A 144,179-nucleotide genomic window follows, 5' to 3' on the forward strand; every position below is an offset into this window, starting at 1 on the left:
CAACCGACTCAAGCACAGCTTCTTCCCTGCTGACATCAGACTTTTGAATCGTCCTATCACATAAAAATCTGATCTTTCTCTTCACCTTATCGGTAACCGTAACATTACATTCTGCACCCTATCCTTTCCTTCTCCCCTGTGTACTCTCTGAATGCTTTGTCTGTCCAGCGCGCAAGAAACAATACTTTTCACTGTATCCCAATATATGTGACAATAATCAATCAAACTAAAGCGGGACTGGGTGGGGTAGGTCCAAAGAGTGCGGGTTAGGTGGATCGGCCATGCTAAATTTCCCTATAGCGTCAAGGGATTAGCAGGGTAAATATATGGGGTTACGGAAATAAGGCATGGGTGGGATTGTGGTTGGTGCAGACTCAAGGGGCCAAATGGCCTCCTTCTGCATTGTAGGAATTCTATGATTCTAGGTGTTCTTTGCCTCTTTCCCGACCAGCAGTCGAGGGTTAGCAGTGTTAGTTAATAAGAACGTACCTTTCAGCTTGGAGGGCTGTGTGAAAGACAAAGGGGGAAGGGATGTGATTATTAATGGGGCTGGTATATGGGGAAAATGTATGGATAATGTGTGTCTATGGTCTTCCAAATTATTACTCTGATTTTGCCACTAAGGCCTTCATGGACTTTGCTGAACTGGCTTCTACTAACTCCTTAATTGGTGGCAATTTTGATTTCCATTTTAAGACATTAATGGACAAATTCCCAATGAAAAATAATCCCCCCCCCCCCCCCCCACTCAGCAGGCAAGGGCTGTGGCTTTGGTCTGTGAAGAGGTCGGGTACTTGCAGAACTCTACATCCAATGGATAAAGAGTTCACTTTCTTCTCAGCTTCTCATCTGTGTCTCACCGGGATGGATTCTTTTTTATGCCAAAAACAATCATGCATTCGTAGAATTACAACAGTCAGGAAATTTTGCAACTCCCTGTCGGGGAATTGAACCCCAGTCACCTGTGTGACAGACAGGGATGCTAATCACTGTGCTAACAAGGAAGTGGGTTGCTGTGGTGTCAGTTGCCCCTGTACTATAGATAATATTGTGATCTCTGATCACGCTCCTCTCTCCTTAGAATTTTTTCTTAATGGCGCCCACCCTCAGCCTAGATCTTGGAGATTTGATGTGTTTCTACTGAGGGACCATAACTTCACCTCGTACTCCAAGACTGAATTTGATACTTGCTGCTTGGTTCACTCTCTGTCTACAGTAAGTGTCTCAATCCTTTGGGAAACCTGTCAGGCTTTCGCTAGAAGTTTACTCATTTCATACACGGTCAACAAGAGGTGGAAGATCTTAGAGGAATGGCAGCAGTTGGAAGCCCGGCTGGTCGAGCTAGAGAGGGAGAATGGTAAGAACCCTATCCACTCCAAGAAATTCATCTCATCCAACAGTATCAAACTCCTTATTAACTCAGCATGCTGAGAGGAGTTTGTTCGACAAACAGAAATTGTATGAATTTAGGAATAAACCGAGTAAGGGTCACCGGAAGGCTAGGATGAAGGGTATTAATGGGACTTGCATAGAATCCCTACAATGCAGAAGGAGGCCATTCGGCCCATTGTGCCTGTACTGACAATAATCCCACCCTATCCCCACATAGTTACCCTGCTACTCCCCCCAAAACTAGGGTCAATTTAACATGGCCAATCCACCTAACCCGCACATCTTTGGACTGTGTGAGGAAACCAGAGCACCCGGAGGAAACCCACACAGACAGTGACCCAAGCCCAGAATCAAACTGGGGTCCCTGGTGCTGTGAGGCAGCAGTGCTAACCACTGTGTCACCGTGCCGCCCATAGGATTCCAGGGGTTTTTATGCCGATCTATACAAATTGGGTCAAGTTGATGACATCAAGTTCCATAAGTCTGATACTTATGGAATGCTTATTCCCTTAGTTTGAACTACCCACCATCTCTGAGAACCCGAGATCAACATTGAATGCCCCAGTTTCTAAGGAAGAAGTAGCTTCCATCCTAAAGGAGTTTCAATCTGGTACAGTTTCAGGGCCTGATGGCTTTGGGTGTGAATTTTACAAGGGATTTAAAGATTTACAAACAGATCCTTTAATCAGTTTGACCAATCACTCTTTTGAAGATGGAATGTTACCACAGTCGTTTCGTGAAATGAATATCTCCTTAATCCTGAAACCAGGTCGGAATGCGAAGTAGTGTCCTCCTCACAGACCTATTTCCCTTCTCAATGCAGGAGTGCTGAGGGTAAGCAAAGTACTGATTTATTTATCTATTTATTGTATTCCTTGTTTGTTTCACGGGCTTTTTTCAAGGTTTTAAACTAAGGGAAGTGACGTCAGCTGAAGGGGATTCTGGGAGGTTGAGTTCTTAGTATAAAAGTCAGTTACCTGGGGGCTTCGACCTCTTTGTTCAACTGGAACATAAAAAGCAGGCCGCACTATACAGCGGGCAGCGTCGGGAGCGGGCTGTGGACTGAGTGGGAAGCAGAGTGAGAGCTGTAAGGGCTTTGGCTCGCAGGGCTTAGGCGGAAACGGGCGACACGGGACAGGTTTAAATTCATTCTGTTACCCTTCAATTTCGAATCCTTGTTCTTTCCCAGTGCACTCTGAGGAAGGGGAAAAAGGGTTCAGTGTTCCATTGGAGCAATTCTTTTATTTGTAGCTGTAAGTTATATGGAGGGGATGGAAGTGAAGGCAGTGCAATGTACCTCCTGCAGAATGTTTGAGGTGAGGGAACCGTCAGTGTCCCTACTGATTACACCTGTGGGAGGTGCACCCATCTGCAGCTCCTCCAAGACCGCGTTAGGGAGCTGGAGCTGGAGTTGGATGAGCTTAGGGTCACCAGGGAGGCAGAGAGGGCCATAGACACAAGCTTCAGGGATATAGTTGCTCCAGGGAATGAAAATAGATGGGTGACAGTGAGAGGGGTTGGGAGGAAGCAGTTGGTGCGGGAATCTCCTGTGGTCGTTCCCCTTAGCAACAAGTATTCCACTTTGGATACAGGTGAGGGAGGCGACCTACCAGTGGTAAGCCGCAGTGACCAGATCGCCAGTGCTGAGTCCGTCCCTGTGGCTCAGAAGGGAAAGGGGGAGACCGGTAGAGCTATAGTTATTGGGGACTCGTTTGTTAGAGGGATAGATAGGAGGTTCTGCGGCAACAAGAGAGACTCACGGATGGTATGTTGCCTCCCGGATGCCAGGATCCGTGACATCTCCGACCATGTCTTCAGGATTCTAAAGGGGGAGGGGGAATAGTCACAAGTCGTGGTGCACGTCGACACCAAAGGCATAGGTAAGAGAGGGGACGGGGATTTAAAACAGGAATTCAGGGAGCTTGGGTGGAAGCTGAGAGCCAGGACAAAACAGGTTGTCATCTCTGGTATGTTGCCGGTGCCACGGGATAGCGAGTTGAGGAACAGGGAGAGAGTGCAGTTAAACACATGGATTCAGGGATGGTGTAGGAGGGAGGGTTTCAGCTATGTGGATAATTGGAACACTTTCTGGGGAAGGTGGGACCTGTACCAACAGGATGGGGTGCACCTGAACGAGAGGGGCACCAATATCCTGGGAGGGAAATTTGCTACGGCTCTTCGGGGGGGTTTAAACTAATTTGTCAGGGGAATGGGAAAAGGAGTTGTAGTCCGGAGGTCAGTGAGTGTAGTGAGGTACTGGGAAGGGTATCATGGTCAAAGGTGGGTACCAGCAGACAAGAAGGTGGGTTGAAGTGTGTCTACTTCAATGCAAGGAGCATCCGAAATAAGGTAGGTGAACTTGGGGCGTGGATTGGCACTTGGGACTACGATGCTGTGGCCATTACGGAGACATGGGTAGAACAAGGACAGGAATGGTTGTTGGAAGTTCCGGGGTATAGATGTTTCAGTAAGTGTAGGGTAGCTGGTAAAAGAGGTGAAGGAGTGGCACTGTTAATCAAGGAGAGTGTAACGGCTGCAGAAAGGCATTTCGAAGGGGATCTGCCTACAGAGGTAATATGGGCTGAGGTTAGGAATAGGAAAGGAGCGGTCACATTGTTAGGAGTTTACTATAGGCCCCCAAATAGTAATAGAGATGTGGAGCAAGAAATTGCTAAGCAGATTATGGATAGGTGTGGAGGTCACAGGGTAGTTGTCATGGGGGACTTTAACCTTCCAAATATTGATTGGAACCTTTATAGGTCGAATAGTTCGGATGGGGCAGTTTTTGTGCAGTGTGTGCAGGAGGGGTTCCTGACACAACATGTGGATAGGCCGACAAGAGGTGGGGCCACATTGGATTTGGTAATGGGAAATGAACCGGGCCAAGTGTTGGATTTGGTTGTGGGAGAGCACTTTGGAGATAGTGACCACAATTCGGTGTCTTTTGTTATTGCAATGGAGAGGGAGAGGGCCATACGGCAGGGCATAGTTTACAATTGGGGGAGAGGTAATTATGATGCAATCAGGCGGGAATTAGGAAGCATAGGATGGGAACAAAAATTGTCAGGGAAAGGCACTAATGATAAGTGGAACTTTTTCAAGGAAGAAATACTGCGTGTCCTTGATAGGTATGTCCCTGCCAGGCAGAGAGGAAATGGCCGAGTGAGGGAACCATGGTTCACAAAAGAGGTGGAATGTCTTGTCAAGAGGAAGAAGGAAGCGTATGTAAGGTTGAGAAAACAAGGGTCAGTTGGCTCGATGGAGGGTTACAAGTTAGCAAGAAATGAGCTGAAAAAGGGGCTTAGGAGAGCTAGGAGGGGGCATGAGAAGTCCTTGGCGGGTCGGATCAAGGAAAACCCCAAGGCTTTTTACTCTTATGTGAGGAATAAAGGAATGACCAGGGTGAGGTTGGGGCCGGTCAAGGACGGCAGTGGGAATTTGTGCATGGAGTCAGAAGAGATAGGAGAGGTGATGAATGAATACTTTTCTTCGGTGTTCACCAAGTAGAGGGGCCATGTTTTTGAGGAAGAGATGGTGTCACAGGCTGATAGGCTGGAGGAAATAGATGTTCGGAGGGAAGATGTACTAGCAATTTTGAATAAACTGAAAGTTGATAAGTCCACTGGGCCTGATGAAATATATCCTAGGATTCTTTGGGAGACAAGGGATGAGATAGCAGAGCCTTTGGCATTGATCTTTGGGTCCTCACTGTCCACGGGGGTGGTGCCAGAGGGCTGGAGAGTTGCGAATGTGGTTCCTCTGTTTAAGAAAGGGAATAGAAATGACCCTGGTAATTATAGGCCGGTTAGTCTTACTTCGGTGGTCGGCAAGTTGATGGAAAAGGTCCTTAGGGATAGGATTTACGACCATTTAGAAAGATGCAGCTTAATCCGGGATAGTCAGCACGGATTTGTGAAGGGCAAGTCTTGCCTCACAAATTTGATAGAATTTTTTGAGGAGGTAACTAAGTGTGTAGATGAAGGTAGTGCAGTTGATGTCATATACATGGATTTTAGTAAGGCGTTTGATAAAGTCCCCCACGGTTGGCTTATGAAGAAAGTAAGGATGTGTGGGATAGAGGGAAGTTTGGCCGATTGGATAGGTAACTGGCTATCTAACAGAAGACAGAGGGTGGTGGTCGATGGAAAATTTTCAGACTGGAAACCGGTTACCAGCGGAGTGCCACAGGGATCAGTGCTTGGTCCTCTGCTATTTGTAATTTTTATAAATGACTTGGAGGGGGGGGGGCTGAAGGGTGGATCAGTAAATTTGCTGATGACACCAAGATTGGTGGAGTAGTGGATGAGGTGGAGGGCTGTTGTAGGCTGCAAAGAGATATAGATAGGATGCAAAGCTGGGCTGAAAAATGGCAAATGGAGTTTAACCCTGACAAATGCGAGGTGATTCATTTTGGTAGGACAAATTCAAATGTGGATTACAGGGTCAAAGGTACAGTTCTGAAGAATGTGGAGGAACAGAGAGATCTTGGCGTTCATATCCATAGATCTCTGAAGGTTGCCACTCAAGTGGGTAGAGCCGTGAAGAAGGCCTATAGTGTGTTATTCATTAACAGGGGGTTTGAGTTTAAGAGCCGTGGGGTTATGCTGCAACTGTACAGGACCTTGGTGAGACCACATTTGGAATATTGTGTGCAGTTCTGATCATCTCACGATAAGAAGGATGTGGAGACACTGGAAAGAGTGCAAAGGAGATTTACCAGGATGCTGCCTGGTTTGGAGGGTAGGTCTTATGAGGAAAGGTTGAGGGAACTTGGGCTTTTCTCTTTGGAGCGGAGGAGGTTGAGAGGAGACTTGATAGAGGTTTATAAGATGATGAAGGGGATAGATAGAGTGAACCTTCAAAGACTATTTCCTCGGGTGAATGGAGCGGTAACTCGGGGGCATAACTATAGGGTTCATGGTGGGAGATATAGGAAGGATGTCCGAGGTGGGTTTTTTACTCAGAGAGTGGTTGGGGTGTGGAATGGACTGCCTGCAGGGATAGTGGAGTCAGAAACTTTAGGAACATTTAAGAAGCTATTGGATAGGCACATGGAGTACTTCGGGATGATAGGGAGGAAATAGCTTGATCTGGGTTTCAGACAAAGCTCGGCACAACATCGTGGGCCGAAGGGCCTGTTCTGTGCTGTACTGTTCTATGTTCTATGTTTAATGCGGATTCCTAACGTGCTGGCAAGCCCTGGAAGAGAATTGTCCCTGCGATTATTCAGGGTGATCAGTTGGGGTTTATAAAGGGCCAAAACCCATGTAGGAGATTACTAAATATTATCCAGAGCTTCCAAAAGCGCACTATAGATGGGTTAATGATCCCTCTGGACACAGAAATGGATTTTGATAGGGTGGAATTATCTACTCTACAGGCTGCAACATTTTAGGTTGGGCAGGGACTTTGTGAAGTGGATACAGGTACTCCCTGCAGGGGCCCACCGGTGGTGGTCCTTTCAAATGGTTATAGATCTAATCATCAAAGCGTTTAAGAGCAGGGAGGTTATGCTGGAAGTACATAACATGTTGATTAGGCCACAACTAGAGTATTGCATTTCTGAAATCCACATTATAGGAGGATGTGATAGCACTGGAAAGGGTGCAGAGGAGATTTATCAGGATATTGCCTGGGATTGGATAGACTGGAGTTGTTTTCCTTGGAGCTGAGGAGGGTGGGGATATGATTGAGATGTGTAAAATTATGAGGGGCATAGATAGAGTGGACAGGAAGAGGCTTTTCCCTTTGGTGAAGGGATCAATCACCAGGGGCAGAGATTTAAGTCAAGGACAGGAAGTTTAAAGTTTTAAAGTTTGTTTATTAGTGTCACAAATAGGCTTACATTAACACTGCAATGAAGTTATTGTGAAAATCCCCTAGTCGCCACACTCCGGCACCTGTTCGGGTACATTGAGAGAGAATTTAGCATGGCCAATGCATCTAACCAGCACGTCTTTCGGACTGTGGGAGGAAACCGGAGCACCCGGAGGAAACCCACGCAGACATGGGGGGGAACGTACAGACTCCGCAGACAGCAACCCAAACCGGGAATCGAACCCGGGTCCCTGGCGTTGTGAGGCAGCAGTGCTAACCACTGTGTTTAGAGGGGATGCGAGGAAAAACTATTTCACCCAGAGGGTGGTGGGAGTCTGGAACTCACTGCCTGAAAGGGTGGTAGAGGCAGAGACTCTCATAACATTTCAGAAGCATTTAAGTGTGCACTTGCGATGCCAAGGCATACAAGGCTATGAACCAAATGCTGGAAAATGGGATTAGGATAGGTGGTTTGTCTTTGACCAGCGTAGCCCTTATGGGCCAAAGACCTCTATGATTCTATTTTAACCTTCAGAGAGGGATTAGGCAGGGTTGTCCCTCATCTCTGTTATTGTTTGTGATTGCTATTGAACCCCGAGCGGAGGCAATTAGACTTGGCCCTGAGATTTTTGGGTTACTCAGTGGAGGTAAACACAGTAAGAAGTCTCACAACACCAGGTTAAAGTCCAACAGGTTTATTTGGAATCACAAGCTCTCGGAGCGCTGCTCCTTCATCAGGTGAGTGATTAATGGAGGTAGGCAACATAGAATTACACTTTATGCAGATGATGTGTTACTGTTAGTGTCCGGGACGGATGTTCCTGTTCCCGCTATCACTGCTGTGGTGGTCAGATTGTGTCTATTTTGGATAAGATTAAATTTACAAAATTGGTGTCCTTTCTGCTCATTTTCCCTTTAGATGGTCACCTACTTGTTTGGGAATCTATGTCACTCCCTCTTTTAGGCACCGATATAAGGCAAACATCCCTCTCACTGTGGCTTCTATGAAGTGGGACCTATATCATTGGCCCTCCTTGCTAATAGCCTGGCTGGGTAGGATAGTATTGATTAAGGTGAATGTGTTGCCTGGGTTGCTCTATCCTATGCAGATACGACCCATCTTGCTGTCTGCAAAGGTCCCAAAGGAAATTCATGGAATACTCAGCGCTTTTACGTGGAACAAGAAAAAACCTCGCTTAAAGCCAGCGAAGCTGCAGCTTCCTAGTTCAAAGAGAGGGCGAGGGGATGCCAAATATTAAAATGTATCAGCTAGCCTCCCACCTCAGATTCATATGTGGGCAGCACGGTGGCAGTGATTAGCACTGCTGCCTCACAGTGACAGGGACCCGGGTTCAATTCCAGCCTCGGGTCACTGTCTGTGCGGAGCTTGCACTTTCTCCCCGTATCTGCATTGGTTTTCTCCAGTTTCCTCCCACAGTCCAAAGATGTGCAGGTTAGGTTGATTGGCTATGTTAAATCGATCCTAGTGTCAGGGGGATTAGCAGGGTAAGTGTGTGAGATTACGGGAATAGGGCCTGGGTGGGATTGTGATCGGTGCAGACTCGATGGGCTGAATGGCCTCCTTCTGCACTGTAGGGATTCTATGATTCTATGAAAATCTTGGTTTGTAGTAAAACAAAGGAGATTAACTTAAGATATAACACCCTCTTCTTAAGACACAAGTTTGATCCTACTAACCCAAAAACGCAAGGTGGGCATGGGGAGCTACCTGCATTGCAGCAGATCCTATGTCAGAATCCTGCTGGTTTCATATCCTTAAAGATTTCAAAAAGATTTTCAATGTGGCCTGAAGCATTTAATCCTTTGCACTTTAATTCTGGGTAATTCTTAGATAAAAAGATAATGGGATAAGGCTGCATAATATCCTAACATTTGCAGCATGGGAATAATCCTTTGCTCATGGATTAGTAATAAGTCCCTTTCAATTCAGAATTGGCATTAAATTATGGAAGGTATCCAAATGGAATTCCTGACTTGTATACGCCGGGCTAAATCTGACACATTCTAGAAGGTATGGGCCACTTATCTCAATTTTTTAGGCTCCACATTAGCCGATTTAGTCCAAGGTTTTCCACAAAACATGTAGCTCGTCACTGTTAACCTGTAAGAGAGGGTATACATCGCTATGCCTTTTATGGCTTTATCTTGTTATTCCCCCATTCTCTGAAATCTCTTTTCATTGCCCGCATGGGAGGAGGCACCGGGTACATTGCAAAATCCAGGCCAACTGTATTGGTGTTTTCCTGTCTTTTTCCTGCCAGTTTGAGGGTTTGTTTTACTATGATTTTTATTAATTCATGGGACATGGGCATCGCTGGCTGGCCAGCATTTATTGCCAATCCCTAGTTGCCCGAGGGCAGTTGAGAGTTAACCACATTGCCATGGCTCTGAGTCACATGTAGGCCAGACCGGGTAAGGACGACAGATTTCCTTCTATAAAGGGTATTGTAAAAAAGGGCAAAATTGTCAATAAAAATATATTTTAATAACACAATATAAATCTTGGGAGACCTGTATATTGTAATACTGAGAAGATGGAATTATTTTTTTAGTTGTTTATTCATGGGACATGGGCATCACTGGCTGGCCAGCATTTATTGTCCATTCCTAGTTGCCTGAAGGCAGTTGAAAGTCAACCACATTGCTGTGGCTCTGGAGTCACGAGTAGGCCAGACCAGGTAAGGACAGCAGATTTCCTTCCCTAAAATACATTAGTGAACTAGATGGGTTTTTCCAACAATTGGCAATGGTTTCATGGTCATCAGTAGATTCTTAATTCCAGATATTTTTATTGAATTCAAATTCCACCATCTGCCGCGGCAGGCACCTGCTCGAACCCGGGCATTAGCTGAGTTTCTGGATTAATAGTCTAATGATAATGCCACAAGGCCATCACCTCCCCGATGCTAGCTTTGGGGAAAGAGTAGGTTCCAAGAGTATAGTTGTCCAGACCCTCACTTTGTTGTTAAGAATATAAGAAATAGCAGCAGGAGATGATGATATGGCTGAACAAGCCAGGACTCAGTACACATTAAATCTTCGGGGATCAAGAGGCAGGAAAGAGTCCATCTTAAAATGAACCATAACAGCTCTCTGCTGTCAATTTTTCACTCACTCGCAACTTCTTTGTCAAGCACAGCAACTGATCTCTGCACACAGAACAAAGAGTCAGTGATTTGGAACAACTGTACAGGAGTCAAAACAAAACTTATAATGCAGCAGGGGAGATGAGTTTAACTGGGAGACAGATACACTGCCAAATCAGGCTGGTAAGTTGACCAGAAAGGAGTGCACAACACATTCACAAGAACATTTAAACCACTTTAATGATTAATTGTTGAGCTGGATATCAACTTCTGTTTTCATACTTTGAGATTCACATCATTGAATAATCTAGTCATGTCATTACAGCATGTTGTCCCCAGAGGGCACTTTTGAGCCTGTGCTTAGATCCAAAGCTGCTTTTGCACAGCAGCAGCCACAGGTCACAATAATCTTTTCTCATTCCCAGCACCACTGAAGACAAGAATTAAACATGTTTCGCACAGGAAGCATTACATTAGATTCACAGCAGGGTGATAAAGTGCTCAAGGACATTGGGGTGGCTGCGGCTTGGGGTGGATTTTCCTTAGTGCTCTTCAAAATACAGTCACAGGCCACTTAAATGTGCAAGGGTGGCCTCAGCTTTCCATCTCATTAGAAAGACGGCAGTGCCGACAGCTTGGCATGTCCTCAGTACTGCACTGAGGTGTCAGCCTAGACTTCACCTTCAAACTGTTTGAAATGGGGGGCTTGAACCTATAACTTTGTCTCAGAGGCGAAGGGGCTACCATAGTGGGAATCTTAACGACGCAGAGTATTGCAGTATGGAGTAGACCGATGTTCATGTGGGGTGTATCGGAAGCCTGTCACTGCAGGGAATGCTGGATTTATCAGGGAACAGCATAACTTATTCAGACACCACTGATGACCATGAAACCATTGTTGATTGTCATAATAACCAATTTGCTTCACTAATGTCCTTTAGGGAAGGAAATCTGCCACCTTTACCTGGTCTGGCCTACATGCGACTCCAGAGCCACAGCAATGCGGTTGATTCTAAACTGCCCTCCAAGGGCAACTAGGGATGGGCAATAGATGCTGGTCAGCCAGTGATGCCTTTGGCCCATGGATGAATTTTTAAAAATGCAGATTTTGAATCAGGGCATTGAAAATATATCAAATCAGCACCTTTCTCCAAGAAACTATATGAATGGACTCCAAACAGTATAAAGCTCTCGATTGAAAAGATAATTGATATAAAGTCTAGACTGGAACAGTCAAGAGACGAGGGAAGAGTCAGATTTGATCTGGGCTCTTGGTTGAATTGCAGCTGACAGCAGGGCTGCACTACAGAGCTATCAGCCTTTGCACCTATTCCCATTGGTTAAAGAAACAAAGGAATTACATTTGTATAGTACCTGTTGCAACATCCTAGCTGCTCTGCAGCCAATTAAGTATGGAATACAGCATTCCATTTTCACACAGCAAGGCCCCAGGAAACAGAATTGAGATGAATGGCCAGAGAATATTTTTTGGTGCAGAGGCAAGAGTGCTTCTCCTGAGCCCAGGTTGACCGCTTATAGAATCCCTACAGTGCAGGAAGAGGCCATTCGGCCCATCAAGTCTGCCTTGATCCTCTAAAAGAACCTGCGCAAGATCCCAGAGAGCTGCTAATACTCCAGAGGAGGGAATAAAGTGGGGGAAAAAGTGAAAATGTTCTTTCAATGCTCAAAGTTGAAGATTGATCATGCGAAGGGTAGGAACTCACCCCCTTTCCATGTAAGAAAATCAATCAGGCCAGATATATGGAACCTTTTTACTCTGACTCGAGTTTTCTCCCACAGTCCGAAGATGTTCAGGATTGGCCATGCTAAATTGTGCTGTAGTGTCCCAAGATGTGTGAGGGATTAGCGGGGCAAATATGTGGGGCTATGGGGATAGGGCCCGAGTGGGATTCTCTATTGGAAAATCGGTGCAGGCTCGATGGGCTGAATGTCTCCTTCTGCACTGTAGGGATTCTGTAATCACAGCATCCATACTGTAGCAGTTGTAACAGACTTCCCATTTTTACACCAACCATCCTATAGCCCGACTGATGTAGGGACAGTTAGGTGATACAAGCCAATATCCAAAAGGAACAATGGATTTGCAGTTTGATGCTGCGTATCTGCACTTTGATCTGGGAGCGTTTGATGAGGACACTGGTTACTCGAAATGACACATGCTCCATTCAACTGCAGTAACGCCCTTCAACTTTGAGCTGATTTACCACTGGGGTGGTGGGGGAAAATCGAACATTCGTGAACACCCAGGTCTCAGGAGTGTGGAGATGAATTTCCGATCATTACATAATAACACCAGGTATCTGGATATGAACCCATTTAACCACAAGTCAGAATGAATGTCTCTACAGTATGAAATTTATTGCTGACATGCAAGTAGATTTTAAATGAAGTACAAAAATATGTCATCTTTATTTATACAAATTTGTATACAATGATCACGATTCCGTTCTACTGACGTCTCATACAGCGTACTTCAATTGGTACAGCCAAAGGCAGCTCAAACACACAAATCGACATGCATGGGCTGCTGCCGTTATTCCAGTCGGATTAGATAATCACTTTTACCATAAAGACATAATTCGAGGGAAACAAAACAAAAAAATCTTGCTCGATAAAAGAGATTCCCCAGGATGAAATAAAAAGCCACAGCCTCTAATCGTGACAAATGGTAATACTTTGTGACTTTACGTGTCTTCACTGAATTAAAGTTATTAGAAATTATATACAAGTTACTACAAAAAAAAGGTAACTGGAGCAGCCAGACTGGAGTAAGGCTCAGAGAACTCAAGTGAATGAGGAGTTGAAAACAGTCCGTGTTTTAAAATCCAAAAGTTCTTTTTTTTGGCTGGGATTTTTCCCCCAGATGTCTGGTGAATAATAATGCAACAAGTGATGGGGTTACTTCTCTGCTGATCTCGACAACTGGGCTCAGCACACCCCGAAGGAGATATTTTTGGATAAGCACTAGCCAAGGCCCAATAAGCAGCAGTGAGGTCTTTGGTGAAACCCTTCGTTCCTTGCAGCACCGACGTGTCCGCAGTGACAGGCGCACACAGTCTTCTCATCACTGATACTACCTAGTTACAAGAAGTTTGATTGCACAGTGCTGACGGGAGCCCAGAAACTTATCATTTATGGATCCTGAGAACTGTAGATAAAGCCAGTGAGAAATACAGCCTTTACTTCCAAAATGCAAGCTTCCAATTAGCAGATTACATCAAGGTTCAAGGAGTGCAAAGCTCATAGGTCAAGACCTCAACTTGAGCATCACTCTTGCAACATCAAAACACCTTCAAGATCCAATCTAAGCTGGCCAGCCAAGTTGGGCACCATCTCTTCAACAACCCTTCTGTTGCACCATTATAAGCTACTTTGGTCTTTAAAGACCGTTTCTTAAAATGTATTTACTTATATATATATATATTTAAGACCTTCTACGCTTTATTGCATCCATACTGGAGTCTTATCGCAAACTGCTACTTTGTGTTCCACTTAAATTCATTGACATACCATATTCAAAATGAGATTTGTTCACTTATCTAAGTGGCCCCCAATTCATGGTGGAAACAAGACCTCTTCAAACTCGTGTTGAAGAGGCATTGAAAGGACAGATGAGACTTCCATGAAAACTTGCCCGACTAATATAAGTTGACTTTTACAATACAGGGTTCCAGTACTTCGCTCCCGTTTCCATGCATCTCATCTGTTGCCTGATATTGTTAGGACTTTATGGGCTGCACCCTCCGCACCCCCCCCCCACCCACCAACACCCCCTCAGCATCAGTACACTAGCCCCACAACACTAAACTCCGAGAACCCAAAGGTCTTCACAATGTTACAAACAACCATCGCCAAGGCCAATCTTCACCCACTCCCCACCCCAAGCAATCAATTGGTTTATCCAATCACACAGCATAAAAACTTTATGAGGAACACATGGTATTTAATAAATAGAACCTATGACTGCATCACAGCATTTGCGCCCCCCTCCCCACCCCCCAATCCAAAACATCAATCTACAAGGTCACACCGACCAGAGATCACTTGCAATCATCCCTGAATGGTGGAGATTTCTATGTACAACCTCCTGTCACGTGAGGGACCAAACCTCCCCCCCCAACGCAATGTTAATTTGAAACTAAAACGATTTGAATCGGCTGGATTCTTTGTATATTTTCACAGGTTTAATGTACTCAGGCAAGACAGGCATTTATTACCGGTTTTAATACTAACTGAAATTCTCAGCAATATTGAGGAAACCCAATGAAGTTGGAAAGCCACCACAGAAAAATAAATATGTACACCGAGCTCTATGTTACTGCAGACTCCCTATGAATCATTTTACACACCCTTTCATCATTAAAATTAGGGCGAAAAGAATACAACGTCATACTAAAGTCACTGAGGCAACATCTGGCTGGCATAAGTGATTTGTGCTACAGTTGAATGACACTTCCAAGGCCCAGTAATTAAAAGCATCATCAGGGGCTTGGACTGTTAATCAGGAGGGCAGCATCTGAATCTCAGTCTTTGGAGGGTCTCTGCTGTCCTTCAAAAGAGTGGGAAAATGACAGTGCTGAGCAGAATGAGATCTACTGTCCCTGCTGAAAGGGTCGATGTATATTCTTCACTGGTGACTCTTCTGGAACTAATAGTAAGCCAGGACGAGGGTCAGATAATGCTGGCCCAGTATAATGCCAGGTTGTGGAGTCGGCTGATACTTTCACAGCCCTCTAAGGCTGGAAGTATTTTACCTGAGCCAGACTAACTGGATGAGGTGGTAAGCAATGTTATTTCCCAAGACATAAGATAGAGGCTTGACTGACCCTGACCATCATCAGGCAACCCTTAGTGGTCACTTATAAAACTGTAAATCAACGAGTCCATTGCAGCCAGAGAAAAAAAATGCATCCCACCCAAGGGCAGGGGAGAGGCAGACATGATACAAAATGGTACAAGTAGCAGTACATAACTTGTACAATGCTCATAGTCAAACCAAGACTTTGCTCATCATTGAGCAGTCGGTTAATTCTGTGGGTGAACATTTTACATTGGTAAATCCTGAGCACTTAGTGCAGTGAACCCAGAACTGAAGGGGTTACTTGAATCGCTGAATGCTCAGAATCACTGCAATGCTATTGTTGTCGCCAAACCCAATGGCATCAGACCAAACTACATTTCTGTCAGCACATTTGAATGTGTGATGACCAACTCACCTCACACAAGCGCGGCGCCTGCATCCACCAGTGTTCTCAAATTCAAAACCTCCCTCCACTCATGCATGGACAAACGTGTTGAAAGACCAAGTGTGGCTATCTCACACATTTCAATGCTCCAGCAAAATCCTAGCGGCAACACTGAATGTTCTCCCTGAGCTTGTCAAATGAAAATTAAAAAAAGTGACACACCTTAACTGTTCTTTAGTGTTCTAACAGTTTCTGCAGCTCAGTCAACTTCACAAGTTCCAGGGGCCCTGGATCGCAAGCAACTATTATTGAAGTATGTCGTAAGTTTTGTCTTAAAATTTCAGCCTCCAAACGGAGAGCTTTTAAACTCCAAAATAAAAATGACAAAAAAAAAGACGGGGAAAGGTCAGCTAAAGTGATCTTTGCTCTTAAACACAGTAAAAACAATGTATGCGGGATCATATTGGTTGTCTTTCCTTCACATTTTCCTTTTACGGACATTTTGTACCACACTGAAATCTGCAAGAAAAACGTTCACAAAAGGGGAAGAAAAAAAATAATAACCCAAACAACCTACATTTTACACTATTATCTGGCGCTAATGCAGGCAAAAGGGGCTCCACAGCGATGAACATACCCACTTCTTAATGCTCTCAAAATCTCTTGCGGTACAAGTCCTTTTCAGAGTCACAACATAGGATGAAAAACTCAATCCAGTCTCTCAATCTACAGTTCTGAGAATGTCTTGGTTAAATGAAGAAAGAGGTAGATTATATAAAGTAAAAACTAAACATCTACTACTGCCCCGGACGATGTTGCAATACTGTCCTTTCTTTATATTGACATATAAAAAAAGCCGTCTTCGGCTGGCTCCTTGAAACAACAAGTTATGCTTTTGAAGAGACTCAGTCCAATGCTACATATCTGTCACAGAATACTGTATTGCTCAGGATCTCAGTACTACGTGGCATGATGAGTATTACTGTGCTGTGAACTTGGCTTGTGGAGCTTCGGAAGCTGTTTCCAGCCATCATTTTCGCAGGTAGCGCTGAGCGAGGATTGCTGCGTCAAGAGGGTTTATGGGCTGGGCGTCGTGGCCCAGCCGCCGCACCGGTGGGATGTTGCTGAACTGGCGTTTGTGTGCAAAACTCTTCACCTCGTGCATAGTGTTTCCCTCAGCCAGCATCAGCTGCTGCCGCATGTAGTTTTCAAACTCATATTGTGAGGACTCTTCTGTGACTTTTGCCTGAGAAAGAAAGAGAAGTTATAGAAATGTGCCACTCCCCCAACCCCCACAATGACCTTACTCCATTTACAAGTAATTCATTAAGACGACCATCATTATAAAAATGCAGGCCTCCTAAGTCCATCATATTTTTTTGCCCCCGGTGCATTTAGTGCGACTGTGCAAATGCATTAGAGAATAGAAAATGTGACCCACTTACTTAAGCGTTCCACATTGCTGAGAGTACTGGCAAACACGAGGCCACCTGTGCTTCACCAAAGTATTATGTAACTCAAGCTCCAGGTGCAATCTATCTTTGGAACCAAACCCTCTGCCTGTACTGCTGCACAGTTTCACAGTTCAAGGGGACATGGCATTGAAAAGGGCACTTTAAAAGTGACCACCACCACTGCACCACTTCAGAGCTGGAGTCTCGGGACATCCAGTCAGTAACCAACCCAGGTTCCTCAGACAGCAGTGAGCAACTGCTACCTTGCTGGGTTTACCCACACTTTTTGTGGTGAAATCTCTGCTCAAAATCTGTTTAAAGTGCAGTGCTAGGCAATAGTATTCAGTTTCCATTTCCGGCACTCAAATCACACCCTTGTTAGGTACAGCAGTTTGACACAATGCAAATCCTCCCTCTACTCTGCCCCAACAGGCCTCCACTCTAATCAGTTGACAGTGTCCTTCCCTGCCGTCTCTGAACACAATTACCAATTAATGCCAAATGAATTAGTTTAGTGCCGCAGTTGAAGAGACTGCCAATATTCCTTTTACATTAGAACTCTGACAGTCAGGGAGAGGGGTCTTTAACTGCAACCTACTGCTAGATTTAACAGGTGAAAAAGAGTCAATTCTTTTAAATGTTCGATTGTTGGCAATAGCCCATTAATCAGTCCACTGCCTTCAAACATTTCTGTAAAGCCCCATGGAGGAAATGGCCTGGACACACTGCTTAGCTTAACCTCTTGCACGTCTCAACCCAGGTGCGTGCGTGCGTGCGTGCGTGCACGCACGCACACACACACACGCACACACCCGCCCGCCCCCCAGCCTACCCCAGGAATAGTCCAAATATAATCATGTGTACCAGGGTGTCACATCACAAAATCACCTCACACTTCATCGATCATATTGTCCCAGTCAGCAAAAGCTTTGCTGATGCAGTTTGCACTGCCCAAACCTCGCTGCTTGCTCTAAGGATAGCTGCTGAAAAAACAGCAACCAAAATCGAGATGAAAATGACTGGTGCCCAGCTTCTGATTCCATTGAGGTTAACAACTCAAACGGATGGTTGCGCAGCACTTCAATACTGAAGAACCGCCCACTCCAACACCTTGGTTACCCTGATCTTAAGTAGCTACAGCACGTTACTGTCAGCCAGGAGTAAATCTTGAATGAGAATCAAAGTTCAAAAAAATAATCACGGTTCAGCATCCAATTCTAGACTTCAAAGATGATGAATATACCCTCTTCCCTCGGGGGATCTGTACTGAGGTCTCAGTTTTTATTACTCACTTGATTTGACTTGCAAATTTAAGTTTACAGAGGGCACCGAGTTAGGAGAGACAGTAAATGGTGTGAATGTGGGAATGGAAAGGTAAACAAAGACAAAGTGAATGAGTAAAAACCGGTGACAGATAAGATTCATTGTAGGGAAGCGCAAGGTCATCCACTTTGGATCTGAGACACGAATCAGAATATTTTCTTAATGGAAGGAGCCCGGAACTGTGGAGGAGCAAAATGGCATTTAAGTGCATCTAAAAATATTACTCAAAGCTAATGTACAAATAGCCAAGCAAAACAGCTAATGGAATCTCAGTCTTTAACTCGGCACGGGGCAGCAGGGTGGCACAGTGGTTAGCTCTGCTGCCTCACAGCGCTAGGGACCCAGGTTCGATTCCCAGCTTGGGTCACTGTCTGTGCTGAATCTGCACATTCTCCCCATGTCTGCGTGGGTTTCCTTTGGCTGCTCCGGTTCCCTCCCACAGCCCAAAGATGTGCGGGTTAGGTTGATTGGCCATGCTAAATTGACCCTAGTGTCAAGGGATTAGCAGGATAAATATGTGGGGTTACGGGAATAGGGCCTGGGTGGGATTGTGGTCGGTGCAGACACGATGGGCCGAAAGGCCTCATTCTGCACTGTAGGGATTCTGTGAACTCCAGGGGGCTGGAAGTAAAAAGTGAAGAAGCGGTTTGTCCCGGTCCAACTTGGCATTCAGTTTTGGGTTCTGATTCTCAGCAGAAAAAAAAAAATCAGCCATGGAAGGTCTACAGTGCAAACAAACCAGAATGATAGCAGGGCTTAAAGGGTTAAATTGAGGGTGTGATTTGTTTTTCCTAAGATTGACAGGTGATGTAAAATGCCAAATAAAAGGTGCTGAAAATGAGAGAAGTGGGTAGAAGAGGAAATGTCTCCTGTGGTGAGGGGTTTCCAGAGAAAGAGGCGCAAGTGCTGGGCTACTCGGGGGTGAAATCAAGAAGTACGTTTCACACAAAGAGCACTGGAAATCTGGAACACTTGTTCCCAAATGAATATGGATGCTGGAATTAATTCGAAAGTTTCAAGACAGAGACTGACAGACTTTTCGAGGGCAAGGGAAAGGCAGTAAAATGGATTCGAGGTGCAGAACAGCCATGATCTAACTGAACGTGTTTGAAAGGTTAAATGACACTCTTATGTTCCTCCCTCCCAAATATCAAGGAGTTATTTGAATGATACTACAGTAAAATATTTATCATCCGGCACACGCAGAGAATGGGTGGAGCCAGTTAATCAAAAAAGCCGGTTAACCGAGAATTCCATTTACCGATACTTGTAGCATAAGCGAACGGGCAAGGACCCAAGAGGTGAAGAACAGTATTCTTTTTACTTCTAAACTTCATCAGCACATTAAAACAAGTATGAAAAAATACAGGTTCTGGATAACTTTGTGACTGCTTCCAGTTGGTAAACTGACGGTTCGTATTAGGGGCTTGTCAAAAATTCCAGTTAGTAGAGAATTCTGGTTGGTAGAGCGTTGGATAGCAGTTTACACTGTTACACACTCAGCGACATCTCCCAGAGGTCAGGAAGTGGATAGAGGATAGTGGCAAGTTGGGCACTTAGTCAACTGAAAAATGCCTTAGGTTCGACCTCCAGGCTGAACCTCAGGTGCAGCAGCAGTTGGGAGGCTAGCATGGACCTCAGCACTGTGATCCAGGGAGGAGGTAATGTGATTCACTTTGGATTATCTAAATGGAAAAAAATTACAACATGCTACTGTGCAAAGGGACCTGGGGGTCCTTGTGCATGAGATGCAAAAACCCAGTCTGTAGGTGCAACAGGTGATCAAGGCGGCAAATGGGATGTTGGCCTATATCGCAAGGGGGATAGAATATAAAAGCAGAGATGTCTTGCTGCATCTGTACAGGGCATTGGTGAGGCCGCAGCTAGAATACTGTGTGCAGTATTGGTCCCCTTATTTGTGGAAGGATATACTGGCCTTGGAGGGAGTGCAGAGAAGGTTCACCAGGTTGATACCAGAGATATGGGGTGTTGATTATGACGAGAGACTGAGCAGATTGGGTTTGTATTCGTTGGAATTTAGAAGGCTGAGGGGGGATCTTATAGAGACCTATAAGATGATGAAGGGGCTGGATAGGGTAGAGGTGGAGAGATTCTTTCCACTTAGAAAGGAAGCTAGAACTAGAGGGCACAGCCTCAAAATAAAGGGGGGTCAGTTTAGGACAGAGTTGAGGAGGAACTTCTTCTCTCAGAGGGTGGTGAATCTCTGGAATTCTCTGCCCACTGAAGTGGTGGAGGCTACCTCGTTGAATATGTTTAAATCACGGATAGATGGATTCCTGATCAGTAAGGGAATTAGGGGTTATGGGGATTAGGCAGGTAAGTGGAACTGATCCACTTCAGATCAGCCATGATCTTATTGAATGGCGGGGCAGGCTCAAGGGGCTAGATGGCCTACTCCTGCTCCTATTTCTTATGTTCTTATGCTCTTATGATTCCTACATCCAAGCACTGCTCTGCGTCGTCTGGTGGAACGTACTCGTCTGGAGTACGAACGGTCAAATAACCTGCCAACACTCATTGCCCGGGGTTGGCACTTACACCAAGAATTAAAAAGAGCAGCAAAGAATAGTATTTTCAATAAGTTGCCAGGAGAGAGGGACCATCCTTAGGGAACTGGAGTTATGTAATACTTGGGCGAAGTACAGATGGCCTCATGTTTGCCAGTACTCACAGCGATGTGAAAGTGCTAAAGTAAGAGGGGGAAATGAAGTCAGCGACCAGCTGGTTGATTGAAGTGACCTTGGCTCAGTAGCTAAAGCCATGTTTCAGCATGCCACCATGCGACACAGCAATCCTGGTGCACAAACTGGTCAAGAGCCAATGTCTGAAAGTCTCCTTGATTCTTTGTAACTTAGGCCAAGCACACACCATCAAATTAACAGGAGAAACACAAGGCAGCAGGGCCATTGGCTGCGGGTACACCAGACAATGGGTTTTCTTGGTGAGGTGAGCCCTTTACCAACCTGCGTCATGAAGATAAAAGGCAAATTTTACAGATTTGCTGGCAGCAAAAAGATGATTCTGCATGTTAAGAGTTTTACACTACATGGGTTATGAAGCAGTGTAGCCAAAAAAACTGCTGATTTGCAAAGTTGGACTCATTGGATATACAACTGTTCCAGAATAGTCAATTCCAGTCATGGGACAAAACCCCCAACAGACGAAAGCAATCAGATTCACACTGGTTTTAATTCTGCAGAGCTGAAATATCAAGCAATAGCAACACAGCATCATCTGATTTCTAGAAGCTTCTTACCTCTTGTAAGATTTCCGGATTGTTGACTTGGTCATCAATGTCTGGCACCACCTGCAAAGGACCACTAAGTGACGAAAGAGATTGCCTACAAGAGGTCACAGGAGAACTGCGTCAGAAAAATCTGCATTTTATTCAAACCGTTTCTAAACAATGTGTTACCATGCTGATAAAATGGCAAACATCTGGAAACAACTGTTGCACTAATGGAAACTCAACGTAACCAAGGTCTTCAGCCCGGGGAACAGGCTGGATGAGGGTGGGGATCGGGGGGTGGGGTGAAGATAAGTCAGGCAGAATTTCATCCACTTGTGGGAGTCACCGCGAAATTAGGCAGTTTAAATGGAATCACAAGGCAATGAAACGTATTTCAGGAAAGAAAATCATTTAAGCAATATTGAAAAAAGGGGAAGAGTTGGAGTTGAGATTTCAAAAGGCTGTTGAGCTCCAAGAGACTTGCACTTTTCACAATCAGCAGACATCTCAAAGTGCTTTCCAGCCAATGAAGTACTTTTGAAATGTAGTCACTATTGTAATATAGGAATTGCGACAGCCAATTTGCAAACAGCAAACTCCCACAAACAGCAATGAGTTAATGACCAGATAATCTGTTTTTGTGATGATATTGATTGAAGGAAAAATATTGGCCAGGATACCGTAACTATCCTGTTCTTTGAAATAGTGCCATGGGATCTCTTACATCCACCCAACCAGTCAGATGGGGCCTCAGTTTAACATCTGATCCAAAGTGCAACACTTTCTCTGTACTGCACGGAAAAGTAAGCATTAATTTTTGTGCTCTAGTCCTGGAGTGGAATTTGAACCCAGAACCTCGTGACTCAGGCAGGAGTGCAAGATAGGTAAGGTTAAGTTGTGAAGAGGGCATAAAAGAGCCTACAAAAGGATTTAAGTTAACTGAATGGGCAGAAATATGGTGAATGGGAGCACAATGTGGGGAAAATGTGAACTTGTGCAATTTGGCAGCAAGAATAGGAAAACAATATACAATTCGAACGGAGAGAGAAAATGTCAAACTCTACAATACAAGGGGCTCTGGGTGCTCTGGTACATGAATCACAAAATGTTGGTTTGCAGGTGCAGCAAGTGGTTCGAAAGTCAAGTGGAACCTCAGTGTTTACTGCGAGGAGAATCAAAAATAAAAGTAGGGTAGTAAAAGCTGTTTGGCCACATGCGGAGCACTGAGTACAGTTTCGGTCTTCTTACTTAAGGGAGGATATAATTGCATTCAAAGCAATTTAGAGAAGACTCATTCATCTAATTCCTTGGATTTTACGAGAAAAGGTTGTATAGGTTGGGCCAATAACCATCAGAATTTAGAAGAATGAGGGGTGATCTTATTGAAGGATTTAAGATCCTAAGCGGACTTGATGGGGTGGATGCTGAGGGGATGTTTCCCCTTGTGGGGGGATCAAGAACTAGGGGACACAGTTTAAAAATTCAGGGTCTCCTACTTAAGACCGAGATGAGGAGAATTTTTACTGAGGGACATTAAGTCTGTGGAATTCTCTTCCCAAGGGAGCCGTGGAGACTGGCTCATTGCCCATATTTGAGACGGATAGATTTTTTTGATCGGCCAGTGAGTCGAGATGAGACAGACAAGAAAGTGGAGTTGAGGCCACAATCAGATCTGCCATGATCTTATCAAGGGGCTGATTAACCTACTCTTGCTCCTAATTCTTGTGTTCTTGCGTTCGACCAACTGAGCCACGATGACACACTCAGGTGACCTCTCCATGCACTTAAAAATTCTTGTACATTTCAGCTTGCAAGTTACCATTACCAAACATTTGCAGATCATTAGAACAGGATTGTTGTAAAATGTTTCTCATCAGAATGTGGTCGGTTATATGTACTCACATCATTGCTATGCCCTAAGATTTGTGTGAAGTTATATTTAGATACTGAAGTTCAAAAGGGTAATTATTTTAAAAATGTTCAAACAGAATTTGCAGTTCCAAATGTGATAATGTCCCAAGTGCCTCTTCATAGAATCCCTACAATGCAGAAGGAAGCCATTTGGCCCATCGAGTCTGCACTGCCAACAATCCCACCCAGGCTCTTTCCCCATAACTCCACATATTTACCCTGCTAATCCCTCTAACCTACACATCCCGGGACACTAAGGGGCAATTTAGCATGGCCAATCAAACTAACCTGCACATCTTTGGACTGTGGGAGGAAACCAGAGCACCCGGAGCAAACCCATGCAGACACAGGGAGAATGTGCAAACTTCACACAGACAGTGACCCAAGCCAGGAATTGAATCCAGGTCCGTGAAGCAGCAGTGCTAACCACTGTGCCGCCTCTTAATGAGGGAAAAGGAGTCAGGAGCCTTTGAGTAGGGACAGCCTGATGGCAAATCCTTTCCTGATTGCAGGCACAGATGCAGCCATTTACACAGTAATACAGGGAAGCTACGGGTAAAGGCGGCTCTCTGACAATACAGACTTTGGTTTGGGGTGCGATAAGGAGAGAAAGCAATCTGGAGCTTTGTGGTTTAGACTTAGGTCATGAATGGCGTTATGGCACAGCAATCTCACCATGTCGCTATAATGGAGCTCAGAGAATCCAGCACTTCAGTAGCTGTTAGCCTTTGCTGTGGGTCCAGAAGCAACAACTTTCGGATCAAGCAAACGGTATTCTCTGATACACGGCAGTCCCTGTCAGGGAGGAGGGAAAAAAGGTCACCAATACTGGCTGTATAGCATTTTTATGGAAAAAGAAAAAAAATTATTAAACCCACAACAACAATGCCAGCTGCAGAATAAAGCTTGCATCAATTTGACACAAAGCAGTGTAGAACATATAAGCTATGAGTCACACAGCAGCACACCCAATACCTCAGGCACAAGACAAGCAACTAGAAACCAGTGAGTAATGCTCACAAAATCCACCTCCCCAAACAAAACAAACCCTACAGATCTGAGCGGTAATAAACTGCGAGCATAAAGGTTAGAGTTAATGGAAACTAATGCTCCCACGTACAGACGCAAAGTAATATTTCTTCACGGAGAAATCAACATGGAGGATAACAAATCACCCATCAACAATAAACAGCGTTTATTTCCCCAAAAGCTTTGTTAATGCTTTTAATTATAAAACGGACATCTGTAAAATAGAAACTTGTGCTTCTTTCCCCCCCCCCCCCACTGGAGGAGCACTTCAGAAGGCATTTAGTACAGTGCAGGAAAGGAAATAATCAGTTTGGCTTGCAAACATGGTGAATACTGAAGAAACGGCTTCCTTGCAACATACAAAGTTGGTAAAATCACCAGCACTGGGCTTCAAATTTCCACTCGGAATTTACAGTCAACCTAAATTAACTTTAAAATACCTTAAATTTAAGCCATTACAGAAGGCTGCAATTAACATGCTCATCTGTCCCTCCTCCATCTGCTGATTATATTTTAATTTAGCAAAAGCTGGCGCCATCAGCATTCTGCCAGAGGTAATGATCAGGTCTGTGAGGGAGCTGAATCACCCTTTCAGAGTCACAGCCAAGGATGATTCAGCAGTAGCAACACCCATTCGCTTATCTCTCTCTCGCATATTGTCAAACTTCGGATTCTGATGTTCCTCACTCACTCTGACCAAATGTATTCAGTTTGGGAATCAGAGTACTTTCTAACGTCTTCAATCGCACAGGAATTCTCCGAATGTTCAGCTTTTATTCCTCTCACCTCGGTCGATTGTAGGTATGACGTACATTCCAGAAATTGAGCACAAGGACGGCACGGTGACAGTGGTTAGCACTGCTGCCTCACAACTCCAGGGACCCGGGTTCAATTCCAGCCTTGGGTTATTGTCTGTGTGGAGTTTGCACGTTCTCCCCATGTCTGCATGGGTTTCCTCCGGGTGCTCCATATTGCGCCCACAGCCCGAAAGACGAGCTGGTTAGGTTGATTGGCTATGCTAAATTGCCACTTAGAGTTTGGGGGACTAGCTAGGGCAAATGCATGGGATTATAGGGGTAGGGCCTGGGTGGGATTGTCGGTGCAGACTCGATGGGCCGAATGGCCTCTTGCTGCACTGCAGGGATTCTATGATTCTAAATGGGATTCTACGAAAAACGTGGGTTGGGCATAGGGCCTGGGTGGGATTGTCGTTGGTGCAGGCTAGTTGGGCCAAATGGCCTCCTTCTGCACTGTAGGGATTCTATGATTCTAATTCATGCCAACACTTTAGTGCAGTTCTGCCAGAGTGCTGCATGGTTATTGGTGCAGATTTTTAAGTGAGACTTTAAACTGAGGCACATCTACCTGCTCAGATGGATATGCAAGATCCCACAGCAGTTTTCTGAAGAGCAGAGAGTTCCTCCAGTATCAGTCAACATTTTCCCCTCAACTTCAAGCAGCCAGAGCATGGACAGGTTCAGTGGATTAACAGGTCTTTTCCTATCCTTCATTTCCATAAATTTGACACACAAATGATTCAGCGGTCATTCCATTGCTTACATGCATAGACTGGTTACCACATTTTCCTACAAAGTGAGTGACATATTTCAAAAGAAATTTGTCCAACAAGTGACACAGCATTCCAACAGCTTGCCCAATTGACAGCTCTTGACACGTTAGCCAAGAGGTTGTCAAACAGGCTATAAGGCTGAACAGGGCTGGCTTTCAAGACTAATTTGGATGGAAGGCACTGCTGGGATCCTGTTCGCAGATTGCAAGAAAAAAAAGGGGAGGTGCTGGCCTAGTGGTATTATCGTTGGACTATTAATCTAGAAACTCAGCTAATGTTCTGAGGACCCGGGTTCAAACCCCGGCATGGCAGGTGGTGGAATTTGAATTCAAAAAAAATAATCAGGAATTAAGAACCTACTGATGACCATGAAACCATTGTCAACTGTTGGAAAAATCTATCTGGTTCTCTAATGTCCTTTAGGGAAGGAAATCTGCCATCTTTACCCGATCAAGCCTGCATGTGACTCCAGAGCCACAGCAACGTGGTTGACTCTCAAATGCCCTCAGGCAACTTGGAATGGGCAATAAATGCTGGTCAGCCAGCGACACCCATGTCCCATGAATGAATATATTTTTAAAAATTGGTGTGGTAAATAGCAAGGAGGAAAGCCTTAGATTACAGGACGATATAGATGGGCTGGTCAGATGGGCAGAACAGTGGCAAATGAAATTTAAGCCAGAAAAGTGTGAGATGGATTTTGACAAAACTAACAAGACAAGTGGATGATGCACAATGAACAGTAGGATGCTAGGAAGAACAGAGGACCAATGGGATCTTGGGGTGCATGTCCAAAGATCTCTGAAGGCAGCAGGACTGGTAAGTAATGTGATTAAGAAGGCACATGAGATACTTATAGTCTATGCCTTAGCTAATAAAGGCAAGAGCAGGGAGGTTATGATAGCGCTGTATAAAACGCTCATGAGGTCACAGCTGGGGCACTGTGTGCGGTTCTGGTCGCCACACTATAGGAAGGATGTGATTGCACTGGAAAGGGTGCAGAGGAGATTCACCAGGATGTTGTCTGGGCTGGAGCGTTTCAGCTATGACGAGGGGCTGCTTTTGTTGGGGTTGTTTTCCCTCAAAGAGCAGAGTGGGCTGAAGGTGTACAAAATTATGAGGGATATAGAAAGGAAGGAGCTTTTCCCTTTAGTAGAGGGGTCAATAACTAGGGACCATAGATTTATGGTATGGGGCAGAAGATTTAAAGGGAATTTGAGGAAACATTTTGTCACTCAGAGGGTTTTGGGAATCTGGAACTCATTACCTGAACAGATGGTAGAGGTGTGAACCCTCAACATTTAAAAAGCATTTAAATGAGCACTTGAAGTGCCTGAGCATACAAGGCTACAGACCAAGTGCTGGAAAATGGGGTTGGAATAGATAGGCACTTGATGGCCGACACCAACATGACGGGCCAAATAGCCTTTTTCTGTGCTGTAAAACTCTATGACTAACTTGCTGTCTCCCTATTTCATCATTTAACATCCAGCTGAACAAGCTGACAAAAGTGTAATAAACCATTCCCAAAGTCAGTTTACAAGCCAAGAGACAGGCAGATGTATTAATCCAGGCTACAAAGAAAAATTCAAGCATTTTCAGAATCCTTTTAATAATGGAAGTACTTGTTTTAACGAATACTGAACCTGGACATTTGATTTGTGTTTGTTTTTGAGTCGCGTTGGTTTAAACACAGCGATAACTAGAACGCTGACATGGAGGCAATGTGGGGCCCAGCCAGCGAGAGACAACTGACTCATCAGCAGCAACGCTAGTCACCAACCTCACTCTTCGGAAGTGCAGCAACTTTGCTCATTTCAGCTGTGCACGCAGTTCAGGCCTCTCACAGAGTCAGGGTTAGTAACACTTCTATAGCGTTACAAATCAGCAGCTTGTGCAAGCAAAACGAATTACCAAGAACCAGATGAGTGTGCTTGTTGAAAAGAAATTTTGAAAAGGGAAGTGAACAGATGAAAGGCTCTCAGCAGTGCACATGTAACAATTGCACATCAATGCAAAGCACCAAGATTAGAAGGAACAACAGGAGACATGTACATCAGAAAGGGCTGAAATAGCTATTGGTCAACTGAAAGAGATCCAAGAGCCTTCAGAGACGTGCTATCAGCAATGCCCAACCAATGCAGAGCTGCAAACTAAGCCCACAGGATGCCGAACTGCAGAGCCAAAATACAATACAAGCCTAAAGAACTTGCACTCGGACAATGCAGTGTTCTGATCAGACTGCAACTCAAGTAGTGTCAAATTCTGGTGACCAAGGCATCAAGAGCTGGAGGCAGCACAGAGAAGCGCACAAGGCTGGCCCCAGTCCAAGGCCTCTGAGTGAAGAAATGGGGACCCCTCAGCGTTGAAGGGAGATGACAGAGGTGATCCAGGAGTTTCCAAAATTGGGAAAAGGCAAATCCACAAAGTCATTGTAAACACAGCAAAACAATGTGACAACAGATCTCAACCAATACAAGGCAAATATGGAAAAGGTACCAGAAAGGTTTTTACACAAATGGTGATCACATGGAATGGACTCCCAGGCAGACCAGCTGAAGCAAGAACCACTGAATCACTTAAGTTGGATGCTGCAGTCAGGGCTCTCATGTGTGGGCCACATGGCCTCCCTCAGTGAAAATCTTGAGATGAACATGCAAAGTACATTGGGGGGGAAAAAAAGAGTCCACCACTTAAGTTTGGTTAAAAGTCTCCTGAGCTTGTGACCACTAATGACTGATGAAGGTCCCAGTAAAACGAACTATTTCCCACATAGCCACTCTTGAAAGGAGACATGCCAAAGGGGCTTGTGAAATCTTAAAGAAATCCAGAGATTGTTCCTCAAAACATCTCGCATCTAAAAATAAAAATCATTCCATCCAGCTTTCAGTATCCTGTACTGCAGTCAAAACACAGGCAATAGGATAGGATTCAAAAATAATGAAATGATTCCACATATATATTAAGCAATTAAGGCAGTCATGAAGCCAAAGATAAACCTGTAAAAACCCCCACTTACTCTGGGATGGTGTACTCTGCCGCTTTGATTTTCCTGAAAAGCTCTTGAGGTATGCTGTCATAAAATGGGAACTGTCCATAAAGCATGGTGAAGAGCACCACGCCAAGTGCCCACATGTCACTGGGTTTGCCCCTGTATGGTCGGCCTGGAAAACAAGAAACAATACAGAATAACATGCTTTGCCAAAGCTTCAAGGGCTCAATGGTTGATTAATTGTGCAACAAATGCACAAATCCTACATGTTACTCATCAACCAACAGTCCCGGGTCATCAAACAAATTGCTCCCGGGCCCCCTGCCAATCCAATTTTGCAGTGGAACAAAGGAGTTGACAACGTAGTCAAGGTCACTTGTTCTGAAGATTTGGCTCCTCTCAAAAGGAAATTTCATCTCCACATCATCTCCGATACAGTAAACTCTGTGCAGACACAAGCATGTCTCATCAGCCCTCAGCGCAAGGTGGGTACAGAGCCCGACAGGCCCTAACTGCTCACTGTTGCAATGTTACCCGTCCTTAGCTATGGTAGAGCTGTTGCAATGCAGTCCTCCATGAAATGATACACGCTACATTTAAACACTTCATAACATTGTTGAATCAACTCAAAAACATTTCACATAATGAATTATTTTGGATTGTGCCATGCACAGGCAAACATTAAAATATCACTCCCTCCAACATCAGCACAACTTGGCTTCAGTCTGTACCATCTATAAGATGCACTGCAGCAACATGCCAATGATTGTTTGCTAACACTTCCCAAGTCCACAACATTTACCAAGAGTTGGGTCTGCAACCTGCGGCTCCTTAACAACTAATTTCCGGCTCCCAGCCATTTCCTATTCATCACATTACTATCAAAAAAACTAAGCCTAAAAAGATTAAGTCAAGAAAAGGGCTGTGTTTTTATTGTGGAGACTAAAGTCTAATCATTATGGTGTACTTTACAATAACAAATGATTACCTTAATGATCATAATTCTCTAAATAAACCTGTTTGAGTGGTGAGCTACACCATGGTTACAGTTGCCTTTGACATGGAGGCAGCCATTATTGTTTCCAATACATCTGAAACAATAGATTATTCTGAATCTGCTATTTGAAACCTTTAAGAGATTCATGCTCAAAAATTGTTTTCATTCAATGCATCTCAAGTTAAAGTTTGATTTAAAGATTACTTTATTGACAAAATTGTAAAATGTCAAAGTAACCGTTCAGAATTAGATCTATTTCAAATTTTCTCCTATTGATGAATATTATCGACATATGCACTTTATGTTATGTAAGTAAATTATGCATTCTATTACAGACACTTGGCAATTTGTCAAGTATTTGGTTAAAAATTGACAAGTCTTTCGCACGAGGCTTTCAACAGCTTTTATTTTAGGTTTTTTTTTTAAAAAAGCTCTTTGGGGGAGAAGGTTTTCTGACCCCTGACCTATAAGGACAGGGCTGCAAGTGTGTGGGAACACCACCAGCAGCAAGTTCTCCTCAGAACCATCCTGACTTGGAACTAAATTGCTGTTCCTTCACTGTCACCAAGTCAAACTTCTGCACCGCCCGACTGAATAGCACTATGGGAGCACAGTCACCACAGATCAGGGTAGTGTCTCACCACCACCTTCGCAAGGACAATATTTATGTATTTGTGTCACAAGTAGGCTTACATTAACACTGCAATGAAATTGTGAAAATCCCCTAGTCGCCACACTCCAGCACCTGTTCGGGTTCACTGAGGGAGAATTTAGCATGACCAATGCACCTAATCAACATGTCTTTCGGACTGTGGGGGGGGGAAACCAGAGCACCTAGAGGAAACCCACGCAGACATGGGGAGAACGTGCAGACTCTGCACAGACACTGACCCAAGCTGGAAATTAAACCCAGGTCTCTGGCACTGTGAGGCAGCAATGCTAAACACTGTGCCACCAGTAACATTCACTTCATGTGAATGAATGAATAAAAACATGCTAACGTAGCATAACGTACTTTCATTACTTAGAAAGCAGAGAGTATAATCAAAGTTCAAAGTGCATAACACCATGAAGGTTAGAGAAATCAATTAGTGGTCAGGCAACACCAAACTATGGAAGGATAGACAGGAGGAGGAAGAAATTCCACAGGTTTGAGATTCTGGGAATGATGACTCAGTCAATATAATGAGTGTTGGTTAACATACTGGGCAAACAAGAGGGAAAGTGAGCAAGAGGAATGAAAGAGAAAGTTCAGCACAACAGTACTTATTACAAACTCAGACTGCAAAAGTCAGAGCTTGGAGGAGAGAAGATCAAACCACCAACAACTTGCTTTTTTTGCCCAGCACCTGCACGCTAAATAAAATATGTTCCAAAGAATCGCTCCACTGATGCTGTTAGATCTGCTGAGTTTGTGCAGCATTTTCTGTTTGTATTAATGGTAATGATGGTGTTTGGTTGGGGGGGGGTTTATAAGATAGAGAAGCAAACTACTCAATCCCTCTAGCCTGTTCCACGATTCAATAAAATCATGACTGATCTTCAATTTTGACTCCAATTTCCACTCCGTCTCCATGCCCTTGATTGTCTCAGGAGGTCAAAAATACATTCGTCTCAGCTTTGAATATGCTCAACAACTGAGCATTCACAATCCTCTGGAATGGAGAATTCCAAGGATCCGCAAACCTCCAAGTGAAGAAATTTCTCACCTCCGTTCTAAATGGTTAATCTTTATCCCGAGACTGTGACCCATGTTCGACACTCTCCGGCAACCTCTCAGTCAAACCCTCCAAAAATCAAAGCTTATGCTTCCAAACTCCAGACAGTTTGGCCCATTTTACGCAATCACGCCTGAGACAACCCTTGCACCCCGGAATTATTCTTTGAACCTTTGCCACACACCTTCGAGGCAAGTACTCCCTTCCTTAAGTACAGACACCAAAATGGTACACTGTTCTCTAGAGTAGATGCTGTCACATTGAAACCAAATTGCAGCAACAATTTATGGCAATGTGATTGGAATACATGAGCAAGGCCAACATGCTATTTATCTTCCTGCTTGTCATACAAGCATATTAATTTTGTGTTTCATGTACAAGGACACCCAAATCCCTCCGTATACCAAGATTCCACTATTTAAGGTTTTTCTACTCTTCTGACATTCTTTTCTGCATATTATACACTACCTGCCGCTTTCTTACCCATTCACTTACCCTATCTATACCCCTTTGTTGCCTTCCACACCTAACTTTCTATCGTCAACAAATTTAAATACATTACTTGGTACACAGGAAGAGGAAGTGCAGGTTTGCCCTCGAGCAAACATGGCAGCTGAGGGGAAAAAAAGCAGTCAGCCGAATTATTAAGTTAGAAAGATACTGCAAACAGCACAGTGAAGCAGATGGAAAGATCCTCAGCTGGATTAATGGTGGGAAAGGAATTTCAGAACTAGAGAGAACTTAATTGAAGAGGATTGATATCATTAGACACAGAAGATGGAGAAAATGAGAACAAATGCAACAAAATGGATAAGGAGGTGGAGCAGCTCAGGTCTGGGGCAGTGTCAATATCATCATAGAAATCATAGAAACCCTACAGTGCAGAAGGAGGCCATTCGGCCCATCGAGTCTGCACCGACCACAATCCCACCCAGGCCCTACCCCCACATATTTACCCGCTAATCCTCCTAACCTATGCATCTCAGGGGCAATTTTAACCTGGCCAATCAACCTAACCCACACATCTTTGGACTGTGGGAGGAAACCGGAGCACCCGGAGGAAACCCACGCAAACACGAGGAGAATGTGCAAACTCCACACAGATAGTGACCCAAGCCGGGAATCGAACTCGGGACCCTGGAGCTGTGAAGCAGCAGTGCTAACCACTGTGCTACAATAGTGGAACAGCAGCAATCATGGTTGAAAAAACATGAACAGTTTTGGTACAAAGGGAAGTCAGCGTATGCACAAGCTCTTTTCAGATACTTTAGGCAGGAGGATTCAAAAATCTAGGACAAGGATGTGTGTTTGTCACTTAGTACCAGTGGCATATTCAAATTGGGTTACAAATGAATTCACCAAATTCTGGGACAGCTGGGGTTTTTGTGGTGTGTGTAGGATCTATGCGTGTGGCACGTGAATTCATGACTCATTTCTGAAATGACAATGAAAAAACAGAAGCTTTAAAACCAGTATTTTGAGTTTCTAAATGCGTTTGATGAAATTAAAATGGCAGTGAAAGGTAGGGCAATATCCCATGACAAGATTGAAGACCATCATTTCAATTACTACATGCTCAACTTATACTAGTTTCAGTTCAGAACAGCCATCTAGGCCGACTGTGCCCAAGACATCAACCACAGGTTTTGCATTTTCCTGCCACAGTGCAGAGAAAGAACAGCAAGTGTGCCATCACAGTCTGATGAAGCTGTAGAATACTTCTCCCCCTTCCAGAATTTACCCACTCTGCGCGTTCAGAGGTGAATAAATGTTGAAAATGCTCCACATGGCATCTGGATAATTACCTGATTGAGAAAGGAAGTGCACGATGTGCTGATAGGGTTAAATAAAGTAGGGAAGTATTCTTCCGTGGGATGTGGGCATTTATTGCCCATCCCTAATTGTCCATGAGCTGAGTGGCTTGCTAGGCCGTTTCAGAGGGCAGTTTAGGTTCAAACACATTGTTGTGGGTCTGGAGTCACATGTAGGCCAGACTGGGTAAGGATGGCAGAGTGAACCAGATGGACTTATTTTTACAACATATCGATGATAGTTGTCATGGTCGCTATTACAGATTCCAGGTTTATTAATTGAATTCAAATTCCACCAGCTATCATGGTGGGATTTGAACCCACATTCTCAGAACATCAGCCTAGGTGCCTGGATTACTAGTCCAGTGACATATCCACCAAATCATCATCTCTCCCTAAACAAAGACCAGTTGGGCCAAATGGTCTGTCTAGTGCTATAAATTGTATATAATCCAATGTAATTATTGTCCCATCTCTTCCGAACACGCTGATTCCTTGCTCTATTATGTTCCCAACTGCCATCTAGTAACATAAGTGATTATCCTTTGCAAAACAGCCAGGTTAGTAATAGCTGGCTATCTGACCTGAAGAAACAGCAGAACTTGATCCTTTTCTCAAGCAACATCCATACAAGTATGCTTTCCAGCAGCATATAATAATCAGGAGTAGAAATCTTGACGAGTATTCCCCCCCTCCCCCCAAACCCAGAAAATATTTTCCACCAAGTCCCTGCTCAGAACCTAGTTATCTATTTTTCAGCTGAAGCCAAAACAAAGATGTGAAGTGCAAAGCTGTATAGAATGATTAAGCAATGTACAGAGGTAACCAACTATTTCCACGTGTACAAATTGCTCAGAGAGAGGTCTTGTTTATTCAGCACAAAGTCTGTTGTTTTGTACACTGCAATTGCCAAGGTTATGTCTCTAATCTTGTACCAAGTTTAATAATCTAAATATTCATAATCAAAGACCTCTTCCATAATTAACCTACACTAGATTAATAATTGAATGAAAATTAGTGAAATCTCAAATGTTCTACAAGTCGAAAGTATTAAAGTGCAGATTGAAAACTCTTGGCTGGTTTTGTGGTGAGCTCCTGACAGGTGAAGGAGACTGAATCAAAGTCAGAGAACAGGACTGGATCATTGATGAGAAAACAGCCAGTGAGGAACGTACATACGCTGTGCTCAAGTTGCTTGTTTTCCTGCAGAGCCTAAGTTCTTGCTTCAATGAACAGAAACCCAAAAGCACAGAGCAGAACTCAACAGCACGAGTAGCACATTCCCAAGAGTGGCTTTGGTTGCGCGAGGTGGCTTGGTTTTATTTTTCCATTCGCCGTCTCCATGTCAGACAGTTTGACCAGAGATTCAAATTTCAAAAACAAAGCCACAGAGCACACAGCCTTTAAACAGGGGGTTATGGCTGGCCCAGTTAACTTGCTGGCCAATAGTAACCCTTACACAAGGGACTCAATGCTGATGTCACTGAAGGTCGGGCGGGGGGGGGAGAGGAGAGAGAGAGGAGCTGTTGCGCCAGGTAGCAAATAGGTCCAAATGGGTTGTTGCCCATGTCCTGCAGAAGACGTCATGGGTGGCTTTGTCAGCGCATGAAGCAAATCAATGAACAGCCTTACATAAAGGAGGGATACCTTTGGCGGAACAGCCCAAGATAGCCACATTAAGTCTGCTTCCAAGTAACCTCTACAGCAATGACCTTGAGCCCATGCAGAAGATCCTCTTTACTTTTAGCCCCAGATAAAAGTGGAAAGTCTTACAGGACATGTTACAATCAAAAATCATTGTACATTAGAGCTCTTGTCCATATATCCCTGTATTATAAAGCACTAATGCAGGAGGCAATCTTTTCCTACTTGTCAATGCCGCTCTAACCAGTGCACAAGTGAATTCGCTTCAATCCCTGCTCAACTCCCATTATGTGGAGATGCCGGCTTGACTCCCATTACTCCAGTTGATCTACACCTGATCATAAAAACCCTCAATGCTGAATCCAGACAGTGTTGAAGTGAGAAGAGATTTCCTCAGACATGCAAATTGCTCAACTCGGTCTCCATTAGCCTCTTGAAGCCCAATCTTGGCATTATCCATTATTTCATGATTTTGCTCCCTGATTTCAATCTTAACTTTGGTGACCCCATGCACAAAAGGCTTGGTGCCTGACCATGGCTTCAATTTAAATTCCATCTTACCACTTACAATGTCATACCCCCACGAGTATAGCTTGTTATTATTCTGGAATTTCTTACTTTTTACCCCAACTCTCCCCCAAACAATGCAATAAATGCCAACCGAGGTCAACGCTTTAGCTCAAGAACCAGTTCCAACTTTTTAAATATAGTGACTCTTTTAAAAATTTGCAAATACATACCATCACTTAGGAATCACAACGACTGAACAACCCAATAACAACCCGATGTCAATGCTCCCAGCCAACATACTCCGAGACACTGAGACTCTATGCACTAAATATTAAACAGCACTTGCCAGTATAATCTAAAAACTTAACTTTCTTGTTCAGGTTGCTGTGGTTTGGTTTGCCTTGAAAGGTCACAGTGTAATTAAACAGATTGTGAGCTCTTTCTTTTGACTACAGCAGATCTATTTGGAACACCACTTCATTCTCCAACATTTTTATAAGCCTGAATGACTGCAGTAACACATCCACAAAGTGCAAAACTGCTAATTTAACACAAATGACAAGAGAAGCACACCCACCCAAACAGCAACCTTCTCCCATCGTTGGTAAATTAGCTGATGTAGCACTGAGCCATAGAGAACAGGAGGTCCAAGTTTCAATTGTTGGTCTGTAACTCAATTATTTGGTTTCATCTTGTGTGGCAAGACCATTACAAATTGCCTTAGTGTCAGGGATAGAGAGAGGCAACAGAACCCAGGCACACCATGCCTCCTGTTCCTAAAAGCTTTTGATGCCATGTGGATTGGTGTTGGCTGTAATGTTTTCCCCACAGTTAAGCTTCTTGTCAACACTCACTATTAAAAGCCTCAATGAGGAATTGCTCCTTGAGAGACAGATAAGTTTATTTATTAGTGTCACAAGTAGGCTTATATTAACACCGCAATGAAGTTACTATGAAAATCCCCTAGTCGCCACACTCCAGCGCCTGCTCAGGTACACTGAGGGAGAATTTAGCATGGCCAATGCACCCAACCAACACATCTTTCGGACTGTTGGGAGGAAACCGGTGAACCCCGAGGAAACCCATGCAGACATGGGGAGAACGTGCAGACTCCACACAGACAATGACTCAAGCTGGGAACCGTACAGGGTCCCTGGTGCTGTGAGGCTGCAGTGCTAACCACTGTGCCACCATGCTTGACCAGATAGCAATCTTCAGTATATGTATTTAGGAGAAGTGAAAAAAAAATTGAATGGGGGTGGTGGATGAGGGGCAGTTAAGGGAGTGGGAAGGAAGTGAAGAAACAAAAGAGGACAGAAAATTGTTTGAGCAGGCACAATTCAACCACACAAGGTTCCCCCAAAGCCATTTATACAGTGAATGTTCTGCCTCTGCCATTTCATTAGAACACTGAATAGGTGTGTGTGTTTGGGTTTTGGGGGGGGGGGGGGGGGGGGGGGCTGTTTTAAAGGAGGGGATAAAAAAAACATTGATAATTCAATATATTAGGAATGCAGCATAATTCCCTGGACATCATCATTTGAGCAACTAAAACACCTGGTAATTAAACCATTTCATTGCAATGCTTTGGTAGACAATCCATTCAGATTACGTGAAATGGATGTGTCATTGAATTTGCTTTCCCTTCCCAGTAATTCAATGAAGTCCCAATAAGAATGTTAACTCACACCAAGTACGCAATAAAATACACAATCCATCTCTCATGACTGTTACCTCAGTTTGGATGCAAGAAGCGATAAGGGTAAACAGAGAGGCAGGGTGCCATTTGCGTTGTAATGACACTTTCACATCAAAATTTAGAAATATGCATACGGACAAAGGACAGCCCAATATACTGAACCAGCAAGCTAATGTTATGAAGATGAATGAGACAAAAGTATAAAACCTGCACAAACAGAAGGCATGTCTGAGTGGTCAGTGGATTGAAAAGGCTGCTTGACTTTGCAAACTACCACAGCTGGATGCGGGAGGGAGACGGCCTCTAGTCAAAGGGACACATTCTGCGGCCATCCAAAGATGTGTGATCGGGGGGGGGGGGAGAATAATCATTAACGGGCTTTACTGCTAGTTGTGGATTTGAGGAACTCTACAAAAACTGAGGAAAGCATTGAGACAGTCGTCATTTGAGATTACGACTCAATGAAGCAGGGATATGGGAACCCTTTGGAAGCTGGGAGCAACCGTGGACCATGCCGTAAGGTCTCTGATTCCAGGGAGAGTGCGCTGAGAGCAAGGTATAAGAGGGGAAAGTTCCACTCTGTTGTTTAAAGCACAAGCTGCCTACAAAAATAAAACAGCTTTTAGTCATTTGTTACAGAAAGTTTTAAAAGGCAAAATCTTGGTATTTCAATTCTTTCAGCTATTAACTGGAAGCTCAAATCTCTTAGAAATGTACAGCTCTCTACAGGGATCATAACCTGAAAACTCAGCCGTGTTACAGCACAAAATGCAATAAAGATCTATCTTCAACTCAAATAAATAATATTTGTTCTTCATCATATTCCCCAAGGCTGCTGCGCCTCTCAATGCAGCAGCTAAATATGGTTCCTCCACAGAAACGCTTCACTGGGAGCTGAAAGAATTGGACAACAGGAAAAAACAGTGGGTGTAGAGACCAGAGAAGGCTTTCCTATCTCACGTCACTGTACACAGTAAACACTGATGCAGGAACACGGGCAGCCTTAAAAACTGCAACCCGCCCACTCCCTGCCAACAGTCCTTACTCATTAGACAGAACTGGGAACTCACCACTCAGTACATCAGGGCTGATGTAGGCAGGGCTCCCCCGCTGATCTTTCAGTAAATCATCCTCGCTAACTAGATGCTTTCCCAGGCAGAAGTTAGTGATGGTGATTCTGTGGGTCCTGTGGACAAAAGGAAACAACTGAGTGTGCACCAAATTTAGTGTTTTAAAGCAATGAAGGTGAAGAGAAAAGAGGTCAGAACAGCTCACTTTCCAAGTTGCTGCCTTTAAACAGGCTGTCAAATTAACCCATCAGCATCAAACTCAATCTTTATTTCTGCAACTGAGGTTATTTTACACATCCACAACCAGCTTTACAAACAGAATTATATCCTAGAGTAAGCGACGATATGCAATTCCATGTTGCATTATTCCAATGATCTTTGTGCTGGACCACAAGGAAGGGGCTGGAAGTCGGAAAGGTGTTGAAATGGTTTGTCTCCTCCATCAATCATGCATCGTCACAACCATTATCCCATCTTCTCAAATAGAGTGGCAAAAGGCACAGCCACTAATCCTTTGAAGAGACTTTTAATAATGCTCTAAAATTACCAGTATGCTTTATCATTTAGCTAATCCTGTGACAGGCAATCTACAATCCCCAGTACAATTTAATGGTGGAATAAGATATACAAATCCTCCGACTTAACTCTACCTTGAAATTCAGCCAACAGCAAGGCTTGAGTTCACTACTAACAATAAGCGACAAGGAACCTCTAGATCAGTAGGGCCTTGTAGACCACTTATCCCTTGAATTCTCAAGATATTTGACAGGAGACAAAGTTGAAGTTCACACAGGATTATAGGTCCCTTCCCCCAAATCATTTCAACATGTGACACTGGTAAAGCACGTCTATATTAGCTCCCAGTCCAGCTATGCCTCTATTTTATAATTCTCCTCATCTTGAAAACCCTCCATGGTATGGCTCCTATCCGCAACTTTCTCCAGCGCTACAATATTTGGACCTCTGCACTATTCTAATTTTAACCTCTTGCACATCTCTAATGTTCACACTCCACCATTCATGGTCACGCAACAAGCAGCTGCCTCGACCCTAAATGATGAAATACCTTTCCTAAATCTCCAGCTCTCTTTCTTCGAGGTGCTCCATAAAAACACAATTTGATCAAGCTTTTGGTCATCTGTCCTAGCATCTCATGTAGCTCAGTATCAAATTTTGTCTGAATGTTCCTATGAAACCCTTAAGATGTTTTGCTACATAAAAATGCACGATGCAAATGCATGTTTTGAAAGTGAAGTGAGATTAAGAAGGTGGAAGTTGCAGGAAAAGAATTCCAAGGGATTCTTGAAGCTTTTGCAACTGATGGTGCAATGGAAGAACTTGGGGGACAAGATAGTGAAGGTTGCCAACATCAGAAAACTCCACAGAGACAGCTGGAACATAGAATCCCTACAGTGCAGGAGGCGGCCATTCGGCCCATCAAGCCTGCACTGACAACAATCCCACCCAGTAACCCCACATATTTACCCTCCTAACCCCCCTGACACAAGGGTTAATTTAGCACGGCCAATCAACCTAACCTGCAAATCTTTGGAGTGTGGGAGGAAACCGGAGCACCCAGAGACGACCCACGCAGACACGGAGAACGTGCAAACTGCATGCAGTTACCCAAGGCCAGAATTGAACCTGGGTCCTTGGCACTTTGAGGCAGCAGTGCTAACCACTGTGCCGTCCTTGTGGCTTAACATCCAGATGGAGTGTAAAGCAAAGCCAAAATGAATTCCTAAACTAGTAGACGATCCTGACATCAGTCGATACAGAACAGGAAACGAATGAGGAAAAAGGTGGGCAAGTAAAATTTAGTACAGGAGTAATGGTGGGGCATAAGTGAGTTGAGTATTGGATTTGCTAAGAGTCTGTCTGGTTGGTGTCGAGTTTGTAGAAGCTACAAAGCCTGGAAATGGCAACGGCATTGACAAATAAAGGTTACCAACAGCAGTAAGATACACATGGAAACAGCTGAAACTACGGTAGAAACAGATGATCTTAGTGATGGATAGATTATGGAGTTTGAAATTCAGCTCAAAAAGAACAAGAATAAGCACAGCCTGAGGAAACAGCAGGGAAGAAGTCACGGTGCCGATATTCTGTTATCCACACCCAAGTTTCAAACAAGCAGTGGCCGAGGGGCAGCAAATAAATGAGAAGGTTGGAGAAAAGCCACAATAATGACCGAGAAGGCTGGAATTAGTAATCTCTGGATTACTACCTGAGCCACGCACAAATTGGCGCAGGGTTAATAGGATTAAGGAGACGAATGCGTGGCTCAAGGATTGGTGTGGGAGGAATGGGTTCGAATTCATGGGGCATTGGCACCAGTATTTGGGCAGATGGGACCTGTATAGATGGGATGGTCTCCGTTTGAACCGTGCTGGGACCAGAGACCTAGCGAATCGTATCACTAGGGCTGTAGATTGGGCTTTAAACTAATTTATGGGAGCGAGGGTGCAGAGGTAAGAGGAATTATGAAATCAATGGTAGAGGAGAGGGAGCGAGTGCAAGTGAATGAGGGCATTCAAGTAGTTAAAGGAGTAGAGGGTGAGGGAGAGGTTGATAGCGTTTCATCAAATCGGGTCCAGATAAAAGCTGGAATAAAGACACTTTGCCTGAATGCAAGAAGCATTCGGAACAAAGTTAATGAGTTGATGGTGCAAATCAGCACAAATGGGTATGATCTAGTGGCCATTACAGAAACGTGGCTGCAGGGAGACCAGGACTGGGAGATGAATATCCAGGGGTATCAGGCATTTAGGAAGAAGAGACAGGAAGGAAAAGGTGGTGGGGTAGCTCTGTTAATAAAAGATAATAAGAAGTTTAACAACACCAGGTTAAAGTCCAACAGGTTTATTTGGTAGCAAAAGCCACACAAGCTTTCGGAGCTCTTAGCCCCTTCTTCAGGTGAGTGGGAATTCTGTTCACAAACAGAGCTTATAAAGACACAGACTCAAATTACATGAATAATGGTTGGAATGCAAATACTTACAACTAATCAAGTCTTTAAGAAACGAAACAATGTGAGTGGAGAGAGCATCAAGACAGGCTAAAAAGATGTGTATTGTCTCCAGACAAGACAGCCAGTGAAACTCTGCAGATCCACGCAACTGTGGGAGTTACAAATAGTGTGACATGAACCCAATATCCCGGTTGAGGCCGTCCTCGTGTGTGCGGAACTTGGCTATCAGTTTCTGCTCAGCGACTCTGCGCTGTCGTGTGTCGCGAAGGCCGCCTTGGAGAACGCTTACCCGAATATCAGAGGCCGAATGCCCGTGACCGCTGAAGTGCTCCCCAACAGGAAGAGAACAGTCTTGCCTGGTGATTGTCGAGCGGTGTTCATTCATCCGTTGTTGCAGCGTCTGCATAGTTTCCCCAATGTACCAAGCCTCGGGACATCCTTTCCCATTCACCTGAAGAAGGGGCTAAGAGCTCCGAAAGCTTGTGTGGCTTTTGCTACCAAATAAACCTGTTGGACTTTAACCTGGTGTTGTTAAACTTCTTACTGTGTTTACCCCAGTCCAACGCCGGCATCTCCACATCAATAAAAGATAATATCAGGGTAGGAGTGAGGGATGACATAGGCTCTAAGGAACAAAACGTGGAATCGTTATGGGTAGAGATAAGGAATAGTAGGGAGAGAAAGACACTAGTAGGCGTGGTCTATAGGCCCCCAAATAATAATGTTGAGGTGGGGAGGGCTATAAACAAGCAAATAATGGATGCGTGCAAAAAGGGAACGGCAATAATCATGGGGGACTTCAACCTGCATATTGATTGGCTGACTCAAGTTGGAAGGGGTGGGATGGAGGAAGAGTTCTTAGAATGCTGTCGGGATAGTTACCTTGAACAGTATGTTACAGAACCGACGAGGGAACGAATTATCTTAGATCTGGTAATGTGTAACGAGGTAGGTAGAATTAAGGATGTTCTTGTGAAGGACCCTCTTGGGTCAAGTGATCACAATATGGTCGAATTTCTGATACAAATGGAAGGGGAGAAAGTAGGGTCCCATACCACTGTCCTCTGTTTGAACGGAGGGAAGTACGATAGGGTGAGGGCTGAATTGGCTACGGTGGACTGGGAGAGCAGACTGGTAGGTAGGACAGCTGAGGAACAGTGGAGGATTTTTAAGGAGATCCTTTTCAGTACTCAGCAACAATATATTCCGGTGATAAAGGAGGGCTGTAAGAAAAGGGATAACCAGCCGTGGATAACGAAGAAAATTAAGGAGAGTATTAAATTAAAGACCGATGCGTACAGAGTGGCCAAAAATAGTGGAGAATCGGAAGATTGGGAAAACTTTAAGGGACAACAAAGAACGACTAAAAAAGTGATAAAGGAAAGATAGGTTATGAAGCTAGGCTAGCTCTAAATATAAAAAATGATAGTATTTTTACAATGAAAGCTTTTACAAATATACAAAAAGGAATAGAGTGGCAAGAGTGAATGTTGGACCCTTGGAGGATGACACAGATATCAGGCGGACATATTTTACACAGAGGATGGTGGGGGCCTGGAATGCGCTGCCAGGCAAGGTGGTGGAGGCGGACACACTGGGAACGTTTAAGACTTATCTAGACAGCCATATGAACGGAGTGGGAATGGAGGGATACAAAAGAATGGTCTACTTTGGACCAGGGGGCGGCGCGGGCTTGGAGGGCCGAAGGGCCTGTTCCTGTGCTGTATTGTTCTTTGATGAGAGGGGGGATTTAATAGTGGGAAATGAGGAAATGGCTGAAACTTTAAATAAGTTTTTTGTGTCGGTCTTCACGGTGGAAGACACAAATAGTTTACCGAATACTAACGATAGAGGGTTGGTAGGAGGAGGGGTACTCAATACAATTAATGTTACCAGGGAGGCAGTGCTTGGTAGACTAACGGTACTGAAGGTGGACAAGTCCCCAGGCCCGGATGGAATGCATCTCAGGGTACTGAAAGAAATGTCAGAGGTAATAGCGGATGCATTAGTGGTTATTTATCAAAATTCGTTGGATTCTGGGGTAGTGCCGGCGGATTGGAAAACGGCTAATGTTACGCCGCTATTTAAAAAAGGAAATAGACAAAAGGCGGGTAACTACAGGCCGGTTAGCCTAACGTCTGTAGTTGGAAAAATGCTGGAATCCATCATTAAAGAAGAAATAGCAGGCTATCTGGATAAGAATGGTTCGATTAAGCAGACGTAGCATGGATTCATGAGGGGAAAGTCGTGCTTGACGAACTTGTTGGATTTTTATGAAGATGTGACTAGTGCGGTTGACGGAGGGGAACCGGTGGATGCGGTGTTTTTGGATTTCCAAAAGGCGTTTGATAAGGTGCCTCACAAAAGGTTGCTGAAGAAGATTGGGTCACACGGAGTTGGGGGTAGGGTGTTAGCGTGGATTGGGGATTGGCTATCCGACAGGAAGCAAAGAGTTGGAATAAATGGATGCTTTTCTGGTTGGCGGATGGTAACTAGTGGCGTGCCGCAGGGATCGGTACTGGGGCCTCAACTATTTACCATTTATATAGACGATCTGGAGGAAGGGACTGAGTGTAGGGTAACAAAGTTTGCAGACGACACAAAGATAAGTGGAAAAGTGAATCGTGTGGAGGGCGTAGAAGGTCTGCAGAGAGATTTGGACAGGCTGAGTGAGTGGGCGAGGATCTGGTAGATGGAGTATAACGTTAACAAATGCGAGGTTATTCACTTTGGAAGAAATAATAGCAAATTGGATTATCTAAATGGAAAGAAATTACAACATGCTGCTGTGCAGAGGGATCTGGGGGTCCTTGTGCATGAGACGCAAAAGCCCAGTCTGCAGGTGCAACAGGTGATCAAGAAGGCAAATGGGATGTTGGCCTATATCGCAAGGGGGATAGAATATAAAAGCAGAGATGTCTTGCTGCATCTGTACAGGGCATTGGTGACGCCGCAGCTGGAATACTGTGTGCAGTATTGGTCCCCTTATTTGCGGAAGGATATACTGGCCTTGGAGGGAGTGCAGAGAAGGTTCACCAGGTTGATACCAGAGATGAGGGGTGTTGATTATGAGGAGAGACTGAGCAGATTGGGTTTGTACTCATTGGAATTTAGAAGGCTGAGGGGGGATCTTATAGAGACCTATAAGATAATGAAGGGGCTGGATAGGGTAGAGGTGGAGAGATTCTTTCCACTTAGAAAGGAAGCTAGAACTAGAGGGCACAGCCTCAAAATAAAGGGGGGTCAGTTTAGGACAGAGTTGAGGAGGAACTTCTTCTCTCAGAGGGTGGTGAATCTCTGGAATTCTCTGCCCACTGAAGTGGTGGAGGCTACCTCGTTGAATATGTTTAAATCACGGATAGATGGATTCCTGATTGGTAAGGGAATAAGGGGTTATGGGGATCAGGCGGGTAAGTGGAACTGATCCACTTCAGATCAGCCATGACCTTATTGAATGGGGGGGCAGGCTCGAGGGGTTAGATGGCCTACTCCTGCTCCTATTTCTTATGTCCTTATGTTCTTATGGAAATGGGGCCACTACAACCAATAGCCAGGGCAAACAGAGTGAAACCATGTGTAGGTCACATCGCAAAGGAGAAGCGATGACAGAAAGCAAAGCAGCACACTCCAATTAACGCTGGCTGAGGAGCACAAGGAGGATTAATAACCTATTGGTTCCAAGGGTGCTTCCAATGCTGTGAATAGGACCAAAACTAAGCTAAAAAAACTGAAGATAGGACCACAGAATTAGATGGCAATGATACTTCCTCGGATCGTAGCACTAAGGGAGACATTGGGAATTGAATTACAGCAGTCTTGAAGGAGGAGGGAATCCAATGTTGTGGTTATTGAGAAGACTGGCAGTCTTCCATTAAAGTGCAGGCAACACCCAGAAATCTGTACCCTAGAATGAGTCAGTGCCTTCAGGAAATGAGGACTTTTAATTATTTCCATCGTTTGGCTTCTCAAATACAAATACTCAATTCTAAGCACATTGACCAGATTATTAGCTACAGATAGATGTTTGCCTGAACCACCTGATCAAATCAAGATCAACAAAATATGCCCACGGTCTAGAAAAGGACAGCTCACCCTTAGTTGAACCGCCTGCAACAATTTTTGATGCAATTTGATTTTAGCGGAGGGAGCTGCTTTCTTGTAACAATCCTGAAGAAAAAGTTCATTTATCACAATTCTGCAAGAAATACAAGGACATGTGTGCGGTCCTTCTCCTCTTATTCTCAGAATGAGAACACAAGTTAAGAATGGCCATCGCCAGGCCTTCTAATCCTTCTCACTTGCCTTCCCAGCTGAAAGAATGGTTCACCATTTCATGTGTGAACTTTTAGGAGATTCTTGACAAAGGGTCTGCGCATCTGAAATGTTAAGTCAGTTTGCCCTTTCAAAAGTGAAGTTTTTCCAGCACATTGCCAAAAGTGCACACTCCCAAACAACAACACGTACACAGTTTCTACGGTCCCTTGTCATGAGGGTGTTCTCTGCAGAAAGTCAATTACTAAGCCTGAAAAAAAAATCAAGGGACCGAATTAATCTTCAAGAGGGGAATTTCAGATGCTTCTCGGAGACAAGGAATGCTGTGAAATTTTGAAGAATGCAGAGATAATGACCTTCTCTTTGCATTTAAATTAAAATATATATTCCATTTATTTTTACACTGTGGCGTGACTGATCAGATTAAGACAATTCTGAAGCTGGACTTTCCTTTCCAGAATGTGAAAGAAAGAAATCTGCAGTCCTTGAATTCCAATTTAGAAGGAAGGTGAAGAGGAAAATTCACTCTGCTAGGTCGCAAAATGCATTCAGTCGGCCAGGAGTAAAGATGTATCACTGAATAACTCGCGTGTGCTGGTACAAGGTAATTTTGATTTAGTTAAAACACTTCTGCTGTAGCATTGCTTAGAGAGTCTGGAACAGGTACACAGCACTGAGCAACTGAAACCACAGATGGCTGCAATTAAACAAATGTATGACTCACCTGTCAGCAATGCCCTACCACAAAAACAACTAGCACCAAGTATAGACCAACGGCCTGAAGCTAAATTTGTATTTCCAAACATGACTCTGGTATAGATTAGGGAAATGATAAACACATATGCAAGAGATTTCATTAAATACGCATTTGATGACAGAACCTAACCAGTGAAAGGATGGATCACTGCAGAATAGAAGGAAGCTATAGTCAACAATACTCAGGGTGGGGGGAAATCTCCACAACCCCACCTATTTATGTTCTCCTTGCAGCAAAATAATGCATTATTAGAACAACGAAAATTACAGCACAGGAACAGGCCCTCCGGCCCTCCAAGCCTGCACCGACCATGCTCCCCGACTTAACCAAAACCCCCTACCCTTCTGAGGACTATATCCCTCTATTCCCATCCTGTTCATGTATTTGTCAAGACACCCCTTAAAAGTCACACCGTATCCGCTTCCACTACCTCCCCCGGCAACGTGTTCCAGACACCCACCACCCTCTAAAAAATCTGCCTCGTACATCTCCTTCAAACCTTGCCCCTCGTACCTTAAAGCTGTGCCCCCTCTTTTTGACTCTTCCACCCTGGGAAAAAGCTTCTAACTATCCACTCTGTCCATGCCTCTCAATCTTGCAGACTTGTATCAGGTAGCCCCTCAACCTCCGTCGTTCCAGTGAGAACAAACCAAGTTTCTCCAACCTCTCTTCATAGCTAATGCCCTCCATACCAGGCAACATCCTAGTAAATCTTTTCTGTACCCTCTCCAAAGCCTCCACATCCTTCTGGCAGTGTGGTATTGTTCCCTACAGGTTGGCTGAATCATCAGTTGAAGTGGAAGACCCAATGGAAAGTCCAGCAGATATTTACTTTTGCAACTAATTGTGACTAGCCTCAAAGAAACCTGAGTAGGTTTCATTGGCACCGGGTTATCTGCACCATAGGGTCACCTCTGATCATTTATCAAAGTGCAAGGGAGCTGTACAGGATAAAAGAACAGAAAGACAGGTTTCAACCAGAAACTGCTGCATCCTTGTATCACCTACACACTGAAAGCCTTTCTAACCAATGGTTCTCTTTTTGGAGAGAGGCTACATGTAGAAAGGGTGAGTCTACTTGAACAGTTTAAGTCACAATTCATACAACCACAGTAATTTGTGACACATATTTAACATTTGAGGCACATAAGTCAACCAGGACAAATCCAACTCCAAAACACTCGAGCTGTGCTCAGCCAGAGTTACAAGTGCACAGCCTAGAAATTCTAAAATGAACCTTAATGCAATTCATTCAAGGCTTGGTGTGCCTGAATCCAAAAGGTATTATATATAGACACTGTGATATAAGTGACAGACACGAGATTTCTAAAATGAGAAATTCTAACTTTAGATCAACAGATCAATGATTTCAGTTTGGGGGTGGGGAAAGGGGAGAAGTTCAAGCAGGAAGGAATGAAAAAGGAACTGCAATTGGAATGACATCACTCCACATAAGCAATGCCACATTTTCCAGTCACCAGGCTATCCCTGATTTATGTGCAGGTTTTCAAAGAAAACAGAAACATTGCTGTGGTGCACGAGTACGCTTACATTTAACCTGGACTATGCACACAAGGTTTGATCACTGGTCAATGCTGAGGTAGCATGCTTCAACCAGTGGGGTTGGCAGAATTAGTCCATGTGCCAAGCGTAAGGCAAGAATGCAACATGCTTGCTAAACGTGACTTAAATTGTCAAATGGGATTTAAACTCGTGTTCTCTGGATTTTTGGCCCAATAAATAAGTGCGCCTACTTAAAAGTCCGGGTGCTCATGACAGAAGCCAGCTTGGCTACAACAACCCCCAACACTTAACACTCCTGCTAATATCTCACTGTCTGGCTCATGCATAAAGAATGGGCACATAGGTAAGGTACTATAGTCCTGCTGCTACTCAGAACGACAAGGTTGTGGGTTCAAGTCCCACTCCAGGGACTGAGCACAAAAATCAAAGCCAACACAACAGCACAGCAGTGAAGGAATGCTGCACTGGCAGAGGGCTGTCTTTTGGAATGTCATGTCTACCCTCTCGGGTGGATGTAAAGATCACACACTACTTCGAAGAGAAACAGAATTATTCCCTGTGTCTTGGCCAATATTCATCCCTCAATCAATATCAGAGACAGGTTATCTGATAACTATCATATTGCTATTTGTGGGAGCTTGCTATGCACAAATTGGCCATGTTTCTTGTATTAGAACAGCGAATAGACGTCAAAATTATCTGACTGGCTGTAAACCATTTTGGGTTGTGCATTGGTTAAGAAAGGTCTATGTAGAATATTGGCCCATTGAGTCTGCACTGATTCCCCAAAGGAGTATCACACCCAGGCCTTCCCCTCTACCCCATCACCATTACCCCATGCATTTACAATGGCCAATCCACCCAACCTGCACAGCAAGCGTTTTCCTCTTTACTTTTACATCCCCTAACAGGAGTCTTTAGGGCCTAGGGGTTAAAAGCTTCCCCAAGGTCAGATTTGTTCTTTAGTAATAAACTGAAAGATTAGATACTTGGTGCATTCATAGATCAAATGTAGCATATTACACTGCATTTGTTCAGATACGGTAAAAAAACTCCAGCAGCGTGCAAACATTAATAATGATTCCTAATGATGAATGGCCAATAAGATCACAAATTATGTTGTGTCTATTTTCTCTGAAATACCCTCCTTCTACAGGTATATTCAGAGTTACTTTTAGATTGTTTGTTTAAACTTGAAGGTCTGAAAATTTGGAATCTGTGAGATTATGAAATTACGACAAATGTTTTTCTGCAATTCTCACCTCTTCCACTGCCTTAACCACTCCCTCCCTCCGCTGACATCCTAAGAAAGTGAAGAGTCCAATGCATGTATATCTCCAGATACACTGACTGTCTTATTCCCCCTCCAGGCCACATCCTTAAACAACATTGAAGTGGGATCTCTCCTTGCAATGTATCCACTAGTAAAAGCAGTGCTTAAGGAAAATCCAGAAAATCTCAGTAGAATCAAAAGGTGCCAAAAGGCACTATTTTGTTCAAAATGCTTTGAAATATTACAAGACAAGGCTCTGGAAGCTTCCAGCTCATGGGCTCACCCAATGAACTAAAGCACAAACATGCTGTGATGACAATAGAAACACTCAGAATAAAAGCACATCACTGAGGGAGCTAGGCAATTAACCATTGGACATTTGTATTTCTGGAACCTGCTCTTGAATGCATTCCAAAATCTCTTTCAAAGTCCTACTCGAGATGAATTGAGGCACTTTTTTACTCCGTATCTCCTGTCTAAGGGACACGCTAACACACGCTAAGATCCCACCCTGAAAAGCAACGACTAACCTGTTCAAGTACTTGTAATAGGAACCAATTCACCCTCACATACTCCTAACTTTAAAAGGGGGAGACGCTTCTGGCGTTCCTCCACAGGAGAAAGTTAATGTGGTATCACAATGAGCCGGACATATTAGGCAACTTTTGCATAATCTGCTTCAGAGACCCCACTCACTCGAGCACCAGTGTATTACACAGAGTTTCTTCCCCCATCCCCAATTCATTATTGGAATCTAGACTTCAACTGGTCAAGCTAACATGTATTGCCCATCCCTAGTTTCCTCAAGAAAATGCTAACAGTTTTGATACAATTGAGTGGCAAGATAGGCTATTTGTGAGGAAAATTAAGAGTAATTGACGTGGGACTGTGATCACATATTAGCCAGACCAAGCAAGGTAAAAAGGTTTCCTTCCTCCTTCACACATGAGTCAATCAGTTGGGTTTTTAAACATTATTTCGACAACAGCAATTTTTTTAAAAGCCTGAATTAAAATTCTCAATCTGCCCTAGTGGGTCTTGGAATTCACTTTCGCTGGATTATTCGTCCACTGATAACCACTCCCATTAGAAAGACTGAGTGTTAGTAACAAGAGCCAGTTTGGCTATGCTAACCCACACACTTAAGATGCCTGCAAATACTCAACATCTGGCTCTCACATGAAGAAAAGATACAAGACACCATCAGACTGTTGATGCACGTAGAACTAAGTCACCTAACAGCTGACTGTGGCTTGAGGTGAGTTTGCGGGGAGGGGGGAGGGAGGAGAAAAAGAGGCTTCCCAAAGAGGGCATGTTTGTTATTTATTTATATCGTGATTGGAGCTCAACCCCAGGATGCCCAGCATTTTGCAGTCTCTCTCAAAGGACTCCTGGATATCTGGTTAAAGGAAAAGAAAATATCACATTGGCATAGTGGAGACAGTTCTTCTGAAGCAGTGATTATTTTTATTGGTTATGGGCATGAATACATCATGATGGAATTTCCACCTTAAAAATCATAGGAAGCAAATACCTATCTTGCAATACATGATATTGTGGTATGAGAAACTTAAATAGAAACAACTGCTACACTGACTAGCTTCAACAGCATTCAAAACCCCCACGTAGCCAGAACATTTAGAATTGCTTTCACTCCACACATATCTGGAGCAACTTTTCAAAATGAAAGCGACACTTAACACCACAGGAGAAACAAGCTATAGACAAACATCGTGAGAGTGAACCATGATATACAAAAGGTATGCAACACAAAAGCTTTTCAATCATGCACTGTCTTATCACACAAGGTAAGACAGACTGTCAAATTGCTGATGTGATTTTTTAAAAAGTACATATCAATATTTCACTATTGCCTACAATTTGCCAACAGCTTAAACAAAATGCAAACTATTGAAGCAAGCCAGACTCGCATCCTTGTATCACTTTAGAAGCAGGAACATTTGGAGCACAGTACGCTTTTCCCAGCATCTAAAAGTTTACAAGCAAACATGGGAGGTGGCAGTAGGCAACAAATAGAAGGCACACACGCACGCGCACGCACACGCGCACGCACGGTAAGACACTTGCTGCTTTAATTGCTCCCTGTGCTGCATTATCCAGGGTTATAAATATGAGCAAGCCTTCTCTTGCGTCAGCACAATTTGAACTGGATGAGTCACCCAAGCCATGGTTCCTCTGGCAAATGACTATTGTTTGCTTGTAGTGAAGGGCTCCGAGAGCCTCTCCCTTTGCACAGTAGCAAGAACTTTAACCCTTCAACTACTGAGCTTCCTTTCCCTGTCTTTCCCAACCGTATCTTACCACATAGACTCAATGTATGGTGAACTACAATGCTGAACCACGGAGCAAGACATGCACGTCAATGAGGAACAAAAGTCAGATGCAGTGAGTAATTTTTCTTCATTATTATTGCTGTCATATAGTTCTTATAAAGATTACAAAAATTTTAACCACTTGGTTAAATTGAAATGATTGGTATCAAACCACCCCAAGTTTAAAAAAAATCATGTCACAGTGTACGCTGGTTTTAACCATTGTAGATAGACATCATTTCCCTTTTCCCTGTAAGTTAGATTGTGTGTAACAGCACTATGCAGTTCACTGCTAACTAAAACTGAGGAATTTACTAATCCCGTATTGTGAAAAGAAACAGAGTCAGATTCAATATTTATGAAAATGGAACTGATATGGTGCTTAAAATATAAGATAGCACAAAACAAGGTCACTTAATTTCAAAAACAAAGAATTTCACAATAAAAAGTATCAACGTTCCATGTAAACACTCAACTGTTCTGGATCCAAGCATTCCTTCCTGCTGATCACCAGATGCCAAGTGAACAATCAGGGCAACCAATTAAGCAGCATTCCTAAGCCACCAAAAGTACAGTAGAATCATAGAATCCTACAGTGCAGAAAGAGGCTATTCGGCCCATCGAGTCCGCACCAAAAACAATCCCGCCCAGGCCCTATCCCCATAACCCTGTGCATTTACCCTACCCTAGGGCAAGGGGCAATTTCACATGGCCAATCCACCTAACTCGCACATATTTGGACTGTGGAAGGAAACCGGAGCACCCGGAGGAAACCCACGCAGACATGGGGAGAATGTGCAAACTCCACACAGACAGTGACCCAAGCTGGGAATTGAACCTGGGTTCCCCAGCATTGTGAGGCAGCAGTGTTAACCACCGTGCCATCCTTGAACAGTAGTTCAGATGACAGTTTCAGCCATATAAAAAAAATGGTTAAAATTTCTGGCCCATAGTCTCTTTCAGCCAGCTTCAAAAGGTCTGGTCGCCGATGGAACGGCAAAACTTGCAAGTTGAAAACATCTGTCCATCCCATGGTTGAGCAGGCAAGGAGGAAAAAGCATCGCCCAGTCTGACTCGGGAACTTGCATATGTCTTATACAGGACACTTTCAGTCTCAAGCTGAACCTGGTTGATTTCAGCTTGCTGTCTCCAAGCTGGCTGGTGATCTTAAGGCAGGCTTCACGGCTATACCAACACAAAGGAAAATAATAAAACCTGAACATTTTCCAACAGTCATTAACTGCAAGTCTTATCACGTGCAATTAAATACCAAGGTTACTTTTGCTTGTTTCATCTTTTCTTTCCCCCCCCCGTCTGGCATAGAAACAAACAGCAATTCAGCGCGGTGCAGGATAGTTTCTCTGCAATGGAGACTGATGAAGATCAGCAAAAGATCAGATTTAAATCCTGGTCAAAAGGATGGTTTAAGAGACAAACTACAATTATGGAATTGAGCAGCTGGTGCAGTGTTACAATGTGTACATACAAAGCGCAGAAGTTTACAGCCCTTCCACCACTGGGATCTTCCAGTCCCGCCAAAGTCAATGGTGTTTTGAATGGCCGCATTTCCCGGCCCTGCCCCTGCTGTCACAGTAGTCGCCCAGAATTTCTGATACCAGAACCAATTAAGTTATTTTTATTTAAAAACACAAATTGCTTGTGCTTAAAGAGCAAAATGACTTGCCAGCAGTAGATATCCTAGAATCAGGTGTGAGCAATACCGAACTAAATCAAAACGGTGTATTAATCTGGTGGACTACTTCTGAAAACAATGGCAAAGCTCTCTTGCATATCATCATAGAAATCATAGAAACCCTACAGTGCTGAAGGAGGCCATTCGGCCCATCGAGTCTGCACCGACCACAATCCCACCCAGGGCCTACCCCCACATATTTTACCCGCTAATCCCTCTAACCTACACATCCCAGGACTCTTAAGGGGCAATTTTTTTAACCTGGCCAATCAACCTAACCCGCACATCTTTGGACTGTGGGAGGAAACCGGAGCACCCGGAGGAAACCCACGCAGACACGAGGAGAATGTGCAAACTCCACAGACAGTGACCCGAGCCGGGAATCGAACCCGGGACCCTGGAGCTGTGAAGCAGCAGTGCTAACCACTGTGCTACCGTGCTCTTGTTCACTACCTCCATCTGTAAAGGATACACATACGGTAGGTATATCAGGTGTAAAAAAGGATGAAAAAAATGGGAAAATTATTTGAACAGGAAAGACTTTTACAACAATTTTTGGTACTTGGAGCAAATGAAAATCAACACCTCAAGAAATGAGCGGATACTGTTTGGACAAGTACGATATCAACATTGTCCAGAGATGGCTCACAAATCGTAATCGCAGTCCCTCTATAAAGCTATGTCTAAAAGCTTTAGGTGGTGCAATCACACTAAACAATACAAGTCCAACAGTAACACCACATACTATTGTAGTATTAGAGCGACTTCCCAGCAGGCTGAGTTCTGATTTTCTTCTGCACAAGAAATAGCCTATAAAATACTGGCTGCAGGCAAGGATGTGCTGCATTACAACATGCAAATGGCTCATTTAAATTGCAAAGCCTTACAAACAGGAATATTCCTTCTACTTGTTAATCCAAATGATTATGGTGGTGAGGGCGGATTCTACAGAAGACTAGAAGCTATTCTCTTCATGCTTTGATAGAAACTCTCATGACCTACTGACATTCTTCAAAACTGTTGAGTGCATGCTCAGTAAGTGGAGAGTCCCTCAAACATCAGAATAGTACAGCAGAATTAGCCTCCATTATGCAACCTATTGTGGGCAGTAATACTGTGGTTTTTCAAAGGCAGGACATTTATAGATTTAAAAACCCACAAAGAGTTCTTTAATTTTAGCCACGAGGCTGGTTTTCCTTGGAATGAAAGATTTACAGAAGGTGTGTACATATATAAAGAACAGGGAGGGAAACCAAGTGGGAGGCAAACTTGCATACAGGATTGGAGAGCACAGCACAGAGTAACTTGCACAGATAGCAAAAGATGATGGACATGGTTGTTGGAAGTCAATCTTCTCAGTCCCTGGACATTGGTGCAGGAATTTCTTAAGGGCAGGTCCGAGGCACAAGCATCTTCAGCGCTTCATCAATGACCTCCCCTTCACCACAAGGTCAGAAGTGGGGACATTCTCTGATGGTTGCACAATTTCAACACCATTCAGAATTCCTCAAGCACTGAAGTAGCTGTGTCCATATGCAGCAAGACCTGGACAATATTCAGGCTTGGGTTGGTAAGTGGCAAGTAACATCCACACCACACAAGTACCAGGCAATGACCATCTCCAATTGGAGAAAATCTAACCATCATTGCTTGGCATTCAATGGCATTACCATTGCTGAAACCCCCACTATCAACAGCCTGGAGATTATAATTGGCCATCAACTGAACTGGACTAGCCATATAAATAACGTAGTTACAACAGCAGGTCAGAAACTCAGAATTCTGCGGAAAGTAACTCACCTCCTGACTCCCCAAGGTTTGTCCATAACACACAAGTCAGGTGTTTGATGGCATACTGTCCAATTGCCTGGATGAGTGCAGCTCCAACAACATTCAAGAAGGTCAACACCATTCAAGAAAAAGCAGTTCATTTGATTGGCACTCCATCCAACACTTTTGACATTCACTTCCTCCACCACTGACGCGCAGGGTGTAACATTTACAAGATATGGTACAGCAATTCACCATTGTTCCTTTGGCAGCGCCTTCCAAACCCGTGACCCCTACCATCTAGAAGGACAAGGGCAGTAATGTATGGAAACACCATCACCAGAAGGTTCCCCAGCCAGGTCAGACACCATTCCGATTTGGAACTATTTTGCTGTTCCTTCACTGTCATTGGATCCAAATCCTGGAACTCCCTCCCTACCAGCACCGTGAGTGTACCGACACCACATGGACTGCAGTGATTCAAAAAGGCAGCTCACCATCACTTTCTCAAGAATAATTAGTGATGGGCAATAAACATTGGCCTAGCCAGCGACGCCCACATCCCATGAGCAAATTTTTAAAAGTATATCAATCAACATTGGTACACTAGTTAGCACCAACTACAAAACATCTGCTCCTTGATGAATTCTATGAGGTTATCACTCCAAGTTATCAAAACTTCACCAGTACAGCGATTTTAAATGCAACCCAAGTGCAACAACTTGTTTTCAATCTTTTCAAAAGTGTCAGCAAATTAAGATTTGAGATTCTGAATTGTGCAGTGCTGAAGGTACAATGGTCATGAGCTTTTCTGTTAACGTTCAGGTATTTCCAACTTGAATTGATGAGGCTTGAAGACTGCAATTAAACTGCACTTTTCAAGGGTTTAGCAAGCAATGCAATGTTGTTGACTACAGTTTTTTTTTGCATCCACGTTCCAGCCAAACAGATTTTGGATATGGAGATGGTAAGAAAAGGGCATCAAGAGGAAAGGGATTATGGTGCCAGGGCAAATCAAACATCAATCCCGATACAAGAATAAAGTCATTCATATTTGTTGAGCTGAAGAGGCCCTTTTGGTTAAGTTGCTGACACACACAAGCAACTAGCAGAGAATACCATTCATTACAATCTTTCCCCTCTGGTGAGAACATATGCATAGCTTTCTGTGCGGCACGATGGCACAGTGGGTAGGCACTGCTGCCTCACAGCTCCAGGGACCTGGGTTCAATTTCAACCTTGGGTCAGAGCGTGGAATTTGCACATTTTCCCCGTGTTGCGTGGGTTTCCTTCCAGTGCTCCAGTTTCCTCCCACACTCCAAAGATGTGTAGGTTAGGTGGACTGGCCATGCTAAATTGCCCCTTAGCGTCAGGGGGATTAACAGGGTAAATGTGTGGGGTTACAGGGATAGGATCTAGGTGGGATTCTTGTTGATGAAGTCTGGATGGGCTGAATGGCCTCCTCCTGCACTGTAGGGATTTTATGAGGGAATCGAGTAGGAAGTGAGAACACAAGACTAAACATAGAAACAGATGTTTTAAATGAAATAATAAAAATGTTAGTTTCCTTTCAGGCAGCCACTGACCAGTATTTGAAACTATTATTGTAGATTTCCAGGATTTCCTTTGCAACCTATGAATTTCTTCAGTTACATACATCAACACACGGAATGGTCGCATGAATTGGTGTTTCCAAGTTCAATATTTACAGCACAAATATCAAGACTCATTATGTTGCCAAGTGGTGACTTACTAATGCCGCCTGGCTGACTCAAGCCAAACCGGTTGCAACTGGCTGCTTTGCAGAAACAGCTCTAATAAGTAAAAGAGCAACAAGGTTAGGTTAATGAATTGCGTTTGACACTGGGATTTCATTTTTGCATCTGGGTTCACACCCAGCTCAGCCTCACAGGATAAAAGTCTCCTTCTGTCTACTGCTCGTTACCAGCCCTCTGGGAGATGGACTTTTAAGTAGCCTCAGCCCAAATACTAGCGGGGCCACAACACAAAAATATCTTTATCTAGCAACTGGCAATCACTCACAGGTGGCTGATGTGAGAAAAGAAAAAAAAATCAGTGGTGCGAGAGACAGGTACTCTTCAGAGCTTTGAGTCAAGGAATACAAGTGCAGTATGGGGAGTTTAGAACTCACTGAGCTACATCAGGTCTGGGAGTGATTGATACTTACAATGAGCGGCCACACCAAGTGCTCCACTCCCCCTGCACTCACATCCCTCAACTCGATGAACCAAGTATTAACAAAACAGATTCAGTAACTAACAGTTAATCAGTTTCAAGTTACCTTTTATTTAGCACCATGTTCCCCAGCTTCAGGTCCCTGTGCACAATGTTCTTCTGCAGAGGGGGAGGAAAGATAGATTTTTTAATTAAGCAGCCTTTCCAAGGCAGTCAGTGAAGTTGAAATAAAAACTAATTTATGAAAGGTTACGGCGTGCCAGAGGTTTGGTTTATCTCAAACTAGACAGCATCAAAAATAATTTCAAAGACCAGGTTTCGCTAGCTGCATCGCGAATTACAGATAAGGACAAGGCGGGATCATTTTTGATCTTATGTCAGGCTGGTCCAATAGAGTTCACTCTATAGAACATAGATGATTTCTAAACTCGGCATCTGCAACAACATATTTATCATGTTACTACACATAACCAAAGGAATTCCTACCCCCATGACCTTCATAAAGAAGTAACGGGTAGATCAGCAGATAAGTTCACAGTACACAATAGCACTGTTTGAGTTATTTGTGGATAGGTTTACATCAATGCTGCTGATCCTCTTGCATTGGTAAAAGAGGGAAAAACAAATTGACAACTAAGGGAAGTATAGGCAGATTAAACACAATATGCCTTCAGATATGGTCTTAGTTACAAGTGTTTGCTCCCCCTTTGAATACCCACTGCACATATTAAAAAATAATCAATGTCTCTTCAAAAGAAAATAAGACGGTGAATGATCTCCTCAGCCATACATTGAAGGAAGTATATCAAGGAAGTTCAGAATGCAGTTGGAAACTAGGTAGGGTGAACTGGTCTAGTACAGGTATGATCTAATTGAAAACTAGTTATGGGGATTGAGAGATATGGATCAAGGTCAAAGCACTGATCAACAATAATCTAACTGAGCGCTGAGACAGACTCCAGTGCTTCGTGTTTTCAAATCACAGGTATTCTAGGTTCTGTGATTTTAATGGAATTAATCCTTTAAATTCACAGGAGCTTGCAGTGCATCCTCCCAATGGACCTTATTTTCTTAGGTTGGCGCTGACACACACTACAGGGGCAAGGGAGAGGCGGCTTTCATCTACATTTATTCAAGCCTAAATAGAATTTGTTGCATGCCCATCAGCCCAATCTTAAGTAAAAGATAATTAAACACAAAATCCTTTCACCTTATGCAAAGCTTCCACTACCCGTACCACATCATAGAATATTGCAATCGTTTCACGCTCACTGAGCCTCTTCTCTTTGATGACATAATGTTGTAGATTGATGAGATCTGCAGTTTTGTCACTAAAGTCGTGGGCACAGAGGCAGTCCAGAACTAAACAGATCCTTTTCTTCATCCGCCGTACAAGCTTGCTGGATTCAAACTCCTCTACTACAGCCCTATCCTGAAGGAGAGTAGACATTGAGAATCAGAACATCTTTTGAGGCAACATGTACACTGCAGTTTATGAGCACAACCCATGTTTTAGAGCATCTTGATAACATCTGTGAACATAAAATAGCATCATATTTGGCAACTTGTTACAAACACCACAATTTGCTCAAATTCTCCAGAATGCATCGAATTTGCTGAACACATTTATTAATATTGTCTCTTGGCAATAAATGCTACTTTAAAATACCCATTCCCCTCCCACATTGATCTGAAACACACTGGTTTTCACAACTTATAAAGGAGCCATAAATCAATCAGAATTAATTTCAGATCCCCAAGTTGCATAAATTGGACTCTTACTGTATTGTTCACAACTGGATTAGAGTACCTTTGCTATCTGTGGTTAAATGAAGACATTAAAGCAGCACAAAGCTGCAAACATTTGATTTTTGAAGTAGGTTTTTGATGCAGCCTTGTTGCCAGCACTACCTTATACCGGCTCATGTTTATGCGAGTGTTTCCAAGTGCCAAGCAGAAACCAAGGAGGGAGAAGAAAATTCAAATCAACTGCAGCTGCTCTGAGGCTCTCTCCGAACGGCAGGCTGAATACTTGCATGCCCCAAGAATTGTCCAAGTGGGAAGAATCCTTGATTAGGTCCATAAGGATGTGTGCCCTTCATTATTTCAGTGACCAACCCAGATTAAATGTTGTCCTCCTGACAGATTAAATTTACAGGTTTAGCTTTAAATATTTGATACCCATGGTGAGCTTTGTGAAATAAATACAAGTTTAATGAGAGAAATAATTTGCAGGAAATAAGGTAACAGACACTACTATGAAAAGAATGTTTTTGAGTAATGAGGACAGTGAGAATAAACATGCACTGTGCTTTAACATAGTTACCTGAAAGAGACCGTGGTGATGCACCACTCCATCTTGATTGGGAAGCAAGGACAGAAGTGAGTATTCTGTATGCAACAGCATCTTTCCTTGTCTTTCTTCCTGAGTTTCCATTCTCTCACCTCTATCTTCAAGTGTGAGAATCTAAAAGGGTGGCGGGGGCAAGAGTCAGAATTGAAATAATTATTCACAGCAGTACTTCTTTACATTTTAATGTCCGTTTTCCAATCAAATGCAATTAAGACACTGAAGTACTAACATAAAAAGCAAATAAGTTCCTCACTGATTCTTAGCGAAGCAACTTCAACAAATTTTCTCCCAGATATGAATCACAAATTCACCACGCGACATAGCCAATCATTGTGTCTATGCCAGCTCTGCACTGAAGCTACTTGTTCTGATCCCATTGTTCCTCTCTTCCCCCCAGGCCCTCTAAATATTTTCTCGCTCTCAAACAACTAATTACCCCTTTATGTAGAAAAGAAATAGTCTGATCTCAGCTTTCATGCTTCCAATCCCAAATCTGTGCCTGGTTACAGAGTCAGCGTCCAACAGGAATAATCTTAGTCATTCTCTTAAAACATTTGATTTTTTTCTAGTGACTAGTCCTAGCTTTTCCACTGTAAAAGACATTGAGGAGTGCATCTTTTCAATAGTTCTGCATTTCCTGTAGATTTATCACATTTTTATATCTTTTAAATAAAATCCAGAATCTCACATGCAGTTTTTTTGCCCACCTACAATCATGCATTTAAACGTTCTGTACATTTGTCCTTTCAGACCTGTCATCACGTTTGACAATTTTAGTTAGATTCTCTTAAACCTTTTAGTTAAGTAAAACAGGGCAGGCCATCATCCTTTCATGGGATTTAGGCATCCCTGGCGTGGCCAGTGTTTGTTGCCCTTCCCTAATTGCCCTCGAATGTGGGGTTTACTCGGCCATTTCAGTGGGGAGTGAGTATTGCTGTGGGTCTGAGGTCACATGTAGGCCAGACTGGGTAAGGGCGGCAGATTTCCTTCTCTATGGAACATGATTGAACCAGATGGATTTTTACGACCATCGTAAAATAGACTAACTTCTAATTCCAGATTTTTTTATGAATTGGATTTAAATCCCAACAGAATCCATGGTGGGATTTGAAACCGTGTCCTCAAAACAAAAGCCAGGGCTTCTGGATTACTAGTCCAGTGATATTATCACTAGGCCACCGTCTCCTTCTCAGTAATGGAAAGGAGAGAAATTAAAAAGAGCACAGCTCAATTCTTATCACCGTTCAGAGGAGCGGTTGTCGGAACCCAAATCATTCGGTGTTTGAGAACATGTCAATATCACATTTACAGGTTTCCCCAAGGAACTCTGCATTTATTTATTCTGAAGCAAGTGGCACTCTGGTAACCTCCACAGCCGCTCAGGCCATGAGGACCTGGACCGTGGCAGCAAAGAAGCACCAAAGCTGAACTCAATCACCTCTTCCAGTGCATATTTTTCATGATTTGGGGCAAGGACGAAGAAAAGAAACAATAGCCATGCAATAACTGCATATAATAATAATATTCACAAACGAACGGGACAGATTTGCTGGTACATAGGGATAAATAAATAGCATGTGGTTGAAGTATGGTATCCGATCACCACCTCTTCTAGGTAGGGATCCTAAAAGCATGTTAACAAAAGGAGATCAAAATGGCCTCGAACCAAGCTCTCACGAGGCTCATTTCGCACACTGGTACCACTATATTTACCTATTAAAAAAAAACTTAATTTGCACTTGAAATTGCCCCCACAAATACCAGCATCAAAAACAAACCTCTAACGACTAGTATTTCATCCTGAAAATTGTCTCCTTGGATACATTTGCAAGGGTAGCACATTTGATTGAGCTGCTGGGTCTTTTTCAGAGTTCAGGTGGATGCAGGCTGAAAATTTTCATACGCCTACGATTATGCTGCACTGATATCTTAGTAACAATGGTGCTTTGGACTATTTTTATTACATGGTGGCAACGTTTATAATTGGACGCATACAAGCACACTTGTTCTTCCAAATGACAGACATTTTAAAACCTGTTAGGGGGCTTTCTTCACTCACCTTTAATTGATAGAAGTCATCTGTTCCATCTTTTCTCGCCAGACACTGAACAATGCTCTGTACAGGCGAATTTCCCAAACGAGGACCTAACCAAGAGAAATAAAACTGCTTTAAAAAGAAAACGCATACCCCAGAGATTCCTTTCAATATAGTGGAAGGCCTATGACTAACTCACAATTACATAAAAGACTTCCCCAATGCGTAGGACGTCTTAGTCATTTTAAAAATCAAGGTTATTTGGTGTAATAAGTGCCGCTGGGAACAGCTCAGAGAATGACTAATCGTTTTTGAGTCACTAAAAAGCCATAAAAACAACATGCAGCTGACAAGTCCTGCTGGAGGATAAAGCCTACTTTCCAATCCCTTTTAAGACACAGCAAAGCTAGTAGACTTAATTTCAAATATTCCTTGAAATATAAAACAAACTGAGGAGCGCTCAAGTAATTATTGAATCAGAGTAAATTCTCTTTTCTTCTCCATTGTTGAAGGCACATAGAGATTCACATGCGCTGGCCCTGCACCTGAATTTTCTGTAAGCCTCAGTGTTGGCAAGCTGCTCAACAGCGCATGATATCCAACCTTAATCCTGTCGTCAATCAGCACTTTCAGCAGAATTTACTGGATAACCAATGGAAGCAGAAACCCTAGATCATTTTATCTCCCCTCCTTAACCCATGGACTCTGAAACAAGTTCTAACATTTCTACTACAACCCAAAGAGAGATCTGCTAATCCACACAGACACGGGATCAAACTGGCATGGCTCAGCTACTCCCTGCCTTAACAAGTCAAGCTTCGGGAAATCACACTCCCTTTATTTGCAAAATATAATCTGAATTCCTAAAATCCCCATCTAGAACACATCCTCAAAATAATCTGCATTCATTTACCCAAAGTACCAAATCCATCATTTTGGGAAGAAGGACCAGTCAAAGCAATTCTCCATTCCCCACATCAATTAAAAATGGTCTCTGCTGTCCTGCAAGCACCTCATCTGAATGTCCACTTCTCAGGATTCTGGACATCGAGTGTTGGGAAGGTATTAGAACACAGCTGAGTGCATTGTCAGGAGTTTTTAAAACAGGGTTGCTCTAATGTTCAGGAGCAGAAACTCTGGTCAGTTTTTTCCTCAAGTCTGTACGCTGAGATTATAGAGCTAATTAGCTCCATCGATGGTCAGTTGGTAATCGAACTTAGTCTCCCAGCCACAGAAATCAAAGGTCCCAGGCTTGATTCCTTTGCATAATTGATCTTGCACAAATACTTTTAATAGCCTCAGTGTCAATGGAAGGAAGTGAAGGGAGAGGAGTAACCCAGGGGCCTACTCCTGATCGCATTCAAGCCACATGAAGTTGTCCATGCCAAGTGAAGATATGATTGGACTGGGCTGGAATATGCCACATATCTGGATTAATCTGTTAACACTCACCGTTCTGGTTTGTTCATGCAAAGCAGCAAATGGCAAGGCATAAAGATTGCCTCTGAAACTGAACCCAGAGCAGGAGAAGAGAAGTGCCAAGAAGAACATAAATTTATGGCTATAATTTGTAATCTCTCTCAGATCTGCAACTGAACAAACTCACCCAAGATGAATGGCCCAGCCCTTTTGCTGTTGCTTCCGGAGATCCCTGTACAAAGAGCCTTGGATCGTGCTGAGGATTCACCGGCTCCTCTGTCTGTTGCTCTCCTCTTCATCCTGCAGTCTCCACTCTAAAGAAAACAAACAGCTTAAAGCATCTGCTTCGCCTGACCAGTATTATTTTAAAAAGATCCCAACTAATCAGTTCATCAAGCTACGAGTTAAATACCTACTTGATGCACACAAATTAATCCCCACTACAAGGGTCTCAATTAACTTGGCAACTCGGAGAAGCAGAGGGACTGGTGCTGCGGAGAAGCTGTGGTGGTTGGTATGATGCAACCAGCAATTCTCAGTCATGAAAAGGAAGAGTGAGTAATCATCACAGAATCTCCTCAGTATCACAGTGGGCAGGGCTTTATTGTGGAATTTATGAAAAAGCCTGCACCATGAATTACAAAATAAATGGCTAGGAAGCCTGACTTGCAGCAAAATATTCTGCTTTATTCTTCAAAGAAGCCATTACGCAGCTTCCCAGTAAAACTGTTCAGCCCCATGTTTGTCCTTTATCCTCTAGATTCTTGTGGTCTTCGATTCATTTCTGAATTTCACAATTCTTCCCTACACTGTTTCCTTGCAACAAGGAGGTTATGTTGTTGCCTTTTTCTTGGATTTTCTGAGCTGAAGTGAATTTTACTCCACGCAAAATAAAACGTTTGCAACCCTCTTTCCAACCCGATCTGGACTCAAAACATAAGACACATGTTGACAGCAGCAAAACGATTTCTGATCAGATCAAACTGATCAGATGAATTACCTGTGGCTAACTTTCTACTCAGTTATTTGAAAGTTAGCTATCAATTATTTGTTGTTCAAGTTAAATAGAAACTGCCAAATGGGCATCACCCAATCTCAAGGTTAACTATAACAGATTTAGCCGTTCTCAAGTGGCATTTCACTGCAGTCAAGTTTCAGATAGTTAGGTTTTCACTGATTTTAAAAGCTACAATACACCACAATTTGCATGAAAACAGGATATGACTGACTGAGAGAAACTGACTTTCAACAACAGTCTGAACCTTTCACTCAGCTGGCTCAGTCTCTGGATCATGCTGGTAACTCCACTTCTGCAAGATTACTGCTGGAGAGGTAGCAGGGATCTTTCAACAATTAAATGCAACTTCAGTCTGCCCACTTTCTAATTGAAGTAATACTTAAAATTGCAAGAAAATGGTAGTTTAAAAAAATTCTCTCTCTGCAACAAAACAAATATATGCCACACTTTGTTTCGTCCCAATTTTCAGAAATATATTTTCCAGTTCTATGTTAAGTTTGCACTGCCTCCGGGAGAGAGAGAGAATGAGGGGGCGATAGAAAGGAAGGCACTTGTGATGGTGCAATTTTTCAATCAGTTCATAGAATCCCCAGTGCAGGAGGCCATCCAGCTCAATGGATCTGCACCGACTCTCCAACACAGCATCTCACCCAGGCCCTATCCCCGTAACCCATGTATTTACCCCGCTAATTCCCCTAATTTACATATCTTGAGGCACTAAGGGATAATTTGGCATGGCCAATCCATCGAGCCTGCACAGCTTGCGGACTGTGGGAGGAAACCGGAGCATCTGGAGGAAACCCACAAAATTCCACACAGTCACCCAAAGCTGGAATCAAACCCAGTCCCTGCTGCTGAGAGGCAGCAGTGCTAACCAGTGCGCCACCCGCTCCCCCCCTTGCTCACGTAAGATTTGTTTCTGAGGACGAACAGGAATCATGTGCTTCTTAGAATATCAATACACTTTTGCACACGTCAAAGCTTTATATTGAAAATTTCATGAACATCAATAAATTTTATGCTTGCAATCTTTACACCAATGGAAACTGAGTATGAAACAACGGTAGGTGCAAAGCCATCAGAGCCATATCTTTTCAGCAACAGACTACTGGCTGAGCCTATAATCCCGTATCGGCACTGCAACACACAGCTCAATAAAAAGCTATCAATAAATATTGAGTAAGAATAGCTAGATTTTTAATTTTAATTATTGTACGGCAATGCTTTTTCACTGCAAACCAACTGTTGACTCTGGCATTGGTATGGTTGTCTCGTGTGTGTTCAAGGCTTTAATTTAAGTTCACACATACTACAGTACAAATTTCACTTCAACTTCTCCATTCAGGTTCGATGGGTAGCCAGATAAGTTACGGTAGTTTATGCATCAGCTGGCCATGTATTTCTCAAGGGCAACAGTGACTAAACTCATTTAAATTTTCCAAGAAATCGAAGTAAGATTCTCAGAAATTAGTTACTTGAACCCACATAATTACACTATCTCATTTCAAAATAAATGATGTGGGCAATATGCCCAATCAGCCAAATGTTTCACAGGAGGCAAAGGGCTGTCACACTCTGCTGCAGACAGCTGTATAGTTCTGGCGTTAGGCCACAGGCCTGAAATTTTAATTCTGTTTCTCTCTCCACAGATGTTGCTTGACCTGCTGAGTATTTCCAGCATTTTCTCATTTTTATCATGCATGAGGAACAGGGGCGGAGCCATGATGGAAAAACAATGGAGTTAAGTGAACAAAATAGTTAAAGGCTGGGAAACAGGTGGAGAATCAAAGAGAAGGAGCTCAAGGTAATAGGGCAAGGCAGCAGAAGAGAGGTTTGCAGAGTGTCAGAGTGTGAAGACTAGGAAGTGGGTGATGTAACGAAGAGAATGAGGATTCTAAATTCACTGCACTGGCGATAGGAGGATGGGAATGATGGGCAAGCAAGATTATAGCACAGACCAGGAAATATGCATTTGATTATTCATCACTTTGAAGTTCTGGATGAAGAGAGAAATCAGAGGCTGGCAAGAACAATGCTGGGGAAGTGGGGAAGAAAAGTAGAATCCCCAAATGCTCCATATTTCGAAGTACAATTTTAGTTTCAACCCAGTCACGAAGTGCAATTACTTCCACCATACTCTCACAAAATGCAGCTGCATAGGCCAGCAGGGCACCAGCACCCGTTTTGTAAAAACTTCATATGATGAATCTAACCCTTTCAACTCGCTGCATTTTTCGTTAATTGAGATTAAATCATCTTACTGCAGCAATTCTCTTTAAAGGATGAGGCACTATACATTTTCATGCTTCACAGGAGTTTTGAAGGAGATAAATTATCCCTCAGGCAAGTGGATCAATAACCAGAGATCACTGATTCAAGATCTCTGGCAACAGATCGAGACAAGAGATGAGGAAATAAACTTTCAAACAGTGCTGTCAAGATATGGAACACTACCCGAAAAGATGATGGAATCAGATGCCATAAGTAATTTTTAAAAAAGGGAATTGGACGGTTACTTGAGGATGAGAAATTTAGAGAATTGCAAACAAAAAGCAAGGATGCGAGACTAAACACAACATCAAAAATTCAAATGGCTTCCTTCTGTGCTGTAAAGTCGCTGTCCTATAGCATTGCACAGTGAACAATCTTATGCAGTATTCTACTAGAAATAGGAATGGCAAGGAATATTGGTCACTTATGTCATGGAAACCAAGTATTAGCCGACAAGGAGCAGGAATGGAATCTGAACTATCCAGACATCCAGCACATTCGCAACAGTCATTTATAAAACAACACATGCACGGGAACCAAAGCTCTACCCAGCTGTCCAGAAAACAGAACATGAGAAAATTAAAAATAAAATTTTCAAATGAGTCCTGACAGTAAAAAAAAGCTTAAATCAACTGGTTACGATAGCGCTAATGAAAAGAAACAAGGTAAAAAGATTTTTGAAGACTAAAATTCTTGAATGAAGCCACAAAATGCCAGAAAGAAATGGGCAGAGGTTTGCCAACAGAAAGAGGGCAAAATATATTATTTTTTAAAAATCAGAATATAGTACAGGAGGCCATTTAACTCAATGTCTGAATTAGCCCAGCTCTTTCCCCATAGCCCCAAACAATTCTCCTTTAAATAGTAATTCATAAGACCATAAGACATAGGAGCGGAAGTAAGGCCATTCGGCCCATCGAGTCCACTCCACCATTCAATCATGGTTGATTTCAACTCCATTTACCCGCTCTCTCCCCATAGCCCTTAATTCCTCGAGAAATCAAGAATTTATCAATTTCTGTCTTGAAGACGCTCAACGTCTCGGCCTCCACAGCCCTCTGTGGCAATGAATTCCACAGACCCACCACTCTCTGGCTGAAGAAATTTCTCCTCATCTCTGTTCTAAAGTGACTCCCTTTTATTCTAAGGCTGTGCCCCCGCGTCCTAGTCTCCCGTTAATGGAAACAACTTCCCTACGTCCATCCTATCTAAGCCGTTCATTATCTTGTAAGTTTCTATCAGATCTCCCCTCAACCTCCTAAACTCCAATGAATATAATCCCACGATCCTCAGACGTTCATCGTATGTCAGGCCTACCATTCCTGGGATCATCCGTGTGAATCTCCGCTGGACCCGCTCCAGTGCCAGTATGTCCTTCCTGAGGTGTGGGGCCCAAAATTGCTCACAGTACTCCAAATGGGGCCTAACCAGTGCTTTATAAAGCCTCAGAAGTACATCCCTGCTTTTGTATTCCAAGCCTCTTGAGATAAATGACAACATTACATTTGCTTTCCTAATTACGGACTCAACCTGCAAGTTTACCTTTAGAGAATCCTGGACTAGGACTCCCAAGTCCCTTTGCACTTTAGCATTATGAATTTTGTCACCGTTTAGAAAATAGTCCATGCCTCTATTCTTTTTTCCAAAGTGTACGACCTCGCACTTGCCCACGTTGAATTTCATCAGCCACTTCTTGGACCACTCTCCTAAACTGTCTAAATCTTTCTGCAGCCTCCCCACCTCCTCAATACTACCTGCCCCTCCACCTATCTTTGTATCATCGGCAAACTTGGCCAGAATGCTCCCAGTCCCGTCATCTAGATCGTTAATATATAAAGAGAACAGCTGTGGCCCCAACACTGAACCTTTTGAAAGTCACTCCTGAATCTGTATCCGCCATGCTTTTAGATCGTACCTGTCAAATCACAATACACTATGTAAAAAAAAAACTTTCTGCAAATCGTCTCTGCTGCTTTTGCCAATTACCTGAAATCTGTCTCTTCTGTTGCTAACCCACCAACAGTGGAAACGGTTCCTCCCCATCGACTCTATGAACATCCTTCATGATTTTTAACAGTTCTATTAAAACTCCCTTTAATATCTACTTCTTTGAGAACAAAGCCAATTTCTCAAACTTTTCCCTCACAACTTAAGCCTTTCAAACCCTGCTATCACCGTGGTACTGTTGCTGCAGACCCTTCTCAGAACTCAGCTGACAAGATCAATTCTCCAGGCTGATGCCTAAGAATTTGGCACCAGAAAATTCTGTACAACTTTCCAATAGCTCAAAATTAGGGACAGTCCTCAGCCTACAGCACAGAACCCACGGACTGCAAAGACAGAAGCAGCAACTGGATACGTCAAGCTGATGACTTATGATCTCATCAAATTACCATGCTTCCAAGCACACAATCTTCCACAAGTTACAAACGTGACTAAAAAACATGAACCCCCGCTGGAGTTTAACTTGGATTGTACAAGTTACACATGAAGTTGATAGATGTAACGTGGTCTGGAACAGCTCAAAAGGAAGAGAATTCTTCATCGTACAGGCTGAAAGAGTCACTCTGCCAGTACCAAAACAGAAGTGCTAACTGATGCTTGGGGCTAGGGTGGGAAGAGGAAACAGTTTAAGCATTTTGCCCTAAATGTTAATTTATCTTTTCAGATGCTGTTTGATGCAATTCATACTTCCAACATGTTTTGTCTACATTTAGAACATGTGCATGAAGTTTATTATCTTAATCCTACTGCTCTTTAGTTCCTTGGATATACTGCAGTCTGTGATGTTAACAAAGGAGACCCAAAGGCAAAAATCCAATCTAAGTTCAAGTGTTAAACTCACCAAAGTTCCCCGGAATATCCGGCAACTTCTCAGGGAACACAAAAAAATCTGTGCAGAGTGAGTTGATGTTTTCTGCCTTTTAAAAAAATGTTTTATTCAGTTTGAAGATAAAGGCAGAATGAGGCAGGTTCAACGAGTAGAGTAGATCGGTTCTCTCAAATTCACCGTCAAGATTAAGCTGGTACATGTCAAAATTTACTTCCCAAGGGCAAAATTGAGTGCTTCAATCGCCCCTATGCATTTCCTTCAATCACCATAAATGGAACTATTTAATTCTTTTATAGGATTAAAATTCCTGCGGTTAATGCTCCAAACAACAACTTTCGATGAGTAATGCCGTGAAGTCATTCCTAGGCAACGGTGAAGAGCATTTTTTTTTAAAAAGTAGCCAGCATTTATTTCAGAGGCTGGATTACAGTCACATAAACAACTCTAGCTTCCAATAAAGCAAGACTACACTGCCCCACTGCTTTCCACAGAAATCTGTTACATAAAAAACATCAAATAACTTGATCTTTCAAACATGCTGGTGACAAGTAGATGAGAACGCGAGTTTCCAGCACACCCAATCAAGCTTTTCAACACTCAATCTAACAACAGTGCTTTTTGAAAAAAAACATGCTTTTCAGCCATAATCAGTATTTATAACCATGGAAACATGGCACGTTGGGAATGAGGATTGAATATCAAAGCCAGTCTAATTCACAACAGTGTTATGGTCAGCTTTGTGAGTGTCAACTGTCCATGTGAGCATTCATTATGCACAATTCCACCAAGAAGGAATAGCACAAATCTCAATTCTTCCCAATATCCCTCTTGCTCCCAAATTATGAATGCACCATGCACAACTTCAGAATTCCCATTGCTGCCTTGATCAGTGCCAGTCACAGCAAACCAAACAGGGCAAGGGACCTGCAATCTCCAACAGCAACATGGCTCAGTGCAATCAACTGCGAACAGAGGGGGAACACCAAAATGTGTATGCACCTTCTGGGTAACCATGTACTCAAATGTGTGCGCACGCACTCAACTTCAAATTGCACCTCAACCCTTTAAATGACTTTAAAATGGGACATTGAGACAACGGATGTCTTCCCACACAGTTCAGGCATCCCTTGATGCGAGTATCTGCACAATTCATCACTCCTATGAATTAGACTCAATAAGAACTAGTAATTTGAGGTGTCATCGGAAAGGGAAAGAAAAGAAATATCCTGCAAGAAAACTCCCATTCATGCCAGATCTGGCCTGTGACTGCAGTGCCATACTCGGTACTGTTAATACCTAAGTAACAAGCTACTTTGTTGCATAAACAAATAGTTACAGATACCCGAAAATGAGGCCCAGTCCCCTCCTTAGCACAGCAAGTGCAGCCATGTCAAAACTCCCTACACCAAGATTAAACTCAAAAATGAGTCGATGAGTACATTGTCTATTTGTTGTCTGGATCAACCCATTATCCTCACGGGAATGACTGCACAATCTTACTTAACCACAGAATAATCCAAAGATTAGAAGTAATTGGCAGTCTGGCTGTGAGCAGTCACCATTTATTTCCGAAGAGATCATTCACACTTTCATAAGGAGCTGAACGCTTGGGAATTACTCCAGCCAAAATCAAGGCTCACAAAAGCCACATCTCAATCAAAACTGCACCTGAAACTCCAGGGCATGTCGCAACCTTTCAAGTCTATATTTCAATCAGCATGAGCCCAAAATAATCACTTGTTAAAGTTTAAGGGAAACATTCCACCAAACATAAGGTTTCAAATTGAAAAGGCAAGAAATCTTACCAGGCTCATGTTAGAAAGCACTGGGCTGCCACAAATTCACTATATTGTCATTCAATCACAACTCATATTATATAGTATGTTCCAATTTGAGGGATTTAGAGAACTTTTTACAAAGGGCACAAACTTCACTGGTCTCAATTCTTAGCAAGTGGTCAGGACTCGCTCAATTTTTATTTTGTTATAGGTTCAGACTGGAGACTATATACATTAGCATGCTTATCAATGAGAATGTGATTAACAAGTATTTATGTAAATCTAGGTAGCTTCGCAGTACTTCGTGATGTTAATGGAGTCCAAAGATGTGCGGGTTAGGTGCCATGGCCATGCTAAACTGCCCCTTAGTATCCAGTGATGCATCGGTTAGAGCAGTGGTTCCCAAAGGGTGCGGCGCGCCACACTGGTGCAGCGAGAGAGGATGGCAAGTGTGGCGGGAAGATTCAAGGACAATCAAAGAAACATTTAAACAAGCATTCTTTTATACTTTCTGGACGTCCCATGATCATATTATAAAGTAGTTGTGTTCTATGTTATGAATCAAGCACTGCTAAGAGTTGTTTTTTTTGTTTTTGAATGTATTTCTTATCAATAAAAAATTTGGTGTGGTGAGCGCAAATTTATATTCCGAAAGTGCGGCCCAGTGAAAAAGGTTCCGGAACCACTGGGTTGGCGGGATTAGCTGGGTAAATATGTGGGGTTGCGGGGATGGGGCCCCAAGTGGGACTGTCGTCAGTACAGACTCGATGGGCTGAATGTCCTCCTTCTGCACTGTAGGGTTTCTATACAGAAAGACAGTGATGATATCGACACAGCAATTTAAACATAAACATGAAACAGAAATAGGGAAGGATTTAAACTATGTGAATGGAAGCTGTTACCAATAATCCAGATTGGAGTGTCTGCACTAATGATTTTGAAATCAAATAGTGAACCAAAGGAAAACGTGATTAATGTTTGACACATAAAACTTGCACCGAGGAAAATAAAATTTACTTCCACTAATTCATTTATATCCTTGCCTATTGGCTTTGCACTCCCAAAATTGACACTTAGTAATCCTTGTCCCAACCACCAGAGAAAGCATCCCACAGAGATGTCAGACTTTGAGGGGGAGAAAAAAGAGGCCAAGGACATTCAATCCCACTGTTGTATTTTGGAGAGAAGGGAGTTCTCCCTATTGTTGTGTCTGGTATTTATCCCTCACCGAACATCATTAAACCAGGTTATTTGCTCACATTGCTATCCATGGAGCCTTGCTGTGCACAATTTGGCTGTTGCATTGCAACAAGTGACTGCACTCCTAAAGTATTTAGGAGATCATAAAAGGTACATGAAATGCAAGTTGTTCTTTGTTTGTAAAACAACCAACACAATATCAAAAAGCTTCACAAAGAGAAAAAAAATAAGAGTTTCACATTAAAGAGGCATACTATCAAAGCTTTTCATCTTACACTCATCAGAAAAGCTACACAAGATAACCCAACAACAATTTATACTGCACAAAGAGAGTACTGATTGGTTGGCAGATGGGCTCGACTAAACCAGAGTCTGCTAGCCAACCAATCAGCACTCTATTCACATGCAGTATAAATTGCTTTCACTTTACTATTGGTTCATCTTTTAGGTGTTCCGATGAGCGCATGGCAAAAAGTTTTGATAATAAGAGTTCTGTACGACCAAACGGCTATTTCATAAGTTTCATTAATACAATATCCTACATACTGAAACATTGAGAAGCTTTGTACACATGGTATTTTGTATGATTGTCCATTGGTAACATTAGACTCTGTTGATCATACACATTCCTAATGTAGCTAGATTTTCAGTAAAACCTGTAGACAGTGTGAACAGTTCATGTGCCTATGTGCATTAAAACTGTGAACAACACTCAGCAGCACAGTTTCTGTCCTTCCAAACTTAGGTTCTGCCTGGAGAGAGCTGTGTAGCATCAAAGTGAGGTGTTGATAGTTGCGGGTATGTCACTGATGGCAGCAATGTTAGAGGCAATTTGGAGGTGGAAAAGACAAGTATAAGCAAAACAGTTAAATGTGTGATTTACTTCCCCAACTGCATTTTATCTGAACAAACCGAGCCTTGCCTGGAGTGCTTTGTGAGAGGGTGGAGAAAGGAGAGCACTGCTGAAGTAGAGGTTCCAGACACCACCCTAATAGGACTCATAAAAAGCATTTGGAAGCCAATATTTAAAGAGTGACTAATTACCACAAGCTCCCCAAGGAAAACTTCCAAAACCACCAAATAACCCTTCCCATAGCCAGCACCAAGTATTCCAAAAAAAAAAGTGTGAACATGCAGTTCCTCGCAAATCTTTACAACTGAAGTTTGGGAGGCCAGGTTAAAGGCTTTAGCATCCAATTGTAGATGTCATGGCACAATCAATACTCTGAATTTAACAGCACTTTTCATTCAAGCAATAAAAAGTATTACAACAGTAGGTCAACACCTACAAGGCTGACATAAGCCACTGGCATTTTTACACCACAAGTGTAGCCAAGAGGGTTCCTTCTGTTGGCCAGTTTCCACAGTGTAAGCAAGCACAGGTTTCAATGGCAAAGGAAAGCACGAGTGTTTTGCCATTGGGTGCTGGCTGATCGCTTCTGCAATGCAAAAACAGGAAGCCAGTCCCACACATCAACTCCATGCTTCCATTGACAGCAGGTGGCAACTCTCCCTCAACAGGCTATGATTTTACATCTGAAGTGGATCAAAGGATGCTACATGAGGGTTTTTTTACTGCAATTATAGTCGTTTTTCCTGAAGACTGGATGATAATTACAGCTAAGTACAACACCAATATCAATGTCCACAGGTGTAGACAAATGCATAATTACACTTCTGTTTAAAAAAAAGAGCCAAAAGGGAAATATCTATAGCCTGCTTGTCCAAAATAGACAGACCACAACGATCATATTGTACCACAACCTATAATCATGAAGTAACCACAGCTCTGACAGGAGTTTGAGCTGTTCTATCCCAGATGGTCTCATTCATAACCTTCAGCAGTACTAACACCAGGAATTAACAGAAAAAGATAGAAATATCAGGGTCACTTCCACCACATTTTACTCATTTTCTTTTTCCCTCATCACTCAGCCCTCTTCCCCAACCCTGCAAAAGCGCAGACTTCAGCTGCTGAACAGTCCAGTTACCCACAGTCCCCACCCCGCCCCCCGCCATCCCTGACAAAAGCAGCCATTCCTTACATGCAAATCATTTACATCTGCGGAAAGGTGACACAACAAAATCTAATGGTGTCCATATAGTGAAAGAGAACACGCGCCAGAAATCACTGCAGTCATGTGCAAGATGAACGTTCCCAAAACTATGGGGGCTGAGGCCAAGTGTCACTTGCTGCTGCCTGGCTCTGATCAGCTAAGCCAGCACAGGCCAGTAATCAAGCTGAGGACCTTCTCTTTGCCCGAGTATCAGGTCTGTATAGGCTGGAACTATCTGCACGGATTAAATAAGGGCGCATCTGCCTCTCAGCTCACTACCCTGGAACTTACACAGGGCACAGGCATTGCCTGGCCCTACAAAAAAGCTGGCACCAGCTCTGACTGGAGTCACACCTATTTAATTCCTAACAATGCATTCACTTTGCCAATCTGTTGATGGCACCTTCATTACCAGCAGAGAGTTGATGGTGTAAACAAGACAGTGTTGATGTTGCCAGAGTCAATGCACAGCTGCCAAACAGGTGCTCAGAAACCATCAGCTGTGCACGCGACAGAAACGGACTGGCCGCTGAAAATAGTCGTGCTGTTTGGCCGCCAGTGAGACAAATGGCCAAAGTGCTCATGCTTATTCTTTTAGAGATGCCACTGAAATGTACTGACTGCACTGGGCAAGGTCCTGTCAGAAAAACAGCTCCAAACTACACATGCACACAGTGGATTTAAGTTAAAACCGGGTTTTGTAATATTCGCCCTCAGTAGAGTCAGGGAAGAGCTGGTGGGGCGAGGAGCCAGTACTGGAAAACCACTCCAGCAACCAGCTCTACAACATAACTATGCCACAGGATATAGTGAGCTCACTTCATCATAGTGGCTCATGGTTAAACATGAAGAAAGTAAACATTGCCATATGCCTGAACCCTGAAATTCAGTGCTACCAGAAAGACATTTTAAGATCCAAGTACCTACTTGCAAACAACAAAAAATTAATCTGAGGGGTTCAAAATAGGTTCCCACCTATATGAAAGGTACTGTCAGCAGAGTACAAAGCAAGGTTAAACTCTGAGGTGGACCATTCATTTAATAAAAAAGGATTATTTTAAAACCTTACACCAGAGAGAAAAAAAATAACTGTGCAAACCTCCACGGATGGACTTCCAATCCAGGAGAAATTTGGTACTATCCATCAAGTCTGGTCCAGCTTTACTCTCAGCGGCCAGTATTTTGGCAACTGGCACATAGATATGAATTAGGAGCAGGAGTAAGCCATTTGGCCCCTTGAGCCTGCTCTGCCATTCAATAAGATCATGATTGATTTGATTGTGGCCTCAATTCCATAATCCACTCCAAGTCAAGGAATTGAGACTGCAGATTTTTTTGGTCTTTCAGAACTTTGTCATCTTTTAGGACAGGATTTCACAGAATCCGTCAATTCCGATCAGTTGGAAACACCATAGGACAACAGTAATTAACAACATTGGGCTGGCAAGACAGCAATGCTCAGTCGAAGCATAAGCACTAGTCCAGGGTCGTTATTTTGCAAAGGACCTAAAGAACAAACCCCCATGCTAACTCAATAAATTGGCACAGCATAGGAGCAAACATACTCTCCCGATGGATCCTACTGTGTTAAAACTTTATTCAGAGTGGGAAGAATGTGTCAAATACCACACAAGGTGTGGGTGAGGCAAGTAATACATGTATTTGTGAGGAAAAAAAGGTTCTGAAGAGGCTCGACGGGATAAACACAGATTGCTTCTTCTGGCTGAGGAATCTAAAACATGGGGGCACATCCTCAAGATAAGGGTACGCTCATTTAGTGCTAAGACGAGGAGACATTTCTTTCGCTCAAAGAATTGTGACTATTTGGAATTCCCTGCCCAAGAAGGTTGTGGATGCTGCATCACTGAATATATTTAAGGCCAAAAGAGAGAAGGCTTTGGATTTCCCAGGCAATTAAGGGATATGGAGAGCAGATAGGAAAGTGGACCAGATGGTACTGAATGTTGGAGTAGGCTTTGGGTGTCATATGGTTTACTCCAGCCCGTTACTTACCTTCTTACTAGAAGGATGTGTTGATAAGGTGATATAAAGTAAAGAGCAGGAGGCACACATGGAGCATACCAATTAGCACCGGGCTAATCAGCTTTATTCTCTAGTGCAAATTGTATTTCAAAGTTTAATTGCGAAATTAATTTTTCAAAATGCAATCCCAGGCAAAGGCCCAACAGATACCACCAATGTCAAAAAGACTAGAAAAGGTGAACAAGAGCACAAAAATAAAACACACTCGAAGGTCCTTGAGGAAATGAAGATGTTTTAACGCACAGCTGCTTGCAGTTTTCTACAGTACTGTTGTGTACACACTTCAAAAAACACAAAGATGGTCTATTTCCCCCTCCATGACACCACCTGATTTTGGCCATCTCAGCTCATCATCAGCTGCTGGAACCCTCATCCATGCCTTCGTTACCTCTACACTGTACTATTTCAGGGCACTCCTGGCTGGTCTCCCACATTCTACCCTCCATAAACTGAAGGTCATCCAAAACTCAGCTGCCCATGTTTTATCTTGCAGCAAGCTTTGAATTTCGCTCCCTACACACGCTATCCCATTGAATTTTTTGAAGAGGTGACTAAGGTAGTGGACAGGGGAATGTCTATAGATGCTGTTTATAAGGACTTTCAAAAGGTTTTTGATAAAGTCCCGCATTTGAGGCTGTTACCTAAAGTAGAAGCCCGTGGAATTGAAGGCAAATTACTGACATGGTTGGGAAATTGGTGGTAGGTGACAGAAAGGAAAGATAATGGGTAGGCACTCAAATTGTGATGAGTGGTTTCCCTGTGTTGGGGCCTCAATTGTTCACATTGTTTAATAACAACTTGGATAATGGCATAGCAAATCATACCTAAATTTGCTGACGACACAAAGTTAGGCGGCATTGTGGACAGTGTAAACGATTGCATAAAATTACAAAGGGACATTGATAGACGAGGTGAATGGGCAAAAATGTAGCAGGTGGACTTCAATCGAAGCAAGTGTGAAGTTATTCATTTTGGACCGAAAAAGGGGAGTTCAGAGCACTTTTTAGATGTTATGAAGTTAAATTCAGTAGGAGGTCCAGAGAGACTTAGGGAGTCAGGTGCATAGATCTTTAAAATGCCAGAAACAGGTGCAGAAAATCATCAAGAAGGTTAATAGAATGCTGGCCCTTTTATCTTGAAGACTGGAGTATAAGGACACCACAGCCCTCCTCATAGATCAGCCTGCAGATGCGCTTGACACCCCTGCAATGAGCCAGGCAGTGAACGGCTGGCTTGGTGGTGCCCTGAATGCTGTGGCCAAAGCACCGAGTCGCGCTGTTTACCTCTGTCTTTGCCCAGCCCCTTACCACTTTTTCCTCTAGCTGACATGATCTGCACTGAGCAATCGATAAGCACAGGGATATTATAAAAGAAAGTATACCCATCCTCTCAATACCCCTCAGGATCTGAATGGTTTTGATCAAGTCGCCTTCTTGCTCTCCTTAAGCGCCAACAACGGACCCTGTATGGCTTCTGTGGTTGAAGATAATTTTAAGAATGATTGTCAAGTGCCTTCAGACTTTTCATTGTTACAAATTAGGAGTGGGCCACTTGGCCCCTTGAGCCTGCTCCACCATTCAAAAACATGACTGACCTAACTGTAACCTCAACCCCATATTCCTGCCTAATCCCGGTAACCTTTCACCCCCTTGTTCATCAGGAATCTATCTAGTTCTGCCTTAAAATGATTCAAAGACTCCGCTTCCACTGCCTTTTGAGAAAGAGAGTTCCAAAAACTCATGACCCTCCGAGAGAAAAAAAATTCTCATCTCCGTCTTAAATGTGTGACCCATCTTTTTTAAACAGTGAACCCTAGTTCTAGATTGTCTGAAAAGAGGAAACATTCTTTCCATATCCACTCTGTCAATAGCCCTCAGGAACTTAATGGTCTTGATCAAGTCGCCGCTTGCTCTTCTAAACTTCAGTGGACACAGATCTAACCTCTTCAAGCTTTCCTCCCAAGGCAACCCACCAATTCCTGGTATTAGTCCAGTAAACCTTCTCTGAAATGCTTTTAAACACATGTGCATCTTTCCTTAAATCAGGAGACCAATACGGTATACAATACTCCAAATGTGGTCTCACCAATGTTACAGAATTATACAGTGCAGAAGAGGCCCTTTGGCCCATCTGGCCCACACCGAAACGCGAGAAACAGCTGACCTCCCACCTAATTCTATTTACTAGCACTTGGCAGTCATAACGTCAAGTGCTCATCCAGGTACTTCTAAAGGATGTGAGACAACCCGCCTTTACTACCCTCCCAGGCAGTGCAGGTAGAAACATTTTCTCTCGCACCTAAACCTCCTGCTCCTTACCTTGAACATAAGTCCCCTCAGAACTGACCCTTCTACTCTTTAACCACTCTGAATATGCCGCACGATCAGGTTGCCTCTCAGTCTTTTCTGCTCCAATGCAAATAACCCAAGCCTATCCTCTTCATATCTTAAATGTTCCATCCCAGGCAGCATGCGAGTGAATCCCCTCTGCACCCCCTCCACTGCAATCACATCCTTCCCATAATGTGGCAACCAGAACTGCACACAGTACTCCAGCTATGGCCTTATCAAAGTTCTATACAACTCCAACATGGCCTCCCTGCTTTTGTAACTAACGCTCCAAGTGATAAAGGCAAGTGTCTCTGATGTCTTTTTCACCACCCTACTAACATGCCCTTTCGCCTTCAGTGATCTATGGACAAACATGCCAAGGTTCCTTTGTTCCACAGAATTTCCTAGTGTCATGCCAATCATTGAATACTTCCCTTCAAATTACTCCTTCCAAAGTGTATCACCTCTCACTTTTCAGGGTTAAATTCCACCTGCCCACTTATCGGCCCATTTGACCAGCCCATCTATATCCTATTGTAGCCCAAGGCACTCAACCTCATTGTTAACCCCCAAGCCAATCTTTGTGTCATCCGCAAACTTACTAATCCTACCCTCCCACATTGTCATCTACGTCAGTTATATAAATGACCCTGTGGTACGCCACTGGACACTGGCTTCCAGTCATTAAAGCAGCCTTCTGTCATCACACTCTGCTACAACTGAATTTTGAATCCACCTCATCAAATTACCCTGTATCCCGTGTGCATTTGCCTTCTTTAGAAGTCTCCCATGTGCCTTATCAAAGGCTTTGCTGAAATCCACATTAACTACACTAACTGCACTACCCTCACCTATAAACCTGGCAATCTCCTCAAAAAATTCAAATTTCTCAGGCATGATCTCCCTCTGATGAAGCCATGCTGATTATCACTGATCAAGCCTTGCCTCTCCGGGTGGAGATAGATGCTCTCCTTCAGAATTTTCTCCAACAGTTTCCTTACCACTGATGAGAGACTCACTGGTCTGTAGTTCCCTGGCTTATCTCTACAATACTTGTCTTAGTACAACTGAAGTATAACCTAATTCTGTAATCAATTCCCCTCACAATAAACGACAACATTCTATCAGCTTTCCTAATTACTTGCTGTATCTCCATACTAGCCTTTTGTGATTCATGCACGAGGACACCCAGATCCCTCTGCATCCCCTCACCATTTAGATGATAAGCTTTTTTTTCCTTAGTGCCAAACTGGACAATTTCACATTTGTCCACATTTAACTCCATTTGCCAGGTTTCTGCCCACTCACTTACACTATGTCTCTTTGAAGCCTCCTTACATCCTCTTCACAATTTACTTTCCGACCGATCTTTGTGTTGTCAGCAGATTTAGCAATTATACCTTCAGTTCCTTCATCCAAGTCATTTATATAACTTGCAAAAAGTTAGGTCGCAGCACTCATCACAACCTGCCCACCAGAAAAAGACCCATTTATGCCAACTTTTTCCTGTTGGCTGGCCAATCTACTATTCATGCCAATTCATAGAATCCTACAGTGCAGAAGGAGGCCATTCAGCCCATCGAGTCTGCACTGACCACAATCCCATATCCCCATAACCTCATGCATTTACCCTAGCTAGGCCCCCTGACAGTGAGGGGCAATTTATCATGGCCAATCCACCTAACTCGCACATCTTTGGACTGAGAGAGGAAACCCACGCAGATACAGGGAGGATGTGCAAACTCCACACAGACATCAAACACTGGCGCTGTGAGGCAGCAGTGCTAATCACTGTGGCACCATGACACTCTTAAGGCAGCCATTCAGCCCATCAAGTCTGCACCAACAACAATCCCACCTCGGCTCTATCCCCGTAACCTCACATATTTACCCCGCTAACCTACGCATCCCGGGACACTAACAGGTAATTTAGCATGGCCAATGCACCTAACCCGCACAGCTTTGGAATGTGGGAGGAAACTGGAGCACCCGGAGGAAACCCATGCAGACACGCGGAGAACATGCAAACTCCACACAGACAGTGACCCAAGGCCGGGAATCGAACCCAGGTCCCTGGCGCTGTGAGGCAACAGTGCTAACCAGTGTGCCACTGTGCCACCCAAATTTGTTACACCATGGGCTTTTATTTTCCACAATAACCTATGATGTGGCACCTTCCTAATTGCCTTCTGGAAATCCAAGTACAGTGACCATAATATGATAGAATTCTTCATCAAGATGAAGAGAAACGTAGTTGATTCTGAGACTAGGGTCCAGACGTTTAATAAAGGAAACTACGATGGTATGAGGTGCAGTTGGCTATGATGGATTGGGAAGCGTTACTTAAAGGGATGATGGTGGATAGGCAATGGCAAACATTCGAAGAGCACATCTGTGAACCGCAACAATTGCTTATTCCTGCCTAGCACACGGGTAAAACAGGAAATGTGGCCAAACCATGACTTACAAGGGAAATTAGAGATAGTATTAGATTCAAAGAGGTGGCATACTAATTGGCCAGGAAAAAAAAAGACCTCAGGATTGGGAGCAGTTTAGAATCCAGCAAAGGAGAACCAAGGGATTAAGAGGCGGAAAATAGATTCAAGTACAGGAACAGGAATGTCTTGCTGCAGCTGTACAAGGCCTTGGTGAGGCCACACAAAGAATATTGTGTGCAGTTTTGGTCTCCTCATCTGAGGAAAGATGCTCTTGGTATGGAGGAAGTGCAGCAAAGATTCACCAGACTGATTATTGGGATAGCAGGACTGACACATGAAGAGAGACTGACTCAGTTAGGATTATATTTGCTGGAGTTCAGAAAAGGGGGAATCTCATGGAAAACCATAATATTCTAACAGGACTAAACAGGGTAGATGCAGGAAGAATGGTCCCGACGGTGGGTTGTCCAGAACCTGGGGTCACAATCGAAGGATAAAGGGTGAATCTATAAGGACAGAGATGAGGATCTCTACCACGGAAAGCAGTTGAGGTCAAAACATTGTATGTTTTTAAAAAGGAGTTAGATAGGGATCAGAGGATATGGGGGGGGGGGGGGGGGGAATCTGCTCTGCCATTTAAGATGATCATGGCTGGTCTTGGCCTCAACTCCACTTTCCTGCCCGTTCTCCATAACTCTTCAACCCATTAATAATCTGTCTCTCTCCTCAAATTTATTCAATGGCCCAGCATCCACCATACTCTGGGGTAGTGAATTTCCCTTCAGGAAAATGAGTTTCTCATTTCTGTTTTAAACCTGCTACCTATTATCCTAAAACAATGACCTCTTGTTCTAGATTTCCCCACAAGCAGCAGCATCCAATCTACTTTGACATTTTATCTTCTTATATACCTCAATTAGATCTCCTCTCATTCTTCTAAACTCGAGAGTGTATAGGTCTAAACTGCTCAATCTCTCCTCATCTCTGGAATTAATCTAGGGAACCTCCTCTGAACTGCCTCGAGTGCTACTACATCCTTCCTCAAATAAGGGGGCCAAAACTGTACAAAGTACTCCAGGTGTGGTCTCACCAATGCCTTGTATAGTTGCCGCAACACTTCCTTACTTTTACACTCTATTCCTTTAGTGATAAATGTCAAAATTCCATTTGTTTTCTTCATTACCTGCTGTACCGAAATAAACTGGTTAAACATGATTTTCCTTTCACAAAATCATCCTGATCCAGCCTGCTTGATTTTTCCCCCAAGTGCACTGCAATAACATCATTAATAATAGCTTCTAACATTTTCCCTCAGACAGAAGTTAGGCTAACTGGCGTATAGTTTCCTGTTTTCAGTATCCCTCCTTTTTTGAATGAAGTAATTACATCTGCTATCTTCCAATGGAATGGAACCTTCCTTGAATGAAGGGAATTTTGGAAAATTAAAACCAATGTAAATATCTCATTAGCCACTTCTTTCAATACTTTAGCGTGAAGTCCATCTGGACCAGGGGATTTGTCAGCCCCACAGACCCAACAATTTGCTAAATGCCACTTTCCTGGTGATTGCAATTTTCCTGAATTTCTCCCGACCAATTTCTTAAAATATCCACACTTGTTGGTGTCAAGTACTTTGAAGTGCCCTAAAATCAGGGAGCCTGTCAAATAATCCCAAATTTCCTCTTTAAAGAAAAGGCTATCCTGTGGCGAGTCTCAAATAACCCAGAGGAAGAATCCAAGCGCAATGTAAACTGGAAGCTTGACTGTCTCAGACTGGGTGACTCACCTGCAGGAGCTTGGGGCTCCGAAAGCCAGTGCTGCCAGATAAACTTGTTGGACTTTAACTTGATGTTGTGAGACTTCTTACTGTGCTTACCCCAGTCCAACGCCGGCATCTCCACAGCCCCCACCACATCCCACAAACACAATCAGTAGGATTCACTTTATTTCACAAAGAAAGCTATTATAGTGAACTTCAGCACAATAATCGGGAAAAACTTAATAGGAGAACCTACTATTAAGATAAGAACCCGATTTTGGGGGTGGGGTGGGGCGGAGAGAGCCCAAGGGGGAAGTGATCATAAGATGCGGGGAGAGATGGGGAAATTGGGGGGGGGGGGGGGCGTTGGGATACAGGGGAAAGTTGAAGATGGGGATATGGGGATATGGGGACACGGATGCGGGGCAAATACGGGCGGACGATGGGGACGCAGGTAAAACGGGGGGAGACGTCGGGCACAAGTGCGGGGGGACACGTCGGGGGCAAACGGGGGCAGGTGCGGGGGGGACGCGTCGGGGGCAAATGGGGGCAGGTGCGGGGGGACACGTCGGGGGGACGCGTCGGGGGCGGGGGGACGCGTCGGGGGCAGGGGCAGGGGGACGCGTCGGGGCAGATACAGCGGGGGGACGCGCCGGGGCAGATACAGCGGGGGGACGCGCCGGGGCAGATACAGCGGGGAGACGCCGGGGACGCCGGGCAGATACAGCGGGGAGACGCCGGGGCAGATACAGCGGGGAGACGCCGGGGCAGATACAGCGGGGAGACGCCGGGGCAGATACAGCGGGGAGACGCCGGGGCAGATACAGCGGGGAGACGCCGGGGCAGATACAGCGGGGAGACGCCGGGGCAGATACAGCGGGGAGACGCCGGGGCAGATACAGCGGGGAGACGCCGGGGCAGATACAGCGGGGAGACGCCGGGGCAGATACAGCGGGGAGACGCCGGGGCAGATACAGCGGGGAGACGCCGGGGCAGATACAGCGGGGAGACGCCGGGGCAGATACAGCGGGGAGACGCCGGGGCAGATACAGCGGGGAGACGCCGGGGCAGATACAGCGGGGAGACGCCGGGGCAGATACAGCGGGGAGACGCCGGGGCAGATACAGCGGGGAGACGCCGGGGCAGATACAGCGGGGAGACGCCGGGGCAGATACAGCGGGGAGACGCCGGGGCAGATACAGCGGGGAGACGCCGGGGCAGATACAGCGGGGAGACGCCGGGGCAGATACAGCGGGGAGACGCCGGGGCAGATACAGCGGGGAGACGCCGGGGCAGATACAGCGGGGAGACGCCGGGGCAGATACAGCGGGGAGACGCCGGGGCAGATACAGCGGGGAGACGCCGGGGCAGATACAGCGGGGAGACGCCGGGGCAGATACAGCGGGGAGACGCCGGGGCAGATACAGCGGGGAGACGCCGGGGCAGATACAGCGGGGAGACGCCGGGGCAGATACAGCGGGGAGACGCCGGGGCAGATACAGCGGGGAGACGCCGGGGCAGATACAGCGGGGAGACGCCGGGGCAGATACAGCGGGGAGACGCCGGGGCAGATACAGCGGGGAGACGCCGGGGCAGATACAGCGGGGAGACGCCGGGGCAGATACAGCGGGGAGACGCCGGGGCAGATACAGCGGGGAGACGCCGGGGCAGATACAGCGGGGAGACGCCGGGGCAGATACAGCGGGGAGACGCCGGGGCAGATACAGCGGGGAGACGCCGGGGCAGATACAGCGGGGAGACGCCGGGGCAGATACAGCGGGGAGACGCCGGGGCAGATACAGCGGGGAGACGCCGGGGCAGATACAGCGGGGAGACGCCGGGGCAGATACAGCGGGGAGACGCCGGGGCAGATACAGCGGGGAGACGCCGGGGCAGATACAGCGGGGAGACGCCGGGGCAGATACAGCGGGGAGACGCCGGGGCAGATACAGCGGGGAGACGCCGGGGCAGATACAGCGGGGAGACGCCGGGGCAGATACAGCGGGGAGACGCCGGGGCAGATACAGCGGGGAGACGCCGGGGCAGATACAGCGGGGAGACGCCGGGGCAGATACAGCGGGGAGACGCCGGGGCAGATACAGCGGGGAGACGCCGGGGCAGATACAGCGGGGAGACGCCGGGGCAGATACAGCGGGGAGACGCCGGGGCAGATACAGCGGGGAGACGCCGGGGCAGATACAGCGGGGAGACGCCGGGGCAGATACAGCGGGGAGACGCCGGGGCAGATACAGCGGGGAGACGCCGGGGCAGATACAGCGGGGAGACGCCGGGGCAGATACAGCGGGGAGACGCCGGGGCAGATACAGCGGGGAGACGCCGGGGCAGATACAGCGGGGAGACGCCGGGGCAGATACAGCGGGGAGACGCCGGGGCAGATACAGCGGGGAGACGCCGGGGCAGATACAGCGGGGAGACGCCGGGGCAGATACAGCGGGGAGACGCCGGGGCAGATACAGCGGGGAGACGCCGGGGCAGATACAGCGGGGAGACGCCGGGGCAGATACAGCGGGGAGACGCCGGGGCAGATACAGCGGGGAGACGCCGGGGCAGATACAGCGGGGAGACGCCGGGGCAGATACAGCGGGGAGACGCCGGGGCAGATACAGCGGGGAGACGCCGGGGCAGATACAGCGGGGAGACGCCGGGGCAGATACAGCGGGGAGACGCCGGGGCAGATACAGCGGGGAGACGCCGGGGCAGATACAGCGGGGAGACGCCGGGGCAGATACAGCGGGGAGACGCCGGGGCAGATACAGCGGGGAGACGCCGGGGCAGATACAGCGGGGAGACGCCGGGGCAGATACAGCGGGGAGACGCCGGGGCAGATACAGCGGGTAGACGCCGGGGCAGATACAGCGGGGAGACGCCGGGGCAGACACAGCGGGGGGACGCCGGGCAGACACAGCGGGGAGACGCCGGGGACGCCGGGCAGACACAGCGGGGAGACGCCGGGGACGCCGGGCAGACACAGCGGGGAGACGCCGGGGACGCCGGGCAGACACAGCGGGGAGACGCCGGGGACGCCGGGCAGACACAGCGGGGAGACGCCGGGGACGCCGGGCAGACACAGCGGGGAGACGCCGGGGACGCCGGGCAGACACAGCGGGGAGACGCCGGGGACGCCGGGCAGACACAGCGGGGAGACGCCGGGGACGCCGGGCAGACACAGCGGGGAGACGCCGGGGACGCCGGGCAGACACAGCGGGGAGACGCCGGGCAGACACAGCGGGGAGACGCCGGGGACGCCGGGCAGACACAGCGGGGAGACGCCGGGCAGACACAGCGGGGAGACGCCGGGGACGCCGGGCAGACACAGCGGGGAGACGCCGGGGACGCCGGGCAGACACAGCGGGGAGACGCCGGGGACGCCGGGCAGACACAGCGGGGAGACGCCGGGGACGCCGGGCAGACACAGCGGGGAGACGCCGGGGACGCCGGGCAGACACAGCGGGGAGACGCCGGGGACGCCGGGCAGACACAGCGGGGAGACGCCGGGGACGCCGGGCAGACACAGCGGGGAGACGCCGGGGACGCCGGGCAGACACAGCGGGGAGACGCCGGGGACGCCGGGCAGACACAGCGGGGAGACGCCGGGGACGCCGGGCAGACACAGCGGGGAGACGCCGGGGACGCCGGGCAGACACAGCGGGGAGACGCCGGGGACGCCGGGCAGACACAGCGGGGAGACGCCGGGCAGACACAGCGGGGAGACGCCGGGGACGCCGGGCAGACACAGCGGGGAGACGCCGGGGACGCCGGGCAGACACAGCGGGGAGACGCCGGGGACGCCGGGCAGACACAGCGGGGAGACGCCGGGGACGCCGGGCAGACACAGCGGGGAGACGCCGGGGACGCCGGGCAGACACAGCGGGGAGACGCCGGGGACGCCGGGCAGACACAGCGGGGAGACGCGGGGCAGACGCAGCGGGGAGACGCCGGGGACGCCGGGCAGACGCAGCGGGGAGACGCCGGGGACGCCGGGCAGACGCAGCGGGGAGACGCCGGGGACGCCGGGCAGACGCAGCGGGGAGACGCCGGGGACGCCGGGCAGACGCAGCGGGGAGACGCCGGGGACGCCGGGCAGACGCCGGGCAGACGCAGCGGGGTGACGCCGGGGACGCCGGGCAGACGCAGCGGGGAGACGCCGGGGACGCCGGGCAGACGCAGCGGGGAGACGCCGGGGACGCCGGGCAGACGCAGCGGGGAGACGCCGGGCAGACGCAGCGGGGAGACGCCGGGGACGCCGGGCAGACGCAGCGGGGAGACGCCGGGCAGACGCAGCGGGGAGACGCCGGGCAGACGCAGCGGGGAGACGCCGGCCAGACGCAGCGGGGAGACGCCGGGGACGCCGGGCAGACGCAGCGGGGAGACGCCGGGGACGCCGGGCAGACGCAGCGGGGAGACGCCGGGGACACGCCGGGCAGACGCAGCGGGGAGACGCCGGGGACACGCCGGGCAGACGCAGCGGGGAGACGCCGGGGACACGCCGGGCAGACGCAGCGGGGAGACGCAGCGGGGAGACGCCGGGCAGACGCAGCGGGGAGACGCCGGGGACGCCGGGCAGACACAGCGGGGAGACGCCGGGGACGCCGGGCAGACGCAGCGGGGAGACGCCGGGCAGACGCAGCGGGGAGACTCTGGAGACGCCGGGCAGACGCAGCGGGGAGACGCCGGGCAGACGCAGCGGGGAGACGCCGGGCAGACGCAGCGGGGAGACGCCGGGCAGACGCAGCGGGGAGACGCCGGGCAGACGCAGCGGGGAGACGCCGGGCAGACGCAGCGGGGAGACGCCGGGCAGACGCAGCGGGGAGACGCCGGGCAGACGCAGCGGGGAGACGCCGGGCAGACGCAGCGGGGAGACGCCGGGCAGACGCAGCGGGGAGACGCCGGGCAGACGCAGCGGGGAGACGCCGGGCAGACGCAGCGGGGAGACGCCGGGCAGACGCAGCGGGGAGACGCCGGGCAGACGCAGCGGGGAGACGCCGGGCAGACGCAGCGGGGAGACGCCGGGCAGACGCAGCGGGGAGACGCCGGGCAGACGCAGCGGGGAGACGCCGGGCAGACGCAGCGGGGAGACGCCGGGCAGACGCAGCGGGGAGACGCCGGGCAGACGCAGCGGGGAGACGCAGCGGGGAGACGCCGGGGACGCCGGGCAGACGCAGCGGGGAGACGCCGGGGACGCCGGGCAGACGCAGCGGGGAGACGCCGGGGACGCCGGGCAGACGCCGGGGACACCGGGCAGACGCAGCGGGGAGACGCCGGGGACGCCGGGCAGACGCAGCGGGGAGACGCCGGGCAGACGCAGCGGGGAGACGCCGGGGACGCCGGGCAGACACAGCGGGGAGACGCCGGGGACGCCGGGGAGACACAGCGGGGAGACGCCGGGCAGACGCAGCGGGGAGACGCCGGGCAGACGCAGCGGGGAGACGCCGGGGACGCCGGGCAGACGCAGCGGGGAGACGCCGGGCAGACGCAGCGGGGAGACGCCGGGCAGACGCAGCGGGGAGACGCCGGGCAGACGCAGCGGGGAGACGCCGGGCAGACGCAGCGGGGAGACGCCGGGCAGACGCAGCGGGGAGACGCCGGGCAGACGCAGCGGGGAGACGCCGGGGACGCCGGGCAGACACAGCGGGGAGACGCCGGGGACGCGGGGCAGACACAGCGGGGAGACGCCGGGGACGCGGGGCAGACACAGCGGGGAGACGCCGGGGACGCGGGGCAGACACAGCGGGGAGACGCCGGGGACGCGGGGCAGACACAGCGGGGAGACGCCGGGTCGCGGGGCAGACACAGCGGGGAGACGCCGGGGACGCGGGGCAGACACAGCGGGGAGACGCCGGGGACGCGGGGCAGACACAGCGGGGAGACGCCGGGGACGCGGGGCAGACACAGCGGGGAGACGCCGGGGACGCGGGGCAGACACAGCGGGGAGACGCCGGGGACGCGGGGCAGACACAGCGGGGAGACGCCGGGGACGCGGGGCAGACACAGCGGGGAGACGCCGGGGACGCGGGGCAGACACAGCGGGGAGACGCCGGGGACGCGGGGCAGACACAGCGGGGAGACGCCGGGGACGCGGGGCAGACACAGCGGGGAGACGCCGGGGACGCGGGGCAGACACAGCGGGGAGACGCCGGGGACGCGGGGCAGACACAGCGGGGAGACGCCGGGGACGCGGGGCAGACACAGCGGGGAGACGCCGGGGACGCGGGGCAGACACAGCGGGGAGACGCCGGGGACGCGGGGCAGATACAGCGGGGAGACGCCGGGGACGCGGGGCAGATACAGCGGGGGGACGCGGGGCAGATACAGCGGGGGGACGCGGGGCAGATACAGCGGGGGGACGCGGGGCAGATACAGCGGGGGGACGCGGGGCAGATACAGCGGGGGGACGCGGGGCAGATACAGCGGGGGGACGCCGGGGACGCGGGGCAGATACAGCGGGGAGACGCCGGGGACGCGGGGCAGATACAGCGGGGAGACGCCGGGGACGCGGGGCAGATACAGCGGGGAGACGCCGGGGACGCGGGGCAGATACAGCGGGGAGACGCCGGGGACGCGGGGCAGATACAGCGGGGAGACGCCGGGGACGCGGGGCAGATACAGCGGGGAGACGCCGGGGACGCGGGGCAGATACAGCGGGGAGACGCCGGGGACGCGGGGCAGATACAGCGGGGAGACGCCGGGGACGCGGGGCAGATACAGCGGGGAGACGCCGGGGACGCGGGGCAGATACAGCGGGGAGACGCCGGGGACGCGGGGCAGATACAGCGGGGAGACGCCGGGGACGCGGGGCAGATACAGCGGGGAGACGCCGGGGACGCGGGGCAGATACAGCGGGGAGACGCCGGGGACGCGGGGCCGATACAGGGGGGAGGCGTCGAGGACACGGGGCAAATACAGGTGGGGGGGGGGGGGGGGGGGAGAGGAGACGCCGGGAATACAGGGGGGAGACATTGGGGATACAGGGCAGATACAGGGGGAGACATTGGGGATACATGGCAGATACAGGGGGAAACGTTGGGGAAAAAGGCTAAATATGGGGGGGCAAGGTTGGGGATACAGGGTAGATACAGGCAGACGTTGGGGATACAGGGTAGATATTGGGGAGACATTGGGGATACGGGGTGGAATTGGGGTAAATACGGGCTGGAGGGTGTCGGGGTAAACGGGCTTTGAGACCGCCCTACAGCCGGTGCCCTCTGGCCCGCACACAGCCGCTCCGCTCACTCACCCTCAGTGCACGCAGCTCCGGCTCCACTAAAGCCGCTCCCCGCCTCTCATACCCGGGCCCCCCGCTCCAACTCTAACTCGGTGCGCTCGGCCAGGCCTCTTTTTTTTTGTTTGCAAAACGAAAACGAGCAGCGGGCTGGGGGCAACTATTCCTGTCCCCGGAGGGGGAGTTCAGTGGAGAGGGGAGGTCATCCTGGAGCAGGCCCAAGCCGGTGGAATGAGGCGACACTGGGCAGCGGCAGCAGCAACGACAATGGTCCCGTTCTCCATCCCGCCCGGGCGGCCTCGCCTCTCCCAGGCCCAGGGAGGAGGAGGAGAAGGGGGCTGCCACCTGACAGCGGAAATGACGCACGTCCCCGGAGCAAGACCCGCCCCCCACCAAACGCGATGAATGACAAGGCGAGCAACCAATCAGAGCCCGACACACGCCGCCTGCTCGAAGTGGGGGCGGGACCGGCCTCCGCTACCTGCCATTGAGACCCTGTCAATCAGCCAGATTGACAGCCCGCTCCACCAATCAAAGCCGAGCTTTGATGTCTCTGGGCTCGATTAGAGAGCACGTCTCTGCGCTGTGCAGAGCTGCTCAGAGCATTGCATCAAAGCTTAAAAGTTTATTTATCAATGTCACAATATATCACATTAACACGGCAATAAAGTTGCTGTGATAATCCCCTAGTCGCCACACTCCGGCGCCTGTTCGGGTACATTGAGGGAGAATTTAGCACGGCTAAACCAGCACCTCTTTCAGACAGTGGGAGGAAACTGGAGCACCCAGAGGAAACCCACGCAGACACGGGGAGAACGTGCAAACTTTACACAGACAGTGACCCAAGTGCTATGAGCCAGCCATGCTAACCACTGTGCCACCCGCACGCATTTATTACATTAAACTCCTCTGCTATGGGCAACGTGCATGCTTTTTGTACATTAACGTGCAATTTCAATGCATTTGATCTTCATCCACTCACAGGTCTGGACTCTATCTAGTTCTTTTAAAAGGGACCTGATTTCTCCTTTGGTGCCTGCTGACTGTCCCAATACAGCAAGTGGATTTTGCTACCAAATAAACCTGTTGGACTTTAACCTGATGTTGTGAGACTTCTTACTGAACCCCCAGTCCAACGCCGGCATCTCCACATCACCGATACAGCAGCAGCAGCAGGAGTGGGGAGTGATGCTCTTCCACAAGCAGTGGTCTTTGAATAGTGTCTGAATTCTGACCCTCTTATTGAGACATGCACTGCAATGGGCACACACAGTTGAGTTAATGTTGCTGAACTGAAACTGAGTTTAAAGTTTATTTATTAGTCTTACAAGTAGGCTTATATTAACACTGCAATGAAGTTACTACGAAAATCCCTTGTGATTGAGTTGCACTGAAAAAAAACTTTGGAAGTTCTGAAGAATCTGCATCTGTCCTATCAGTCAGTCCGTAATTCTGCATAAAGTCGAAGCCAGGACATTTCGTACAACCAAAGCTCGTCTTTACTTGCCAGATCATCGTCAATTTTTGGTTCAGCTTTAAAAAAGCACTTGTGCCACCCACGTACGTTCATTGTGATCAAATAATGATGTCTAACTTCGATCACAGCCAAGTTTTTATTGCGTTTGTCAAACATTTGCACGGGTGAAGGCGACCTCAAGAACAAAAACATGTCAGGAGAAGAAATATCTTTCAGAGGAATACTTTGCAACCATAATTTCCTAAATCCAAATCCTCTTCTTTATATACCTATAGCACAAAAATCGCCACAAATCTCACGAACTTGTTACTGGAATCTGCTCTTCCAAGCGCTGGGAGAGGAAAGAAATATTGAAAACACATGGTTTTGATGATCGCGGTAGAAAAAAAGTCACTATTTCCAAACTTGCACTTGGTGCAGAATTCAGAGTCGGTTCTGATACTTGCAAATCATTCAAATCCCCCCAGCCCTCCCCGCCCACACACTCACACAGCCCGATCAATGTAAGGTGAAATACTTTGCTCCACTTACCATTGCAGTCTGTCCTCTAGACTCCGATCTTTGGCAGTGTTTCCATCCAGGCTGCTGTCACTGACTCCCGCACTCTGCGGTGGCTTAAAGGTCGCAGATCTTTTTTTTCTTCTCTCTTTCCTCTCTTGGTCGAGTGAGTCCGATCACATTTCCTCTCTTTTGAAAAAAAAACCTCCCCCTTGTCCTCCTGATTACAATTGCTTCCTTCTCCCAAGTAAGTTGCAAAAACACACACACTCATACACACACATACACAGGCAGGCAAGCAATAGACCCAGCCCAGTGAGCCAATGAACACGCTAACCAATCCAGTTACCTCTGATATCACTAACCATCCCCTCCTGCTGAAGCAGGTATATCAAATAGCCAGCCATTTGATAAAACGGGAGTTTAAAAAAGGAAACATATTAGAACGTAAACCAGGCTGAGTGAAGCCGCACAGCCGAGAGGAAAGCTCTGATTGTGTGCCAATGCATTTAATAAAACACGTCAAAGGTACAGATTAGATTTAAATGTGAATGGCAATAAAACTGGAGGGTTGAGTCATCCGTGATTATGTCTATCAATCATTCCCAAGCGATGCTGCCATTAACCACGTTTATGCATGAAGTTATGAGGTATTAAGAAAAAATAACTTGTATTTAGGTGGCACAGTGGCGAGCACTGCTGCCTCAAATTGCCAGGGACCCGGGTTCAATTCCCGGCTTGGGTCACTGTGCAGAATTTGCATGTTCTCCCCGTGTCTGCGTGAGTTTCCTCCGGGTGCTCCGGTTTCCTCCCACAGTCCGAAAGACGTGCTGATTAGACGCATTGGCCATGCTAAATACTCCCTCAGTGTACCCGAACAGGTGCCAGAGTGTGGCGAATAGGGGATTTTCACAGTAACTTCATTGCAGTGTTAATGCAAGCCTATTTGTGACAATAATAAATAAACTTTATGGCATTTTTTAACATGATAAAATGCCCCAAGGTGCATAACAGGAGAATTATCAGGCAAAATTGGTCTTGCAGAGAGCTGGCAACTGACTGATGGATTGAATGGGCTCTTTCTGTGATGTCCCCATTCTATGATTCCATCATCGAGCTACACAAGAACAAGTGACCAAGAGCTTTGTAACATACACCAACAGAGGAAAACTTTACAGGACATCTTAGAAAGAGGTGTAGGGAAGCAATTCCAGAGCATGGACGTAGCCAGCTGAAGGGATGGCCACCGGTTGTTAGCTGATGGGGATCAGGATGTGCAAGAGGCCAGAAATGGAGGAAGGTGATAAGACTGAAAGCAAGGCAGAATGAAAGCAACACAAAAAAGATGATAGTAACAATATGAAGCAAAAGCGATAGAGCATTAGAAACAGGAGAAGCCCATTCAGCCCCTCAAGCCTGTCCCACCATTCCATTAGATTATGGCTGATCTGCATTTAAACTCAATTTACCTGATGTGGTTCCATGAGCCTTAATATCCCAGTAAGAGTTTTAACAACACCAGGTTAAAGTCCAACAGGTTTATTTGGTAGCAAATACCATTAGCTTTCGGAGCGCTGCTCCTTCGTCAGATGGAGTGGAAATGTGCTCTCAAACAGGGCACAGAGACACAAAATCAAGTTACAGAATACTGATTAGAATGCGAATCCCTACAGCCAAACAGGTCTTAAAGATACAGACAATGTGGGTGGAGGGAGCATTAAGCATAGGTTAATGCTCCCTCCACCCACATTGTCTGTATCTTTAAGATCCGGTTGGTTGTAGGGATTCGCATTCTAATCAGTATTCTGTAACTTGATTTTGTGTCTCTGTGCCCTGTTTGAGAGCACATTTCCACTCCATCTGATGAAGGAGCAGCGTTCCGAAAGCTAATGGTATTTGCTACCAAATAAACCTGTTGGACTTTAACCTGGTGTTGTTACAACTCTTACTGTGTTCACCCCAGTCCAACGCCAGCATCTCCACATCCTTAATATCCCCACAGAGCAAAAAATTTATCAATCTTAGTTATGACATTTTCAGTGGCCGTCAAGTCAACAGGTTGCCTAGGGGAATTTCCATTAGTCTCTGAGTGGAGAAATGATTCCTGATATCACTTTTGAACAGTCAAGCTCGAATTTTATGGCTATGGCTCTTTGTTCTTGACTGCCGCGCAAGATTACATAGTTTCTTCCTATTCTTTGAAATCCATTCATCAGTTTTAACACTTTAATTGGACCAGCCCTTAATCTTGTATTCTCAAAGAATCAGAACCCAGCCTATGCTCAAATTAATCCTTTTAGCCCCAAATACCATTCTGGAAAATCTGCACTGTCTCCCCCACCCCTCCGCCCCCCCCCCCCCAACCCCCCTGCAAGGCTAATATTTCATTCCTGAGATTATACTGGAAGTATATGAGAAACTCACAAAGCCATTTCCCATTACATTTTATTAAAAACTGTTCAAGTCTAACATCCTCCAGTTCTGACAAGCAGTTCTCAACCTGAAACATTAACTCTGTTTCTCCCTCCACAGATACTAGCAGACCTACCGAGCATTTGGAGCATTTTCTGCTTTTGTTTCAGATTTCCAGCATTTGCAGTCTGTTACTTATGTTTTACTAATAAAAACCTAGCTGGAATACTGTGTGTGAACTTACAATATGTATGCCAGTCCACCTCTTGTAACATGAGACCATAAGAATTAGAAACAATATTAGGTCATTTGGCCCATCGAGCCTGTTCATAGAATCAATCATAGAATCCCATGAGTACAGAAAGAGGCCATTCAACCCATTGAGTCTGTACCGACCACAATTCCACCTAGGCCCTATTCCCATAACCCCACACATTTACCCTGCTAATCCCCCTGACATGAGAGTCAATTTAGCATGGCCAATCAATCTAACCCCGCACATCTTTGGATAGTGGGAGGAAACCGGAGCTCCCAGAGGAAACCCACGCAGACACGGGGAGAAAGACAGACAGTGACCTGAGGCCAGAATTGAACCTGCATCCCTGGCACTGTGAAGCAGCAGTGCTAACCACTGTGCCACCCGTTATGCCATTCAGTAAAATGGCACAATGGGCGGCCGATCTGATCGTTGCCTCGACTTCACTTTCTTGTCTGGAATTCTAGGAATCAGCCGAACAAATCTCTAAACTGTTTCCAATGCAAGTATACCCCTCCTTACATAAGGAGGCCAAAACAGTGCACAGTACACTACATGTGGTCTCACTGTACATTTTGTAGCAAGACTTCCCTATTTTTATACTCCATCCCCTTTTCAATAAAGGCTAACATTCAATTGCCTCCCTCATTACCTCCTCCCACCTTCGGTGATGGAGGTAATGTTTTTGTGCCTTTTTTTGGTCTGTTAATTTGTTTATCTGTAAACAATATATCTCAAAACTTAACAGATGGATTTCAATGAAACATTGTGTACAGATAACGTATGGGCAAAGGAAGAGCAGATTAATTTTTGACAAAGGTGCAGATCCGAATCAGAGTCATGGAATTTTTTTAAGGATCTGTTAACAATGGGAGTTAGAGAAAATGGACTTTTTAACATTGTACAATGTTGCTGATTGCTTTAAAATGTTATGGATTGCCTCAGCTGTGGTGGAATTTGTCACAGCTGTCAAAATGTGAGCAGAATTTTCAGAGCAGGTTGATGGACATGGAAGGCTCCTCAGTGAGGTGGAAGTTCTGAGTAAAAATATTTCTATTTTCAGCTTTGTGGTTACAGTGCATCAACCAGACAGGGAGAGGTTCAAGAAAGAGCTGTGTAATTGAATTAATGTCGGTGTATCTTCACACCCACACTGCTTCTACCCTTTGGGAAATAGTGGGGAAAGTGGTGGAAGGATTTCCAAGCTGATTATCAGCACGTTGAACGGTGTTGAACGCTCCTTTCATGGTCAACAAGTCCTGGCGTTGGACTCAAACCTGGAACTTCTGGCCGCGTCCTACCACTGCAGCACACGGCCTCCTGTGTGATTGAGTAAACAGAGTGTGGCACAGATATGTGCATTACTGAGTGCCCTCTTCACTTGATACTTGCTGTGTCTGCATGCTAACTTTCTGTGATTCATGTACAAGGACACAAAGATCCTGTGTACAGCAGAATTTTGCAGTTCTCTCCATTTAAATTATATTCTGCTTCCTACAAAAGTGGACAACGTCACATTTTCCCACATCATACTTCATCAGCCAAATTTGTGCCTATTCACTTAATCTATCCATATCCTTTTGCCTGCCCTTTGTATTCTGTTCCTAGCTTACTTTCTTACCGATCTTTGTATCATCAGCACATTTGACTGCAATAGATTCGGTCTCTTCATCCAAGTCAGTAATATGGATAATAAACAGTTGAGGCCTCAGCACTGATCCCTGCACCAGTTACAGTTTTCTCATCTGAAAATGACCCATTTATACTGACTTTCTGTTTCCTGTTTGTTATCCAATTCTCTATCCATATGAATCATCCCCAACAGCATGAACTCTTAACTTGTGTAGTAACCCTTTCCATGGCACTTTATCAAATGTCATTTAGAAATCCAAATGCATTACATCTATTGGTTCCCTTTTATCCATCCTGCTTGTTACATCCTCAAAGAACGCTAATAAATTTGTCAACATGTTTCCCTTTCATAAAAGCATGATTGTATTATGACTTTCTAACTATTTTGCTGTTACTTTGTAAATAATAGATTCCAGCATTTTTCCAATTACAGATTATTAGGTTAATTGGCCTATAAGATCCTGCTTTCCATTTCCTGAATAGAAGAGTTCCATATGCAATTTTCCACTCGATTGGAACCTTTGCAGAACCTAGGGAATTTTGGAAGATTACAGCCAAAGCACCAGTATCACTGCAGCCACTTCTTTTAAGATCCGAGATTGTAGGTCATCAGGTTCAAGGGATTCTTCAACTTTAGTCCCATTAGTTTTCCCTGGTACTTTTGTCCAGTGATCATGATTTTTAAAAAATACTCCCTCCTTTTTGCCTCCTGTTTTCTAACATTCTTGGAATTTCTTTGTGTCTTCTACTGTGAAGACAGATACAAAATACTTGTTCAAAGGTGAGGATTTTCCAACCCAGTCGTGGCGAGACCCAATGCAGGAGATTCGACGACCCAGCCAATTTATCCTGTCACGTTATACATTACCAGGTCTAAAATAGGCTATTCTTGGTTGTTTCCAGAATGTATTGCTCTAAGGAACTATCCCAAATGCACTCTATGAACTCAACTTCCACTGATTTTCCAGCAGGACCAGACAATTCCGGTAGTTGGCAGTGCTGGAAAATCCCACCCAAAGTCTTTGTCATTTCCTTGTCTCCAATAATTAATTCCCCAGTCTCAATCTCTAAGGGATCAACACTCATTTTAGCTACTTTTCATGGATTTATGGCTTTACAGAAGTTTATGCCGTCTTATTTCATATTTCTTGATCATTCACTCCCATACTCTAATTTCTCCCTCTTTATATTTTTTAGTCATTCTTTGCATGTTTCTAAAATGAGTTTTCTAGCCTACTGCTAATCTGTGCGGTGTTGTATATATTAATATTGTAAATCTTTTCTTTCAATTTGATACCATCCTTAACTTCCTAAGTTAGCCAGAGATGGTGCATCCTTCTCTGATATTTTCTTTCTCAATGGAATAGCTCTTTGTTGAGGGTTATGAAATATCTCCTTGAATATCTGCCACTGCTTTTTTACCACCTTGCCTTTTAACCTATCTTGCCAGACCATTTTAGTCAACTCTGTCTTCATACCCTTGTAATTTCATTTATTTAAGTCTAAGATACTCATTTTAGACCCACATTACCCACTGTAAAACTAAATGCGAAATTACATCATTTTATGATCATTCTTACCTCGAGGATTCTTTACTATGAACTAATTAATTTATCCTGTCACGTTATACTACCAGGTCTAAAATAGGCTATTCTTGGTTGGTTCCAGACTGTATTGTTCTCAGGAACTATCCCAAATGCACTCTATGAACTCAACTTCCAGGCTACCATTGCAAATTTCATTCATCCAATCTATATGAAGATTAAAATCGTTCATGATTATTACAATGCCTTTCTTACAGGCCCCCATTATTTCTAGATTTAGACTCTGTTATGTATTATAGTTGGTGTTTGTTATGTTGGGACAGTGTCCCTTTAAGCGATAGTCACATGAGCCAATTTTGCAGGCTTTAGGTTCAGTCTTGTATTGAGCCTTATGGAGTGCACAGCTTTGAATAAACTTCCCTGTTGAGTTACAGCAAACCACGAGTTTGTATGTTCTTTGGTTCCGACTGTGGCCTAGTAAATTGCCCAGTACAGAATACAAAGAACAAAGAAGAAAGAAAATTACAGCACAGGAACAGGCCCTTCGGCCCGCCAAGCCTGCACTGACCATGCTGCCCGACTGAACTAAAACCCCTTTCCCTTCCGGGGACCATATCCCTCTATTCCCATAATATTCATGTATTTGTCAAGATGCTCCTTAAAAGTCACTATCGTATCTACTTCCACCAGCTCCCCCGGCAGCGAGTTTCAGGTACCCACCACATTCTGCGTAAAAAACTTGCCTTGTACATCTCCTTTAAACCTTGCCCCTCGTACCTTAAATCTATGCCCCCTAGTAATTGATTCTTCCACCTTGGGAAAAAGCTTCTGACTATCCACTCTGTCCATGCCCCTCATAATCTTGTAGACTTCTGTCAGGTCGCCCCTCAACTTCCGTTGTTCCAGTGAGAACAAACCAAGTTTCTGCAATCTCTCCTCATAGCTAATGCCTTCCATACCAGGCAACATCCTGGTAAATCTTTTCTGTACCCTCTCCAAAGCCTCCACATCGTTCTGGTAGTGTGGCGACCAGAATTGAACACTATATTCCAAGTGCAGCCTAATTAAGGTTCTATAAAGCTGCAACATGACTTGCCAATTTTTAAACTCAATGTCCCGGCCGATGAAGACAAGCATGCTGTTTGCCTTTTTGACTACCTTCTCCACCTGCATTGCCACTTTCAGTGACCTGTGTACGTGTATACCCAGATCCCTCTGCCTATTAATGCTCTTAAGGGTTCTGCCATTTACTATATATTTCCTATCTTTATTAGACCTTCCAAAATGCATTACCTCACATTTGTCCGGATTAAACTCCATCTGCCATCTCTCCGCCCTAATCTCCAACCGATCTATATACTGCTGTATCTCTGATGGCCCTCATCACTATCCGCAAATCCACCAACCTTTGTGTCGTCCACAAACTTACTAATCAAACCAGTTACATTTTCCTCCAAATCATTTATATTTATTACAAACAGCAAAGGTCCCAGCACTGATCCCTGAGGAACGCCACTTGTCACAGCCCTCCATTCAGAAACACACCCTTCCACTGCTACCCTCTGTCTTCTATGACGGAGCCAGTTCTGTATCCACCTTGCCAGCTCACCTCTGATCCCATGCGACTTCACCTTCTGCACCAGTCTGCCATGAGGGACCTTGTCAAAGGCCTTACTGAAGTCCATGTAGACAACATCCACTGCCCTACCCTCATCAATCATCTTCGTCACTTCCTTGAAAAACTTGATCAAGTTCGTGAGACACGACCTCCCCTTCACAAAACCATGTTGCCTCTCACTAATACGTCCACTTATTTCCAAGTGGGAGTAAATCCTGTCTTGAAGAATCCTCTTCAATAATTTCCCTTACTGACACAAGGCTCACTGGCCTGTAATTACCTGGATTATTCTTGCTACCCTTCTTAAACAAAGGAACAACATTGGCTGTTCTCCAATCCTCTGGGACCTCCCCTGTCGCCTATGATATCAGCACTGTAACCACATCAGTGACCTGTTTCCTTTGCTATTTCTTATCTCTATCCAAACTGGTCCCACATCTTGATCTTCCCAACCAAGATCATTTCTCACTACTGTACTGAATTCTTCCTTTATTAACCCACTTCCTTTACATTTCTTCCTTCCCTTCTGAAATGTCAAATACCCTTGAATATTCAGGGCCCAACAGCGGTCACCTTGCAGCTATGTCTCTGTAATAGCTATCATATATACTCATTTATTTCTATCTCTACCATCAATTCATCCACTTGTTAAAAATGCTGCATACATTCAGATAGAGCACTGCACAATGAAATTCAATGATATGAATAGCGTTCGGGTGAATTAAAATGAGAGGGCAGGGGATAATTAGTCGAGGGTGTGCAGATGTAATTCACTGGCCATTTTAAAGTTGGACATTTTGTATTTGCTTTTACGTTATGATCAATTTTAAATTCTCGTCTTTGTTTTCATATCCCTTCTGGCCACGCCCTTCCCTATTTCTGTATTGTCCTCCAGCCCTGCAAGCATCCACATTCCTCCAAATCTGTATTTTTAACCATTCCCAATTTTCACCCCGACATCAATGGGGTTGTGTCTTGCAGCCTGTAGGTTCCAACAGCTAGAATTCTCCTCTTAATCCTGTCGCTCTCTCTCTCTCTCCACCCATTTGACCAACACTTTGATTCGAAGTCTGACTTACTTTGATAATGTTTCTGTGAAACATCTTGGAACATTTTACAATGTCAAAGATACTATATAAAAGCCAGTTGTTGTTGTCAATGATTACTTTTTGTAAAGAGCAATACAACAACTTTGGAAGCAGACGGGTAGAATTAGTTGGAGCATACGTCTTTCTGCAGTACAAGCTGGGAGACGCAAAGCTGAAATAGGCAGTTTTAATCACAAATAAGAGTGTAGAAATTAATTATAAAAATCTTAATAGCTGTCCCCTGATGGTTCAGATGTTTAAGGGACTAAGAGGTTGAAAAATGCTGAACTACTTAGTAGAAACACAGAGGAAGATATTAAACAGCTAATTTTGCAAATATGAAATAAATACAGAAAACACCAATTATTATTTCACAGAATACGGACAACACTGGCAGCATTTATTTCCCATCCCTAATTGCCTTTGAGAAGGTGATGGCGAACCATCATCTTGAACTGCTGCAGTCCATGTGATGTAGGTACACCCACAGTATTGTTAGGGAGGGAGTTCCAGGACTTTGACTCAAAAACAGTGATATATTTCCAAGTCAGGATGATGTATGGCTTGAAGGGGAACTTACAGTTGGTGTTATCCCCATACATCTGCTGTCCTTGTCCTTCCAGGTGGTAGAGGTCATGAGTTTCGAAGGTTTTGCTTAAGTAGCCTTGATGAGCTATTACAGTGCATCTTGTAGATGGTCACACTGCTGTCACTGTGGTGATGGAGTGAATATGCATAGAGTGCCAATCAAACAGGCTGCTTTGTCCTGGATGGTGTTGAGCTTCTTGAGTGTTGGATCTGCGCTGATCCAGGCAAGTGGAGAGTATTCCATCACACTCCTGACATGTGATCTCTAGATGGTGAACAGGCTTTGGAGAGCCAGGTTTTGAGATACTAGCTGCAGAACAGCCAGATACTGACCTGCTCCTGTAGTCACAGTATTAATGTGATTTACCTGATCTTAACCAAGCTGAAAACAAGACAACAAACTTCTCTCCGTACACCTGGGTCTAGACATTGATCTGATTATTAGTCAGTAATCCATACTAGAATATACAAGTCTCAGTGGACGTTGGATGATGATGACTGTGATTATTTCATGATAGGATGGGTAGCACACTGTCTGTGGAAGGAGCAGACAAATGATCCTTCTCATTCCATGTTTATGCTGAAGCCAAGGCAAAATGCACATTTAATGTAACTTTTACTGGGATTCTCAGATAAACTGAAACCGCTCTCATGACGATCATACTTCCAAAGCCAATTGGCAACAACTATTATAGATCTAGGGACAGATAACCTTTTCCCTTAATTGGGTGATAATCTTCACCTCAAAGCAGTTTGATTTGCATAGTAGTGATAAAGACAGTTAGGGAATAAATGTGTTAACCATGCATGATTTGTTATCTTTGATTGGGAAAGTTTAGACCCTAAATATAGTCTAACACACAAAATGACAGCAAGACTAGCCCAATCATGCTTTGTAGTTTGACAAACATTAGATGTGGGAGAGCTTCAGCCACATCTATCAGCCTCAAAAAAATGTTCAGTGACCTTTAAGTCCATTTAGCGGCAGCTCTTAGAGTTATAACATGTCTGTTATTACATGTTATAATTCAACCACAATTTAATGATGGGAGAATATGAATCATTATCAAGGTTATTTTTCTTGCTCCAGAAGTACGCCTACTTATTTTCAGCCTTTTTCATCTCTTTTTTCTTTTAGTAAGACGGAGCATTATCTATCTGAATGCAAGTGTGGGAAAGAACATTGTAATTTTCCCAAAGGCCCTAAAATTGAATGGTAAGTTATTTATTGTAGATAGGAACATTTTTGAATGAATCTCAACACCCAAGTATGTTGTGTTGTTCAGAATAGTAGCAAGTGCTGGAATTGAGAGTATTCTAAAAACCAGTAAAGAACCACTAAAAAGTTGAAGAAAAGGGATAAAAATAAAATATGAAAACTAGCCAGGAATATAAAAATGGACTGTTAAATCTTTTACAAGCTAATAAAAAGGAAGAGAGTAGCTAAAGTAAACATTGGTCCCTGAGAAGCAGAGGCAGAAGAAATTCCCACGTGGAATGAGGAAATGGCAGAGATATCGAACAAATATTTTGTGTCTGACTTCATAGTAGAATAAGTAGAATGGGCGGCACAGTGGTTAGCCCGGCTTGGGTCACTGTCTGTGTGGAGTTTGCACGTTCTCCCCATGTCTGCATGGGTTTCCTCCGGGTGCTCTGGTTTCCTCCCACAGTCCAAAGATGTGCAGGGTAGGTGAATTGGCCATGCTAAATTGCCCCTTAGTGTTGGGGGACTAGCTAGGGTAAATGCACGGGGTTATGGGGATAGGGCCTAGGTGGGATTGTGGTCAATGCAGACTCAATGGGCCAAATAGCCTCCTTCTGCACTGTAGGATTCTATAATTCTAGATGACACAAGTTTTATATCATCAATGGAAAGTAATCTAGGGGCTAATAAGGGCAAGGAAATTAAAGGTAAAAATATCAGTAGAGAATAGATACTGGAGAAATTCAATCTGTCTAATCCCCCAGCACCTAATGGCCTATATCCTTGGGTTGTAAATGAGATAGCTACAGATATTGGCTGCACTGGCTATGGCTTTTCAAAATTCCCTGAATCATGGAATGGCCCCAGTAAGTCAGAAGTTAGCAAATGGATCACTGCTCTCCCAAAAAGGAGAGAAAGGCAAAACAGGAATCCACAGGCCAGTCAGCATGACGTTTACCCATGCAAAAGTGCTGGAATCTATTATTACAGAAGTCTTAATAATGAAGCATAGTGTGATTGGAACAAGTTGACATGCTTTCATGGAAGGGAAATCCTGTTTGACAAATTTATTGGAGACTTTTGAGGATGTAACTAGTAGGGAGATACAGGGAAATCAGTCGATGTTGTACACCTGTATTTCAAACAACAGTATTCTTCCTTGTTTACTGGATTTGAGGAGATTGCTCGTGAATCAACACATCAATTTCACCTTATTTGAGATGGTTGCCATTTGCAATATGTCCTGAAGTGTCACGGGAGTTGAAATGACTTGAAACAGGTGGTATCATTGAACTCAGCCTCATGCATATTGAATTTAGTGATTTCATGATGTAAAAATGGTAAACTTAAGACAATCTAGGGCAGTCAACAGAGTAATGATTTCAGACAAGCATCCATTTCCTATGGTCCAAGAACTATTTGCATCATTTCATGACTCCACAATCTTCATAAAGCTCCATATGTGATAGAACTGCCTCCAGATATCAATAGCAGAGCAAGGCCAATGTCCCATAGCTTTCGAGACTCACAATGGTGTGTTTCTGCACTGCAGAATGCCCAATGGACTCCGTCAGCATCCAGCACATTCCAGAAGATTATTCCTTCAGAGCTGTCAGATGCTGAGGGGATACTCAAGCTACTTGATGACATCATTGTTCATGGAAGGGTCAAAGCAAAACACAATCAGTGGTGCTCCCTCAACTTGCACAACATAATTTAATGCTCAGCAAGATCAAATCTACATTCACAGCATCCAAGATTGACTTTCTCTGGTACAGAGTGATTACAGCCACATTTAACCAGTGAACGACAATGTCAAAGCCATCCATACCTTTCTGAACCACCCTAGCACGAAAAAGATAACATAATTTCTCGATACTACTTACTTTTGTCACAAATTCATTCCTGAGTATGCAGAGATGATGGAACCTCTTTGGAAGCTATTGCACAAAGATGCATAATGGAAATGGGCGACTGCACAGCAAGAAGCATTTGATACATTAAAGGTGAAGATAGCATCTCCACCAGTCCTTGTGCATTTCAGGAACAACACACGCAGAAACAAATACCATAATTTATGCATCAGGAAATGCAATTGGAACTCTACTCTCACACTGAAGGAAATGAGTGACCAATCACTTAAACGTCACACCCGTTGTCGGAAACAGATTGCAAATACTCTACTGGATGGCGGGAAGCACCAGCCTGTATCTACGCCTATGAACAGTGGCATATGTAACTCTGTGGTTAAAAAGCTCGGACTACACACTTCAATCAGATGAAATCGAAGTTCTTAGCCGAGGGCTCAATTTCTGCCCCACCACCAAAATAGACCGCATCAGTCTCGCAGCAGACACAGAGGAATTCATCAGGCGAATGAGGCTGTGGGAGTTCTTCCACAAACCCCAAGAGGACATCAGCGAACACTATGAGACAGCCAATGAACCGGAACAGCCGACAGAGAGATCCGCAGTGCAGCAACCGAAGAGGAAAGAGTCGAATTGGACTCCGCCGGAAGGCCGCTGCCCTCGACTTGACATGTATGCCCAAGCCATCAGGAGGTGCGTCAACACCAAATTCATCGGCCGCACACACAAGACAGCCCTGAACATCACCCAAGCACAACGCAACGCCATCCACGCTCTCAAGACCAACTGCAACATTGTCATCAAACCAGCAGACAAAGGAGGGGCCATCGTCATACTGAACAGAACGGATTACTGCAAAGAAGTGTACCGACAACTCAACAACGAGGAACACTACAAACAGTTACCCACAGATCCGACCAAAGAACACACCCGTCAACTCAACACTCTGATCAAGACCTTTGATCCGGACCTTCAGAGCACCCTCCGTGCTCTCATCCCACGTACTCCCCGCGTTGGAGATCTCTACTGCCTCCCAAAGATACACAAGGCAAACACACCTGGCCATCCCATCGTATCGGGCAATGGGACCCTGTGCGAGAACCTCTCCGGCTATGTCGAGGGCATCCTGAAACCCATTGTACAAAGAACCCCCAGCTTTTGTCGCGACACTACGGACTTCCTACAGAAACTCAACACACATGGAGCAGTTGAACCAGGAGCACTCCTCGTCACAATGGATGTCTCGGCACTCTACACCAGCATCCCCCACGATGATGGCATTGCTGCAACGGCCTCAGTACTCAACGCCGACAACTGCCAGTTTCCAGATGCAATTTTACAACTCATCCGCTTCATCCTGGACCACAATGTCTTCACCTTCAACAACCAGTTCTTCATCCAGACACACGGAACAGCCATGGGGACCAAATTCGCCCCTCAATATGCCAACATCTTCATGCACAGGTTCGAACAAGACTTCTTCACCGCACAGGACCTTCAACCGATGCTATACACTAGATACATCGATGACATTTTCTTCCTTTGGACTCATGGTGAACAATCACTGAAACAACTATATGATGACATCAACAAGTTCCATCCCACCATCAGACTCACCATGGACTACTCTCCGGAATCGGTTGCATTCTTGGACACACACATCTCCATTAAGGACGGTCACCTCAGCACCTCACTGTACCGCAAGCCCACGGATAACCTCATGATGCTCCACTTCTCCAGCTTCCACCCTAAACACGTTAAAGAAGCCATCCCCTATGGACAAGCCCTCCGTATACACAGGATCTGCTCGGATGAGGAGGATCGCAACAGACACCTCCAGACGCTGAAAGATGCCCTCATAAGAACAGGATATGGCGCTCGACTCATCGATCGACAGTTCCGACGCACCACAGCGGAAAACCGCACCGACCTCCTCAGAAGACAAACACGGGACACGGTGGACAGGGTACCCTTCGTCGTCCAGTACTTCCCCGGAGCGGAGAAGCTACGGCATCTCCTCCGGAGCCTTCAACATGTCATTGATGAAGACAAACATCTCGCCAAGGCCATCCCCACACCCCCACTTCTTGCCTTCAAACAACCGCGCAACCTCAAACAGACCATTGTCTGCAGCAAACTACCCAGCCTTCAGGAGAACAGTGACCACGACACCACACAACCCTGCCACAGCAACCTCTGCAAGACGTGCCGGATCATCGACACGGATGCCATCATCTCACGTGAGAACACTGTCGACAGGTACACGGTACCTACTCTTGCAACTCGGCCAACGTTGTCTACCTGATACGCAGCAAGAAGTTTAACAACACCAGGTTAAAGTCCAACAGGTTTATTTGGTAGCAAAAGCCACACAAGCTTTCGGAGCTGCAAGCTCCTTCTTCAGGTGAGTGGGAATTCTGTTCACAAACAGAGCATATAAAGACAGAATTCCCACTCACCTGAAGAAGGGGCTTGCAGCTCCGAAAGCTTGTGTGGATTTTGCTACCAAATAAACCTGTTGGACTTTAAGCTGGTGTTGTTAAACTTCTTACTGTGTTTACCCCAGTCCAACGCCGGCATCTCCACATCATACCTGATACGCTGCAGGAAAGGAGGCATGGTACATTGGGGAAACCATGCAGACGCTACGACAACAGATGAATGAACACCGCTCGACAATCACCAGGCAAGACTGTTCTGTTCCTGTAGGGGAGCACTTCAGCGGTCACGGGCATTCAGCCTCTGATCTTTGGGTAAGCATTCTCCAGGGCGGCCTTCACGACACACGACAGCGCAGAGTCGCTGAGCAGAAACTGATAGCCAAGTTCCGCACACATGAGGACGGCCTAAACCGGGGTCTTGGATTTATGTCACACTATCAGTAACCCCCGCAGCTTGCCTCCTGGACTTGCAGAATCTCACTGGCTGTCCTGTCTGGAGACAATACACATCTCTTTAACCTGGGCTTAATGCTCCCTCCACTCACATTGTCTGTATCTTTAAGACCTGGTTGGCTGTAGAGATTCGCATTCTAATCAGTATTCTGTAACTTGATTTTGTGTCTCTGTACGCCCTGTTTGAGAGCAGATATCCACTCCATCTGATGAAGGAGCAGCGCTCCGAAAGCTAATGGCATTTGCTACCAAATACACCTGTTGGACTTTAACCTGGTGTTGTTAAAACTCTTACTGTGTTAAAAAGCTCACCAATTACATTCTTAGTCATGTCAGGATCCAGCATCAACCTCATCACATCTGCAGATGGTCAAATTGCCTTCATCTGTACAACTTCAAAGTCGAGCATCTTGCACATTCAACCAACTGGGTGTCCAGCATGCTGAGATGGACTATCATCGCAAACAGTGTTAGCGATAGCGAAGCAACTTGCAACTTTGAAGACACCACAATGATTTCACACTCAGCCACAAATTTTATGTCAGTCCAGTTCAAGGCAGAATTGACATCAGGCAGCGAACTGCGGGACATAAGTCTGTACCTAAGAAATGAATGACCTCATGAAATAGAGAAGGAACTATCCCTGTACTACAGAATAGGCAGTGAGCTCACACTGTTGGATGTCAACACACAGTGGAACGTGAGACACTTGTGATGCGCGTTATCATACACGAGGCTTGATGCTCAGGAAATAAAGGCTTTTATTTGCTGTAACAAGGCAGCTACTAATTATATACACAATCCCAGACTGAGGGGTCCCAGACAGAGCAGAGACCTTTATACCTCTCCCAGGAGGCGGAGCCCGACTGGGATGTACCATAATAACTATAATACAAAGGTGTAACAACCCCACCCTAACCCCAACAGCAACAAGTAGAACAACCCATCCCTAACCCCAACAGCAACATATATACATACTTGTAGTACTGGCCAGACCCTGGCTCAGTACTATCTAGTGGGAACCAACGATGGTTCACCACAACTTGATAATGAGCAGACCAGGATCATAGAAATCATAGAAACCCTACAGTGCAGAAGGAGGCCATTCGGCCCATCGAGTCTGCACCGACCACAATCCCACCCAGGCCCTACCCCCACATATTTACCCGCTAATCCCACTAACCTACGCATCTCAGGACTCTAAGGGGCAATTTTTAACCTGGCCAATCAACCTAACCCGCACAGCTTTGGACATTTCAAGGATAGTGATCATGGTTCCTTTTCCGATGAGCGACCACAATATTGATTATCAGCCTCACTGAAGTGACCATTCGGAGTCATAACCTCAAGATCATTGATCTCAGCACTATCATCAGTGACTCTCATATCTGAAAGAATACTTTTGTACATAGAGAAAACAAACACTCCGAGCTCGAAGCAATGGCACAATGTAAATATCCTTTTGTTTAAAGTGGTCCAATTTAAAATAAGGTCTTCTAGTTTTACAGGGGGGAAAATATGTTCAATTTTTAATGCATGTTTGTTTACAGTTCTCTGAGCCGTCAAACCTGTAGGTGTGGTTCCAGAGAAAGAGAGGTTAAAAGTAAGTTAGAAGCTTGCGGAGAAGACATTTTAGAAGCATTTAGAATAAAGCTCTTGTTCACACATAGAACCTGGTGAGAATGTCATTTCAACACATCCCTGAGGCACAACACAATAGGGATAGTCTTTGACTCTGCTAAAGTAGGCCATACAACTATCTTAATAAGTTGAGGGATTAGAACTGGAAACTCAAAGCCTCCTAGAAATAAACTCTTAAAATTGTACTTCAGCAGCAATTCCAAAGAGCTGCGGGTTACGTTGATTGGCCATGCTAAATTGCCCTTAGTATCACGGGGATTAGGAGGGTAAATATGTGGGGTTGTGGGGATAGGGCCAGGGTGGGATTGTTGTCAGTGCAGGCTCGATGGGCCGAATGGCCTCCTTCTGTACTGTGGGGATTCTATGATTCTATGAACTCCCTACCTCTCAACAAAATCATAGCCTTCCTCTGCTGGAGATAAATTTACACAGAAAGGGAAGAAGTTCCCTCAGAACTCTGAAACTGCTTGTGATCTAATTTCACTGAATTCACTGTCACAGTGCATGAACAATGAAACAAAATTAACGTTTAATTGAGGACATGTACCCCTGTTGTCTACACCTCCTCCTACCACACCTTTCAAAAGAACTTGACCTGAACCAACAGAAGTTCATTCTTCAACTGTTAAAAATTGATCCCTGCACATACACACCAGGTAAAAAGGAATAGTTCACACCCAGCTGAGGCTATATACCTGGTATTTTACTTCTGTCTGGTGTACGTGCCTCAGTGTCAATTCCTGTACCTATATCTCCTGTATATGTCAGGTATTGTCTTGCACTGTATGGGTCGCGTGTATCTTAGTTAATTAAGAGCAACTCCAGGATATCCTGCTTGAACTTGAAATCTAATGCCCTTTGAAGGCACCCTATGATGTGATTAGCCTTGATGATAGCAATCCATCAGCATTTGAATCTTTTCAGTGAATGGCAATTGGTAACGGTTAAGTTGTTCGCTTTCTGTATAGTTGCCAGTGGGCACCTATCCATCGTGTTTGTGATCTCCATGCCAACAGCCATCACCTTGATATTTTCCACGCTAAATTCCACCGATCCTCCTCTGATAACATTACCAATTACTTCATCGAGTCACTGGAGTGAATGGACAGACCATCAACAAACCCTCATCAAGAGCTTTTGAGGGAACCTGAGTCATTCATCATCTTATGTGCCTCCCCAACTCTGGGAGTGCTGGTTGTTAAGCACAAACAAAAATTAGAAATTTTAAATATAATACTGGCATGGATTTTAATTTTGTGCAATAATGTATTTCTATTGACTCCAACCTTAAGATTATGCTCACTGGAGGAAAGAGTTTATCTTTATCTACTTTATTCAACCTTCCATTAGTCTTCCGGATTTAATCTGTTTGGATAAATTTGATTGGAATTCTCGGAAGCTGGGAGACTTCTTCAACAGTAGCAGGTCTTTCTCTTGTGGCATTGAACTTATCTTCTGTTTAAAATTTGCCTTCACTTACAGACACAATATGTGACCCTTATCACCAAGAATGTTATACTGAGGCAAAGGCCCTCCAACATCAGCTGTGGAATCTCCATTTCTGTCAATAAGGAGCTGCAGTGAAGTAACAGGTGCCTACTGGGTAAAGTTGCTTCATGCTTCACAAGTGCTTATATGAAATCAGTGGAGATTATGATCAAGGAAGGATTCCTAAATGGGCAGCCCAAGATCTACCACTACCTAATTTAAAGGAATACTTAACATTGTTTTTTTAAATTCATTCATGGAATGTGGGCATCGCTGGCTGGGCCAACATTGGTTGCCCATCCCTAATTGTCCTTGAAATGAGTGGCTTGCTAGGTCATTTCATTTTAAAGAGTCAACCACATTGCTGTAGATCTCGCGTCACACGTAGACCAGGTAAGGATGGTATATTTATTTCCCTAAAGGGCATTAGTGGACCAGATGAGTTTTTACAACAATCGACAATAGTTTCATGGTCATCATTGTTTTCATAGAATCCCTACAGTGCAGAAGGAGGCCATTTAGCCCATCAAGTCTGCACTGACCACAATCCTATCCAGCCCCTATCCACGTATTTACCCTGCTAGTCCCCCTGACACTAAGTGGCAATTTAACATGGCCAATCAACCTGACCCACACATCTTTGGACTGTGGGAGGAAACCGGAGCATCGGAGGAAACCCACGCAGACATGGGGAGAATGTGCAAGCTTCGCACAGACAGTGACCTAAGCCGGGAATCGAACCTGAGTCCCTCGTGCTGTGAGGCAGCAGTGCTAACCACTGTGCCACCGTGCCACCCATGACTTTTAATTCAAATTCCACCATCTGATGTGGTGGGATTTGGACCTGGGCCCCCAGAGCAGTATCCTGGGTCTCTGGATTAATAGGCCAGTGACAATACTGCAATGTCACTGAATTCCTAACAAAAATGGAGAAACATTATATTATTGTTAGTGTGCTCACAAACAGCATGAGGGGTCAAGAAATTCACTGAATTTTCAGCACACTCCTACCATAACTGTGGAGGAGTACACTGAAAGTCTTGCAGCCTCAGCCTGAAACCAGATACACTGCACTGTTCATTTCCACTGAGCTGCGTGACTGGTGAAACCACCACTTAGCATCTTAAATCACAGAATTCTTCACAGGTTCTCCCCAAAGCCCAAAGATGCACACTTACTTTGACCATCATTCTTTGGACATGCAGTTCCAGGAACAGTGAAGGAATGGTGATATATTTCCAAGTGAGGATGGCGTTTGGCTTGCGGGGAAACATGCAGGTGGAGGTATTCCCATGCACCTGCTGCCCTTGTGCTTCTGGATGGTTGAGGTCATGGGTTTGGAAGACGCTGCCTAAGGAGCTTTGATGAGTTCCTGCAGTGCACCTTATAGATGGTACACACGGCTGCCACTCTTCATCGTTGGTGGAGGGAGTGAACGTCTGTGGAAAGGGTGCCAATCAAGTGGCCTGCTTTGCCCTGGATGGTGTCAAGCTTTTTGAGTGTTGTTGGAGCTGCACTCATCCAGCCAAATGGGGAGTATTCCTTTACACTCCTGACTTGTGCCTTGTATATGATGGACAGGCCTTGCGGAATCAGGATGTGAGTTACTCTCTACAGGATTCTTAGCCTCTGACCTCTTCTTCTGGTCACTTGTAATCCTTGTGATGTTGATGGTGGGGGAGCCAGTGATGGTAATACTATTAAATGTCAAGGAGAGATAATTTGATTCTCTCTTGTTGGAGATGGCTATGGTCTGGTATGTGTGTGATGCCAAAGTGACTTGACACTCTTCAAGTCTAAGCCTGAATCTTGTCCATTTCTAGATGCTTGTGAGCATGGATTGCTTTATTACCTGAGCAAACCAAAATGGTGCCGAACATTGTTCAATGATCATTAGCAAACATCCCTACTTCTAACCTTATGATGGAGGGAAGGTCACTGATGAAGCAGCTGAAAATGATTGGACCAAGGATACCAGCTTGAGAGACTCCTGCACTGATAACCCAGGGCTGTGCTGATTGGCCTCCAACATTCACAGCCATGACCTTGTGCAAGGAATAAATTCAGACAATGCAGATTATTCCCCTGATTCTCATTGAGTTCAATTTAATAAGGTTGCTTGATGCCACACTTGGTCAAATGCTGCTTTGGTGTTGAGGGCAGTCACTCCCGCCTTTGCTCTGAGATTCAGTTCTTTTGTCCATTTTTGGACCAAGGCTGTAATGAGCTCTGGAGCCAATTGTCTCTGTCAGAATCCAAACTGAGAATCAGCAAGCGGATTATTGTTGAGTATATGCCACTTGATAGCACTGTTGATGACCCCTTCCGTCACTTTGCTGATGAGTGGGAGTAGATTGATGGGGCAGGATTTGGCTGAATTGTATTTGTCCTGCCTTTTCTGGACAGGGTTTGCCTGGGCAATTTTCTCCATTGTCAGGTAGATGCTAGTATTGTAGCTGTACTGAAACAGCTTAGGGATATGGTTCTGGAGCCCAAGTCATCAGCATCACAGTCAGTATGTTGTCAGGGCCCATAGCTGCATCCAGTATTCTCAACCATTTCTTCATTTCAAGTGGATTTGATTGAATTAGCTAAATTAGATCATCAACTTGGTACTTCTGGCTGAAGATAAATACAAAGGTTCAACTTATCTTTTGCACTCATTTGTTAGGCTCTGCCTTCATCAGAACCTTCATGGAGCCTCCTTATCCCATCAATCTTTAAATTTCCACCACCATCATGACTGGATATAGCTGCACTGCAGAACTTTGATTTGATCCATTGGTCATGGGGTCACTTAGCTTGATCTATAGCATGCTGCTTCTGTGTAACATATATATTGCCCATTGGCAGTATGTCAACCAGTTGGCATTTATAAGTATGCTTGGTGTTGCACCTATCATGTTCTCCTACACTCCTTATTGAAGCAGGGTTGATCCTCTGGCTCAATAGAGTGGTAAAGTGAGGGACGTGCCAGTGTATGAAGTCACAGATTGTGGTTGAATATGGTTCTTCCGCTGCTGATGGCCTGCACCTCCTCATGGATGCTCAGTTTTGATCTGCTGGATCTGTTCTGAATTGATCCTAGTTAGCACAGTGGTAATGCCACACAACACAGTGGATGGTATATCCTCAGTGTGAAGATGGGACTTTGTCTCCACAAGGACTGTGCGATGGATACTCCTACCAATTCTGACATGGGCAGATGCATTAGTGACAAGTAGATGGATGAGGTTGAGGTCAAGTAGACTTTTCTCTCCTTTTGGCTCCCTCACCACCTGCCACAGGCCAGATCTGGCAGATATGTCCTTCAGGGCTTGGCCATCTCAGTCACTAGTGATGTTATGGAACCATTCTTGGTGATGGACATTGATGTTCCCCACCCAGAGTACCTTCCATTCCTTGCTACCAACATACCCTCTAGTTTCTTTGGATGATTTTTTAAAGTGTGCAGCCCCTCACACACAATAACTTAATGAGACCAATATGTATGCAGCTCGTACAGTCACCTTCAGATTGCTGCATGGCTATGTGGCTAACAGGAAACAGTGTTTTCTACCCTCAGTGCTTCTTCCAAGTGGCCTTCAACATGGTCGTTGATAATCAGCAGGAGGATTCCTTGTGCATGTTTGACCTGATGCCATGAGACATGATGAGGTCCAGAGTCAATGTTTGCTGATAATGAGTCCCAGTCTCTGGATTACTATGGTGACATAACCATTCTGCTACCATTTCCGCTGCACACTGTCCTTTGGCCTTCAAAGCCAGCAGTGGCGCTGGAGTTCTCCTGTACCCTCTTGACTTACGCCCCATTAGAATCCTCAACAAGCAGCCACTGAACAGCTATAGTTAGATTCACCCAAACTCTCCGACAACTTCCTGTCCATAGCTTGCATTCCTCTCCATGGGCATCAGCAAAATCAGGTGTATAGAGTCACATGACACAGAGCCCACTCACAGTTTCTGCTTAAAATCTTGAGGTATCTCAGAATAAGTAAAACTGGATTTCTTCAAATTGAACGCTAAACTAATTTTGAAACCTCTGAAATTTTTTTTTCTGAAGCATTGCCACATGATGTTGTGACTTTGGCCACAATACTCCACACACATTTCTTTTCCAGAATTGGCCCCCTTTCACGCTGTCTTTACAAAAGACCCTTGACCTGGAATTTCGGCAGGTCCTCTCCCATCTCCCACTGTCATTTTGCTAGGACACCAAAAGAATCCTCTGGTTGTGTTATTACTTCTGTCTCTAATTACACTCCAGTTCCTGCTCCCCGCCTTTGTTGGCTTGACACACACCCGTGTGGCTTTCCTGCTGATGTGAAAAGCGCACACTCCAACGTCACCTGACATGAATGATTCTTGACTCACAAATGTCCCTTTATTTCCTATTTCCAATCGCCAATAAACCCATATACAAAGAAAATGGCTTTTTAAAAAATGTCTCTATGAGTTTCTTCCTGGTTTGCTTGCAGCCGTGTTTGGAAGGGATGAATCCTATGGAGACTACAGGGCTATTCTGGATGGATGGCAATCCTAACTCTAGGAGAGATTCCTTGTGGGGTAAACTACGATTAGTTTTGCCTGGTCTTCCACATAAACTCAGTTCCTGCCACAAGGGAAGGCAAAATTATGAAACATTGTGATTCCTCATTAGCTCACAGGACTTTAACCTGGTGTTGTGAGACTTCTTACTGTTCACATGTATAAAAGCACAGCTTGAAGAGGAAGAAAGACATAAATCCATCCTGGGCAGAAGTACAAAATGAGTGAAAGTGAATTAGAAGAAAATTGGGTGTAAATCAGACTACTGATTGCCCCTCATTCATATTGTGCCTGACCTGAATGTCTACCACTGTGAGTCACATTTTCCGTAGGCTCCCAGGGTATTTATGATAATACTTTCATTTACATTGAATCAACGAAAAACCTCCCGAAGCTTCACAGGCTGATTTACCTTTGGTGTGTGGTGGCTGGTATGTAGGTCATTTCCTGTGCTGTGTTGGCCGACCTCAGCCATTGGATGCTACACATTGCTTCAGTCTTGTTGGCTGGTGGATGGGAAAATGAATCAGCCGGGTTAATGGTCCTGATGAGTTTCCAGTGACACCAGCTGTGATGTACAAAGTGGGATGAGGAAGGGCTGCCCACGAATAGTTCACTGTCAAGTCTCACAGGTGGAATGAGGCCACTTGGATGAAGTAGCAGAGGCCCTGCTGCCCATATGTAACACAAAACCAACATACCGAATGAAACACCTTCAGGAGAGGAGGAGAGAGGGAGAGAGAGGAAAATGGAAAACTATTTAAAGTAGACATGAGAGAGAGGCAAACTGAACTCCTATATTTTTCTTGCCACCTGCCTGTAAGCAGAAATGTTCTAATTTTTGAAATAGACTGTAAAGTTAAGTTTATTTATTAGTCACGAGCAGGCGTACATTCACACTGCAATGAAGTTACTGTGAAATGCAATTATTTACGACGTGGAGATGCCAGTGTTGGACTGCGGTGGGCACAGTAAGTGACCTGATGAAGGAACAGCGCTCCAAAAGCTCGTGATTCCAAATAAACCCGTTGGACTTAAACCTGGTGTTGAGAGACTTCTTACTGTAATTATTTAGTCATTTTTCAGCCATTCATCTGTAGTCATAAAAATTAATAAAATTTAATACCTGTGTACACAATCCATGTCTTGGGAGCACTCGTATGGAATAGAACAAAGAACAATACAGCACAGGAACAGGCCCTTCGGCCCTCCAAGCCTGCGCTGCTCATGTGCCCAACTAGACCATTCGTTTGTATCCCTCTATTCCCAGTCTGTACATGTGGCTATCTACATAAGTCTTAAACGATCCCAACGTGTCCACCTCAATCATCTTGCTTGGGAGTGCATTCCAGGCCCCCACCACCCTCTGTGTAAAATACATCCCCCTGACATCTGTGTTGAACCTTGCCCTCCTCACCTTGAACCTGTGACCTCTTGTGTTCGTCACCTCCGACCTGTGAAAAAGCTTCCCACTGTTCACCCTATCTATGCCCTTCATAATTTTATACACCTCTATTAGGTCGCCCTTCATCCTCCGTCTTTCCAGGGAGAACATCCCCAGTTTACCCAAACTCTCCTCATAGCTGAGACCCTCCATACCAGGCAACATCCTGGTAAACTTTTTCTGTACTCTCTCCAAAGCCTCCACGTCCTTCTGGTAGTGTGGCGACCAGAACTGGATGCAGTATTCCAATGTGGCCTAACCAACCTTCTATACAGCCGCAACATCATATGTCAACTTTTATGTTCTATGCCCTGTCCAATAAAGGCAAGCATGCCATATGCCTTCTTCACCACCCTCTCCACCTGTGCTGCCACCTTTAAGGATCTGTGGACTTGTACATCCAGGTCCCTCTGTGTGTCTATACTCCTGATGGTTCTGCCATTTATTGTATAGCTCCCCCTTACATTAGATCTACCGAAATGCATCACTTCGCATTTATCTGGATTAAATTCCATTTGCCATTTCTCCGCCCGATGTTCCAGCCTATCGATATCCTGCTGTATTCTCTGACAATGTTCATCACTATCCGCAACTCCAGCAATCTTTGTGTCGTCCGCAAACTTACTGATCACACCAGTTACATCTTCCTCCAAATCATTTATATATATCACAAACAGCAGAGGTCCCAGTACAGACCCCTGCGGAACACCACTAGTCACAGACCTCCAACCGGAAAAAGACCCCTCCACTGTTACCCTCTGTCTTCTATGGCTAAGCCAGTTCTCCACCCATCTAGCTAGCTCACCTTTTATCCCGTGAGATGTAACCTTTTGCACCAGCCTGCCATGAGGGACCTTGTCAAACGCTTTACTAAAATCCATATAGACGACATCCATGGCCCTTCCCTCATCAATTGTTTTTGTCACGTCCTCAAAAAACTCAACCAAATTTGTGAGGCATGACCTCCCTCGTACAAAACCATGCTGTCTATCGCTAATGAGATTATTCAGTTCTAAATGCGCATATATTCTATCTCTAAGAATCTTCTCCAACAATTTCCCTACCACGGACGTCAAGCTCATGGGCCTATAATTACCCGGGTTATCCTTGCTACCCTTCTTAAATAACGGGACCACATTTGCTATCCTCCAATCCTCTGGGACCTCACCTGTGTCCAGCGAAGAGACAAAGATTTCTGTTAGAGGCCCAGCAATTTCATCTCTTGCCTCCCTGAGGAGTCTAGGATAGATGCCATCCGGCCCTAGGGATTTGTCTGTCTTAATGTTTCCTAAAAAACCTAACACTTCCTCAGCAGGCTGGGCACGGCAGAGTGACATTAATGTGGGCCATAGCATATATTCAAAGTGTCATATTGCATTGGCATGAGACACAGAATTCAGCAGGAAGTAAGGCTTTATTTACAAACTTAATGATTTCTTTCATGTTTTCATGGACATGACAAACATTTTCATCATTGAAAATCTGTTCCTTTCCCTCCCTCCCCCTCAGCATCGCAATTCAGTTAGGTCCCTCTCCAGCATTGCTCAAGATTCTGAAATATTGAAGCGAAGGGCAACTGTGGAGTTAAATCAGTCAAAATGCTTTGCCAAGTAATCATGTTTAGCTGAAGCCATTTCCCTCTTCATTTCCTCCGATGTGAACCACAATTCTACAAAGGTATTGCCATATATTTAAAAGGGTTGCAGGTTGCTTTAAGAGCCCATCACCTGATTTGATGGTTTTGTCATTAGGGTGTTTCCAGAGGCTGCTGTTTTACTTTTGGTTTGTACTCTAGAAGACCTCCTAGAATAAATTTGTTGTTAGTTTGAATCCATGTGCAAACCACAGCTTTTTATTTGTTTAAATCCACAACCTCTAACATAGTTCGGACATTACTGTTAGGAACGGGTTAACAGACCTTCTAGTTAAGTCCTAATTTGATGTTAATTATTCAATTGAAGTCACTAATATATAAAGGGGCCACAGGTGGCACTATTTGTTGGTGGAGAATTGTGTGTGAAGTTGGATCAAAGAAATAAAGATATTTTATGAAGAAGCAGAACTTGTGTCTCCTTTGCTCCACAGCAACTGAGCAGCTTAAACAATTACAGATACCTTACCAGAGTTTTTTTTTGAAGGTACCTTGTGAGCTGGGAAGCCTCAGGAAACTTCAGAAATTACACCCAACAGGAAACTGCATCACCAGCTTGTGGCGAGCCATTGGGTATCACTCGGTGATACCAGGTGTAAAGGAGGGAGAGAGGCGATGAAGCTGGGTCTCTTTCTCCTTTACATTGCTACAGGATTTAACCGAGAGTCTTCCCTGAGAGCGGGGCTCGAGTGCTTGCAAGCAAGATGCAGGCATGTTTTGTAATATGGCAATAACACAAGCTGTTGGACCACCTCATTTTACTGCCCTCGTACTGAAAGGGAAATGAGAGACACCCAGAAGAACAGGGGCTTTGGTTCTATGACTAGCCTCATTTCCAATTGGAGGATCAAAGGCCTAATAAAAATAAGTCTCTTTATCATTCAGAAATGAAGGGCAAGGATTCAGAGGTGTGAGCGTTCTGACTGTTATTTTTGGACAGCTGTGAAACATCCCAAAACCAGTGGTTTTGCACAGGAGACAGCTCAGCCCTGTAGCACTAGTTATCTTCACACACCCAAATTTCCAGGTACATGAGGCCAAAACTACTGCTATGAACTCACAAATATGGTAAAATTGTCAGGCCATGTCCAGCTGGCTTTGGGAAACATACAAAGACAGTGTTGCTTTAAATAACTCCTTCACACATGCTGTATTTCTAATTAGGAAAGTCTTGTCAATTTTTGTTCGTGATACTTGCATCAAATCTGGGGCACTCATCGCAGGAAGGCAGTGGAAACCTGCGGAGTAGGTGGAAAAAACATGATCAAAACCGCATTGTCTCAGCACTAGAACAGGCACACTATACTTATGTTTCAAATATTTTTGGTTAAATGAAGGTCTTGCTCATTTTGCCCTAAACAGCAATACATGAAGGGTGATTTGGAAAGAAAATTGGAGATAAGGTGTAGTGCGTGCAGTGCACTCCCATGTGTGCATCACCTACTGCTCCAATATAAATAGCTGTGCTTTAAGAACAGGAGAGCATAAATTGGAGCAGGAGTAGACTATCTGACCCCTCGAGCCTGCTCTGCCATTCAATGCAATCATGGCTGACCTTCTGCCTCAACTCCACCTTCCTGCCCGCTCTCCCATTTCCCTTGATTCCCTCAGATCAAAAATCTGTCCATCTCTTTCCTGAATAGACTAAACGATGAAGGATCCACACCCCTCTGGGGTAGAGAATTCCAAAGATTCACAACCCTATGATTGAAGAAATTTCTCCTCATCTCAGTACTGAATGATCTCAGTACTAAATGAAATAGTGAGGACAAGCGATCAAACTTGAAAAGATGTGGAAAATCAAAGAGTAGAGACAAGAAAGACAGAAAGGTATCAATATAGGAAAGGATAAGCAGGACATGATAGGAAGGACAGAGGGTAGAAATCTAAGAGTAAGTCAGCAAATAAAGCTAGAGGTTACAAAAATAATAAAAGGACAAAACTAATCTGAATGCATGTAGCATTTAAAACAAAACAGATTTACTGGTTGCACAAGTAGAAATAATTAAGTCCAATCTGAAAACTGTTAAAGAGACTTGGCTGCAGGATGACAGAGTTTGAGACCTGGATATTGAAGGATGCATGACATCTGGGAAAAGATGAAGGGGCGGCTCTGTTAATTAATGATGATATGAGCACAACTGAGAGGGATGACCTAAGTTCAGGAATCAGGATGTAGAAGCAATTTGGATTGAGATGAGAAATAATAAAGGAAAGAAGTCGCTTGTGACAGTGGTAACAGGCCCCCTAACAGTAGATAGGACAAAGTGTAAAGTAATAAATAATGAGATAATGCAAGCTTGTCAGAAAGGTACAGTGATAATCATGGTGGATTTTGAAGAGTCAGGTGGTCAAGGGTTGTTTAGATGAGGAAGTCATAGAATGTTTTTGGGATAGTTTCTTAAGGGTAGATTTTCCGGGCCGCCTGCCATGGGAATTGTTGCAGGCAGGGAGGACAATTTGACAGACCATTGAAAGGTCTGTTGACCTTGGGCAGGAATTTTCATTCTCGGCATGAGCAGGAGGGGAAATTCCCACCCTTAGAACAGTACATTCTGGCTCTAACCAGAGAGCAGGCTGTACTAGATCTGGTATTGTGCTATGAGACAGAACTAATTAATAACCTCATAGCGAAGATGTTCCTCGGAAGCAGCATTCGTAATACAGTTGAATTTTACTTTCAGTTTGAGGGAGAAAATAGTGAATCTAATTTTAAAGGTAATTGTGAGGGGTTGAAAGTAGAGCGAGCTGAAGTGCACTGGCAAAGTAGGTCAAATGATAGGTGAATAGAGATGCAATGGCAGACATTTAAGGGGACATTTCAGAATACACAGAATAGATATATTCCAATGAGAAAGAAAAATTCCAAGGGGAGGATCCACCATCTGTGGTTAACCAAGAAAGTTAAAGATAGTATAAACTTAAGGGAATAACATATAATTATGGAAAAATGGGTGGCAGATCAGAAGATTGGACAGAATATAAAAAAGAATATTAAAAAGAATGGCAAAAGATTAATGAGTGGGGGGGGGGGCGGAATTAGAGTGCAAGAGACAGGTAGAAAGAAATATAAAGACAGATTGTAAGAACATCCATAGATATTTGAAGAAGGAAAGAATAAATAAGTGAGTATTGGTCCTATAGAAAGTGAGTCTGGGGGATTAATAACAGAAAATAAAGAGGTGGCAGAGGAATTGAACAGGTATTTTGCATTGGTCTTCATTATAGAGGATACAAGTAATATTCCAGAATTAGTTGTAAATCAGGAAATGGAAGGAAGGGAGGAACTCAGGAAAATTACAATCACTAGGGAAGTGGTACTGCACCAATTGTTGGAGCTGCAGGCTGACAAAGTCCTGATAAACTTCATCCTTGGTTCTTAAAAGAAGTGGCTCGTGAGACAGTTGATGCATTGGTTTTAATTTTCTAAAATTCCCTACAGTCGGGGAAGGTTTCATTAAATTAGAAAATAGTGGACGTATTTTTTAATTCAAAAAGGGAGACATAAAGTAGATAACTACAGGTCAATTAGCTTAACATCTGTTATAGAGAACATGTTAGAGCGTATTATTAAAGTCATTATAGCAGGACACTTAGATAAATTCAAGGAATCAGGAAAGTCAACATGATTTTCTAAAAGGGAAATCATGTTTAACCAATTTATTAAAGGTCTTTGAAGAAATAACATATGCTGTGGATAAAGGGAAACTGGTGGATGTACTGTACTTAGATTTTCACAAGGCATTTAATAAGATGCCACATCAAAGGTTATTGCAGAAAATAAATGTTTCTGGTGTAGAGGATAAGATATTGACATGGATAGAGGATTAGCTAGCTAATAGGAAACAGAGAGTAGGCATAAATGGGTCATTTTCTGGTCGGCAGGATATTACAAGTGGTGTGGCATGGGAATTAGTGCTGGGGCCTCAATTGTTTACTATCTATATAAATGAGTTGGATGAAGGGATTGAAGGGCTGGTTATTAAATTTGCTGATGACGCAAAAGATTGGTAGGAAAATAGGTTGTGAAGAAAACATAACGAGGCTACAAGGGATTCGTACAAAGGTTAAGTGAGTGGGCAAAAGTCTGACAAGTGGCATATATTAGAGGAAAATGTGAAATTGTCCATTTCAGAAGGAAGAATAAAGAAAAAGTGTATTATCTAAATGGTAAGATATTGAAGAGCTCAGAGATGCAGGAGAATCTGGCTGTCCTCGTGCATGAAGCACAAAAGGCTCGTACAGCAAGTAATTTGAAAAACTAATAGAATTTACTGCAATGGGAATTGAATGCAAAAGAAGTGAAGTTATGCTTAATTTATACAGGGCACCAGTGGGAGCACATCTGGAGGACGATGTACAGTATTGGTCTCCTTATTAAAGTAAGGATGTAAATGAGTTGGAAACAATTCAGAGAAAGTTTACTAGATTAATGCCTGGAATGGGCAAGTTGTTTTATGTGGACAGGTTGGAAATATTAGTTAAGATGACCACAGGCTTGATAGGTAGATTTGAGAAATGTCTTAAAGGGAGGAAAGCGAGATAGTGAGTGTTGGGAGGGCTTGGAGCCTAGACAACTGAAGGCATTCAACCAATGGTTGAATGGCCTACTCCTGCTCCTAATTTGGACATTTGGATATTTATATCTACAAGATGTATCTTAGCAATTTGCCTCGGCTCATTCGACGACATCTTCCAAAACCTTGACCTCTGCCACCTAGAAAGATAAGGCCAATGGATGCATGTAAGTTCCCCGCCAAGGCACACACTGTCATGACTTAGAAATATATCACCATTCCTTCTCTGTCACTAGATCAAAATGCTGGAGCTCCCCCCCTAACAGCACTGTGGATGTATCTCCATCACACAGACTGCAGCTCACCACCACATCTCAAGGGCAATTAGGATGGGCAATAAAAAAACTGGCCTCGCCCACGTCCCATTAAAGAACAAAAAAGCATTCCCAGCTGTATTGAGAAGGCAACGCTGGATCTTCTACTTAAATCACTACAATCTGTATAGTGAGCATGCACCCACAGTACTGAGGAAGGACTCGGGCAGTACAGTAGCACAGTGGTTAGCACTGCTGCCTCACAGCGCCAGGGATATGGGTTTGATTCCCAACTTGGGTCACAGTCTGTGCGGAGTCTGCACGTTCTCCCCGTGCCTGAGTGGATTTCCTCCGCGTGCTCCGGTTTCCTCCCACAGTCCGAAAGATGTGCTGGTTAGGTGCATTGGCTATGCTAAATTCTCCCTCAGTGTACCTGAGCAGATGCCAGAGTGTGGCGACTAGGGGATTTTCACAGTAACTTCATTGCAGTGTTAATGTAACCCTACTTGTGACACGAATAAAAAAATACTTTAACTTTATTCCAGGATTGTGACCTTGCAGAAAGGAAGGAACGGCAATGTATTTCCAAATCAGGATGATGCCTGACCATGAAGGGTTGTGTTCCCTTGCATCTGTTGACTGCGACCTTTTTGGGCACTTCCTCCTGTTAACTTTCTCATCATGTCACAGGTCTGAAAGAGGCAGGGAATTCATTCTCTACTGTGTCAAATTCCTCAAAAGGGCCATGAATGCCTTTGGAACGGAGTGGCCAGGTCAGTGTTGTTGGTATTCACCTGGCTGTGTTAAAAGTCTTGGCATGTATTCATTGTGTGCTATTTAACTGACGTGTTTTGACTGCTGTAATCAGGAGATGACTCATTTCTCCAGAAACCTTTCCTCATTTTCCTGGCTCCCCAGGCAATCAGTTTGTTTTTCACCCTGTCACTGAAATCGCAAAAAAACATTTTCCACACAAATTCAGAGAAACCCAGAGTCAAATGATTTCTTTTTCCACTTGTACATGTGCAGCATTTAAAGCCTCAGGAAATTACTGAGGGAGATGGAGCCGGAATTTTAAATTTGTTTCTCTTCACTCCACCCACAGTTAGCTCAACACACTGTTGCCTGATTCTAAGAAACTCTCTCATATAAAAGAAATAAATACTTAAATTTATATATATTAATAATTCTTGTTCACTGGTTAAGGAAAAGCAACAATGCATTTATTTACAGGTAAAGGCTATACAGAGGCAGGTGGCCTCGTGGATGCAAGCAGCTCCCGAGAAGGTTCTGGAACGGAAACCTGAGTTTAACAGTGTGACCCCCCCCCCCCCCCCCCGACCCTGCTCCCTGATTGGATCCCTGTGTCATATGCCTCTTACTCTGCAGATTGATCCTTAAATGGACAATTACCACGATTATATATTTGGGGTTGTTATTGTGTGGTCACTTTACGAGTCCAGTCAAGTGTATAGTTTGTGATGTCTGAAACATTCTTTTCAGGTGAAGCAGTGCTCCTTTAACCTGGCCTATTGCATTCACTGCTCTCAATGCGGTCTACTCTACATCAGAGAGACCTGGAGAAGAAATAGGAGGCCATTTGGCCCATCGAGTCTGCATTGACTCTCTGACAGAGTATTTTACCCAGGCCCTATGCCCATAACCCCATATATTTACCCCACTTACCCCCCAACCCATCTTGGGAAACTAAGGGGCAATTTAGCATGGCCAATTGACCTAATCTGAATATCTTTTGTCTGCGGGAGGAAACCGGAGCACCCGGAGGAAGCCCACGCAGACATAGGGAGAATGTGCAAACGCCACACAAACAGTCATCCAAGGCTGGAATCGAACTTAGATCCCGGGTGCTGTGAGGCAGCAGTGCTAACCATTGTGCCACCACGCAGCTCTGGGGTGCATAAAGATATTCCATCGGTTGCAGCAAGCAGTGTTCAATGATGGTCTTTCATATTATCAGCACATTCCTACAAGATCAAGTACTGTCAGTCAGAGACTCATTCCAATGCTGATGCATTGTCACACTTGCCTTTGCCTGCTGGTCAAGTACCACTCCGTTGTGTTTCCAATATCTTCTATTTTTCACAAACAGAACACATCCCAGTGACTGCAGCTCAGGTCCAATGACAGACCAGAGATGATCCTGTGATTTGGATGGTGTTCAAAGGGAGGATAGCAGGAATGCACCCTGAATTAAGGCCACATGTTTCCAGGAAACTCAAGTTGACAGTACAGGGTGTATGCCTGTTGTGGGGGATGAGGGTAATAATTCTTCCAAACTTGTGACAAAGAGTATTGGAACAATTACGTGAAGGACATCCAGGTATAGTTTGAATGAAAGAACTTGCAAGGAGCTACTTCTGGTGGCCTGAACTAGATGGCCAGATCGAGGAAAAAGCAGGAGTTTGCCAGTCATGTGAGCAGATAAGGAGTGCACCACCATTATCTCCATTGCATCCATGGGATTGGCTTAAAATGCCTTGGGAACATCTACACATTGACTTTGCAGGGCAATATGAGGGGTACATGTTCATGGTTGTCATCGCTGCATACTCCAAATGGCTGAAAGTCACCCTAATGAAGTCAGCAACTAAGGAACAAACAATCGAAAAGCTTGCTCAGATTTTTGCCTGATTTGAGGAACCAGAACAAATTGTGAGTGATAATCGATCACAATTCACGGCTCCAGAGTTTGAAGACTATCTAAAGATGAGTGATATCCAAAACATAAAATCAGCACCAGACCACCCAATGGGTTAGCTGAAAGGTTTGTCCATTCCATGAAGCATTCGCTGAAAGCCTCCTGGGAACAACGTTCATTAAACTGTTGTCTAAACAGTTCCTTGGTGACATAATCACAGCACCACCATCGCGACTACTCTGAATTCCCCAGGTTTACTACTGCTGAAGCGAAAGCTGAGAACTACATTTGATCTACTTTTACCACAGGAGCCGTCTGAGATAGTAGAACACATTCAGCAGTCGCAAATCTGAAGAAGAGAAGATAATTCCAAAAGATACTAGTTTCGACAAGGAGAGTAAGTTTTGGCGCGCAGCAAAAGAAGTATTGAAAAGTGGGTTCCTGCAACTGTATTGGCTCAAACTGGCCCTCGCTCTTATACAGTACAAACTGAAGATGAGCTAGTGTGGAGATGATACACAGATCAGTTGTTAGCTACACATTGTGCCAGTACCGTGTGTGCCGGAACTACCTCAGGATGAACCACCATCCATGCCACCAGAAACCATAACTGCGACTTCGGGTCAATCAGCAGAAACTGAGGATTGCCAAAAAATCTCTTGTTGCTATTAGTCTTCCTGCTGCAAAAGAGACTGTTACACCTTCCAGGGTAGAGACATGCCCCAAAGACCCAGAAAGTACCTCTAAGGCCAAGAACAATCAAATCCCTGAAATGTGCAGGAAACCAGTGTGGAATAGACGCCCACCAGATTGTCTTTCCTATTCACTTATTATTACTGTGTAATGATTCATTACCCGCCCTTGTATACATGTTTTGATGATTATGTAAAAGTATTATGGTTATTTGTTATTATGGGACCGTGAAAGTAAAGGTGGAGGGATGTTATATATTTGGCATTGTTGTTCTGTTGTTGCATGGTCACTTTAAGAGTCTAGTCCCGTGTATGTGTTTACCCAATCCCTTAAGAGTGATGATGCCTTGTGCCTTATATATTAAATAAGCCCAAAGATGTATGTCATAATATTGTGACAGGAATCATTTATAGTAGCAGTCAGGGAATTTCTTATTTCTCTATATGGTCAATTGGTTGCCAGTAACAGATACTCATTAAAACAGGGTTTTCTGAAATGACAACAGTATCATTAATACACAAAGGAGAGAGGAATACATTAGGAAATATCTGAATGTAGAAAGCGTGGGAACTCAGCCAATTACCCAGTTTGGCAGCATTGCAATCTGAGAACAACATAATAGTTGCGACATTCTACCACAGCATTGATTCAAAATTAGGGTGGAAGGCATAGTGATTCTGAAAACTGTTAAGGCTAGGCCCTGAAGGTGCTGGTATCTGATCTTCAATGCACAGAGTGAGAACACCGTAGTCAGGGATGAAGTTGTGGGGATATGGGTGAATGTATCGGGTAGAAAGGGTAGAAAGCCTACAATGCTAACAACGCTCATGGTACAGATACCTGAACTGAGGTGGGCATTGGGCAGCGGTATCCTAACTCCTCTGCCTGTTGACACCAGCAGGAGTCTCAGGCCATTTTCATAATCAAGCTTTATCGATGTAATTATTGAATGAACCACCAGCCATCAATCAGTGGCTCCTCCACTGAGCCGAACGGGAAGTAAGAGTAGGGGATTTCCCAGATGTCCTATTCTTGAATTGGCCTAAGGGCTTTTTCATCTGTTGTAATTTTCCCTTTCCCATAAGAACATAGCGGGAACGGCACACTTGGAGACAATGATCCTTAATTGCATCATAAATGCTTGCAGGAACAAGATCAACAAGCCAGCCAGTCTTCTCTTTTCTGTTTTTTTTTTGTACTGTCATGAGGTTATGCCCCTTCATTTCTGAAAATACGATTTTTCAACTGACTTTAAATTTTGTGATTTGAAATGAGACAGGACAAACTACTTAGAAAGAGAAGGTCACCTCCAAGGTGAAGATGAAAAAGCAAACAAGTCACCCTCAAGGGACTGTAAAGAGAGAGACATTTCCTATAATTCAGAGACCCATCAATACCCGTCACTATCTGAGGGAGAGATATTAGAATGCAAAATGCTGGGTATTGAAAAGATGGCTGCTGCAGACAGATTTAAAACACTTAAAACTCCTTGGAAATACACATTGGGTGAAGTATAAGAGGCCCAGACTACAGCCAGTGCAGAGAGATTGCAAGTGACTCAAGGACTGGAATTTTCCCATTCCACCTGCTGAGGCCCCTTGGCCTCGGCGGGATTTTCTGGTTTTGGGGCGAGCGCAGAAAATCCTGCCCGTAGTTTTCAGCAGACAAAACAGATTGAAAGGCTACATTCTCTCCCCCTCTCTCTTTTAGAAAAAGTGTGTGTCACCTGATTCGAAAAGTCAACTATCAGAAACCTACAAGCGAACTGAGAATTTTTTATTTGTTCATGGGGTGTGAGCGTCACTGGCTGGGCCAATATTTATTCCCATCCTTGAGGGCATTTAAGAGTCAACCACATTGCTGTGGGTCTGGAGTCAAATAAAGGCCAGACCAGGTAAGGATGGCAGATTTCCTTCCCTAAAGGGCATTAGTGAACCAGATGAGATTTTGCAAAAATCAGCAATGATTTCATGGTCACCATTAGACTTTTAATTCCAGATTTTTTTTGATTGAATTCAAATTTCACCATCAGTCTTTCAGTGGGATTCGAACCTGGGTCCCCAGAGCATTACCCTGGGTTTCTGGATTACCAGTTCAGCAACAGTACCACGACACCACTGCCTCCCCAACATCGCCTATTAATTGCAACAGCTTCGACATCTGACCACATCCAAGAAACCAACTAATCTAAATTTGCCACAAAGTTTAAAATTTGTGCTTTGAGGAAAATCAAAGGACACGTATCTGTATGTTCTTCCAACTTTGCTTTTTTGGACTCTAACTTCCCTTATTTCTGATACCTGTGTGTGTTGCGTCTTGTTTTTATTTTTCTCTTGGGTTTAGTAGTTAATAAATTTGCTCCTTCTTTTACTCAAGAAAACCTTGTTTGATTGCTTGCTTATTGCTCACTCATAAGAAGTTAAATACATTTGGATTTGGAAAGGCAGCTTCTTGTGAAAACGGAAGTTCAAACCTTTGTTCTGACCGACCAAGGAGATTGATTAGAGAGGAGTTAGTTTACCCCCTCCTCAGCTGGTCATTGCAAAATGAGTGAGGCTTTCTTGTTGAATGGCTGACCAAGAATATTCACAGCACATGTGAATTCCCCCAGTTAGTGGGTGCAACGGAGGTAGGGTAATGGCTGAAGAGTTTGGCCCTCATCTGACATGTCACCATGCTGCATAGGGCATTAACAATTCTCCTTCCATATCACGGTGTCAAGACTCCAATTTTCTCTATCACCGACATAGATTCATCCTGAACTGTGGTCCCTCTGGTTCTGGTCTCCTGATGGTTCCTCATTGACATTGCCAACCTCAATGAGCTTCTCAACAATCTATGGAGGTGGGGGATGGATGTCATCCTAGCATTCACAATCCGTAAACTTAAGCACATCCGAAATGCTGTTGCCCATGTCCTAAATTGCACTCAGTTCCATTCACTCATCATCCCTGAGCTTTTGGCCTACATTGCTGACTGACATGCCTGGAATTAAAAATTTCTAACCTTGTTTTCAAATCCCTACAATGCCTCCCTATCTCTATAATTTTCTCCAGTCCAAAATCCTCCATGGTAGCTCCACTCCTCCAAGTCTTGCATCTTGAGTATCATATTTTTCACTGAATCATAAGACCATAAGACATAGGAGCAGAATTAGGCCACTCAGCCCATCAAGTCTGCTCCGCCATTCAATCATGGCTGATATTTTTCTCATCCCCATTCTCCTGCCTTTTCCCCATAACCTTGGATCCCCTTATTAACCAAGAACCTATCTATCTCTGTATTAAAGACACTCAATGACCTGGCCTCCACAGCCTTCTGCGGCAAACAGTTCCACAGATTCACCACTCTCTGGCTGAAGAAATTCCTCCTCATCTCTGTTTTAAAGGATCGTCCCTTAGCCTGACATTGTGCCCTCTGGTTCTAGTTTTTCTTACTAGTGGAAACATCCTTTTCACGTCCACTCTATCCAGGCCTCGCAGTATCCTGTAAGTTTCAATAAGATCTCTCCTCATCCTTCGAAACTCCAACGAGTACAGACCCAGAGTCCTCAACCGTTCCTCATACAACAAGCTCTTCAGGGATCATTCTTGTGAACCTCCTCTGGACCTTTTCCAAGGCCAGCACATCCTTCCTTAGATCTGGGGCCCAAAACTGTTCACAATACTCCAAATGGGGTCTGACCAGACTGCCTAGACCCTAAGCTCAGAAAATCCATCCCTAAACCTCTCAATTCTCTACCTCTCTTCCTCTTTTTTTTAAAAGACACTCGTTAAAATCTACCTCTTTGACCAAGCTTTTGGTCACCTGTCCTAATGTCCTTGTATGTGGCTTGGTATCAAATCTTGTTTGATAGTACTCCTGTGAATGTGAAGCACTGTTGACTGTTTTATTGTGTTACTGCTGCTATATAAATACACAGTAAGAAGTCTCACAACACCAGGTTAAAGCCCAACAGGTTTATTTGGAATCACAAGCTTTCAGAGCGCTGCTCCTTCATCAGGAGATGATTTGCCCAACTCGTTAGCTCAGGACACGACTCAAAGTCATCTTACAATTGCCTCAATCTTTAGACCAAAGACTAAACATTGGATTAATATTCTGGAATCTAGCCCACAGCTACATGGTACTTGATTCTCAAGTACACATCAACGTGCACATCCTGGCCCTGATGGAATGCATCCCAGGGTACTAAAAGAGATGGCGGGGGAAATAGCAAATGCACAAGTGGTAATTTACCAAAGTTTTCTGGACTTTATGGTGGTTCCTGCAGATTGGAAAACAGCAAATGTGACGCCTCTGTTTAAAAAAGAAGGTAGACAAAAGGCGGGTAACTATAGGCCAGTTAGCTTAACTTCTGTACTGGGGAAAATGCTTGAATCTATCATCAAGGAAGAAATAGCGAGACATCTGGATATAAATTGTCCCATTGGTAAGGCACAGCATGGGTTCATGAAGGGCAGGTCATATTTGACTAATTCTTTGAGAACATTACATGTGCAGTGGACAATGGGGAACCTGTGGATGTAATGTATCTGGATTTCCAGAAGGCATTTGACAAGGTGCTGCACCAAAGACTGCCACATAAGATAAAGGTGCACGGTGTTACGGGTCATGTATTAGAATGGATAGAGGATTGGTTTACGAACAGAAAGCAAAGAATGGGGGTAAATGGGTGTTTTTCTGGTTGGCGATCAGTGACTAGTGGTGTGCCTCAGGGATCAGTGTTGGGGCCACAATTGTTTACAAGTTACATAGATGATTTGGAGTTGGGAAACCAAGTGTAGTTTGTCAAAATTTGCAGTTGACACTAAGATGAGTGGCAAAGTAAAGCGTGCAGAGGATGCTGAAAGACTGCAAAGGGATATAGATAGTCTAAATGAGTGGGCAAGGGCCTGGCAGATGGAGTACAATATTGGTAAATGTGAGGTCATCCATTTTGGTAGGAATAACAGCAAAATGGATTATTATTTAAATGGTAAAACATTGCAGCATGCTGCTGTGCAGAGGGACCTGGGTGTCCTTGTACATGAATCACAAAATGTTGTTTTGCAGGTGCGGCAGGTAATTAAGAAGGCAAATGGAATTTTGTCCTTCATTGCTAGAGGGATGGAGTTTAAAAACAGCAAGGTTATGTTGCAGCTGTATAAGGTGCTGGTGAGGCCATACCTTGAGTACTGTGTACAGTTTTGGTCTCCTTACTTGAGAAAGGATATACTGCATTTTGGAAGGTCTAATAAAGATAGGAAATATACAATAAGTGGCAGAACCCTTAAGAGTATTGATAGGCAGAGGGATCGTGGTGTACACGTACACAGGTCACTGAAAGTGGCAATGCAGGTGGAGAAGGTAGACAAGAAGGCATACGGCATGCTTGCCTTCATCGGCCGAGGCATTGAGTTTAAAAATTGGCAAGTCATGTTGCAGCTTTATACAACCTTAGTTAGGCCGCACTTGGAATATAGTGTTCAATTCTGGTCACCACACTACCAGAAGGATGTGGAGGCTTTGGGAGGGTACAGAAAAGATTTGCCAGGATGTTTCCTGGCATGGAGGGCAAGAGCTATGAAGAGAGGTTGGAGAAACTTGGTTTGTTCTCACTGGAACGATGGAGGTTGAGGGGCGACCTGACAGAAGTCTACAAGATTATGAAGGGCATGGACAGAGTGGATAGTCAGAAGCTTTTTCCCAGGGTGGAAGAGTCAATTACTAGGGGGCATTGGTTTAAGGTGCGAGGGGTAAGGTTTAAAGATGTACGAGGCAAGTTTTTTTACACAGAGGGTGGTGGGTGCCTGGAACTCGCTGCCGGGGGAGATAGTGGAAGCAGATACGATAGTGAGTTTAAGGGGCAACTGGACAAATACATGAATAGGATGGGAATAGAGGGATATGGTCCCCGGAAGGATAGGGGGTTTTAGTTCAGTCGGGCAGGTTGGTCGCTGCATGCTTGGAGGGCCGAAAGGCCTGTTCCTATGCTGTAATTTTCTTTGTTCTTTGTTCTGGCACTGGAGGGGGTACAGAGGAAATTCACTAGGTTGATTCTGGAGTTGAGAGGGTTGGCTTATGAGGAGAGACTGAGTAAACTGGGGCTATACACATTGGAATTCAGAAGAATGAGGGGAGATCTTATGGAAATATATAAGATTATGAAGGGAATAGAGAAGATAGAAGCAGGGAAGCTGTGAAACTAGAACTAGGGGGCATGGCCTCAAAATGAGGGGGAGCAGATTTAGGACTGAGTTGAGGAGGAACTTCTTCACACAAAGGGTTATGAATCTATGGAATTCCCTGCCCAGTGAAGCAGTTGAGGCTACCTCATTGAATGTTTTTAAGGCAAGGATAGATAAATTTTTGGAATTAAGGACAATGGTGAGCAGGCGGGTAAGTGGAGCTGAGTCCATGAAAAGATCAGCCATGATCTTATTGAATGGCGGAGCAGGCTCGAGGGGCCAGATGGCCTACTCCTGCCCCTAGTTCTTATGTTTAACAGGAAAGGAAGATCCCACAGTATCCCGCCCCCACCCACACTTAAAACTAACAAAGGAACAATGCTGGAAATATGTCATCATGGCCTCTGATGCCTCACTTTGTCTGCTTCAAGCCTTTTATCTGCCACACTCCCTGGTGTAGGCGTTCCGTTTCGGCTGTGACTCATTCTGCAACACAGTTCTAAAAACGAAACTCAACAGGTTTAAAAAAAAAGGAGATTTGACAGTGTGAGATGGGCGAAAGAGGAAGAGGGCAGAAAAATAAAGTTACCATTCAAGCCAGATTACAAGTCCCTATCATTGTCAGACAATAATGCTGCGTTCAATATGCCAACTGATCTGAGGAAATAGCTTTGCGAACATGTGTGGGGGATGCAGTTTCTCTCGGTAAACAGTTGTTTTGCAAAAACAGCTTCAAGGAAATTCAACCCCCCGCCTTCCTTCCCTCCTGGCAAGAGACAAAGGACAGGAATCAGGCACGAACGTGGGTTAATTCATTCCAACATTGTCCTGAATGACATCAATTAACTCAGACCTGACCAGGAATTGAATTCTGTTTGAATTGGAAATTCTGGTTCCAATTACTCAGGTAACTATGATGGCTTTTGACCTGGAAGCAGTAACAATGAAGAAAAACTGGAATTAATCATCGAATCCCGACAGTGCGTAAGAGGCCATTCAGCCCATCGTGTTTGCACCAACTCTCTGACAGAACATCCCACCCAGGACCCCTCTCCTGCCCCATCTCTGCAACCCCACACATTTCCATAGTTAATCCATCTAAACTACACATCTTTGGACATTAAGGAGCAATTTAGATTGACCAATCCACATGACCTGCACATCCTTTGGACTGTGAGAGGAAACCGGAGCACCTGGAGGAAACCCATGCGGACACGGGGAGAACATACAAACTCCACACAGCCAGTCACCCGAGGCTGGAATTGAACCCAGGTTGTAAGGGGATTTTCTCGGGCCGCCCACTGGGGGGGTCTTGTATTCAGCTGATCTCAGCTAACTCAAAGACTTGCGACAGATAATATGCAAATAAAAGCATTCTTTATTTGACCAACACGTACTGGGAGAGAGATAGTCAGAGGATTCCCACTTCTCTCTGATGTTACATCACAACAGATATACATTCTGAAGATTCGATCCTCCCGCCCAACCTGTCATCCAACCTGGACGGTCCAATTACATTAATACACTTTATTTACTTTGGCTAATAGCATTCTACCTTACAGCAGAATTAGGAATTCATTGGTCCACTGAACCCAGAGGTTCTTCTCCCCCATTGCTGAGTAACCTTACCTATGCAAATCCGGTAGGTTCAAGGTCGTTCCTAACACCTGCAGTCCTGGGAACGAGAAGGGAGTCTTTTTTGTCTGTTTTCTGTCCCTTTATTAGTGGAGGCTGAATACGTCTATTCATTGCAGCTAGAAGCTGAATTCCTCTATTCATTTTCAAAAAACCTTGGTAGCTTGTAGCTGCCTGGCCTGCCCATGATAATAGGGTATATACTCTGTGCTTCATTGTTCCAAAAGAATGCGGTCTGTCTAATTAAGCTTATTTCCATTATGCCTAGGGCTAAGTTGCATGTTGGCCAAAGCTCACAAGAAAATACAAAAATTGTTTAAATCTATAGTACTTGTTTTGAAAAATGATTAGAAATGTGCTTATACAGATAATACCTTATAACATATAAGTGAGGCACATTGTCATACCTTTGATATATATATAAGACACACTGTGGTTCCTATTTTAAACTAATCTACTTTGTTTTAATAGTCTTCAAAAGGCAGGGGTTTCTGTATCCGCTCTTACAGGGTCCCTGGAGCTGCGAGGCAGCAGTGTTAACCACTGTGCTACTGCACCGCTTAAAATGTTTGGGAAATTTGTAATTATTTTCAAAAATGTTTGAAAAGGGCTTTTGAGAATTTGTATCACTTGTAAAGGGATCAATTATAACTGTTGGATATAAAGAAATACGGGGTCTGTGTGATCTGGTAACCCTTGACTTGGACGTACTAACAGAAAGGAAGTTAAAATATGGAAGCCATTTGTCCAGGAAGACAAAGAGAAACAGGCAGAGAGGGCAGTTCTGGTAGATTTATACTACCATGATCAAAAGGAGCTGAGAGTTGAGAAGGTTCCTAAATGCGCAATATAGGGAAGATTGCACAGATGGAATCTTGCTTATACAGAAGCTGCAGTTTATGAAGAAATAACCAATTCCTCTAAGGAAAGGGATTAGAATTCTGCTTGAATGAATTGTGTGCTATAATGGTGACCATATAGTTGGAGTTGATTATTTGCTTGGACTCTGAGATAGTCTCTTTTGTATTAGTTATTCCATGTGTCATTTATAGTTCATACCGACTCTGATTTGCATGTTAATTTATGTTGACTGTGACTCACGTGAAAGTAAAAATTATAACAAGTGAAATCCTGTCCAGTAATTTCTCCATTTGTCAGCAAGAAGGAGAGCCGTTCAGTAAATTTGGTTATTTTGGTTTGTGGTTCTCCATGGGAATGGGCACAAAGTAGAGGGCTCTTGTAGGATCAGACTCAGAGACTGAAATAGGTTCACTGGAACCTTTCAGCATTTAATCAAATAAGATTTCACAATTATTTTTGCTATACCTTCTATGGAAGTGGACATGGCTATCTTGGAGGCTCAAGCTCTTGTTGGAAGAGAGGACCTGACTCTCAAGATTTGAAACAATTCTGAAAAGACAACTTGCAGGACTCTAAGCAGAGCACGTGGGGTTTAATGTAAGATCAGGAGCTCAGAGGGATAGGATCCTTGAAGAATTGGCTGTGCACCTGGGGCTTGAGGAAGAAAGAACAGGTTCCATTAGTGGCTGAGTACAACTGACCACAATTTTAAAAAGAAATAAAATAAAGAAAGATTGACTTATAAAGAGAGAAATTAGCAAGAGAGGAAAGAGATAGGGAAAGAGTTAAAGAGTGAGAGGAAAAACTTGAAATGAAGCATAGGTTCTGAATGCATGAACTTGAGTTGACAGGTGAAGTGAGGCTGACTCAGAGAAAACTTCCAAATTTTGAACTAATTCCAGAATTAGGGGTCATAGTTTGAGGATAAGGGGTAAACCTTTTAGACCTGAGGTGAGGAAAAATTTCTTCACCCAGAGAATGGTGAATGTGTGGAATTCACTACCACAGAATGTAGTTAAGGCCAAAACGTCTGATTTCAAGAAGAAATTAGATAACGCTCTTGGGGCTAAAGGGATCAAGGGATATGAGGGAACGGGGGGATCAGGATATTGAATTTGATGATCAGCCGTGATCATAATGAAGGGCTGAATGGCTTACTCCTGCTTCTAGTTTCTATGATGTTGTGAGGAATTTTTTGCACATTTCCTAAATTTAGTGAGGTTGGAGTCCCAGCTGCACTTGATGTCCTTTGGGAAAAATGCCATGAATCCGCATTGGCTAAAAGAACAGTAGACTATGCTTGTCTTGGTGGAGAAAGCTTTGGAGGTGCACTCAGCACCTTTCAGCAGAGCACTTGTATGGTTATGAGGAAGTAAAGAATTCTATACTCAATGCTTACGAGTTGTTGCCAGAGGCCAACAGGCAAAAATTTGCCAGGGACAAGAAACAGCATTTGACAGGTGGTGGAGATCAGTAAAGATGGAAACATAACTTCAATAATTTTAGAAAGATGGTATTGGTGAAGGAATTCAAAAATGGCGTTCCTTTGCAGTTAGGTCTCACCTGGAAGACCACAAGTGTCTTAAATATCATCCCAGCAGCAGCTGGGATGATATTTGAATCTTTTTTTCTCAGCATATTTCGGGGGTCTTCACAGCACACCAGTGTACCACAGGAAACTGGTTGGGAACCACTAATATATACTGTCAATGGACAAATTTGTAACAACACCAACAATTATGGAATGAGTAACTAAGATGAATTTTAAATTAACTCTAGACAAGGGCAAGCTTCCACCAATCTCCCAAAGTAATAGCCTGGCATCCAGAAGAAAAGACAAAAATCATCTATTAGCATCTTTAAATCATTTTGAGACAGAATCCAGGAAGACCATTGAGCCCAGTGAAACCATCCAAGTTTTGTCACATATGTGTGTTTGTGTGTGTGAATTCTTCAACATGTGTGAGTGAGAGTCAATTTTTAATTTGTATTCAGATTGGGTGTTAAGCACAATAAATGCTATTCTTTTTTCTTTTAATATTTACGAAGAAAACATGTATGTGTGTATGTGTTTTTACAGTCACAACTCTGAAACAGTTAAACTGAATTGGCAAGAGAATTTGTTCAAAAAGACCTACAGTCAACTGAGGGATGGAAAGAGAGGGGATCCTTCCAACCACATCTCATCTGGCCACAACATTGGCAATGGCATGACTTACCCTGCAAATAGATCAACACAATGCCAGGCTATTACTTTGGGAGATTGGTGGAAGTTTGCCCTTGTCTAGAGTTAATTTAAAATTCATCTTAGTTACTCGTTCCATAATTGTTGGTGTTGTTACAAATTTGACCATTGACAGTATATATTAGTGGTTCCCAACCAGTTCCCTGTGGCACACTGGTGTGCTCTGAAGACCCCCCAAATATGCTGAGAAAAAAAGATTCAAAATGATTCAAAATTCATATAGTTAAACTAAAACTAACTTTCATCTTCAGCTTTGTGGTTGGCATTTCCAAGACCCAACGAAACTTTATCCGCCCTCACATGTGTTGGCTGGGAAAGAGCCACACATGCACAGTTGAGATTTTTGATGTTAGTCAGACCCATGCGCATGACCAACGGGACTTGGAGCTGAAGACAAATGTCCCATGTGCCTGCACAAAAAAGCCAAAACTCAAAAAGAGTGCAAAACTCCTGAGAGAAGGGAGCGAAACCGGGAGAGATTAAAAACAAGGTTCCCAATAAGGAAAGATGACAGAGAAAATAGGTGTGCCTCAAATTATTTTCTAGTATAAAGGTTTGTCATGACAAATAAAAGGTTGGGAACTACTGGTGTAGATTTCTTATTTGGAAATGACGTGGCTGAGGATTGGGTGCTGCTGAAACTGAAAATGCACAAAAATGCTGAGTGACTTAAAAGAATTGATGACTTCCTGTAAAATAGCTGCCAGAACAGCTCTCCTGGTTGCTCCAAGCTGACGCTATAGTTAAGAAAGCCCACCAATGCCTCTTTCTCAGGAAGCTAAGGAAATTTGACACGTCCGCTATGATTCTCACCAATTTTTACAGATGCACCATCAAAAGCATTCTTTCTGGATGTATCACTGCTTGGTATGGCTCCTGCTCTGTCCAAGACCGCAAGAAACAACAAAGGGTCATGAACAAATCCCAGTCCATCACACAAACCATTGACTCCGTCTACACTTCCCGCTGCCTCGGAAAAGCACCCAGTATAATCAAAGACACCATGCACCCGGGCATTCTCTCTTCCACCTTCTGCCATCAGGAAAAAGATACAAAAGTCTGAGATCATGTACCAATCGACTCAAGAATAGCTTCTTCTCTGCTGCCATCAGACTTTTGAATGGACCTACCTCATGTTAAGTTGATCTTTCTCTACACCCTAGCTATGACTGTAACACTACATTTTGCACCCTCTCCTTTCCTTCTCTATGTACAGTATGCTTTGTCTGTATAGCATACAAGAAACATATATGTGACAATAATAAATCAAATATTAATATTTCACTGAAAGATGTGTCTACAGAGTCAGAAACCTAGCCTATTAATTTTAAAGAGGTATTGGAGCATCCAACAGACAAGGAAAGATTAATGACAGATGGAGAAGCTTTAAAATCATCTGCAGAAAAAATGCAGGTAAAATGCAGGAAATAACAACAGTACTCAAAGCTAATGGTGAAATAGAGAACTAAGGCTTTGAAAGAGTGGGAAAGCTGAATCCACTATAGAGCTACAAGAAGTTGTCTCACATCCTTTAAAAAGTACCTGGATGAGCACTTGGCACATCATAACATTAAAGGCTATGGGTCAAATGCTAGAACAAAGAAAAGTACAGCACAAGAACAGGCCCTTCAGCCCTCCAAGCCTGTGCCGACCATGATGCCCTAACTGAACTAAAAAAAACTTACTCAATCCATATCTCCCTATTCATGTACCCATCCAGATACCTCTTAAATTTTGCTCATGTGCCTGTTTCCGCCACCTCCTGTGGCAGTGCATTCCAGGCACTCACCACTCTCTGTGTGAAAGATTCCGCCCACACATCTCCCTTAAACTTTCCCCCTAAGAGCTGGTCAATGGGACTAGGTGGGAGTTCAGGTGTTTCTCACGTGTCGGTGCAGACTCAATGGGCCGACGGGCTTCTTCTGCTCCATATGATTCTAAGTATTCTTTTAGAATTCAAAACGAGAAGGCAATCACTCTTGCTAGAACAGAATTAAGCAAAGCCCAAATGCAATGTGATGACAAAAATAAATGGATAACATTTGTGGACCAAACAAAAGGGAGTAAGAAGCTTTCTTAGTGAGACATCAGACATAACCTTGATGGAAATCTTAAAATAGCTAAAGAGAATCTTACTCGACAGCAAAATGAACTGCTTACACAAAAGGAGGTGGTACTAAAAGTGCATCTCCTGGAAAAGAAACCATAGGGTTAAATCATGGAGAAGTTAAATATAATCCTGACTTTAAGAATGGTGAGGTGCGTTGAGTTGTTATGAAGAACGATTTGGACGTTTTGCTGGTCGAAACCTTTCTCCAAGGCTTGGACCTTAAAAATCACACAGGAATGGAAGAAAATGGAGATCTGAAGTTAGAACCTAAATAGGGTGGTTCAGAGTCTGTTTTAAAAAGTGAAAACCCTGATGACAATTTAATGTCAGTCTTTAAAGAAGAACGGAGGGAACTTTGAATCCAGAGGATAAGAAACAATGTCTCCTTAGATTCCAATTCACAGCCTCCAGGACCAAGAAGCCAGATGATTTGCCACCAGTCAGTAATATTGCTCTTGACAAAATTAATCAGACCCGTAAAAGTGCAAAAGGGCCCATCATGAATATTATCCCAGGGTCCAAGCTGTGCACAATTCAACAGAGGTTTTAAAAAAAGCATGAAGAATGTAGAATGAAGGTACAGTCTTAACCAATGACATGGAAAAGTTGTACAGACTACGCAAAATGACAAAAGGAAATGATTATCGGCGCAGGCTTGGAGGGCCGAAGGGCCTGTTCCTGTGCTGTAGTATTTTCTGTTGAGATTTTTTGTGGAGGTTGAAAGACAATGAATTGACCAGTGGCAAAAGAAACTCTCATTTGCAAGAGAATTGGACTGTAAGAGCTCAGGCAAGCTGGACTTCAAATCTTAATTGTCACATGTGGTTGATTGTTACAGGTTAGCACTTACGATGTTTCCAACACAGAATGTTTAATGGTGAAATGTGAAAAATAGTGGGGCGGAGGTACTAGTCTATACAAACCACAATCCACGAGAAAAGTTTAAACTCAAGAGCTGTCATGTTTTTATAATGACGTAAAGGTACCAATCACTCATAAGGAATTGTGAAAATACCTTGTGGGTTCATTTGTTTAAACTAAGCACATGAGAACATGTATACATGGATAGAAAGGTTGAAAACATCAGCTGTGTTCTGCTCACGGGTCAAAGTGTAACTGAGACCAGCTCACATGACACACTTTCTTCTATTGATGGCATGCTGCTATTCCTTACAGCAAACCAAAGTTTGTTTTGCTGGAGTTTGACCATTGACACTAAACAGTGTGCATGTTGCCGATGTCCTGTAAAGAGTTTGAAGAACAAGGATGGTGGCACTGTTTTCAAGCCAGGTGAACATATTGGGTTTTATGAGATTGTAGATTACAATAATATGTTTATAATGAAGCTTGTTTTCTAAATACAATGTATAATTGCTGTTACCCATATAATATATAATATGGGGGTGATTCTTCCAAATGAATTCTAAGTGTTGAATTTGCATAAAAACTGGAGTAAATCTCACTGTTTTTTTCAGCAGGAGTTTCAGAATGAATTTCCCACACTCTGGTGCACTGCAGAGTGCACTAGAGTGATTCACGTGAAAAAGCTGGGGGCGGAGCCTATTTCTGCTGGAGAGGCCGGCAGCATAGCACTGAGTGGGCCATTGCGCATGCGCCGATCTGTCAGCGGTGAGATCGGTGCATGCACAGTAGCCTGCACTGCTGGCCTCCCAATCGCTGGCCAGCTCCATCGTTGGCCAGTCCCGCGACCCCACATCGCTGCCGTGCAACCCCACCCTCCCACCCCCTCCATGGCCCACTTGCTGGCCTTCTGGACGTGTCCGGGTCAGCCTCACCGCCCCCCCGCCCTACCCCACCCCGCCTTGATCTCATCCCCGGACCCCCCTCAGGCAGTCCCGATCTCCTGATCACCCCCCCCCCTCCCACCAGCAATCCTGACCCCCCCCACCCCCCACCACAGCCCCCCCTCCCCACCCCGATGGCCAGCTACAATCGCTGGCCTCCCTCCCTCTGTCACTGATCCTAGTGCAGAGTGGCAGCGGGACCCCCACCCCCACAGGCCATGCTCACATTAGGCTCTGCTCCATTAGGCCCCGCTTTGGCACTGCTCAATGTCCAGTGGGCAGTGCCAAGATGCCCCCCAGGCATTGCCACTTTGCCCCTTGGGCAGTGCCAGGGGGCCAGGCTGGCAATGTCCAGTGGGTATCCCCCCTCACCCCTGACCTCTTGGGGGGCCTCGATGGCCCCCCTTCACTCCAGCGGGGGTCAGGCCGCCAGCATCCGCAAGTGGAAAGCTATTGTTAACCCCGCTGGGTGAAACACTCCTGGGGGAGGGGGTTGGGAAGGGGGGGGGGGGGGAGGCTAGTGGGCCTGGAGTCTTCAGTCCTGGGCTTGCTAAACATATGTAAATAATATTTAAATTAGAATTCATATAAATTATACAGCTCCACGCCGATTTCTGGCCAGGATCTGATGGCGCTGGAAATTTGGCTGCTGGAGACTTAGAGGCTGTTGCGTCCGCGGGAAGCCTGTTAAACGGCCTCCAATGCAAAAGCAGCGCTGCGGGATGGGTGAATCCTCCCCCTATTTGTTAAAGTGTTTATGATGTTCAGAACCTGCTGCCTTTACTATGGTTAAGCTTTCTTTTTTTCTAAGAGGGGGAGGTGTGACGTGAAGTGTACCTTTGACACCAGTCGCAGTAACGATAATGTGTAATTCCATAAAATATTAGGGGAATCTAATTGTTTTTAAAAATGTTTATGAAAAGGAAGTTTGTAAAGGGATCAATTATAATTTTTGGATGTTTTGAAATGGAATGCAGGTATTGTCTTGAGATGGATAGAAAGCTGGTTAGCAGATAGGAAGCAAAGAGTTGGCAAAAATGGTCTTTTTCTGACTTCAGTCAGTGACTAGTGGGGTTCTGCAGAGATCTGTGCTCGGACCCCATCTGTTCACATTATATGTTAATGAATTGGAAGAGGCAACTAAATGTATTGGATGGTATTTCCCAGCCTCGCTCGCCCCAAAACCGAAAAAGCCCACCTGAGGTCAATGGGCCTTGCAATGGTCGGCCCCTCCTGCCCACTACGATTCCTGTGGCAGGTGGGATGGGAAAATTCCCCCCATTATCTCCAAATTTTGCAGATGAGACAAAGTTGGGTGGGAGGGTGAGCTGTGAGGATGATGCAGAGATGCAGTATAATGTGGATAAATGGGAGGTTATCCACTTTGGTAGCAATAATAGGAAGACAGGTTATTATTACTTGAATGGGTATAAACTGAGAGAGGTGGATACTCAGCAAGGCCTTGGAGTCCTCAGTCGTTGAAAGTAAGCACGCAGGTACAGCAGGCAGTAAAGAAGGCAAATGATATGTTGGCCTTTATAGCGAGAGGATTTGAGTATAGGAATAGGGATGTTTCACTGCAATTGTCCAGCGCATTGGTGAGGCCACACCTGGAGTATTGTGTGCAGTTTTGGTGTCCTTATCTGAGGAAGGATGTCCTTGCTATTGAGGGTGTACAGCAAAGGTTTACCAGGCTGATTCCTCGGTTGGCAGGTCTGTCATCTGAGGAGGGGCTAAATCAGTTAGGATTATATTCACTGATAGAAACATATAAAATTCTAACAGGGTTAGACAGGGTAGATTCAAAAAGAATGTTCCCAATGGTGGGGTGTCCAGAACTAGGGGTCATAGTTTGAAGATAAGGGGCAAACCTTTTAGGACTGAGATGAAGAGAAATTTCCTCATCCAGAGAGTCGTAAATGTGTGGAATTCACTGCCACAGAAAGTAGTTGAGGCCAAAACATTGTCTGATTTCAAGAAGAAATTAGGTATAGCTCTTGGGGATAAAGCGATCACGGAATATGGGGTAAAGGGGAGATCAGGATGTTGAATTTGATGATCAATCATGATCATACTGAATGGCAGAGCAGGCTCGAAGGGCCAAATGGCCTACTTCTCCTTCTTGTTTCTATGCTAACCCTTCCCTGTCCCATCTGTATGCATGCTTTCTGACACAGGGCAATATTCACACATTATAATACTAATATGCCTGCTGGACACAAGGGATGTCAAATGGAGAGAGCACAGTGTAACATTTCAGTTGGATTGATCTGTGCTTATGCCATTGGCCAGCCTATTAAACATTCTCTTATTTTACCAAGCTCCTCTTAAAAGGATGAATGCAAGAGTTTCATGAATCAGTTATTTAACTAAGAAACTATTTGGAAACTCCAGGGTGGTTGTGCGGATGTGAGTGAAGGAAGGGGTAAAATTTTCACATAGCGTCCACTTGAACCATGAATGCTCGACAATGACAAATGCTCGATACTAGTTTGTCATGGCTGACAGGAGCAATTCACGGTGTTGAATTCAGAGTCCTGATTTGTATAGCCCCTTTAATTCAGTAAAATATCCAAAGCTGCTTGCAGCAGAATAATCAGAGAAAAATCTGGCACCTAGGCCAAGAGGGAGATATTAGGACAGGTGACAAAATGCATTTGGTTTTAATGAGGAACTGAGAAGAAGGTGCAGAGAATGGACTCAGGGCAGCTGAAAGCACGGCTGTTAAGATTTGGGTGGAGGAAATGCAGGATACACAAGAGACCAAAGTTGGAGGAATGTAGATATCTCGGAGGGTTGTAGGATTGGAGGCAGTGAGAGGTAAAGAAGGAAGAAACCATTAAAGGATTGAATATCAGGAAAGAGAATTTCAAAATTGAGACACATACAGGGGACATGGTTGATGTGAGATTCAAGTTTCTTTGTTGGTGTCATCTTCTTCTCAGAAGGTTGATTGCCATGGATCTCCACCTATGCGAGTCCAATGTTGCCCTTATACATTCCATAAAGGGATCAACTGCATCCTGTCCGCTATATCCCTCTTCCATTCTCTCCTCTATTTCCCTCTCCTGTGTTTTCTTCGATCTTTCCTCCCAATATCTGTCTCTGTCTACCATCTGCTCCAATGATGGTTGGAATTCTCTGTCCGTTCACACCAGCGGGATTCTCTGGTCCTGCCAGCAGTGAACCTCCTGAGTGCGGGTTTCCCAGCGGCATGGGATGGCTTCAATGGCAATTCCCATTGACAGCGGTGGG

The 144,179-nt window shown here is 44.9% G+C and overlaps 1 protein-coding gene across 3 annotated transcripts; it reads right to left on the bottom strand.

The window, feature by feature from the left end:
* Nucleotides 1–12,672: 12,672 nt before the first annotated feature.
* stk40 (serine/threonine kinase 40) lies at nt 12,673–92,201 on the bottom strand. 3 transcript variants are annotated; one of them, XM_078237762.1, is made up of 11 exons: nt 92,095–92,201; nt 63,285–63,428; nt 61,703–61,788; nt 59,617–59,757; nt 58,501–58,722; nt 57,397–57,449; nt 38,502–38,617; nt 29,080–29,224; nt 24,137–24,256; nt 21,578–21,662; nt 12,673–16,769 (listed from the first exon to the last, which is right to left on the bottom strand). In XM_078237762.1, the coding sequence occupies exons 2-11, from the start codon at nt 63,394–63,396 to the stop codon at nt 16,554–16,556; spliced, it is 1,296 nt and encodes a 431-aa protein (XP_078093888.1). In that variant the 5' UTR covers nt 63,397–63,428; nt 92,095–92,201; the 3' UTR covers nt 12,673–16,553. The 3 variants fall into 3 exon arrangements, with proteins under 3 accessions (XP_078093888.1, XP_078093886.1, XP_078093887.1); XM_078237760.1 differs by having other exon boundaries at nt 63,285–63,411; nt 92,073–92,176; XM_078237761.1 differs by lacking the exon at nt 92,095–92,201 and adding an exon at nt 90,080–90,380 and having other exon boundaries at nt 63,285–63,411.
* Between the last annotated feature and the right edge of the window lie 51,978 nt (nt 92,202–144,179).

The sequence above is a fragment of the Mustelus asterias genome, chromosome 21 (assembly GCF_964213995.1).
Source record: "Mustelus asterias chromosome 21, sMusAst1.hap1.1, whole genome shotgun sequence".
Lineage (NCBI taxonomy): Eukaryota > Metazoa > Chordata > Chondrichthyes > Carcharhiniformes > Triakidae > Mustelus > Mustelus asterias.

What these genes read in the sequence shown, in the direction of transcription:
- stk40 (XM_078237760.1), bottom strand. An exon ending in CAGCCCTGATGTACTGAGTG is followed by an intron (nt 29,225 to 38,501) that starts GTGAGTTCCCAG and finishes CTTGTTTTCCAG; the next exon opens with GCCGACCATACAGGGGCAAA. An exon ending in GCAGAGTACACCATCCCAGA is followed by an intron (nt 24,257 to 29,079) that starts GTAAGTGGGGGT and finishes CCTCCCTGACAG; the next exon opens with GGACTGCCGTGTATCAGAGA.